Source organism: Dipteris shenzhenensis, chromosome 6 (assembly GCF_047967505.1).
Source record: "Dipteris shenzhenensis isolate YYH24624 ecotype China chromosome 6, Dip_SZ_1.0, whole genome shotgun sequence".
Taxonomy (NCBI): Eukaryota; Viridiplantae; Streptophyta; class Polypodiopsida; order Gleicheniales; family Dipteridaceae; genus Dipteris; species Dipteris shenzhenensis.
This window is the reverse complement of record NC_141601.1, coordinates 6,468,960-6,613,117: the sequence shown is the minus strand read 5'-3', so window position 1 is coordinate 6,613,117 and position 144,158 is coordinate 6,468,960. Positions and strand designations below refer to the sequence as shown.

At 44.2% G+C, this 144,158-nt stretch overlaps 1 protein-coding gene across 1 annotated transcript; it reads right to left on the bottom strand.

The window, feature by feature from the left end:
* Window positions 1–26,274: 26,274 nt before the first annotated feature.
* On the bottom strand, window positions 26,275–139,225 carry LOC147900701 (uncharacterized). The gene is made up of 15 exons (XM_087376335.1): window positions 139,137–139,225; window positions 138,804–138,933; window positions 138,632–138,675; window positions 129,615–129,693; window positions 129,392–129,496; window positions 88,121–88,183; window positions 87,531–87,610; window positions 81,035–81,083; window positions 59,994–60,104; window positions 49,507–49,562; window positions 45,926–46,042; window positions 45,702–45,782; window positions 41,779–41,850; window positions 26,714–26,937; window positions 26,275–26,408 (listed from the first exon to the last, which is right to left on the bottom strand). Exons 1-14 carry the CDS (start codon window positions 139,146–139,148, stop codon window positions 26,752–26,754), a joined length of 1,185 nt encoding a protein of 394 aa, XP_087232461.1. The 5' UTR covers window positions 139,149–139,225; the 3' UTR covers window positions 26,275–26,408; window positions 26,714–26,751.
* Between the last annotated feature and the right edge of the window lie 4,933 nt (window positions 139,226–144,158).

The window sequence follows — 144,158 nt, the reverse complement described above, 5'->3', positions numbered from 1 at the left end:
GGTTCCAGCAACAATGGCTACTTTGAAGCATGAAGCATAATACCATACCACCATGAATTCAAGCTTATATAATACATAAAGTAAATATTTTTCCTTATTATCTCACTTTTCAATATCTCCAAAATTTTATTTCTTTGTATCTAACCATCAATAAGTTATTTATAACAATGTGATATCAGCTTTTATTAACTTACAACTAAATAATTTTTCCAGGATGGCAATTGATCAAATTTATAACAGCATGCTCAAAGTAGTTAAAGTTGCAAACCTTGCAGAATGAATGTAAGGAGTTGCTTTTGAAGGATTGGTGCTAAATTGCTATGGCACATTTGACTTCAACAAAAATAGTTCGTACTTGAATGTTCCACAGATTTGGTAGATGAAGAGAGACTCATACAGTTACCCTACAACTCGACAAAGAGCTAATTGAAAAATTTGAACAATATATACAAAAGATTCACTACATAAGAACCAAAAATTTTATCATCTCGAATAAGAAAACAACATATGACAAAGGGGATGCAGAGGTAACCCTCTGAATTACATACCATACAAAAATATACAACATACAGCCTAAAGAAGTTGAGATCAACTTCTTTCCAAACAACACTATAAAAGAATTAACAGGAATATTCAATAAAGAAACTGAAGGCACCATTGTTGCGGTGATCTTGGAAGATGCTGGCAAGCTTGATACTGAAAAAACCACCATGTACTATTTACAAGTTGCAGATGGCATGGACAATGAGTTGGTAACTAAGCTTTCTCATTGCAAATATTCATAAATTAGCTCTACAACTAGTACCCACTATATACTAACTCTTTTTTTATTTTATTTATTGAAATACCAGATTACCTTCTTCTCTGAGACAGAAGTAGAAAAAAAATGGATGGTTGATGAGTTCATTCAAAAGAGTTCCCTATGTGCATTCTTAAAAATGTGTATGTAAGTACATATAGTACCAAAAGAACCATCCAGTTTTGAACATCTAGTATTCTCACTCCATTGAGTAAAGCTGCACTGTGAGAAGAACTGATAGAAGTAGCAAGATATTGAAAAAAACAAAAGTCTTCTTATAACAAATTACGTTCTTCTCCCAGTTACATACACAGTTGTATTAAAATATAAAAGACAAATTTTATTGAGATCCTTCTTGTTTTTATGTAGGTTGAAGATGAATTCAAGTTTAATCCTACGAGTAAGCCTTTTTACATATTTGCTTAGAATGTGGCTCGAAAGTACAAATGAGCTAGAGCTTGGAGAATGATGCTTTATACTACCCAAAATGCCAAAAGGATGTTGAAGCAAAAGTAATACTATTGATGACAAGCACTATTACTACAAGTACAAACAAAATCAATGTTTCCATTGGAAATAAATGGCTCCCATCATTTTTAAAGATAGAAGAGGAAATTGAATCCTACTACAATGAGAACTGAGCAAGGTTTTATAAACAGGTTAACACAAAGAGGATACATGGGCAATTCAAATTGACTAGCTCAAACTTAGTTGTTGGCTACAACAACATGCAAAATAAGAAACAAAAGATAGTGTCGAGAGATGATGTAGGAAGCAAAGAATCAAAAGCAAAGAGTCATTAAAGCTAACTTTAAGAAAAACAATCAGTTTACAAATTTCCTGTAACTCTTTTATTTAAACTATATATGAGAAACTTTTATTCCTTTAGGGCACTTAATGCCTTTCAAAGTTAACTAGAAATGAGCTTGTAAGAGCATCCCATAGTTAGTCTCTGATCGAATTAGCAACAAATGTTTTTTCTCATTTGAATAGATTACTTAATTACTTTTAATGTAGCATCTAATGTTTATGATAATGGCACCTTGGTTCTAAGTACTCTTTGATTACCATCCATGGCCATGTAATTTTTACAAAATTGGATACATTTACTTGTTACTTTATATTATCATGCAAAAAAGAGATTTTAATTGCCTTGTGCTTTTCGTTGCTTTTACATTGTTTATAGATTCCAAGTGAAGGTACACATACAAGCCATAGATATCATAGACAAAACCTTAAATGTGCATGGTTTTCAAGATCAAATATCTTCCTGGTGATTGTTGGTTTGACATTTTAAGCTTCCTCGTGGAGTTTAAGTACTCTTCCATAAATATACGTGAGATCATAATTGATAGTTTTTTGATTGCCCTTAAAAACAAAAACCATGATGCAAAAACTTACAACTGCATTTTTTAAGCACCAGAGATACTCCCAACTTTACATGAAATGTATACAAGAGAATAATACTTCCCTCATATGCGATTATCAACTTCAACAAATGGGCTATGGGGTGATCATTTTTGCATTTATTGGTCGGCAAGATGCTTTAATTGTTCAATTACACTTTGGTCTTCAACTAGTATAATACCATACATCACACATGTTGATAAATCCTATAAACCTTCTTTCCATATTTTATATGATGACCAACTAGGACATGTAGGGCATTTTGAACCATTATTAACAAGCCCGAGACATCCTATACAAGCAAAAATTGAACATTAAAGCACGACACAACTAGACATAGAATTAACCAAACATAATCTACAAAGAATGTAAGGCCATGATTACACACATGGAGATTCTCTTTTTGATAGTATTTCCTATTTGCTTTGGGAACACATTACTTCCCAAGAAGTACTTGTCAAAGCCATTGAAAAGATAGAACATGCAAACCAATCTACACATGTAACCATGTTACAAATCACACAATCCTAAAGCTACATAACATCAACACCATAGAAGAATACTATATTAATATGCGTAGAAGCATCATAGATGGTGGTCTGAAAGGTGATTTTCTTATATTACATTGGATAGCTATATGGGTTAGAAAAAACATAATACTTTGGTCACATAAAACAGGCCAACCATTTCTTGAAACCAATATAGGAAATGACCTGGACGAAATGCATTTGGCTTACTATGACAGAAAATATAATAACAGATACTATGGACCAGTAATTGCAAAAAAAAAGAGAGCAACAAATAGTACGAACCCTGGAAAGAGTAAAAAAGCACAATCTAAAAACCAAGCTCCACAAAACTATAACAATATAACATCATTCCAGAATATAGATACAAAATTAGATAGCATATAATATGAAAGAAAATCAATTAGAGTACCAAATTACAAGTACAACATAGGAGATTGCCTTTTTGATAGCATCTCTTACATGTTAAAATTCCAATACACAAGCCAACAAATATGAAACAAAGCTACTTCAAGATTAAAAAAATAACTCATTCAAAACACACCACTTGCATTACAAACTGTGCAAGTACACTTGACACATTATTACTTGAGAATAGTACACAACATTGATACTATTGACCAATATTTATTCGGCATGGCTACAAATGTTGTTGAAGGAGGTCTATGGGGTGACTCTATAATATTATGTTGGATTGCACAAGCACTTGATATAAACATTATCATTTGGTCAAACTCAACAGCCCGGTCATTTTTGGAGTACAAATCCTCTGAAAACAACTACACATGCAATCTTGTTTCGAGGCCATCCAAAATAACGGTCACTATGAACCTATCATCCAAATAGACACCATACAAGAATACCATGCTCTTACAATTCCATGGGAAAAAAACAAGCCATCTACTGCTTCAAAGAATATAAGAAAAGAAACAGAACATAAATAGACACGTGTACCATGGACCAATGAACTTGACAATGAATTAATTTCTTTAATGCAACAAAATCAACAATTATCTAAGTCGCAGGTATGCTCATTGTTTTTTAATAAACACCCACACTTAAATACATCACCCTGTAGTTCAACACTTACACTACATACTTAGAAAAGCAAAAACCCGAACTCTGGAACAAAACAACATGCCCCAAAAGTGTCCTTAGCAGATTGAGCTAGATGCTTGTTATGATGTTGATGAACATGCCATTGTAATCTACCTAAAGAAGATTTTAGACGCTCCTATACATGCTTGCTTTTGTTGTAAATGATTGTTCTTCTCATTCCAATTAAAAGTGTGTTGTTCAAAAGAAATAAGCTTCCTTGAGTAGGAAGGAATTAGAAATGGAATTAACATGTAGTGAAAAACAAAATGAAAGAGTTTGCAATGAATGCTACAAGCATATAAAAAATAAACATATACCAAAATTCACATCACCACATTTTATTCAAATGCAAATAAAAGTGCCAAAAATTTCAATGTTGACTGAGCTAGAAGAACGACTAGTTGCTCCTAGAAATATATTTGCTCAAAGACATCAATTTTTAAACTATGGACAATACTTATTTAAAAGGAAGTATTATCAATGTACCCATAAATACCAATTCCATTCAAATTGTACTTCCACTGACACTAGATGATAAGATGACAATAGAGCAATAAAGTGTAAACTAGAGTGAAATATTCAACCATATAATGTAATAAAGGCTTTACATATACTTGCACAAACCCCACTATATGAAAAATACAAAGTCAAAGTATTTAGTATATGGATTTCACAATTTTGCCTCCACTATGAGATGGACCAAACAACTCAATCATGTGACCCAAGCAAGACAATGATACTATTAAAAGCTTTTTTGAAGAAGCCATTGATACTTATACAGATACACTTGTACATAGTTTCATAGACTCGAGTGAAATTTTTTATGCTGCAACCAAAGTTATAATAATAGCACCTTCACAAGGACGCTATCCACTTGGATTTTTTAAACATAAAGACTGTAAAGAATTGAAATTTCCTAAATTATTCTTTGTCAATGAGAAAGAGAGACTATAACAAAAGAAAAACTTAGCTACCAAAAAATAGGACAGTGGGAAATAACAAACCAAGACCGATGATTCGCTTCACACATTACCAACATATTCTTCAAAGTAGTCAAAGTCATGATCCAGCAAATTGCATCATCATGTTGGGTATGGCTTCGAAAAGGAAAACTCAAAAATAGAATCCTTCGTGCATGAGACATTAAAACCAAAACAAACCTTGATCAAATATTACATTCATACATAGGCTACTGTGACTTGCAAAGGCTACATACATCACCAAATTACCTTGAACAACTTCGGAAAAATTTGTTCACTCTATGATATGCCAACTTGGACCACTTACCTTTTGTAACATACACTAGTGGGGACTGTTGAAATAAATTTTATAGATACTAGCAAAAGACAACGGCACTCGATCAGAGAAGATCTTGTCACATGTGCACCTTATTACTCGCATAGAACTACTACACTTAGAGACCTCTTGAAACACTCAGTACACATATATGGTGAATTTGAATATTTCTTCTTCATGACAGAGTTCCAATCATGCAGGAGTGAGCATAAACACAGTTTACTATGGATAAACAATGCACCTACATACAACCAAATAAACAACGATGAAATCAACAAGTTTGTAGATAAGTACATTTCATGTGACAAAGAACTTATTGATGAGGAAATAAGAAACATACAAACCCATTTTTACACACATACATGTAGGAAGAAGTTTTAAAAAATGTAGATTTGGTTTTCCTCAACCACTAATGAAAGAAACTATAATTCTAGTACCCAATGACAATATAGATCCAAAACATATCGAGAAAGCAAAAGAAATATATCAATTCCTTGAAGTATACACTACAGAGAGTAAAATCAAGACCTTCATAGTAAAATCAACACTTGGATGAAGATACATATAAGCACTCAATTTCCACAACATTAAAACATCCAAAAGTGTTTTTAAAATGTAGTTTGGCAAATATATGCACTAATCCTTTTGCACCGCAACTTATAAACCTGTGGAGATCAAACATGGACACTCAATATATTTTAGAGCCATATGTAGCTGCATCATATTATACATCATACCTTACAAAATGTGATAATACATGATAACAAAAACATTCAAAAATATTATAGAAAAATGTAAGCGCAAGCAAAAAGACATGGTACATGTATTAAGCAACTTGGGTTAGCATTGCTAAACATGTAACAAATGTCTGCACAAAAAATAGTTTTATTGATATTGTCATTACCGCATCATGCTTCTAGAGCATTCTAGTTTATCAATGTTGAGAGATATGGTGCCATGAGCACATAGATTAAAGGGCAAAGGTATGTGATAAGGAATGTATTAAAGTAGCCACCCTAGGATGTGGACTACATGATGTGGAGATGTGGATTGAGGATATCCACAAGGAGAGATGTGGATGAGAGGATCCCACATGGTTGACTATTCAAAGGGCATTCTCTATATAAGAGGCCTATCATGTATTGTTGATATAACACATTGGAATAGATTGAGTGTTTCATGCTTCCTATCTCTCTCCCCATGGCTTTCTGTATTTGGTTTGATCATGATCTTTATGCTCATTAAGTGATAGATTAGGCTAGTATGATCCGCACTTTGACATGGTATCAGAGCTTAGGTCTAGTCTCCTAGATTAGTTGTAGGCTTGCCTTAGGAACACATGTTTCCTCCTAGGTTAGTTTTTAGGATTTTAGATTGAGAGAATTCCATCCATGAGAGTTGAAGATTTTCGTTCATTGAGTGATAGCAACTTCCATTCATTCTATCTCTTCCGGTGAGAGAATTCTTCGTCGTTTGAGTGAGAGAAAAGTGTGCTTGCATGTTTTGCAAATTGACCTTAGTTCGATGGACTTAGTGCACAAATTTGCTCGAAATTTCAAGGCGATGAAACAATCTCTGAACATTTTGATGTAAGCAAACTACAGCCTCCCATGGAAACAAAGGTCTGATCACATAGACATGTTGAGTGGGCAACCATAGCCAGAGTCACGATGCTCCTACAAGCCTTCAACTCACCTTTCGGCAGCTCTTGGATCAGCAACAGCCATTGCCAGCCCACGTCACGGCACCGGCTACTCTAGCAAAGCCTCTCCTAGCTCCATTGAACTCTGCTCACGTAACTTCAGTGCGCATCAACCATCTCCTTTAACAGAGCTCTTATGTGCCTTTTTATTCAAGTGCCTCTCTGCAAGCTTAGCAACTACAGCATCTAGATAGCGTCTTCCAAGCAGACTCTATAGCAAAAACCATAGCAGTGCCTCTCTGTCTACAGCCTAGCCACTTCCTCAGCTTGAGCGCCCATTGCATCAGAGCAACCGCTCCAAAAGACAAAAGGAACCTACGTGAGCAACGGCCCTCACTCTGACTTGACGCTTCAAGCCCATAGTAAGCGACTGCTCCTCTAGCCTCCACGCCTTGCCACTTCTGCCCATGCCTGCTATCTCTAACCTGATGGGACCACTGTTCTCCCCCATCGTCGCCCCGTCCTGTGACCAACAACGATTACACAATGGCTTTAGCCAACAAGTAAGCTCAAAGACCAGAGCCATGGGCTATGCACATAGCTCTTGGGCTGCGACAACAAAGCCTTGGCAAGCTGAGGGGAGGCATAAAAGGAGTGCTAAAGATAGTCAAACGAAAGGCAGCTCCCAACGGCTTCATTGTAAGGGGAATCCTCACTACATTCGCCGTGCTGCTGCTTGCCAAATGATCTGCTACATGCTACGACCTTCCAGTACACCTTTGAGCTCCTTGTGACCTTTCGAAACTGCAATGTTGTCTCTACTTAGGATTCCTTCCACAAGCCTAAGGTCCTCCCAAAGAATTGACATGTGGTGTTTTTGAAACCACATCTAGTTAGATACGTTGGTTAAGTTATTTGGCTAGTTAGGTTAAAATAACCTTGGTTAACAAGTGGATAAGATTGGTTAACCTTAACTATGGTTAGGTTCATTTGCCTAGGTTAGTAAGACCACGATAAAGTTTGTGTAACCTTGGGTTAAAAGTTCACCATAGTGCACAGAGGTCCTTACTGTGTGTCTGCAGCATTTGAACAGCCTGTGCCACATCATCAAGACCCCCTCTTCTTCACAAAAACTTCGACAAGCCGTAACTTGCAATCCAGGAAGAATTTGCACATGCTTCAAAAAAAAAAGTGATTGTCTTTTCGAGCTCTACGCACTTGTCAAGTCAAAATCATTGTATGCAATTAGACACTGCCAATATTGAAAGAAATCAATAACAAAAGCCAATTCAACCTTGCATCAAAATGTACTACAGCTACTCCATCACTTCAAGGGTAGCATGCCAAAAGCTTCTTGTTAAGCTAGTCAACTTTATGTTCATTGGAATCAAGCACAAAGTATTTTATAAGAAACCTTATAGATAAAAGCATCAATGTCAATGTTTGATCGATAGCATTTATTTAAGACAATTTGAAAAAAGTACTTCTTCAAATGCACAATTTCTTTGATAACATACAATTTAACTCAATGGATTTATTAAGCTTAGACCTCCTTTGTCGGACAAATTCTAATAGATTTCCTCCCAAACTTCCACAACACATTAATAGAACATAGTCAATGGGGCAGCACTTTTGGGCACCCAAATTGTGCCCCCTTGTTACTTTTCCTAGCTTCTTTTGAGGTGATAATGGAACTGCTTTGCTTCTTTTGAATGCGGGCGAGGAATTTTTATTGTGTATTTATTGTAGTTCTCTTGTGTTGTCTATAGAGTTCAACCATTATAATTTTTGTGGGTTGAGAGAAAGCATGGAAGGCAAGTAGGTTGAGAGGATATTTTCACGTGTCTCATGATCCTAAGAGATTTTCTCATGCTACTTTCCTACTCGATGCTTTAGTTGGCTTATTTTGAATTTTGATAATGACTTTTAAACTTGATGCTTGTCTCATGATTGTTTGTTACTTTCCCTGGCTTTTTTAAACCTGATAATTGAACTCTTTTGAATGTGGGTGAGGAATTTTCAATGTGTGTTTATTTTAGTTCTCTTGTGTTGTCATATAGAGTTCAACCATTATTATTTTATGGGTTGAGAGGAAGCATGGAAGGCGAGCGTGCACACCCACACACACACACACACACACACCTCAAATATTTCAAGGTATTTGTTGACACTGTTATCAAATATTTGGGAGAGAAGAACTTGTGGAGCCCCACATGTATTGAAGACCAAGAAAATCCAAATGTTAAAAGGTTTTGCTGATCCTTTCAATTTTTGAAAGAGGACTCTCACCATTGGGAGAGAAATTTGTTGAATGTTTAAGAAAATTTAGTAAGTCCCCTCATGGAAATTTAATGTGCTCGCTATGTTATGAAGTCCTCGCGCAAGTCCACATGTATGTGCTGTAAAAGCTCAATGTAATTACATGCATCGGTTAAAGAGATGAAAGATAATTTCAATGTCCTTTTTTTTTAGGGTTCATGGCCAAAAATTATGGTTAATTTTATTTTTTAAATTATCTTATTTGATTTTGGGAAGCTTACCAATCCAAAATTTATGAAGTATGTGTTAGGTGATACCATTTTATCAGTGGAACAAAGGTCTATGTTAAAGGCAGCCATCTCTCAATTTGGATAGTATGCCAATCCAAATTTAATGATAACATAAAATACTGTGACAAAGGTTTATGGTTAAGTTGGCACTCATTTGTGCCAACCATCCTACTATAGGGTTCGATCTAAAGTGCATCAAATAGCTTTGCACTATTGTGGAGACCAACCACCTATACACTAGGAATATAATAATGTGGGTGAGATAGCAAGAGATTATTGTACCAAACCTCCAAATGGGGGAAATAGATTCAAAAGAAAAAAGTCTCTCATCCAAATTAGAATAGGTAGCTTAAATGGTAAGATTATGTGTTCCACTCCAATTGTACTTGTGTTTCAAAAGACTCACAACATGAACAATTAAAGAGAACGTTTAAGGTCTATAAAATGCATGCAAGAGAGTGTGATGGGTATTCCCACGCCTCTCTAGCTTCTCTTTTGCATATTCCATTACTTGCAATGTATGTCTTTGTACCTCTTCTACCCAATTTTCCAATCTCTTATCTCGCCTTTGCTCATCCCTCTTTCGTTAAACCCTCAACCCATCCCTCTCCAACAATTTTTGAAATTTGTGTGCATGTATGTGTGTATGCATCTGTCCGTGCATGCGTGCGTGCGTGCGTGCGTGTGTGTGTGTGTGTGTGTGTGTGTGTGCATGTGTGTGTGTGTGTGTTTTGATGTTTCTAGTCCATGCGAGTCTTCTTTGATTGAGTAGTCTCATTTAGCGTCTCCAACTAGTGAGTCACAATCATTTGAGCTACAAGTGGATATATCTCCTTTGGATACAGTTACTATTGGTGATGAGGCTACAAATGTGGATTTTTGAGAGCTAGATATATAGGTGTTGCCTTCTCATGAACCTAACGGCAATTGTTCTCTTGAAAATATGCATCCTATGTTACGACAAGTTTTTACCCTATGATTTAAAGGTTTTGTCTTCACCCATAACCTTCTAGACTTATGAAGTCCAATACATACATACAAGCTGAAAATACCAAATGGACAAAATGTACTGTAAAATCCTAGGCATCTTCTCTTCTTCTCCTTTCCTCCTATTCTCCCACTCCTAGTTGGGTTGAGCTCCATGGCCTAGCCTTGAGGGTTATATATCACTATGGAGTCTCCAAAAAGTTGGTATAATGTATAACAAGCCATAGGAGGTCCATTTTTGAGTGTTGTTCACGTTCAACCAAAGTTTTACTAGGCCACAGGCAAATAAACAATCAAAACTTTTTGAGCTTTGCCCTGATTACTTCAAAGTAAAAAGAAGTTTTATTTGCTACAAATAAATCTACAATTTTTTCTTTTGATTGCAAGTTAGATTCTTCATTGTTTGGGCACCATTAGCTAAGAAGTGGGGGGGGGGGCTCTAGACTGTCAATTTAATGAGTGTCAAAAATTTAGAAAAGCAACCTTCCTATGCTATAATAGTAGCATCACTTCTACCTAACACTAGGAAGAATGAAGTATTATCCAACAATAGATCCTCCTTCTTAAAAAGAAGAACATTGAGCTAAAGAATAGAGTTCAAAAGATAGAAGAAAGAGTGAAAACCATTGTGCTCATATTGAACAATCTAACTCCCCAAGAAGTTTTAGATGAGGAGCTAGTCTCTACTCACATGAAAAAGTTGCATAAGGAAGAGATTAAAGAGAAGTTTAAAGCATTGAAGATCTCTCTAAACGTACATGCTCAAAAGAAAGTAAAGGAGCAACCTGAAAGGCATCTCAAGTCAAAGAAAATCAAGATTGGAGGATTACCAGACAATTGGAATCTTTCAAAAGATACTAGGCCCTGTGGCCTTTAAAAAATGTAGTAAATCTCTACCAAGAAGTGATTACGGAGATGTAAATTTTGACATTGGTCATGAAAGAGCTCACAAAATTCTCACTCAAGTCCTTATCCCTATCATCAATTGTCTTGAGACTGCTTAGTTTGTCCATCTACAATAATGAATTTCCAATTTTCATTTTGGTATTTAAAAGTGAAGAGAAAACTTGCCCCTTGTTTTTCTTAATTTCCCTCACTTCTGTTAGGAAGTATTCTTTTCTTAATCTACCTGTATTACTGGGTCTCTGATTTACTTCATTCTATTACTATCACAAATTCTGGAGGAGAAGGAATTGGAGCTCAAGGAGTAAGTGCAATCTTTTATCTTAGCTATTATGCTATACTATTTGGTGGCTCTTTCTTGCTCTGCTTAAATATAAGTACTTTGACATGTTCAATATACTATAAGCCTTATTGTGGGAAATGGAAATGCACCTTAGCAAAAGCCATGCTATCTAATGACAAGAGAGGAAAGATTGTCGATAGTTCATGAAGGTGAAAGGGATTCTAGTGTGGATTGCAGAGGAACTCACAAAAACTTAGCTAAGAGCAAAGCTTTTGGTAAGGCCATCTAATGACAAGAGAGGAAAGAATGTTGATTCCTAAATAATCCATGAAATTGAAAGGGCTTCCAATGTGGATTGCAGAGGAACTCACAAAAATTCAGCTTAAGAGCAAAGCCTTAGAGCTTTAAAAGTGAATGCGGCTAGAAAAGAAGGAAAACAAGATGTCTACATTGGTCAAGGACTTAAGATAAATCAATGAAACCTTAGTCTATAATTGATGTATGACCTCCCATTTCTTTCTCTTTTCTCTTTTTGGTTTTTCAGTTTTACAGTTGAACCAATTGTAGTAAAAAATGCAGGTATCTTATGTACTGGTTGTTGAACCAAGTGTAATTGAAACTTCAAGTGTTTACTCATGTCTTTTAAGACATAAGACAAATTTTCTTTTTTTTTAAAACAAATACCAAATGGATACTACCTTCGAGTTGATATCGAGTGTGGTGCTCTCACCCAAGCACCAAGGAGGGAAGCCAACCAAGCACCAAGTTGATATCGAGTGTGGTGCTCTCACCCAAGCACCAAGGAGGGAAGCCAACCATCACCCATCAAAATGAAAGAACAAGATGGAAGGGATATGAAAATGGAAGAGGAGGCTTCAAGAAAGAGGTGGAGCTCAATGGTGGTGATGGATGGGAGAGAGGAGGAGGAAGGGAGGGAAAGAGGAGTGGTGATTGTGGAGGAAAGAGGGAGAACGGCATAGGAATGGGAGTACATGCTTGATTAAAAATGCATGAGGGACCTCCTTTTTGTAAGATTTAGAGGTCCATCTAATGTCCATTGTCCAATCAAGTCCTATCATTTCATATGGTGACAAGACTGACAAGTTCATTTTTCCTTTGTCTTGGATGATGCATACTCATTTCTCTTACTTTTTAAGAATTGTTGTTGACTTTGAATCGCAAGGAATAACTCATCTTGTGCATTCCATTCTCTTGTGCCACCTTTCCAAAAATCCTTCAATTATCTTTGTGTTTGAAACTTAAGAAGGCACATATAGACCCAATTGTACAAGCAAATTTGTCATCGATTGAATGTTGACTCTTGGATGCAACACCAACAACCCCTTCTACCATGGATCCTTCTAGCTTTGCCTTGTCATACAAACGACTTAAGCATGTTCATGAAATGTTCTAAGAGCAACATCCATCAACTAAACCCCTAGTAGTTGTACTTCATTCACTCCATGGATAACAAGAGGTCCAGAATACTTGTCAAAAGTACTTGTTGAATATTAGGTCCTCAATGGCATTCTCATTGTTGAAACCATCGATTCTAATAGGCTGAGTCGTACCTTACAAATAAGTAAATCTTGTTTGGACCTCTTTTTTCAAGCATCTCAACAATGCTATTAAAAGCATGTGATATAGCATATACAACATACAAGTATACAAAATTGCTTGCACAAGAAGATCCTTTCAATATTAAGAGAATGGAATTCATAAGAATGTTTCTAAAGCATATTCTGCCAAGGGATTTTCATGCTTGTAATCATGCTTTTGGCATGTCTTTTCCCTACCTATGTAAATGACCATGGTGCCTTTGGTTACTTTACTTTGCCTACCTCCATCCTCAGTCAAATGTTTTGCTTTATGCCCTATTCCCCACATTCTTTATTATGTCCATTGCATCCAATAGATGCACAATATTAAGTTGATTTCAATAATATGGTGAAACTTTTCATTGCAACTAGGACCTTGTGTTTGTAGGGTTAATCCAAGCCTTCAGCCACCACCAATCAATAGGCCTCACCATTACAAGTACTTCTCTTGCATTTTGCATGGCAAAATTAGTAGCATGGCACTTTAATAGGAGTGACCCATATGAAATAAATTTTGATGTAATTTATAAAGAGTTTTCTTAAGGTCCTTTGAGCCGTAAAACTTGAGGTGTGTGCCACAAGTTGATCAAGCAGCATCATATCCAAAATCCATGAAAGAAAAACACGTAGATTTCCCATGAATTCTTAGAAAACATTGTTGAGGTTTATTATACTTAAATACTCATGCCAATTGGGATAATCATGCATGGTCCACAATTAAAGTGTTATCTTAAATTGCCACTCTAATAGGTCAAGAAACATCATAAACTTACTTGTGAGTTGATGATAGTTCCAATTCACCAACAACCCAACAAGATACATATCCATGTTCTTGAGCTTGGTCTCGTTAATATTATAGTGCCAAGGGGAGCCATATCATTTATCACAACAAGTAGTCAAGACAACTAAGACATGGATTATAGACCAAATGGATTTATTCCATCTGTTTTCAACCTAAGCACAAATGGTGTGCATTGTCTATAAACTTTAGCCACCTGCTCTCTACGTATCTCTAAGACCTGCATTATGTCATCAAATGGACCAATAAGACATAACAAAACTTGTGGTTTTCCTATTAATGTGTCAGTACAATATTTGGTATCTTTTCCTTTGCATGTCTTTTCTATATCGCAACGCCTAGCACCTACAACATTTTGTTACATGCTCTTACTCTTTTCTATGGAGGATGTAAATAATTGGGCAATAACAAATTAATTTATGGTTCTTACCCAACAAAGATAAGTCTTCTTTGTTTTGGCTCTTGATCTTGGCATTGTTTTAACCTTGTCCAAAAAACAAATTAATATTAAAAAAAATCATAATTGAATAATGCTATGTATTGAGTATTTGTAAAAGGGACAACTCACTAAAAGAGGGATGTGACACTTGTGTCTGACCATCCATAATTTGCTTGCAAGTTAAGGATCAAGGAGATAGATGTGGTGTGCATGCGCACGTGCACACACACATGCATGCACACGAACACGCGTGCACTCACGCATGCACGCAATGTATACGTACATTTCTTACTTATGAGCACCATCTGGAGCATAATGCAACCCATAAGAGAGTGTACCATGTACATATATGAGAACCCTTTTTACTACATTCCAAATGCGTGATTGTGGGACAATGCATGAACTGACTGAGAAACCCTGGGCATAGGCAATGTCTGGTCTAGTGGAACTTAAGTGGAGAAGGCTACCCACTAGTTGCTTGCAGAGTGTGCCATCAAACTTTTCAGCCTCATCATGCCTACTCATCTTGATTCCCTTTTCCGATGGAGTGGCCATAGGTTTATAATTCTCCATGTTAAATTTCTGCAAGAGGCCCTTGAGATACTTTGTTTGTGACATGTTGATCCCCCCTTGGGTCTACCAAAACTCAATGCCAAGACAATCGTGAAGCAATCCCAAATCTATCATATCAAATGCCCGACATAAGATGGACTTCACTGCTGCAATTTTCTGCAAATTATTGCTAGTGAGTATAATGTCATCCACATATAGCACAAGAATGACCAAATTTACATTTTCTTGTAGAACATAGAGATTGGGCTAAGTATGTGTATTCACAAAGCCCTGGGACAGCCAAAACTGATGTATCTTGTAACACCATGCACGAGGTGCTTGCTTGGGCCAATATAATGCCTTGTTCACGTTGCATACCTTGTGCTCTTGTCCCTCCACCACAAAACCTTGGGATTGCTGCACATAGACCTCGTTGAGATCCCCATTTAGAAAGGCAGTCTTGACATCCATCTGAAAGATTGACCAACCATAATTTGCAGCTAAAGAAATGACACAACGAATGATAGTCATTTTGGCTACCAGAGCAAAAGTCTCCTTATAGTCAATTCCCTCTTCCCAAGCATACCCCTTGGCAACGATACGAGCCTTGTGTATCTCAACTGTACCATATACCATCTGCATGATACTTGGTTGTAGATCCATTTGGTGCCAACCACATTCTTGCCTATGGGAGGATCAACCAAATCCCATGTACCATTCTTCTCAATGGATCTAATTTTTGATTCCATGGTTTTTTGCCATGCAGGATGTCCCTGTGCATCCTCAAAAGCTGAGGTTCATTTTCAGCTTCCATCACTGTAGTCATCAAGGCAAAATTGACTTGATTCTGAGCACTTTTGGTGTTGGCCTTGGTTCTCCCTAAAGTGAACTGATCTCTGGCATCTACAAGAGTCAACCTAGCCCATCTTGGAACTGATTTTTCACCTGTAACACTAGGAATAACAACTGGAAGTGTACCCAGAGTTGCAACCTTTGCACGGCAGTGATAGTGCTTCCAAATATTGGGCTGTCCCTTTCCATGAGCTGGCTGCAAATCTGAAACATCGAGGGAGAAGCACCCTCAACATGTGGCAGCTTAGCTGGACTCTGACAACAAGTAGAGGGAATATCAACTGGAGAACCCAAATCAATTGAAGAAACAAAATCGGCATCATCCTCAAACTGAACAATATCCAGAGGTGTATCATCATATGGAGGCAAATCCTCATTGATGGGCTGCATGCTATCATGCTCAGCAAATAAAGCATCCGTGCTTATGATTACTTTCCTTGTGGCTGGATCATAAAGCTGGCAGCCTCTACTTTCAGTGCTATACCCCACAAAGAGCATTTAGTGCTCCTATCATCAAGCTTGGATCAATTTTGAGCTAGTACTAAAGCATATGCAGCTGACCTAAATACCCTGAAATGATTCACCTTGGGCTTGTAGCCATAAAATACCGCAAAAGGCGTCTTGTTAACCAATGCTTGTGTAGGGCATCGATTCTGAATATATGTGGCTGTAACTATTGCTTCACCCCAAAATGCTTTTGACATTTTCTTAAATTTCAGCATACACTGTGTCATCTCCATGAGAGTTTTGTTCTTCCTCTCTTGCAATTGGATTGTGTTGAGGCGTTTATGGCACTGTTTTGTGATGCCTTATCCCATTCTCTTTCAAGTACCCTTCGAAGGCATTTGAAGTGTACTCTCCCCCATTGTCAGAATTGAGTGTTCTAATTCTCTTAGCCTCCTTGAACCAATTGAACACTTTAGATTTGCATTTCATGAGAAAGAGCTACGTGAACCTGGAATAGTCATCAATGAATGTAACAAAGTACCGATACCCTCTATGGGTAGTTACATTTAGTGGTTCACAAACATCACTATGCACAGTTTGCAAAACCGTATGTGCTCTTACTAAACCTGGGCCATCCTTTTGGAAAGGTAGGCGATGTAACTTTCCAAGTGCACACGCTTCACATACCTCTTGAGTGGGCTGCTGTAATTTTGGCAAACCTTCAACCATTTTATGATTGTGCAAATATGCCAAAACTCTGTGATGCACATGACCAAACTTGGAATGCCATAAATCACCAAGAGTAGCATACGAGACAGCCAAAGCATGCTAATTATAGGGTTGAGCATCAAGCTTGTAAAGACCTATGCTGGCCTCATAAGAGCCTGTAGCCACAATCTTATACCCTTTCTTTGGATCCTTGATCCTGCAATGATCATCCTGAAATTCCACAAGCATGTGCTGATCATGGGTCATAGATGGAACTGAAACAAGATTTTTCCTCAAGTCAGGAACATACCAAACATCAAGGATATACTTTTCTTTCCTGACTCCAGAAGGATGGGAACATCTCCCACTCATGTGACGTCCTGAGATGCATCATTAGCACAAGTAACATGCCTACTTTGATGTGAGTCATGTGCTTTGATGTACCACTATCTAGATACCACGTATCTATGGCATCAAATGAAGAATCACCAGATGAAGCATATGAAGCATCAGATGCAACTGAATCTCCCCTGGCACCAAATCTGTCCTGAAATGCAGTAAATACAAAATCCTTTTTCTCTTGTGCAAAATTTGCATGAGATGGTTAAGAATTTGCATTCTCAGCTGGTGCAACATAATTACTACTTCTGCATTTCCTCTTTTTCTCATTGGCAATCCATTTCTGGCACCGTGCAATGTAATGACCGGACTTCTTGCAATAATTGCATCTGCCTTTCTTCAACTTTATCTGCATTCCCTGCATTTGTGTTTGCATTTCCCTCCTTTCTGGGCTGGTGGGCATGGCTGGTCTTTTTCTGAAAATGACCTCCTGTAGGCTGAAATCTACCCTTTCCATGAGTGGCAAGTGCTTGCTTACCCTGACTAGAGGAACGGGCAGTATGTAAGAGCAAGCCAACTAACTCATCAAACGAGAGAGAAGAAGCCATGAGCATAATGGTCAAGGAGGTAACAAATGTGCCATATGAGGGAGCCAAGCTGTTGAGGGTAATAGAGACCAATTTCTTGTCTTCTATGTCCTCATCATGGCTGCGAGCTCATCTCGAATATTAGCAATCTTAGCAATGTACTCTGAAATAGTTTGACCTTCCAACATGGACAGGTCAATGAGCTTATTGTTCAAAGAAAATGCTTCTTGCTTCATTATTGACATTCCACATACTTTTCAGCTTGTCCCAAGCATTCTTTGCATGCTTGCACAACTTAATGGTAGACTTGATGTGCGTCTTCAGACAAAGCTTGGCATCCCTGCGATCAAACCTCTTCTGATCCTCCGTGGGAGCCACCTGGGTAGTGGTAGAAGAAGCCTGAGTAGTAGTGGAAGATTCACTGGTGCTAGATCCAGTCTCATCACCATTCACGATGTCCCATAAGCCTTTGCCAACCAAAATATTCTTGAGTGTAAATGACCACAAAGCATAGTTGGGTCCATCCAACCTATCTGCCTCAGTCATGGTACCAAAATCCTCATTGAGAGACATGATTGCAAGCTCAAGAATAAAGGCAAATGTACCTGCAAATAAAATGCAACTGACAGGCAAAAACTGCTATGCAATCACTGCAATGGCATACACTGAGAGTGGCTGCTTTGAAATAGCAGAGAATCTGTCCCAAAAATCTCTGCCCAAAACAAAATCCCTTCCGGGATACAAAATGCAATCAAGCAATATATTTCTGCCCCAAAAATAGTCCTCAATCACAGCCAAGCATTGGCTCACAATGCAATGACCTGCCGCCCCAAAATAGACCTGAATCTCAGCCAAACACTGGCTCACAATGCAACAACACTTTCTTGCTCAACTGGCATCCAAAATGTGTATAACCTTCAACCAAAAATGGGCCTCAAAATGCATACCACCTGAGCAATAGATTGAGCTGAATATGCAGCCCAGCCCCAAAACTGTCCCAAATGCACACACTCAAACACTCCAAATGCACCTGTACTCCAAGTACTCTGAAGAGTTCTGTGCAAGGTAACTGAACGCACGAGCTGCAAGTACGAACTGGAGATGCAAGTACCAAGAGGAAGATGCCGGAAATGAGCTGATGCAAGGACCAAGAGCTGGAGCTGGAGTAAGAGCTGAAGCAGAGGTTGAAGGCGCCTTTCTTGATGGCGGAATGTATGGACAGCAGGTCTGTACAGTGCAAAACTGTATGGTGAGGCTAGGAGGCGGGCAACAGTCTGTACAAACAGTACAAACAGTATGGCTCAAATGGTGAGGCTAGGAGCGAGCTGGCTGGCTGTTTGTGGACGGGATGTATGGACAACAAGTCCATACAAAACAGTACGGATTGTAAGGCCTGCTTGAAGTGGGCTGTATGGCCTGAGTGGAGGCTAATGAGCAGCAAATGGCAAGGCCAATAGTCCGAGCTGATGGCGATACTGATAGGGAGCCGGCCACCAATGTGCACGAAGCTGAGCTCTCAAGCTCTCTCAAGATGTGGGTGAGCTGAAATGAAGTCACCCAGCAATGGAACCTTCTTCTCCGCGACAGAAGTGCAACGGGAGCACGCGAGAGAGCGGGAAGCAGGTGGGCTGGATCAACTAGCTGTGATACCACATGTAGGAACAAGAATGGAGATGGATTGTGAACACGAGAACAAGAAGCAAACACAAGTAAACTCCAACTGAAATGTTCAACCAAATGAAGTTCAAGTACTTGGCATATATAGTCCAAGTACTAACACAACAAATAGACTAATCCTACACCACCATATCATTGTCTATCTATACACTCAGTGCTTGCTTTGGCAAACAATTCTGGTTGTTTGGCTTTCATTCAGTGAGGCAAGGATATGATCTTCTCTTTTATTGGGTCCGTTATTGGGCACTATGGACTTTATGGAAGGAACGCAACCATCGGGTCTTTGGTGATCCCTCCTTGGCTAAGAACCATTTGTTCCAGGCATCTCTACGGCAACCATTCTATCATAATCCACATGCGAAGGATCGAGATTATCCTACCTAGTTGTCATATAATGGTATCTTTTGATGTTTGTAGCTGGCTGTCCCTTCTTTTGGGACTGTTTTTTGTAATATAATGACAAATGGATTTCACTTAAACAAGGCCTCAATTGGCTTTAATTTTCTCTTATTAATTATTATTATAGGCTTAGGAAATGATGTGTCCAAGGTATGACCAGAGCCAAGATTAATTCGTGTCTAGAACTATATGATAGTAGAAAAAGGACATTTAGATTAGGGTTGGATACGATCTCTAAAATCCTGCATCTACAATTTGATTTTGTAATGGAGACACTCTGTTTGGATCCATTTAGAAAGCATCCTTCAGCCTCCATCTCCACCTCCCTCCTCAATTCATTATGTTTTCTCGTTTGAGAAGCTGGCCTGGAAATTGCTTGCATAATTGTGCTGCCCTCATCCTTCTCTTTCATTGCTAGTGTAAGTGGGAATCACTGCCTGTAAACTTGTGAGTTGTGGCTTCCCTTCATGTCTTCCGGCTCCTTAGATGTGTGGACTGTGAGTGTGGGTGGAGATGAGAGCTCCAGACATTTCCATGGCAGTCCCCAGAGGGGTTGATCTGTGAGGCTAAAGAGGAGCAGAGCCTAATCAGCATCTAGGATGAAAAACTGTGGATACCTTGACTCAGCTTTGCTGATGAGGGTGGAAGGTGAGAAATTGGGTAGCAGTACCCAGAAAAGGGATGGGCAATGTGTAGAGGCTATTGATACATTAAATACTTTATGCACTATGAATTCTACTTCAAGGGACTTTTGAGATTTCCTCAATAGAACCAGGAGCTCTTCATTGACAGTAGTTAGAAACCTAGTGACTGTCGGTGGTCTTGAGCCCACTTGATCTGCTTACCTCAACTGTATCACATACTCTATCTCTAGTTTACGAAGCTCTATTCCAACTGGATACAAATCACGGGCGATGGCATTCGATGTTTCCACCCAGCCTAACTCTCGCAGATAGCAGATCGTCAAATCCATTCGTTATTTCTTTTCATGCTTATCCATGAGACCCTCATTTCCCTAGATAGTTCTCCTTGCCAAATGTCATCATTTTAGCCTCTCCACTTGGTGCACCTTTTTACCCCTCTCTTGGGGCACATTAAAACCCACTTGCCCCTTGGCATTATTACACATTTAGGTGCACCTAGGCCTTAGCACTCAGAACTACCTAGTCAATGCCATTCCACCCTCACCTAGGACCTTCGCAGTTACTTCTCTTGACCATTTCAATTACGCACATTAACATTACAAAAGTTGGTCATCTAAGAGAAAATGCCCACCGATCTATCCGAGGTCATGCTATCTCGGCTAGAGCATAACATTCCTTCCCTCTTCAAGCATCAGCGTCCTCGATGATGAAATCTGGGAACACTCTTCGTAACTGGTATACGGATTCCCAGGTAGCTTCCGATAGAGGCTGACCATGCCATGCAACCAACACCGTGGGTATCTTCCAATTTTGTATCTGCATTGTTCCTCGGTCCAGGATTCTTGTTGGTTTGCACCTTGCAATATCCTCTATCTCCTGAAACAAAACCACACCTTCGATTAGTGAGTCACCTGTATGCAAAAATTTCTTTAAGCGCGAAACATGAAAAACCGGATGCACCTTACACCCCTGTGGCAATTCTAATTTATAGGCTACACTGCCTATTCTTTTTAGAATTAACCACGGCCCTCAGTATCGAGGTGATAACTTAGCACACTCTCCTGAAGTCAACGACTTCAAGTGCGAAGGAACTCTGAGAAAAACTTTTTCTCCTTCTTTAAATACTCTTATAGACCGATTTTCATCCGCATATACCTTGGCTCGATCCATAGCCTGGCGGATATTAGCTCTCGCAAGTGCGCATCTCCCGCATCTGAACTACAAAGTTCGCGGCACTAGGCACTTTCTGAGGTACTCCAACTATAGTTGGATTGGCTGGTCTATAACCATAGTTCAGCTCAAACGGACTGAACCCGGTAGAGGAATGTTTCCTATCATTGTAGGCAAACTCCAACAATGGCAACCACTTGTCCCACGTATGTTGCCTCAATGACACATATGCTCTCAGCATATCCTCTAAAGTCTGGTTGACTCTCTCCGTCTGACCATCCGTCTCAGGATGATCCCCACTACTCATTCCCAACTCAGTCCTTAGTGTTTCAAATACCGCTGTCTAAAAATGACCGGTAAATCTGACATCTCTGTCTGACACTATGGATCTAGGCAATCCATGCAGACGAAATATATGCCTAATGAACAAATCTGCCACTTGCGGGGCACTAACAGACTCTCTAGTCGGAACGAAGTGAGTCATCTTGGTTAGACGATCAACCACCACAAGGATAGAATTATACCCTCCTTGTGTTGCAGGTAGTCCTACAATAAAGTCCATGGAAATGCTCTCCCACTTACTTAGTGGTATTTCCAAGGGCTGTAAAAGTCCGGGTGGCTTCACCCGTTCGGCCTTACTTACCTGACACGAGAAACACCGTGTCACATATTCATGAATATGCTTTTTCATCTTTGACCAAAAGAAATCTCGCTTCACGAGATCATATGTCTTCTCGACTCCTGGATGTCCTGCACATGGGCTATCATGGCACTGTCGAATGACTCTCTGCCTGAGATCATTCTGACTAGGTACTACAACCTTGCCATTTCTTTCTAGCATACCATCCCTTATGGTATATCTTGCATAAGTTTGGCCTTTTCTGGATGCCAGGTCATCCTTTTCACTTTCCCCGGGTTTTAACACATGAGCTTTAGGCCACAAGCTCTAGACAAACTCGTCCACTCTTTGAGTTTCTCTTATCTCGGTCATTAGAGCACTCTCTAATACCGTGAAACTCAGGTTATGCATAATGCGAGACAACGCATCAGCAACCTTATTGTCTTTTCCTCTTCGGTACCGAATCGTCAAATTAAACTCCTGCATGAGCTCTGCCCACCTAGCTTGGCGGCCCCTCAAGTCAGGCTATTTACAAAATAGTTTCAGAGTATCATGATCTACATCCACATAAAACTCTGAACCATATAGATAATGTCTCCATGTTTTCAAAGCATGGATAACAGCATACAACTCCAATTCATGAGTTGGCCAATTCCTTTGAGAGGGAGAAAGCTTCTTGCTTTCAAAGGCTACTGGCCTTCCCTCTTGAAGGAGAACTGCTCCTACCGCAATGCCACTTGCATCGGTTCCTAGGAACAACGGTTTCTGAGGATCAACTATTTTTAACACCGGTCCGGTGACCACAGCTTGTTTTATGGTGTTAAAACTTTCTTGTTGATTCTGTCCCCAAATAAAAGGTGCTTTATCTGAGGTCAGATCAGTCAATGGCGATACTATTCCGGAATATCCTTTGATATGCCTTCTATAAAACTGGACAAATCCCAAGAATGATCGCAACAACAACGCGGTCAGACTCTGAGGGATTGGCCAAGTTAGTATCGCAGCCACTTTCTTCGGATCCATTTCTACCCCTGTGGAGTAATTATGAACCCTAAATATTCAAGCCTAACCATACACAGTATAGTTTTCTTTTTATTCACATAAAGACTGGCTTTCCTCAAAGTACTGAACACTATTCTTAAGTGTTCATGATGCTCAGTAACACTTTTACTGAATATCAAGATATCGTCAATAAAATGTACTACGAACTTTCCGATATACGGACGTAGTAAATCGTTCATAAGCATGACGAAGGTCGCTGGAGCATTGGTAAGTCCAAAGGGCATTACCAAAAACTCATAATGACCAAACCTGCTTCTGAAAGCAGTTTTATGCACATCCTCGGCTCTATGATGGTAGCCACACTTAAGATCTATTCATGCTGAAAATCATGGCTCCATGTAATGCATTTAGCAAATCATCAATCCGAGCCATCGGATACCTGTGCTTAACAGTGATATTATTCAATGCTTTGTAATCTATACAGAGGCGAAACGTATCATCCTTTTTCTTCTTTAATATCACTGGCGAAGCAAAAGGTGAGAAACTTGGTTGAATCTGCCCCAACTTGAGGTATTCTTCCAGTTGTCTACGCACCTCCGCCTCCTCAGCAAAACTCATTCTATAGGGAGGTCTATTTACAGGTTCTGCCCCCAGGATCAGTTCAATCTTATGTTGAACTTTCCGCTCTGGAGGTAACCCATAAGGTAGTTCATCCCTAAAACATTCAGAGAACTCCTCTGTTATAAGATTAGCCAGCTTGGCCATCTCACCACTTTTCGTAACATCAGTGCTAGCCGAAGAATCACCAACCGGCTCTACCGATGCTGTGCAAAGGAATAAAAACTCTACTTGAGCCTTTCTGATTTCCATCACGGAAACCAACGGTCCCTGAGGTATATCTTTTTCACCTCGCAAGACATAAAGCACATCATTCATCTTGAACTGATATACGTGCTTTTTCCAATCAATGGCTGGATTCTTCCGAGAATGCCACGCCATACCCAGGGCTATATCTGCATGAGCAAGCTTGGTCATTTCTCGGGCAGACCCCCGACAGCCTCCGAGGTCAGTTCGCAGACCCCTAGACCCAGCCCTCAGAGCCAATCCTTTTCCCGAAGTTACGGATCCGTTTTGCCGACTTCCCTTACCTACATTGTTCTATCGACCAGAGGCTGTTCACCTTGGAGACCTGATGCGGTTATGAGTACGACCGGGCGTGATCGGCAATCGCTCCTCCAGATTTTCACGGGCCGCCGGGGGCGCACCGAACACCGCGAGACGTGCGGTGCTTTACCAGCCGCTGGACCCTATCTCCGGGTGATCCGATTTCAGGGTGGGCGGGCTGTTAAAAAGAAAAGAGAACTCTTCCCGGGGCCCCCGCCGGCGTCTCCGGATTCGGTCACGTTACCGTCCACCGCCACGTCTCGGTTCGGGAATATTGACCCGATTCCCTTTCGATGCGCGGCGCGCAGTGCGCCCTTGACACAGGACTGCCCCATCTCTTAGGATCGACTAACCCATGTCCAATTGCTGTTCACATGGAACCTTTCTCCTGCTTGAATTCGACGGGGTCGTTGGAGCAGGTTCGACAACCTCGTTTACCCGTCACCTGCGACTGTTTTTTTCACGCTAACAGCCCGTCGCATGTTAGTCACGTCACCTCCTTGGACTGCTTATCCCCCTCGACCAGTCGCGATTTCTTCGCCGCCTGCTGTCCGTCCACCTAGCCCCTTCACGCACGCCTTCGTAGGCCACGGTGGCCATTTTCCCATTCAGCACGTCAGCTTTCCGTCGATCTCTTCGTAGCCTCACCTAGCTCGTCGCTCTTCCCATCATCTCTTCCTTGCCTTCAGCTCTGATACCAACTATCACATACTCTATCTCTAGTTTACGAAGCTCTATTCCAACTGGATACAAATCACGGGCGATGGCATTCGATGTTTCCACCCAGCCTAACTCTCGCAGATAGCAGATCGTCAAATCCATTCGTTATTTCTTTTCATGCTTGTCCATGAGACCCTCATTTCCCTAGATAGTTCTCCTTGCCAAATGTCATCATTTTAGCCTCTCCACTTGGTGCACCTTTTTACCCCTCTCTTGGGGCACATTAAAACCCACTTGCCCCTTGGCATTATTACACATTTAGGTGCACCTAGGCCTTAGCACTCAGAACTACCTAGTCAATGCCATTCCACCCTCACCTAGGACCTTGGCAGTTACTTCTCTTGACCATTTCAATTACGCACATTAACATTACAAAAGTTGGTCATCTAAGAGAAAATGCCCACCGATCTATCCGAGGTCATGCTATCTCGGCTAGAGCATAACAAACTGAGTGTTACATGTTGGCCTGTTTATCTCACCCACACAAAATATAATGACAAGGGAACTTGGAAAGCGTCAAAACATGCCATGTATACAGTGTATGTGCCAAATGTTTATAAAAGAAACAGGATGCTCAAACATCATACAAGAGATGTCATATTCATATAGGCATCCACACAGACTTTGAATATCAGGAGCTAAACAATGGAACCACCATGTCCAAATCAAACTATCCCATGACTACCACCTTTCAATTGCTACTCCTAAGCAGTAAAATAACTGCTTAGGAGTGATTCTTAAAAATAGTTGATAAGTATTATAGCAAAGTAATGATCATAAGAAACTTCTAAGATAAAATTTGGAGTGTAAATGAATTGCCAACAAGGAAAAATGGTGAATTGACTGTAAAATGGACCGGTCATGAAAAATCCATAAATGATCTGAAAATCCATGGCATCATAGATATGAGCTAAATTGTGAATATCACATGGGTAAGGAAAACTAGAATGAGGAACTTTGAGACTTGGCCCAAATATACAGGATATCTGCTGCAAGAAAACCATATAGCAATAGCTGATAAAAAAGAGGTAGTTATATAGAGAGTATAAGAGAGAGACAAGACACATGAAAAGGGTGGGCTAGTGTCAACACGTTTTGAATGGTTATCACTTGCTCCATGTTGATCATGGTCTGTGTACAAATCGAAAATTAGCTGTCGATTCGCAAAACTGGTTATCACTTGCTCCATGTTGATCATGGTCTGTGCACAAATCGAAAATTAGCTGTCAATTCACAAAACTGGCTGCCTACATTAGCTCACTGAAGGGCAAGATCACAGGTTTAGAATGATGGCACATACATGAACTGAATCTTTCATGCTAACTTTACAAAGTGGAAACCTCAGTGATCACATGTAAAGTGTCTTGTATCCAAAAGAAGAGATTAGGTCTGCTAAAACAGTACCTTCATGATAGGAGTGTTTACATCTCTACAAGATGTAAACACTCCTATCAAGAAGGTACTGTATTAGCAGACCTTTTGTAAACATGAAAAGAGCATACTGACCTTCATTGCAATTGCATATTGATCAATGTGAACACTCGTTAGCTTTTATTTATTAGTATTGATCGAAGGTAATCTTTCTTCTCCTCATACGTAGTGTACAAAGGCTTGGTCACACAAGCCTTTGCAAAAACTGATTTCAGGTATTCTAGTAAATAGGCCTTATCAGACACTTTGATGGGTGACGTGGATTCTTTATGACAAAAATACGATGACCCTAAGAGAAACTGCAAAAAAATAAGAAATCAGCATAATCCAACAAGACATTGCCTCTAAGTAGTATTTTACATCATTTCCACATTTTCATTCAATTTTAAGTGCCAAAAATCAAAGAATGATGCACTTTTCCTACTATCATTCATTTTGTTTAAAAATGCACTGGTTGAAAGAGTCAAATGGAAGAGACAATTGACAGAGAATTTTTGCTCCATAGCCAAAATGATTACCATTCATTGTGTTAATTTCTTTAGCTGCATGCTATGGGTGGGTGGTTCACTAGATGGATGTTAAGACTGCCTTTTTTAATGGGAGCCTCAACAAGGTGGTCTATGTGCAGCAAGCCAAGAATTTGAGACCAATGGACAACAGAACAAGGTGTGCAGGCTTAAGAAAGCACTTTATGGGCTCAAACTGTTTCTCATTGGGTTCAGCTTGCATTTCATGGTTTAGTACAGGAAGCAAGCCAGAGTCTCTCTTTCATCTAGTGAAGCAGAATATTTAGCCACTATGGAATGAGTGTATTTAGGAGTTAATGCATGATCTACATCATCACACGAAGGTGCGGTGACTCTCACTTACTATGACAGCCATTGCAAACAATTTGTCTTCATGCTCGTATGAAGCACATTGAAAGTCATCACTAGATTCGGGGTTGTACTGAGGATTGCTTCATTGACCTAATCTACTGTCCATATGAGGACAATGTGGCGTACATATTCACCAAAGGCTTTTCCAACAATACATTATACACCTTCAAGAAGGCTTGGGAATGAGAGATCTACAAACAACGTCAAGGGGGGCTGCAAAATGACTTGTTTTATATTTGTGTTCATAGGTTGCGATATCTTATGGATGAATTTGTGCAACCATGGTACGTTAGGTACACTAGGTACTACTAAGATGTTTCTAGAGTACTCACCCATACTATTGAGGGGAGAATTATAGGAACATATGCAATGGTATGGTTACCTAGGCTAGTCCTAGTTTAATTAGTACTTTTAGTAGTGGTAGCTATTCAGTGGAGCTTTCCAATTGAGTCAAGCTAGCTTGTGAAATACAATCTCGTGTCTTGCTTTCCACTTTGTGACTCTTCAACAACACTTCCAAGGCTGAAGCCTCGATGTAAAGCCCATGGCTCTGAGTTTTAAAAGCTCGTTGGCCTTCATTTCCACTTCATTTCCACTACAGTGTCCAAAAAATGCAGGTTCGCCCTTAAGTCACAAGGGTTGACCCTAGTCTTGTGAGATCCATCTAAAGAAGAGGCTCTATTGACTTGCTTTATTTTTGTGGAACCAAAAATCTAAGAGGGATCCACATACAACATCATAATGGTTCCAATGCTTTAAAAAATAGCATCAAGATTGTTAGAAAGTGACTGAGACATTCTAACTGATCTCTCTCTCTCTCAAAATCAAGCTATGATCTGTAAGAAAACAAACTTCCAATGTAACACATGAAATATAGTGGAAATGAGGTGTAAACGACGCTTATGAAGACTGAAAGCTTGTATTATCGAAGACTTAAGGACCTAGAACGACTAAGGACTGTGACGCACCTCTATGGAGGATTTTTGTAACTTAGAACGATTGACTTCAATTGAGAACTAACTATAGACTCTACATCATGCTACCAGCCAGCCAAGGAAGTCTGGCATCCCTTGATTGACTCTCATGCGTGTTTGGACAAAGTCTAGAGAAAGAGTAAATGTACAGCCATGACTAGATATAGACAATTCTTCACTGCCACAAGCCCTAAAATCATGAAAACTTGAATCGTTCAATTGGCCATGCCCAATCCTCCAACGCATGCAAAGAACCCAGAAAACCACGTAGTCAGACAATTACTTCACGTGATCCATGCTACCTATGCAACGTCCACAAGCTTAGTGGAAAGATCCACCTCCCAAATGAGGATTTCTGAACATTCCCCCAAAGTCCAAGCGGGGGAATACAACAAATTTAAAAAACAGATCTGAACCAAAATCAAACTACCAACCATCGACAGGAAATTAAGCCAACCAAACATCTTGAATAGATCAAGGATCCCTGACAAGGAATATAAATTGCTCCCACATGCCCAACTCTAAGGAAGTCATGGCGACAAAGGAAGCCCCCCCGAGCTTATCCTCTACCAACTCAAGATTATTGTAGTTACCTTCAACAATCGTAAGAATCCATATCTAGTAGATTCTCTATAAACTTATTGGTGGCATGCAGGTACATATATATTGAGGATCCCTACTAAGGTATCCTCCATCCTTAGACCCATCCACATTGGTCGTCCTACCATAAGCTCACCCTAAGTTCTAACCACACACTTATAGCGCGAGGGATTACCCCATTGACCCACTCTGTCCCACTTCCAAGGACCAGATATTTGAGCGCGTTCCTGAAAGAAAGGCATCTTTGTTTGCAGATATCCAAGGCTGAAAACATGTGCTCTTGAAGCACATTGACAGCTAGACAAGCGCTTTTTGCGGCTCCTGTCGTAAATTCAGGTGTTGTGCTGCTCACATACCCGATCATGGAAACCATGCATGTTCCAACTCACTAGTGTCCCACTCATGGAGCAGATGTGAAACATCCAAGACTGATTTCTTCTAGCTTTACGTTGAATCACGGGCACAGGCACTTAGTTTATCCTCCCAGCCAACCTCGGTGGTAACAAGCTTCTCTGCTGAATCTGGAAGAATACATTTCGTGAAAGCTTTCTGCTTGCTTAATTCCAACGAGCCCCAAAACTCCCTAGATGGATCTAGTATGCCACATGTCATGAATTTAGGGTCCTTCCTTAATGCATTATTTACCCCTCTCTTGGGATATCTTTGAAACATTTGCCCCTAGGCACATTTCATGCATTTAGGTCCCTTAGCCTTAGATCCACCTAGTCTAGTGCCATGTCACCCACACCTAGGACCTTGACCTTTATTCCTTTTTGATCATTTACATGAAGTCCAAACAAATATAATACAAACATTGATCCTTTAAAGGAAAATGTCGACTAACCCTTCTGAGGTCATGTTACCTCGACTTGAGCGTAACATTCCTTCCCTCTTTAGACATCAGCGTCCTCGATGATAAAGTCTGGGAACACTCTCCGTAACTGGTATACGGATTCCCAGGTAGCTTCTGATAGAGGTAGACCATGCCATGCAACCAACACCGTGGGTATCTTCCGATTGCGCACTTGCATTGTTCCTCGGTCCAGGATTCCTGTTGGTTTGCGTCTTGCATTATCCTCTATCTCCTGAAACAAAACAACACCCTCGATTAGTAAGTCACCTGTATGCAAAAATTTCTTTAAACGAGAAACATGAAACACTGGGTGCACCTTATAACCCTGTGGCAATTCTAATTTATAGGCTACCTTGCCTATTCTTTTTAGAATTAACCATGGCCCACAATATCGAGGTGATAACTTAGCACACTCTCCTGCAGTCAAAGACTTAGAGTGCAAAGGAACTCTAAGAAAAACTTTTTCTCCTTCCTTAAATTCTCTAGCGGATCGGTTTTCATCCGCATACGCCTTAGCTCTATCCATAGCTTGGCGGATGTTAGCTCTTGCAAGTGCTAACATCTCTCGCATCTGAACCACAAAGTTCACGGCACTAGGCACTTAAGGTACTCCAACTATAGTTGGATTCGTTAGCCTATAACCATAGTTCAGCTCAAACGGACTGAACCCTGTAGAGAAATGTTTTCTATCATTGTAGGCAAACTCTAACAATGGCAACCACTTGTCCCATGTATGTTGCCTCAATGACACATATGCTCTAAGCATATCCTCTAAAATTTGGTTGATTCTTTCTGTCTAACCATCCGTTTCTGGATGATCCCCACTACTCATTCCCAACTCAGTCCTTAGTATCTCAAACATCGCAATCCAAAAATGACCGGTAAATTTGACATCTCTGTCTGACACTATGGATTTGGGTAATCCATGCAAACGAAATATATGTCTAATAAACAAATCCGCCACTTGCGGGGCACTAACAAACTCTCTAGTTGGAATGAAGTGAGCCATCTTGGTAAGACGATCAACCACCACAAGGATAGAATCATATCCACGTTGTGTCGTAGGCAGACCTACAATAAAGTCCATGGAAATGCTCTCCCACTTACCTAATGGTATCTCCAAGGGCTGTAAAAGTCCGGGTGGTTTCACCCGTTCTGCCTTACTTACTTGACATGAAAAACAGCGTGTCACATATTCATGAATATGCTTTTTCATCTTTGGCCAAAAGAAATCTCGCTTCACGAGATCATATGTCTTCTCGACTCCTGGATGTCCCGCACATGGGCTATCATGGCATTGTCGAATGACTCTCTGCCTGAGATCATTCTGATTAGGTACTACTACCTTGCCATTTCTTTTCAGCATACCATTCCTTATGGCATATCATGCATAAGTTTGGCCTTTTCTGGATACCAGGTCATCCTTTTCTCCAGGTTTTAATACATGAGCCTTAGGCCAAAGCCTCTGGACAAACTCGTCCATCTTTTGAGTTTCTTTAATCTCGGTCATTAGAGCACTCTCTAATACCGTGAAACTCATGTTATGCATAATGCGTGACAATGCATCAGCCACTTTATTATCCTTCCCTCTTCGGTACCGAATCGTCAAATTAAACTCCTGCATGAGTTTTGCCCACCTAGCTTGGCGGCCTCTCAAGTCAGGTTGTTTAAAAAAATGTTTCAGAGTATCATGATCAACATCCACATAAAACTCTGATCCATACAAATAATGTCTCCATGTTTTCAGAGCATGGACAACAGGCTACTGGCCTTCCCTCTTGGAGGAGAACTGCTCCTACCACAAAGCCACTTGCATCGGTTTCAAGAAAAAATGGTTTCTGGGGATCAACTATTTTTAACACCGGTCTTGTGACCACAGCTTGTTTTATGGTTTTAAAACTTTCGTGTTGATTCTGTCTCCATATAAAAGGTACTTTATCTGAGGTCAGATCAGTCAATGGCGATACTATTTCGGAATATCCTTTGATATGCCTTTGATAAAATTGGACAAATCCCAAGAATGATCGCAAAAAGCGGTCAGACTCTGAGGGATTGGCCAAGTCAGTATCGCAGCCACTTTCTTTGGATCCATTTCTACCCCCTCAGGAGTAATTACGAATCCTAAATATTCAAGTCTTACCATACACAGTATAGTTTTCTTTTTATTTACATAAAGACTGGCTTTCCTCAAAGTACTGAATACTATTCTTAAGTGTTCGTGATGCTCAGTAATACTTTTACTGAATACCAGAATATCGTCAATAAAGTGTACTACAAACTTTCCGATATACGGACGTAGTGAATCGTTCATAAGCATGACAAATGTAGCTGGAGCATTGGTAAGTCCAAAGGGCATTAACCAAAACTCATAATGTCCAAACCTGCTTCTAAAAGCGGTTTTATGCACATCCTCGGCTCTAATACGAATTTGATGGTAGCCACACTTAAGATCTATCTTACTGAAAATTACGGTCCCATGTAATGCATCTAGCAAATCATCAATCCGACCCATCGGATACCTGTGCTTAATAGTGATATTATTCAATGCTCTGTAATCTATACAGAGGCGAAAAGTATCATCTTTCTTCTTCTTTAATATCACTGGCGAAGCAAAAGGTGAGAAACTTGGTTGAATCTGCCCCAACTTGAGGTATTCTTCCAGTTGTCTTCGTACCTCTGCCTCTTCAGTAAAATTTAACCTATACGGAGGTCTATTTACAGGTTCTGCCCCCGGGATTAGTTCAATCTTATGCTGAACATTCCGCTCTGGAGGTAACCCATAAGGTAGCTCATCCCTAAAACAATCAGAGAACTCCTCTGCTATTTGATCAGCCAGCTTGGCCATCTCTCCATTTTGAGCAACATCAGTGCTAGCCGAAGAATCATCAATTGACTCTACCGATGCTGTACAAAGAAACAAAAACTCTTCTTGAGCTTTTCGAATTTCCATCACGGAAACCAACGGTCCTTGAGGTATATCCTTTTCACCTCGTAAGACATACAGCACATCATTCATCTTGAATTGATAAATGTGCTTTTTCCAATCTATGGCTGGATTCTTCCTAGAATGCCAAGCCTTACCCAGGGCTATGTCTGCATGAGCAAGCTTAGTCATTTCAAAATCAAGCTTCTCAGCATAGTCCTGAATTCGAAGCTCCAATTGGGTAACCCTTTGGTCCCATACTTCAGTTGAACTTCCGTTTGCCATTCTGACTGTATATGCATAGTCAGATGGACTAGTCTTTAGTTTCAGCCTCTTTATGAGCTTGGAGTTAATTACATTGTGCGTTGACGCTGAGTCAAACAACACAATGACATCATGATTAGCTACTTGCCCTTTCATCTTAATTAACTCCGTATCATTAAAGGCTGTATGTCCCGTTGCTGCGGGCTTTGACAGGATATTATCAAGTGCACCAGTTACTAACTTAGCAACAGACACACATAACAAAAAAGGTACTGACCTTTGAGAAGATCCCGCTAGCTGAATCTGCATCTGTTCTGCTCTGGGACTTCCCTCTATTTCCACGTCGCATTTTGAGACCATCATCTCAGCCATCCGACGATCTTTGTTTTGTGGATAATCTTTCCACTGATGAGGCTGAAGGCAACCAAAACACAAGCCTTCTCTCCTCGCTTTTTCCCTTTGCTCTGGGTTCAAAGAGGACTTCGACCAAGCCCGGGCTGCCATTGGTGTTACTTTTCTTTTCATTCCAATGGTGGTACTTGATTTAGGAGTCTCAACTGGTTTCGCCTGCTTGGCTGTGAGGCACTCCCTTTGCTAATCCACTTCTTCTTAAACCCAGTTTTCTTCGGATACCCATACTGAGTCCCACAAACCCACTTGATCTGTTCCCTTTTGCATCCTCATAGTTCAGGGCTATGGCAATTGCTTCATCTAGCGTGTTCGCATACTTAGCTCGAACTTTCATCTTTATCCGATCATTCAATCCAAAGATAAAATCTTTTACTTGGATTGACTGAGGTAGGGGTTCATCAACCTTCTCGATAACGTTGAAGGACCTCCATGTAACGCAAATATCAGGAGCCAAAGTTCGCGGCCCTAAGCTAGCTGTAAACCAGCGTGTGTCCAGAAACCAGAAACTGCTTCGACAGAAGTCGCTTCACGTCTCCCTTCCAAGATACCAAGGAGCCCTGAAGGTACCATTATGATCTTGCGACGGATATCCTCCAATTTCGTTGACGTCGTGGACATATAATACCAAAATACCATCAGTGCGTCGTCAAATGTGGACACCACACAACCCTTTTATTAACAAATTGCCGCGATATTCTGCATACTCATAAATACTGTGGACAGTTGTGGTCTGAAGCTGTTCGTTAAGTTGACAGACCACAGCAATCACCAAACCTGCGACAACTAATTCCGTGACCACCCAGTAGCCTCGTCGTGCGCTATTCATCCACGCTACCCAGACTTACGAACCGCCAAATTACCATCTATGTAGAGTTTGGGCTCCGTACTGTCCGTCGTCAAATGCCCAGCCAGTCCCAGACCGCTCGCAATATATTCTGCGCTTTGATACTAAATGAAACATCCAAGACTGATTTCTTCTAGCTTTACGTTGAATCACGGGCACAGGCACATAGTTTATCCTCCCAGCCAACCTCGGTGGTAACAAGCTTCTCTGCTGAATCCGGAAGAATACATTTCGTGAAAGCTTTCTGCTTGCTTAATTCCAACGAGCCCCAAAACTCCCTAGATGGATCTAGTATGCCACATGTCATGAATTTAGGGTCCTTTCTTAATGCATTATTTACCCCTGTCTTGGGATATCTTTGAAACATTTGCCCCTAGGCACATTTCATGCATTTAGGTCCCTTGGCCTTAGATCCACCTAGTCTAGTGCCATGTCACCCACACCAAGGACCTTGACCTTTATTCCTTTTTGATCATTTACATGAAGTCCAAACAAATATAATACAAACATTGATCCTTTGAAGGAAAATGTCGACTGACCCTTCCGAGGTCATGTTACCTCAACTTGAGCATAACAAGATGGGTGATTGGAAACTTGCATGGCTACTTCTGAGCAAGTGGACATTGCTGGAGGCTTAGAGGGGAAGTAATCTAGATTTCTTCGATCTGGTGCAAGAGGTATCACTTGATGTACACCCACCTTGAGGGCCCAAGGCAGCAATAAAGAGGTCGAGACTCCTACCCTGACTGCACATTGGTTTAGAGGCCAATGTGTCACTGGCTGAGCTCTTCACTTCTCTCTAATTGAATCATTGCCCATTGCATACCCGCAAGAACGCCTATCTCAAACGAAAGAAACTTGAAACAGTGGCACTATGACCTTGTGGTAGCCGTAGTCCTGACCCGCGTCTAACCAAACCACTCCTCCAACATCTCCATCAACTAGAACTTCAACATAAGGTTGAAGAGAATTGGGGTCATTGCTCCTCTCCTATGGCCATGAAGTTGAAGCACCAAAATGGACTTGGTGGAGCTACCCATTGCTTCAATGGTGTCCCCGTTCAGAAGTAGAATCAAGATCTCTAGGGAGAATGGGTACTCCTCTAATACCTCTGTGTAGTTCTAGGGCCTTAGGCACCAGAATCCTTGTGGAAGTGGACGGCCTAGGCGATGTCCCCTCCGAGCCACGAGCTGAGCTACTGGCACGAACTCCCAATCAGATCCAAACCAGCCTGGTGTCCCATACCACCAGGTGGCGCCGTGAAGCCCTGGATCGGTCACTGGGCCTTGGGCTACGCTAAGATGCAAGCGCGCGTCTGCGACACAATCCAGGATCAGACCTAGCACCTGGGAACGAGACTTGCTCCCAACTGCACACTGAGAACTGAACCCCCTGGGCCTCTTTTATAGACTCGGGCCCCGGCGCCAAAAATAGCGAAGACCTATAAATAGTTCGTACCCTTGCCACTCAACACGAGAATCAAGCCTGCCTAGCTCTAAGCCTCCCCAGGCTAACCTAGTTCTGTGTACCTAGTACACGTCAGATACCAATCCGTGCACATGACATACTCCCCCTCCTCTAAGAACTCACTCCTGAGTTCGCTAAGAAATCTGGAAATGTTCTTTGGAGGTTTTGTAATGTCTCCCATGTTGCATCCTCCTCAACACGATCCTTCCACTTAATCTTGTATTCCGTGATAGTACGATTTCGAATCTGTCTTTCACGAAATTCAAGAATAGATTCAGGTTCGTGAGGAATAAAAGTCAAATCTGTAACTTCTATAATCTCATGAGGAGAAACAAGTTGATCATCTGCACCCAATACTTCTTTCAGTCTACTGACATGAAAGACTAGATGTACTTTAACATCAGGAGGCAATTCTAGTCGATATGCAACTGGTCCAATTCTTTTAATGACCTTGAATGGGCCACAGTATCTAGGGGATAATTTCGGAACCAAACCAGTACTTAGGCTCTTGGATTCCTTAGGAATTCTCAAATATACCATCGTTCCTTCAGAGAACTCTCTGGGTGAACGATGTCTATTAGCATAAAATCTGTCCCGATCTTGGGCACTTCTAATAGACTCCTTGGCAAACTGCAACATTTCCTGCATGTCTTGCAAGAAGTTCTTAGCAGCATCATTTTGAATCCCTTTTAATCCAACCATAACTGGTGACTTAGGTTGAAACCCGTACATAAGCATAAAAGGACTATAACCTGTACTAGAATGCTTTGCACTGTTGTAAGCAAATTCAATCATGGGTAGATAATCTTCCCATGAAGACTGTCTCTTAGATACATATGCGCGAAGCATGTCTTCAACCAACTGGTTGACCTTTTCTGTACTGCCATCAGATTGTGCATGATCCGAGGAACTCATACTTAGAGTAGTTTCTAACTTCTCAAATACAAGTGTCCAAAAGTTACTTGTAAACTTTGAGTCCCTGTCACTGACTATGTCAGATGGCAAACCATACAGCTTGAACAAGTGGTCCACAAACTCGTGAGCCAACTGAACAGCTGAAATAGTTGTTCTTGTAGGTAAGAATCTAGCCATTTTTGTCAAACGGTCGACTATGACCCAAATAGAGTCATGACCCTTGCGCGTTCGAGGTAAACCAGTAATAAAATCCATGGAAATACTTTCCCATTTATTACCTGGAATCTGTAATGGCTGTAATAAGCCCGCGCTTCTAAGGCGTTCAGCCTTAGTAACGTGACAAACCCGGCAACCTACTACATAGTTCTCTATAAATGCACGCATCTTCCAATAAAAGGTATGCTTCACAAGAGACAGAGTCCTATGTATACCCGGATGTCCAGCACTAGGGGCATCATGACACTCCCAGAGAATCTTGGATTTAAGGTCCAGAACATCAGGTACACAAATCTTTTCATTCCGGAACAGCAAGCCGTTCCTAATCATCCACTGACCTCCCGCCGCCTGTATCCTAGGTGGCACAATCCCTGAGTCCTGGTCAACCATGGAGCTCCCATCCTCCTGGACTCTCTGCCAATAAGAACTGAAATGACTATCAGTTGCGTATAGCCCTCTCAAGGATTGAAATAGGTCTGAGGATATTTTCGTAAATGACAAAGCATTTACAAACTTAACTCGACTTAAGGCATCCGCCACATTATTCAACGAACCCTTACGATAACGTATTTCAAAATCAAAATCCTGCATTAGCTCTGCCCATCTAGCTTTCCTTCCTCTCAATTCTGATCCATCACACACATACTTAATTGACTGGTGATCAGTCAATACAAGGAACTTTGAACCATACAAGTAGTGTCTCCAAACCTTGAGAGCATACACTACAGCATAAAGTTCCTTCTCAAGTGTGGGCCAACGATACTGGGTGTCGTCTAGCTTCTTACTCTCAAAAGCTACAAGTCTGCCCTCTTGGAATAGAGCTGCCCCAATCGCATAATCACTCGTATCGGCCTCTAAAACATAAGGCTGGGTAGGATCGGGTAATGCAAGAACGGGTGCTTCCTTGATAGAAAACTTCAAGGTTTCAAAAGCCTTGTTCATTGCATCATTCCAAAAGATCGGCTGGGTAGACCTGCGTCCACGACCTTTCAATATGTTGGTCAAGGGTGCCGTGAGATGTGAATAATCACGCACTGACTCCGAAGAAATATCGTAAATCCTAGGAAAGAACGAAGTTGTTTCACAGTTTGAGGGATAGGCCATTCTAAAACCTTTTGGATACGATCCAGATCAATGCTGATACCTTACGATCCAGATCAATGCTAATACCTTCAGAAGAAATCTTGTGTCCTAAGTAAATGATCTCCTTCATAAAGAAGTCACATTTACTCATCTTGGCATAAAGCTTATGCTGTCTTAGAACAACTAAGACAACCCGGAGGTGTCCTATATGATCCTCAAGCGTTTTACTATATAGCAAGATATCATCTAAGAACACTACAACAAATTTGCCCAGAAAATCCCTGAACAAATCGTTCATCATCTGCTGAAAAGTAGCAGGAGCATTGGTCAAACCAAAAGGTAATACGAGAAACTCGTAATGACCATACCTAGTCCGGAATGCGGTCCTATCTATGTGTTTAGCATAGATACGGATTTGATGATAACCCGTGCGCAAATCAATCTTAGTGAAATACTTCGCTCGGGCCAAACGGTCTATCAAATCATCAGAACGAGGTAAAGAATAGCGGTTCTTAATTGTAACTTTATTTAATCGTTTATAATCTATACACATTCTCCAGGAAGAATCTTTCTTCTTTCTTAAGAGGACACGTGCACCCCAAGGTGATTTACTTGGGCGGATATAGCCCATATTCAGGTAATCCTGAAGCTGGATAGCTAACTCATCCTCCTCTACCTGGCTCATCCTATAAGGTGGTACACTGATAGGTTGAGCCCCTGGGACTAAGTCTATGCGATGATCTACTACCCGTTCTGGAGGTAAACCTTCCGGCAGTTGAGCTGGGAATACGTCTTTAAAATTATCTAACAACATTCTCAATTCTCGGTGTTCAAACACACTTAATTCATTCTTGTTAATTACCGAAACAACAAATGAAGAAAGTGGAATCATAACACACTGATAGACATCATAATGAGAATTGTTTAATATATTCCGAAGCTGCATCGCAGATACAATAGGCCCCTGAGAAGGGGGAATTTGATCACACTGAATACAAAATTGGGTGTCCTTGTCTACAAAAGAAAGCGTATGCTCCGTCCATCCGAAGGCTGTACAAAGGCTGACGGAGGCCGTACAGTGCTGACGTAACTGTACGGCGTCCGTACAGTGCGTCAGGTACAAGGCGCAGTCGCGAATTGATGCAGCAGCAGGTACAGGGGCTGGCGAAAACAGTCCGTACAGGCTGTACGGCTGCTGCAGGGCCTTTGTAGGCTGCGCAGGCTGATGCAAGCAGGGATCGGATGCAGGGGTCTGCATGAAGCAGGGCGATGCTGTCGCAGGCAGTGTATGGACGAGGCTGGCTGGCTGGCACAGAATTCGAGGGAAAAACTCGAAGTTTGAGGCTGCTTGTGGGTAGGCTAGCACCCTGCCCCCACCTATATAGGGTGCAGGGCAGCCTTATTTGGAGGCTGGGCTTCCAAAAAAGGCCAAGCCCCTCCAGCTTTGGAGGGGTTCTTTTTCGAAAAAAGCACCCCCCTGCGCAGGCTGCACGCAGCCCTATGCGCAGGCTGTTCGCAGCCTGTTGCGCAGGCTGTTGACAGCTTGTTGCGCTGGCTGTCAAGCCTCTACCTGCCCCGCTTACTCCCGTACCTTCCAGAGCGCTGCATCCCTACCTCCCTTGCTGCCTTTTTCCTGCCATCTCTCCTACTTTTCTGCTCTATTTCTCCTCCCTCTAAACTTCTCTCAGAGGCCTTCAGAAATTTCGATTTTCTCTCTCTCCTATTCTTCTTTCTTTTCCAGATATCTCTTCACCCCTTCTATCCCAGGTAGCCAGCAAAAACGCAGCAAGGAATTTCGAAATTTAGGGCATACCTGGACGAGAAATCCGTCAAAATTCTCGCATCAGAAGTTCCTACCTCAGGAGTTGGCTCTGATACCAACTGACACGTCCCAGCACTCCTAAAACCCCTGATCTACAAAACAACCACACACAACATCAGAACTGAGCAGGCTGCTCACCACCCAACCGTGACATCTACGGGATGTGATCCCGAATCAGAAGATGTCCCCTCCGAGCCACGAGCTGATAAAACTGAAACAGGATTAAAACGGCTGAAAATAGGCTTGAAACAGCTGAAACAACTCAAAAACTGCACAAGAACAGCTGAAAGTGTTCAATACCTTTGGGAGAGTGAGGGGAGAGAGATGGAAGGTGGGGGAAGGGCATGCATACACATGCATGACAAATGGCACCTCCTTCTTGCCATTTGCCCCTTTATTAAAGTCCTAACCCCCATACCAAGGACAATGTTGGTTGTCCTTGGGTCCAACTTTTAGACCCCTCTTTTAGAGCCTTTGCCTTGTCCCTAGGAGCTAGTGGTGCGCCTAGACTTTGCCCCTAGGAACTTCTAGAAAGTGTGCACTTCCTCTAGCCAGTTCCTCACGGCCAAACCATTACAACACTTAACCATTTTTAACCCTAGGTTAAGCGTAGGTTGAGTTACGAAGATACTTTACATCACTTTTCATGTCCCCGTGACAATGTGGTTGCCTCTTGAATTAAATCCCCTTGGTAAAAACAAAACCGACAATTGCTAGCTTGAAGAGGAAGAAGGCGAACAGAAAGGGACGAATGGGGGATGGAAACGGGGAACAGGAGGGATGGATATGGGGGAAGCTAGGGAAACTATAGCCTTTAGGCAATACAAAAAAACTCCCTGACGGCCAAATGGAGGGCTCAAACAAGGAGGGGGGCAGGTTCGCCAGTGGTAAAAGGGCCAGAATGGCCCCTTGGAGGGGTTTAAACGGCCCATTCAGGCCCTGGCATGGCAAGCAAAGGCCTAGTCCTTGCTTGAGCCCAATATGAGATGAGGTTAGGTCATGGGATGGTGGGCAAGGCGGGGCTCTGAAGAGGAAAGACCTTGGTGTGTGTGAGTCGCATTTTCTTTCGCTTGTGGAGCATGCAATGCATGGCATTACATATAGCCTTATTATCCTTGGTGTATGATAGTGGCATTTTCTTGCACTTGTGGAGCATGCAATGCGTGGCATTACATAGAGCCTTATTATCCTTTCCTAAATGATAGGCGTATTTCCCTTTTTGAGATCCCCACATGATGTGTGCATGTGGGAGTCAGAGTTGAGACTTAGTTCCTTTCCCACTCTTGCACCTTATTGTTGTTTCCAATGCAATTATTTCACACTTTTGGAGATTCTCCTTGCATTATACACCTATATCCATTGTCCTTAATATTGTAGATTTTTCCAGGATGCAGCTTTTACTGCAGCCAAGACGGGCAGCAGGTTCGTGTTAGTCAAAATGCTTTCAATAATCTATCTAAGCTCCCAAGGTTTCTCCTTGTCTAGATGCAGGAATGTAACCGATCAAGGGAATGGATCTCAGACTTATTCTTTTGGACTACTGAAAAAACTCGGAAAGATGTAATAGTCAGCAATGGTCAGCATGATAATAAAGAAAATAACATTCTGAATATCAAAATTCTTGGAACATACAATGTTCGAAGAGGTGTAATCTTCAACCCCCAAAGATGAATCATAAATTTATCAGCTCAAGAACAGGGTCATATCTTGAAGGATTTATGACAGGAATAGATCATTTTCCGACAAAGTGGAAAGACATGCACACATTATTTTCAAGCTTCTAGCAACAAGAACGTTAATTACAATTTACCAATCATGGAGAGTTTTCTTGCACTTGTTAGAGATATTCTTGTGACCTTGTATTACTATCAAACGTACAGATTTTACTACCTTCTGTAGCTCTTGAACACCAAATTCCAAATTGAGAGGGACCTCCATCAACTCACGTACACTTTGTGAATTCTGATCACAATATATATTAGGATTTGGACCAAAGAGAATGATACACTTCCCAAAAAGGTAGAGCAAAACTTCAGATGAAGATTCATAAAATTAAATTTCAGATGTTCATCAAGGACAAAGGTGTTCACTGTTGATACTTCCATACAGTGCAAGGCATGAGGGATAGATAAGTACGCAAATTTGTATCTGTGCTTGCATTGAATTACAGTCACAACAAAGTTCAGACATGACAACCTTTACAACAGGGTTTTAAAAAATGATGTCAATGACAACATCAAAACCTCACATTAAGCTAACTACATAAATGTAAACAAGAGAAGCCATACATCCCTGATTGTCATACCTCCCTGATTGTCATACCTCATCCCATGTTTGACAGCTCCTGAGGAAGAATGTACTACGTTTAACAACTATAAAATACATCAGGAGGGGAGTTCCAAAGTATGCACTGCCCCATCCTTAGAGCATTCAAATACAACCAGCAAGGTGGCCTCTAAGGCTCCTTTCTACAAAACTCATGGACAAGAAATTAAAAAAACAGAGTGCTCAAAGCTTTGATGTCTCGACCTCGCAGTGGCAACCAAGCTGGCTGTGTTTTCTTCCTTCAGCAGGAATCTTCATGCTTACCTGCACCTATGTTGGATATATTGGAGAATACAATTCATGCTGAGAATCAATTTAAAATTTAAACTGAAATGATTGCAAGAGATGATCACGGTGAAGTATCAACAACAGAGTCCAAGATTTATGCAGCAGGCTCCTACTTTTGAGCTGCACCCTTGCCTCCCCCCCCCCCCCCCCCTCCCGCTCCTCTCTCCCTCCTCTGATCTTCTCCTCTGCACCTAACACTCCAGCTCACCGCGTGAGTGTGGCACAGTCCACGCGACAGCAAGGTGGGGGTGCCCTGTTTCTCACCCCCCCCCCCTTTCGTTTCGCGCCTCGTCTGAGCTGTGCGGCAGCTCCTAGCCCCTCGCGGGTTCTCCAGCAAGGCATAGCTGTTGCGAGCTCTTGGTGACTCCTTTGGTAATCCTGCGTAGGGCCAACAGCCAGCCATTGGCAGTTTTTGCCTGGCCTAGTGTGTTTGCCCAGCCACCATTGCCGCCAGCTGTGCTTAAGCCCAACGCTCACAACCACCCCTGATCCAAGTGCATCTCTTCAGTGCCCAGTACACCATACGGGCAGGGTTTTCTCAGCCGCAGCAAGGTGAGGGGGTGCTGTTAGGCGACCCCTTTTCTTCTCTTTTTGGTGCTCCAAGGTGGATTGGCAGCCTTATCTCGATATCCTGCCTCGACTAAAAGTGTATAGGCGGCTCATTGGGCGTCAAATCATCTTCACTCAATCAGCCCTTGGTCCTTGAGCTGACAGCAAGAGACCAGCCAGCCTAGACACCTCCCTTGGTGTTCTTACAAGCTCTCCTCAAGGGCGGGCAAGCTTTGGAAGTACTTTGGGGCTGTGCCTTCATTTTGACATATTCCTTCCCTCTAAATCACGGATATTACATCTTCCTTTGACGATTCAATAGACACTTCTTTTCCATTGTTGGCGGACGGGCGCATGGTGGTCCTCTCTCTTGTGGAGTTTCTCTCGCTCTTACTAGGAATGTGCGTCAGCGGTCCTATCCAGAGCTTTCTTTCCTTCTACCTCTCCTATTCCCCCACTTCTTTTCTCAGCAGATGGTGCAGCTTTCTTGTTTTCTCTGGTGATTGGACTTTTGGTGGTGACCTTCGGTCTAGCCAGAGGGACTCTATGGCAGCACCCTTGACTCCCCCAGCTGTCAAAGTTCTCCTATCACCGGCTGATAAGCAACAGGTACAACAAACAATGAACCTTCTTAAGGACAGGGCAGTAGATCATAGGATAGTCGGCCTTACTCCCTTGAGGAGAAAGATCAAGGACTTGTTGATCCAGGCCAGCTTGGCATAAGATGGCGACCACAACTAGGAGGTCACCATCTTATGGATGAGGTGTGTTTCTCCTCTAGCTCAGCTCCCCAGATACTGCTTTGGCTCTCCTGGAGAGGAGCCCTATTCTCCTAGGCCCACATTTGGTGTATCTCATCACTTGGTAGCACAGATTTATAGTGGACATGGACTCGACTCAACATGTTCCCCGCTTTCTAGTGATGCTCCGCTTCCCGGGGCTTCCGAGGGAGTATAGGGCTGACCTCCCTTCTATCGGGCAAGCATTCAACATAGTTCTAGAGTACCCTTCGGAGTCGGAGGCGTCTGTTGTGACAGATGACGGGGTTCCTCATCTCCTGTTGTGGTTGTAGAAAGCCCGAATGGCCCTCCCAGAGGTGAATCTCCTGGACACTCTTGAGGGAAGCGCTCTTCGGCAAAGACTAGAGGTCCTCGGATTACTAGGCTAGTGTCTGAGGTGCAGACAGAAGGGGCACCTAGGTAGGGATTGTACAAGAGGCTTGAGTAGGGCCCATCCCTCCCCGCAAGAGACACATGGATAGCATAGTGACACTTGAGAGGCTGGGACCCGACGGCAACCCTGGCAGACACAGCAACAACCTCAACGACAGCAGTCAAAGTCCCAAATCCCCTGGGTTGAGCTTCTGAGGGAACGTGGACCAAGGTGGGGAAGAAGTGGAGTAAGTAGGTCAGAAAGAATCAACGATAGCGTGCCACCGTAAGAGGCGAGCGCCGGCCTGGGACAACGCTTCATCCTGGGGCCACCGGGCTACCTTACCACAGGCAGCTGTACAGTCACAGGGAGACTAGGTTGGAGGCCTCCAAGCAAGCGTATCACGAGATCCGGAGAGAGGGACCTTGATCTTGAGACATTCTCCAAGTCCCTCCGGAGGCAAGACTTCAAGCCCGCAGGATCCTCCGTAGGCAGCAGAAGCAGGCATCAAAGGCTTCTAGAGAATCAGTGCCCACAGCCCCTCTGACTCACCCTTTACTGAGTTCGGAGGAGGAGCCCCAAAGGCCTCAGGTGCCATTGCCACAATGACACCTTCGATTTTGGCAGTGACAGATACCGCACAACCTCCCCCCCCCCCCGACCCCATCGGACCCCTCACCCTTGTCTCCCCCGGAACCGCTTGCCCCCTCTCCACAGTCCCCCTCCGCGCCGCCTCCACCTACTCCTACTGTGATTACCTGCACCATCTGCCCCCCCTTGCACCACCGGCTCCATCTTCTCAGACAACACAGCAACCTCGCCTGGGGCCTCTTCCTCGCGCATTCCTCCCAGATTAGCAATGGACCCCTCGTCTGTGAGCAAGGACAAGGCATAGGACACCTCGCCGACCTCTCCTCAGCAACAGGTCAGTTCTTCGGGCATTCAAGATTTCGTTTCTTCTCATACCTCCGGGGAGGGGGTGCATATGCTCAGTCCTCAGGCCTCCGCATGCGTGCTGGACAGCCTCTGTCTCGCAATCGTATGACTGCATCACAAGTATAGATGAGCACCAAAATCCAAGAACTCAACTTGCTCCATGCAATGAAACATGTGATTTGTCCTATTAGCAAGTGTATCTTGTCAACCATGTGTGCTGTTCAGTTGGCTAAACTCTCCTTGAGATGCAGATACATTGCTCTACTTTACAATTGCTAGTGCAAAACACCCCTTGTATGAAATTAAGCAATTAACCTTTTAGTGTTGCTAGGAATGCTGTTTCAGTTGCCCTGAAACGATTTCAATTTCAAACATTCGTTTCAGGCCCTTAAAGTTGACCTTGGGGAGGCCCATTATAGATAATTATGGCCTATAAAACCCTTCTTTCTTGGTCACTTTCTACAGATCTAATATTCAATGTTTAAATAAAATCTGTATACGTTGTTGCATGATCTATAGCAGCATTCTTAGAAGGGCTTAGCAAGGGAATGAAATGAACACACCTTGTTTCCTTTTTGAAATGCATTAACCACCAAAGCTGCTACCAGTTGTGGATTCCAGTTCTTCCCAAGAACAAGCCATTTCTAAAAGACTCGAGGTAAAAAAATGATAAGGAAATTAATATATGATTCATAGCTATTAAAGACAATGAGTTACCAACAATTTTCCAGTTTCAACATAACTCTACAGAATTTGACTGTGAACCGTTAGAAAAGCTCTTTATTACCCTCAAGAATGGTAGCAGCATTCTGAGGGGAAGTTTTGAAGGGCAATCAAATGTACTTTTTCGTTTACAAGACTCGAGGCACAGCTCAAAGGTATCCTTGAAAGCATTTAGCACTTCCTGAAAGATATGGTAAGTTAAAATCCCTGCAACCTCCTAGACTTTAGTTCTGACTTGAGGGCTCCTTTCATCTTTTTCTATAAGCGCTGATCATTCAAAAAGGCAAGCATACTTTCCTCTTGTCAACTACTGCCCAAAATTTTGAATCTGAAGTGCATTTTGGTATTTAACTAAAGCACAATACTTTTTTGGCAATGCATCACTCATATTGGTCTTTAGTTATGACACATTTGAAGCACAAAATTCCCTTTTGCAATGCTGCACTAGAGAGAGCCAATGATTTGGTACTGAAAATTATTAGACTGTCCTGCTATTGCCCTAAATTTGAAACCTAAAATATGCATGGATGTAAAATATCTTTTTGTCTTTAAGCAGTTTGCGGAAACACAAGGTTCCCTTCTGCTATGTGTCACTACTCAAAAGACCAATTATCGCTACTGATACATTACTTTACTGTTCTTTTATCGCCCTAGACTTGAGGCTAAAATGCACTTCATTCTATCAATATTACATTTCTAAAGCATAAGCCTCCTTGTTTAATACAAGAAGGCTGTATAGCAATTTGCAGTATTACCAAACAATCTTTTCCTGAAGCCACTTGAAGTTCTTGCAAAAAAGGTAGAAGCTGACGGCTCAAAGTTGGAATTAGATAATCGTCGATCAGTTTCACAACCTTCAATAAAGTTTTATCATAAATTAGAAAATCACAGCTCCATAAATTAAAAATCACACATCATGTATGCCTTGTCAGCCAATACAAAAAGCACTAGTCCTACAAACATATTGAGCTCAGTCATTCATCCAACAAAACAGCTTTTGAGTGCTCGAGTTAATAGAAGGTTCTGATTTAAAGAAGTCCGAAATTCCTAAGCTAATTGTTTCTCCTGTGTATGTTGCCCCTTGCCTCCTTCAGCCTTACAGAAATAATACAGGTTAAAGAACTTTTGTGTTTTTGAGGAGATATTATGGACCGCTCTCCCACAAAGAGAGGAGATGGTGAACAGCTGGTTTGGAAGGAGATAGGTGAGGAAGAGAAAGGAATCAAAAACGGGGACATAGAGGGATACATGTATATAGAGACACAGGACAATGGTCACTTACAAGAGAGAGAAGGCATGTAGAATTAGAGGGAAGTTACAAACAGGGTTGGGCAGGGCATAGATAAACACACATACACATAGACAAAGCAAATTGATCACTTACAAGAGAGGGAAGACGTGGAATGAGAGGGGACATATGAACAAACTTGGGCAGTTGTAAACTTGCCATGGGTATAGCATAGAACACACAAGATATCTGACATAGCCTAGGGCCTAGGCTTTTCGGGTTTTGTACTTTTGACATTTGTAGCTTGCTTCTTGTTTGGAAGCTTGAAATTTATGATTGGAATTTGGCATCTATGATAAAAACTATATTGCCATTTTGCTACTTGTTTCAGCTTTTTTCATTGATTTAGTGAATCTTCAATCATTTCAAATTCATGCTATGTACTATGTTACAGGTAGCCTGTAGGTTGTAGCATGCTGTATAATGCATTAATCATATGATAACGTTAAATGATGACAATTTGAAATTTGCATTGTGAATCTTCAGACAATGGCAAATGCTGAATGTGTGATCTCAAATGTGAGTACCATTTCTGAATTCTGAATCGTCATTGGTGCCTCCCTTTCTAAACCCTAAAAAACTGTTGCTGACATGGTGTTTCCCCATTTCAGCCCTCCCAAAAAATCCCAAAACGTTTCCATTTCCCGGTCCCAGTTTTCCATTTCCATTTCTAACTATGCAATGTGAAGATGGACTACATGTCCAAAGATAATTATGCACTAGAATGAATAGATATGCGGAGATATGCATTACATGCAGCAAAGAATGGTCACAAATTAATTGGGTGAGTTATGTTCATTCAAAGATCATGGGTGAAATTCTAAGGAAAGACAGAAGAAAGTCTCCCTAAAACTGTCAACTGTCACTTTTTCTGCAAGCCTTATTTGAATATAATGTACAGGAACATCAGTCCTGACCATTTCATTGAAAGCATCACTAGTGGTGCATAGTTGGAAGCACAAAAGTAGCTGGCTAAAAATTCACCTATAACAACAATGTGGTCGACACCAATTTCTTGTTCAGCACCACCTTCTCCAGTCACATCTCCATTAGCAGGTAGAAAAGTGACAAAATTAAATATGCAAGACAGATAGGTACTCTACACTCTTCTATCTTCATTTAAGTCGGAAAGCACCTATCGCTTTTAACAAAAAGATCAAGTTCAACTATAGAGGAGGTTAGTACAGGGCAGGCACAAGATGCCATGTCTCTGTTAAATACTTATGTGTAGGAACAGCTTAACAAAAATGCAGCGAGACAGAAGTTACTAAGTAGGGATACAGAGCAACACGTTAAACAGCAGCTGGAATTAGACAGCCTAAGGCAATGGGGAAGCAACTTGAGGACACCCTTGTCAAGCAAACAGAGCAGCATCAAAGGCAAACAACAAAGATGTGTCACAAATTGACCACTAAATCTAAGGCTTTTACTTTGATCAAGTCGTGGTTAGAAGAGATGCAAACAGATTTTTTTGGTCAATTGGATGTACTGACAAAAATAAATAGTTCTCTGCAAACTGAAAACACAATTTTAACTCAACAACTTTCAGCCTTGAGTGATGTTCATTTCAACTACGTGAGTTGGTAGATGCCCAAGAGATTGATGTCAATAATGTGTTTGTAACAAATGTTGAGCTACAAGATTGAAAAATGCCTTGATTCAGACAGCAACAAGCATGGGATGACATCAAGTTTCAGGTTGCCAGTAGACCGTATGACAATTATGCACAACATGACATAGAAGCCAAGAAGTGTGGATTAAATGCTAAGGTGGATCAACTTCAATCTGAGGTGCTCAAACTTCAGCAAACATTGACGAATTTTAATGAGAAAACAGCAGCCGCAGCAGCAGAAAAACACAGAGATCATAGCAGACACCTTACAAGAACTTAATGACGACAGATGATGCAGTCAAATTGGAAGTAGCAGACAGTACTAAGGCTGAGAAGAATGTTCAGCCTCTTCAGCATTCAGATAAACCTGAGTACCAGGTTACAGAAATATCCAAATCAATGTTTCTTCAGACACTGTGTAACACAATTTGATGGTCGTTTGGTTAAATATGCAGGGGTATTTCAGGACAAGGACTATCTTACTTAAGGAGTGGAGAGGCTATCCCTTCTTCTCTGAGGTCACTACAGGTTTGAGGTGGCAGTTTCAGCTTCATCCCTCGAGCTTTACCGGGCTATTTTGTTGAGTAGGGCTTAACCCTCTTAGGTTTTTCCTCATGCTACACATGTGTTTCCTTGAGCACTTTTCTCTTGGGGCTTTTTTCATACTTAATAGAACACATCTTCATGATTTCTTTTTTATAAAAGAGGTGGACATTGGTCTTGTTATAATGCATGCAGAATATACCTGACATAAAAGACTATTGCTCTCTTCCACTTGATCTGGCCTCCCTTTAAGCATTTCTGTTTAGAAAAGAGGCCTGAATCAAAAATATCCTAAGAAATCACGTCATTACATGTAGATTACACAATCATCTTGTAATTTCAAAAAAAAAAGGATCTGTTTCCAGGAAAAATGAGGATAAAAGAAAGTCGTACCTTAAATAATCTCCCTTGTTTCCCATGTCATGTGTAATCCAATAACAGAACAAAATACTTAAAATTTTCCCAGGCTTGCTGTGTGAGGCACTTACACCCACTAGACATCTCATGGAGAACTCTTTCTCCCCACCTTATGTATTCAGTGCCACCTCAAGTGTCGACTCCCTATATCAGACTTAACTCAGAGAGCGGAGAAGATACCAGGACCCTCGCGTACCCATCACATCTAACAATGATTTGCTGTAGTTACATATGTTTTCAATAGAACTATCCGTAGGAAATTTTATGTCACTGGTATGGACATGTAGGCTAGTCTAGACTTATTCTTGTTATGTGACACTGTGGGTCATATATATACCCAGTGGTCACTAGATGTAGTGTGACTCGTTCGTGTTGATTCCTTATCCAGAGTTCACATTGGTTCTCTGTCTCATGTTTGCTGTGTATGCTAATGCTAATGTCCAGCTCTCTCCCTGACTTTGTGTTCCTACATCAAAGCGAGGTTGCTGAGGGTAGAGTGCTGAGACTTGCTGAGCTTGCGAATGTGGACGTGAGTTCTTCTGTTTGGTGCGAGGACCAATTTCTATAGCACCTGATTCATGTGGAGGAGTTCAGCGTGTGTTCCATTGCTTGGTGCCAGGCTCAGCTTCCGTAGCACCTGGCTGAGTTAAGCGTGGCGAGAAAGAGTCTCCTTGAGGCGCTGGAAACCAGGTTAAGTCGCCAAACTCGTGAGCCTCGCCAAATGCAACATTTTGATTCTCAAGATCATCATCTGGCTTGAAGCCGTTTGTCATCGCACCGTCCATGGGAAATACGTGGGGATCTTGCTCCATATGTGGCATAGTTGAGGGTTGCAAGAGAAGTCTCGACAAAGTGGAATCTGTACAAAAAGGCCGGTAGAGGCGTGGCTGTTTTGCTACTTTCACCATACATTACTTTGTCTCAAATTTTTTACGCAAAAAGTAGTGCTAGTTATATTGCTTGAAAATGAGAGTACAAGAGGGCCTAAAGGCCAGCGGGCTGCAATCGCAACACGGATACAGCCCGAGGTAACAAAATACTAATTACAAGCTTCTCAGGGCATAATCATCGGAGTGTGGACAAACAGCCATGGTGGGGGGGAGTAATGCCACTGAAGACTCTGAGCAGAGTGCTGGAAGAACAGCTCTTGATGGTCCCAGTCGCGAAGGAAGCGCCGTCTCTTCTCCTTCCCTGACCGGGACTCCCCCTAAATCTGATCCCACTGACCCTTGAGCGTGTGAATGATCGTGCTCCAAATGTCCGCTAGGGTCTAAATCAGGCCAGATTGTTGTCCTTGGAAACTCAACTCAAGCTATTAACAATGCAGGACAATCAGACCATTCTTGAGCATATCACCAAATTGACAAATCTGCGTGATCAATTTGCAGCTATTGATGAGAGCATTGGAGATAAGAAAATGATTTCAATCACACTGAATAGTCTTGCCCCTTGCTATCACACATTTGTTACCTCGTTGAATATTACACTGCATGTTGCACCTGTATCTTTTGATGATGTGGTAGGGCTATTATTGCAACAAGAAGAGCAGCGAATGCACGACTTTTGCGAGAGGGTCAGATACTTCTAAACAAGCTTATGCTGTCCAAGACAAAGGAAAGGGGAAGAAAATGCATCACAAGTCAGCCAAGGCTTCACAACAACAGCCACAAAAGGTTCTTGGTAAATGGCAGCCAAAGGGGAAAATGCCTCAAAGCCAGCCAATTCTTCTTCTGATACATAACCATTTAAAGCTAATTGTCATTATTGTGGGCTGCCCGGTCATATTTCTTCTCAATGTCAAGCACATACTGTCAAGGATGACAAGGATTATGTGTTTTTGGTTGAGGAAGAAATGCTATGCAGGGGGGAATGCCTCTAACAGAAAAACAGACACCTGAGATGCCAAAGGATCCTCATGATGCACATGAAACAAGTGGTCAAGTCATGGTTGCAGTGCGGCATGCTGATGTCACAAATGCAACTAGTGGCCAAGCCATGGTTGCAATAGAGGATGCTTGGTGTATTGACAATGGAGCTACCAAACACATGACTTTCCGCAAGGAGTGGTTTGAAGAATTTCCTCCATCCGTGGGCAGATTTGTGACATGTGCCAATGATACAAGGCAAGAGGTATCTGTGGCACTAGTGATATTCCCATGCGGTTGCCCAATGGCAAAGCACAGTTCATTTGCAATGTGTGGCTTGTGCCAATATTGAAGAGGAATCTTATTTCCATGCCTACACTTGCTGTCCAACAACACATGCTAGTTGAGTTTCAGGATTTGCAATGCAGGATCAAGGATCCCACCAAAGATATGGCAGTGGTTGCCACAAGTACATATAATGTCGGTGTGTATACACTTGATGCTGAACCCATTTCAGCTTAACCTATGGTAGCTAGTGTTACAGATCTGACATCTCTTGCGCATGCACGATTTGATACATAAACAATCGCAGATTGCAGTACTTACAGAAGCACTACATGGTGCAAGGTCCAGGCCCCAAGCGCAATAGCACGAACTTTGGATGGAGCAGTATGGGCTACAAAGAAACTTGCAGACCATTCAATGTGGCCACACATGCAGGCAAGAGATATTTTTTGACATTCATTGATGACTTCTTGATGCAAAGGGACTCTGAAGTGTTCTATTTCTTTCAAGAATATAAGCAGTTGATGGAAAATAAATTCGATGCCAAGATCAAAACATTGGTTTCAAATAATGGAGGTGGGTACGTGTCGGATCCCTGCAATGACTGTTTGAGACAGCATGTCATCAAGCATCAATTTACACTCCATACACTCCTCAACAAAATCCGTTGCATAGGTCTCTCTTGGAGATGACCTGTTGCATGCTTTCTTAGAGGAATTTGTCCAAATCTTTTTGGGGAGAAGCTGTGATTACAGCTGCATACATTCTGAATAGATGTCCCACCAAGGCTTTGGTAGACATCACACCCTTTAAGGCACTGTATGGCAAACCTCCCAAGGTTGGACACTTCTGTGTCTTTGGTTAAGTGGCATATGCTTTGGTTCTAGACAAAAACAGGTCTAGTTGGATAAGAAAGGGACTAAATTCATCTTTGTTGGATACAGCCATGCAAGCAAAGGCTACAGGTTGTGGAATCTAGTCACATGAAAGCTTCCACGAAAGCTCATTGTTAGTAGAGATGTTGTCTTCAATGAAGACGAGGGCTACGCTGACATGAAAGATATTTCAGATTTGGATCCAACTCCTTTAACTATCATTGACTTGAGTGAGGCTACAGATGATGTGTTGCAGCCCAAACAGAAAATTCAAAATAGCAAGAAATGCCCATGCAGCGGGAGGAAAATGTTGTTGAACAACAAATTATCATTTATGAAAGAAGACCAAAGTCTCAGCCTGCTCCAATAGCTTAAAGACCAGAAATTTCAGTTCCCAGATGGGCAAAACCCACTCTCCAGGATGTTGGCGATCAGCCCACTCTTGGTAGGACAAGGGGTGCCACAAAGAGACTTCATGAAATCAACTATGCATTGATGACCACAGCCATGGAAATCCAAGCAGACTTGGGGACCATTTATGCACAAAGGCTGACACTCTCGCTTCCATTTGGGCAGAGATTATCTTCACTCTTAGGAGTCAGTGGGAGCGGTGTACGGGCACCTCTTTGGCAGCTCGTGGGAGACTTATATCCTTCATGAGGACATGGGACTGCTCTTTATTTTTTCACTTGACCCCTTTTGGGATGTTGTGGCATTTTAGACCACCTCCATGGCTTTTTTGCCACATTGTTGAGGCTAGGGATAGAGTACTTTCTCTCCCACCTGTTGTATGATTTGTTTTGGATGGAATATATCACTTTTTTATTTTAAACCCAAGCAGAGCCTGCTAATTTTCAAGAAGCACAAACTAATCCTCTACGGTTGGATGCAACGAAATCAGAAATGTCTTCTATCCAAAATAATGCAACATGGGAGTTAGTAGATCTACCAGTGGGCAGATCTGTCATTGGCACAAAGTGGGTATACCCGGTGAAATATCATGCCAATGGTGAATTGGAAAGATATAAGGCACGCTTGGTTGCCCAGGGATATTCATAGGCAGAAGGCATTGACTACGAGGAGACATTTGCTCTTGTGGCCAAGATGACTACTATCAGGTGTGTTGTGGCCTGCCGCATATGGTTAGCCAATATATCAACTTGATGTTCAAGACAGCCTTCTTGAATGGAGACTGGACATGAACACAAAGTGTGCAAGTTGTGGAAAGCATTATATGGTTTAAAACAAGCACCGCGTGCTTGGTATCATCGCATACATGCCTGTCTACTGTCACATCAGTTTTACAATACTCCAAGGGAACTAACTTGTATGTTCTGCAGGAAGATGACTACATAGTCATCCTCATTTTATATGTGGATGATATTATACTCATAGGCAATGATGCAGAGAAGATTGCAGCCATCAAGACCATGCTATTCTCAGAGTTTGAGATGACTGATTTGGGGCAGTTACATTATTGTTTGGGACTTGAGTTTTGGCAAACGGCACATGGCATTTCAGTTACTCAGCCCGAGTATACCTTCAGTATAATTCAGCAATTTAATATGCAGGACAGCGAACCCGTGTCTACTCCTATGGAGAAGGAACTCAAACTTAGCAAGTATGATACTGCTTAGAAGTTTGATGGCACATTATACAGGCAGCTAGTTGGGAAGCTCATCTATTTGTGCTCTACCAGGCTAGATCTTTCTTATGCCACGGGCTTGCTATCCCAGTTCAGCAATCTCCTCCTGTCACACATTGGAATGCAGCCAAGAGGATCATTCGATACATATGTGGGACTGTTTAATTTGGTTTGCATTATGCTACAGGTGATGATGTACATCTCCATGGTTTTACTGATTCAGATTGGACAAGAGATTGTGATGACATAAGATCTACATCTAGGTATAGTTTCCTTATGGGCAGCACTTCTATTTCATGGCAAAGTAAGAAACAACCCAGAAACTCAATCTCATCCAGTGAAGCGGTGGGCAAGGCAGCAGTTGTAGCCACTACAGAATGCATTTGGTTGAGGAAACTCATATATGACCATCATTCATAGGAGGCTGTTCCCACATCTATATGTTGTGATAGTTAGTCATGCATCGCCATTGCTCACAACCCAGTGTTACATGCTCGCATGAAGCATATTGAAAACCACTATCATTTATTTGGAGTTGTATTGATGACAGCTACATCACTCTTCAATATTGTCCCACTGAGGAAAATGTGGCGGATCTCTTCACCAAATCTCTCGCAGTAGATCCTTTCATGCGCTTTCAAGAGAAGCTGGGGTAGTCAAATGACATCGTGACCATGTGTACACTATCCATAGGTTGCTATATCCTTTCATGGATGAATTTGTGCAACCATGGTACTTTAGTTACCCTAGTAACTTCTGAGACATTTCCAGAGTATCAATCCATACCATTGAGGGGGGCTATATAGGACATTTTATGTCACTGGTATGGACATGTAGGCTAGTCTTGTTATGTGACACTGTGGGTCATATACATAACCAGTGGTCACTAGATGTAGCGTGACTGATTTGTGTTGATTCCTTATCCAAAGTTCATGTTGGTTCTCTCACGTTTGCTGTGTATGCTTATGCTACTGTCCAGCTCTCTCCCTCACTTCATGTCCCTACGCTATCAACAACCTATCCAGTCACACGATTATGTTGGCACCCACATGATCTTTTTGGGGATCGTGATATATTTGGATCTTGAATCACATTGATTCAGGTGCATCTGAGCAGAGACTTATCAACAAATTCCTTTCCAGCGTTTTCTCATTATCTTCATGGTTTGCTCTGTGATTTTCCTCCTTATTCATGAGGACAATTCAAAGGTAGGAAGGATGCAATTGAGAACATGCAAGACAAGTGACACAACTCCGAAAGATCTAACCCTATCACTGACCTGGTATCTCATCCTCAATCCAACCAGAATCATTGTGTTAAGTGCCTCGATCCTCTTGAGCACCTTGAGCACGTGGGCTACAAGTCGACTCATTCATAGGACCGTATCTAACCCAAGCGTCCCATACCACTTGAGCGTGTTCAGAGGACCTTCGATACACCACCTATGATCCGCCATGTAGATGGCCAGAGTTTCGGCCTAGGTCCAAGCCCCATCCGTTAGTTGAGGAGCGCTTAACTGACCTACACAATAACACTGGTCCTCCCCCTATATAGAAGGAACCCCGCTATAGATAGCATGACGCTATGAATAGCTCCCTCCATATAAAGTGAGCACTATAATATAGGAAACAATCTCTATACATAGCAATCTCGACTAAAAGTAGCCATCCACCCTTATGCTATCCCGCAACCCACGTTCACCTGCTATTCAACCCTAGGTACACCATGCACATGATATACTCCCCTTCCTCTAAGAACTCACTCTTGAGTTCACCATAAATCCCGAAAACTCTCTGTGAAGGTTAGTCAATGCTAATAACTATACTCTGACTATCAGTTTGAGTATGGTATACTTTCTATGAGATTTAAATCCAAGAGAATCTAAGGCCGAGCCACGATCTTTGATAACCAACCCAAGGAAAGTAAATCTCTCAATCTGAACAAGGTTATATATCGTCAAGTATTCTTCTTGAGAAATCAAGTAACTCTTGAATCCACAGAGTTAGTTCCGTTGACAAATCCGTACACAAGCATGGTAAAATCCGTACTTGAAGGTAAATGATTCTATCAACCTTTTCTATGGAGTTCTGACTTGGTATTTGTGGAAAAATATTCATCATGCTGAATACCCTCGAACTCAAAATCTTAGGTTGATATCAAGGAATCATTCGTCGACCAACCCCATCAATTAAACCCCTCGAGGTCAATATTTGGGTTGCAATTTCTATCAACCCTAATTCCTGAATTACTTGGTGTTCATAAAGAAAATCCATCAACTGAATACCCTTGTAATTCGGTTGACACACGATAGACGTTCCATCGCACAACAATTAGGTAGTCATCTTTCCAAGTATCTTGCTTCAAAAGAAGCACTCTCTCAATGTATAATTCATGTCCAAACTCGAACACCGAGAGAGAATAATCAGGAAAAACTAGTAGACCATAAGTTCTTTACTCATGATGGAAGAATCTTCATGGAAGTATCAACAATGGGCGAAATACTAACCAAAGAGAAAGAGTGAGAATCGAAATGATCTTCCCGTTCGACATGACTCAAGAAGGTATCCAAGCAAGACTCATACTATTCTAATCAAAGAAAAGATTCATATGTCCAAAAATCTCACAACTCACAATCATAATTCATAAAAAATTGGGGAACTCCTTGAACCAAAAGTGGTTCGAAGATCCAGTCGAAAAATAAGTGGGTGTCGGTCAAAATTAGGGATCTCAAACTCTTCATTGCTTCTCAATAACTCGGAAGCGGTACAAAGACTGTAAACAAGCTGTGTACATTTAGAACAGCACGAGCCTTCTTCGATATATTTCTGGTACTAAGGGGTTTTGTAGTAGTGAAGAGCTACCGAGAGTTCATCCATCTCTCGTAGTAGGTCATGAGGCCTACAAGGAATAATCTTCGAGGTAGCCTCGTCCTCTATCTCAATAAATCAATAGTCCAGGGATGGAGTTTGATTGCTTTGATGGCCTTCCATAGGAACAACAAGGTATGAACAACAAACAATTGAGCAAGGATGACGGAGAGGGTGAAGGGGAAATTGGGGTAAATAGAGGTGGGGATCCCAAAAGCCTAATGCTTTGAATTAAAAAACACAAGGGCTTTTAGGAAAATCTCATCCACGCTTTTCCAAAAGCATGCTACCAAAAACAGCGATGCTTTTCTATTCTTGACCAAATTAAAAAAACTGAAGTGCTTCGCAATCATCTAAAAGGCAATATCACCCTAGACGCCAGGCTCCCATCACCCATGTTCAACGCAATCACACGCAAACCTATGCATGATCAGTAGCCCACGTAAACCCCACAGATGATCATGTTGCTGCGCTAATGCATCGGAGAGGAAAGGCGCTCCATAGTGCATCAAATAGAGGCGATTAAAAAAAAAGGTCGTTTGGACGAGATTTGCATCGTGCAATTATTATGGAAGGCGTTGCCTTTCATACCCAATCCTTGCGTTTGGCCAGAACAAGGAAACCAAACCCTGCTTTAGGTATATCATCAAAAAAGCATCTCAAAGCCTTCCAGCCCGCAATAACCAGCAGCGAATTACTCCTTTGTCCCGATTCGTCAGCCCAATCCAGCCCTAGATAATTTCACCCGCTTCTCTAGTCCTATACGTCCCAATCCTCCCCCTTTATCATCCCCATCGCAAGAGCTTACCAATCGTTCATGCAATCGCATCATCCATTACGCTAGGTACCTTCCTCAACAACAAGCTGATCATCGATTTCCACATTCTCATACAATAATCTAGCGTAAAATTCCTTCTCCTAAAGGCGAGCCCCATGCAAATCTTAACTAGCTAAAGAAATCCGGCGATTTCACTAGTTATCAGCACATAACAGCCAACCCCATAGATTCGTCTTGAACACAAAAGAGAATTTGAAAATCCTACACAAATATGAGAATCGTACCTGGAAATCTCTTGTGCTACTTCACCTCTCTACCTATCGTGAAAGGGCGGATCTGATACCAAAATGACATGACCCCGCAAGATCACTAACTTGGAATCTCGTCCTCAATCCAACCAAAATCGTTGCGCCGACCACCCCAAGCACGTGGGCTACAGCTCGACTCATCCATAGGCCCGTATCTAACACAAGTATCCCATACCACCTGAGCTCGTCCAGAGGACCTTTGATGCACCACCTATGATCTTCCATGTAGATGGCCAGAGTCCTGCCAGCCTAGGTCCAAGCCCCATCCGTCAATTGAGGAGCGCTCAACTGACCTACACAATAGAACTGGGTCCCCCCCCCTATATAGAAGGAAACCCGCTATAGATAGCATGACACTATGAATAGCTCCTCCATATAAAGCGAGCACTATATATGAAATAATCTCTATATATAGCAATCTCAGCTAAAAATAGCCATCTAGCCGTATGCTATCCCATAACCCACGTTCACCTGCTATCCAACCCTAGGTATCCCATGCACATGACAACAAGCCAGTTGGTATCCAGAGAATAACAAGAGATGGAGTAATTATACTTAGCGAAGCATTTTGCCATTATCCGACTCCTATGGCACACCCTGGATATTTCTTTCCTTTATTCCCTGACCTCGAAAGTCAGCATTCACATCTTGGACTTAATTGCCCAAGGATTCCACAACTGCAAACTCTTTGATTGTAGAAACAAATTTCATTAGGGTGGCATTCCTTGAAGACAAGTATGGAGGTTCATGTCATGGATCCGATAGCTCTCAGTCTGACAATTTTTTTCTTGATGCTTTTGGGTCAAATAGAGTTTTCTTATATTTTCTAGGCTCTTGGGAAACCTTTGATGCAGTTGGTCAGAGCACCAAACATGGTTTTGTGATGAAGTGACTCAAGAGATCGTACGCAAGACCTAATTAGCATTTTGAAAGGTTGTTGAGATCTTATATTGGGTAACAAGCATGGAACATACTTCAAGATATCATTTCAGTCAAACAAGGAGACAAGAACAAGGAATTTCCTCATTTTTCTCAATACAAAAGGAAAGCCGTAATGAGGTTAAGAGAGTATTGTGATGTGCTAGACAATAGAAATTTCTAATTGATCTTGGACAACCCTACACTTTTAATGGATTGACAAACTTGCTACAAAAAGCATCACTTTATTCAGCGCTTGGTTCACATTTTTCCTAATTTATAAATTGGTTTCTCAAAAAATTCATATGAAATCCATCCACAAGGCTTGGGTGACAAATGATGTGAAGGCACACACATGCTAGGTTGTTTGGGCTTGTTCATTGCACAATCCTTATGACTATTGTATCATACACCCTCTCCTATAAATGCCGATGGAAGGGAGGGAAAGACTTAAAATATACATAAAGAATGCCACAGGCACTCGGCTTGTTTTGTGTTGTCCCAAAACAAAAAAGAATTAACAGAAATCGATCAGGGTAAATAACCATTTCTCAAAACAAGAGGGAGTATTTTAGGAGCACCAGAACCAACTGTGTCGCCTGATTTGACTGTGCCATTAAAACATGGATGAATTTGCAGACTCACATTACTTAGTCATGTGTGACTGGACATCATAAGAAGCTCACAATGGTACCATGTGACATCAGAAATCATGTTTGGGTTCACTATACCTGATGCTACAAGCATGAGAGCTGGGAGAAACTCTATTACTGACAACTGATATTTTCCATGCTTCCCTTCGACCCTGATCAGGTCTTCAAATATCTTCTCCAAAGTATCAACTAACATAGAACATAAAAAATACATTAGCCATATTAGACATCTAAATTACATATCAAGATTCAAACATTGACAAATTTCCCTCGTATGTCTTCAAGGTATTCAAAACCACAAGAATATCAGATAAATTTGCTCTGTAAAAGAAAGCAAATTGATGTTGATAGAACTTGCAAAATATTTTCTTGTTTTAATGAAATGTTGACTGTAAATAAATCAGCAATAAATTGCAAAAAAAAAGTGAACCTGTGGAGATCACGATTTGGGGCTAATCCCACTTGCCCTTGTTGTCATTCTGCAGAGGAGTCAGTGCGACATTGCCTTGGGACTACAATCAAGTGAGAATTGTTTGGAAAGGAGTTGCTCGGATACTCAGCATTTTTCATACTTCCCCTTTCTTCATGACTTGGGGCTCGGTCGCATGGTTATCCCTTACTGGGCCCAAGGTGTTTTATGAGGGTGAGCCTTCTTCTTGGGGCACTCCCGATCCGCCGACAAGAGATAGAGCCCTGCTCTCTTCAGGATGTACCACATATTCCTTTTAGAGCTTCACATGTTTCAGTGAACACCTCTTGGGAGATTTTGGCTAGCATTTCCTCTTGGCACATTTGGAGAGCCAGATGCACAGAGGCCTTAAATGACACCCAGATACACCCATCACAGGTGTTCACGGGTATTTGGAGTGACACGGTTCACACTTTGATAGCCATATGGGCTAGCATGCAGGGCCCTTCACGGGCAGCCTCTTCTAGGAGGACTGTATTTCTTCGAGTTTGGAGGGGCTCTCCCTTTTTCTCGGAGGTTGCTACCAGATTGAGATGGCACTATCAGCCCCAATCCTTTCTTTTTGGCTCTTGAGCTTTTCATGCATTGCATGGTGTATCCCGTATTCCCGTATGGAGCTTGCTCTAACGGTTTTCTTTAATACTTAATAGAAGTCTCTTTTTTGCCCAAAAAAAAAAAAGATCTCTAACAAAAGAGACATCCATGAGCAAGCAACACGTGGCTCGCATTGCCCTTTCAAAATTTGAAAATATGTAACAAATTTGTAGCATTTAGGATGTCATGAAGCTTGACACAACATAAGCTATCAGTTTTTTAATGCAAGGAACATTAAACAATGGAGATAGAGAGTTATCGGGGATTTAGAGAAGAGTCTGAGAGTGGATAGGGGACTCTCTCAACACTTTGCTTTAACTTGTCTCTGTTTTAGATCGAGATTGAATTCCTATTTCTCAAAGACATATTGGTATCATGGTCAAGGCGAGCACTACAGTCTAAGAGATGAGCACCATCTTGCGGCTATGGCAATTAATAATAGACCAAGGTCCCTTGTTTGATGTAATACAACATGGTGTTTTAATTTATGTATAGATAGTGTTTCTTGCTCATAATTTGAGTTCTGCTCTTCCACCCGTCTCCATATAGCTTCACCCATGTAGCACAACCCCCACCCCCGTTTAGTTCATTGATGACTTCACCCTTTGCACCAAGTAGGTGCATGCATCAAGCATTCTAGGAAGTGCAAGAGAGGGAATCTTCACCAAGCACAAAGTTCCAAATGCTTATAATCATACAAGTGATTTTCTAATGCACCCCATATCATCATCAGTAGAATAGGAGGAAAACGTCAGGTTCGATGTCGTACTTTTTAGATTGTTTATGACTTCATCTTTTGGATGCATTGCCACTTACCAAACATAAAAGCATGTGTTTTTGAAACATGTTACATGTATTCTCCACTCGTATCTACAGATGGTGCTCATAGTGATAAGAGGGAAACAAACGATTGTAAGCACACGAATGTCAATATTTCCTGTGCCTTTGTTTCAACATATATCAAATGTTACAATACATATCTCAATATCTATGTTTCCTTGACTTATTGAATAGCATTCACATGGATCATCTCTATAACAAATCATTAGCTTTCCACCTCCACCATAGGGTTATTGAGTGTTTTGGCTCTCATGTCCAATTGAGAGCAATTGATTTTCGGTGATAAAGGGAATCTATTGTTTAATTACATCACAATATTACATTTTGGACAATTTTATTACAACCTTATTCAAATGCTACATATTTTGTGCACATTTGCTGTCAAAGTTTCCCTGCTAAGCAGGAGGCCTATTTTTATAAGGGAGTTGAGTGGTTCCCCTTTCTCAGAGTCCACTGGAGGGTTGAGATCTTAGTAGGCCTATTTTATAAGGGAGTCGAGTGGTTTCCCTTTTGTCTCGGAGTCCACTGCAGGGTTGAGATGGCACTTTTCGCCTCAACCTTGGTGCTTTTCTAGCTCTTTCTTATGAGTAGATTGTTTGCCCACATAGGGTATTTTTTTTCTCATGCTAGCATGATGTATTCTTGTATCCAAGAGCTCATCCTCCTATCTCAATGACGCCTCAGCCCTACAATACCAGCTTGAGCTCTAATGTAGTAGCTCATAGCTTCAGCCACAAATCAAAAGAGAAAGGGGGCTAAAGGGCATCCTTGACGGACTGATCTAGTAATCTGAAACCTATCTCCCGTGACTCCACCAATAAGCACTTGGCTATGGGCTGCTCTGTAAAGAGCTGACACCCCTCTGATCCATGCATCCGAAAATCCAAAACGACAAGGGTACCCTCTAAGAAGCCCCAGTCTACCCTGTCATAAGTTCTCAAAGTCCAGGAGTAGAATGGTAAGCCTATGGCCATTATGCATGGCCTACTCAAAAGCCTCCCAAAATGAGAAGATGTTATCGAAAATGCTCCTACCATGCATAAAGCCCGTTTGTGTATCATGTATAAGATTTGGAAGAAAAGGCTGCAAACGAAGGCTGATTGCTTTTGCTAAGATTTTGTACAAGGTGCCCAAAAGAGTGATCGGTCTCCACTGAGACACTAAATTCCTACAACCCCCTTTTGGAATAAGATGAATGGGAGCTTAGAGCTGCTCCTCTCCCCGTGAGCTGCTGCCCCCCCCCTTCTCCCTCTCTCAACCAGCCCCCTCTCCCTCTCTCTCCCTCCCCCTCACCCTCGCTGCACGCCCTCTCCCTCCCCTTGCTTCTCCTTCTCTCCCTCCCCTTCGCCAACACCCTCTCCCACGCAGCTTCCGACGAAGATGGCCACATATCGTGACCACTTCTTCGGATCTCAGAGGATGGATTTATCATTCCACCAGGCTATACAGGTATCCACATGTCCCACTCACTGATGATTGCCCTTGGCCAGCTTAGAGTCTCTTCGCATCAGCTCGAGATAGAGACTGGTAGGATGCGACGCATGGAGGATGGACGGCGACCAGGCCGAGAGACCGGGATCTGCCCTTGTTGCACCATGGGAGAGGTGGAGTCAGAGGAGCACTTCATTTGTAGATGCCCGCTATATTATGAGCTCAGAGGTAGATTCCACTGTCTCTTCACGGATGGCTTTGGACCTCTCTCACGAGTGATGGACTACGAGGATCAGCATTGCCTAGCTCTTTATGTCAGGGAGGCCACTATGCTTCGATGAGACTACCTCAGAGACCATAAGCACAGAGCGGAGCGTGATAGAGCCCAGCTTGATAGAGCTCAGGCACATGCTATACCAGAGGACAGAGACCAGGAGGAGCACGAGGAGGTTAGAGCTCACACAGGACACATGCCTCCACCCTGTGGATGTACATATGAGATGGTTTGTAGACGCCGCAGGATCTTGTTACATAGGGGACGTACTCGCCGCTTCATCTCCAGACGATCCAGGATGATGGCAGCTTTTCGGAGGAGACTTACTCATGGAGATCTCGCCCCACCAGCCGCTCACCTCACCTTTGCTCAGATTTGTACTCTCATAGCAGGAGGCAGAGTCGATGGACAGGATTTCCAGTATTATTTTGGTTCTCAGACTCCGTGACACCTGGACTTGTATCTTTGCATTGGCATATTGTACTCATCCCCCCATTTTGCACCCAGGGGCGGTTTCCTTGCATCTAGTTTACTTTGTATTTAGGCTCAGATTTGACATTATGTACTTTCACTTGCATTGTATTGCGTAGCACTTAGATGATATTCGACGATGCCTCTTCTTTGTGGCACGTTGATTTTGTGCTATCTTGTATGCAGAGTTCTTGATGTCCCATGGGCCCATTTTGGTCTTTAGTGGACAATAATACACTTTCTTTCTTTCTTTCTTTCCTCCCTCCCTTCCTCCTCCCCACTCTCCCTCTCCCCCCCTGCCAGCCCTCCCGTCCCCTCCCTCTCCCTCCTCGCCCTCCCTCTCCCCACCCGCTGCCCTCCCTCCCCCGCCCCCGCCCCTTCTCCCCCACCCGCTGCCCCCCCGCCCCCTCCCTCCCCCACCCTCCCTCTCCTGCTGCCCCCCCGCCCCCTCCGCCCGTTTCAAGGCATCCTGGGCAGTAGTTTCATGGACGGAGCTTTAATAGTGTTGGAATCGGCCTTTTCACTTCGATTGGCGAATGGATCCCCATTCAGCCAATCTCCGTCCACTTCCACCGGCCGCAAGAACCGTCATTTTTTCAGAAGACGAGTTGCAGTAGCTCAAGAAGAGGGCTCCACATCACTTTTCACCCGCATCTTTGGGTCACATCCTTCCAGATCACAGGCTAGAGATTCGATGCTGGCGGCATTACCAGAAGATCTCGCCCCACACCTCAAGGATATTCGACTTCTGGGACGTGGATTCTTCCAAGTGATTTTCGACTCCCATGAGTCCACAACCCTTGTTCTCAAAGCTAATCCCTTGGCTTTGGGTTCGAGGAGGATTTTTCTTTTGCCCTACACCTTGGGCTTCGATCCGGTCGAGGAGGACAATCAGGTCACATCACTGTTCATTAGGTTTCCTGGTCTTCCTCAGGTTTACCATCGACTTCTTGCTACTATCGGAGCCACTTTCGGAGTGGTCACTGAGATTCCCCCCCTTTCTGGCATGCCTTCTTCCTCGGCAGAGGCAGTCAGAGCGGACAGGGTGCCTCGAGTTTCCGTCTGCACCTCCCCTGCGGCTTGTACCACACACTCCAGGACTACCAGGAGGAGCAAGGCGCTCTGCTTCGCGCACCACAGGACCACTAAGGGCAGCAAGGCGCCCAAAGCCTGCAGCACTCCCAGTACCATGTTGGAGAGCGGTCAGAGTGGCTCCTTTACCTCAGGAGGAGACCCTTGATCCGGTTCAGAGAGATGCCATCCAAACTCCAGAGGTGGATACTATTGTAGCCCCAGATACTACAGTTTCACATCAGGATGGGACTTCATATGCACCAGCCCCAGTCATTTTCATTTCTGATCACGAGGGGGCTACCGATACTTCTCCCTCTCAGATTGTTCATGCCACAGCTGAGGGAGTGTTTGCATGAGGACTAGACATCCTTCTTCAGCCCAGTCACAAGCCTCCTCAACTCCCAGCTCCAGATCTGCTGATAGAGGCTTGGCAGGTCCTTCTCCTCCTTCCTCCATGAGTGCAGGTCTTCTTCGCACTCCTCGGCCAAACTTGCTTCTCAGGAACTCTTTTTTGACACTGGCTGATTTGGCGACTTTCATGGATGATGATGAGTTTGTGCCCTCCACCTTAGGGGTCCCAGTCATTGGGATTCCTTTTGACAGGGCCTCCCCCTCAGCAGGTGTAGGGATCCTTTCACCTGTTAGTTTCCTACCCTCAGCAAGAGTGATTCGGCCCAAGGGAAGCTGGTCTCCTCTACTAGGTCGGGTAAGCCTTTCCATCCAGCATCCTCCTATCGATGAGGATAGTCAGCTGGAACATACAGGGCCTAGGCGGAGTTCCACACCGTCGCCGTAGGCAGCTGATCCGAAATCAGCTTCATCCAAGTGTCACTGGAGGTGCTATTGATATCCTTTTTATCCAGGAACACAAGTTGGATGCCAGTGATTGCTCTAAGTCTGGCGAACTGCTTTCTAGTCATACTTATTGATCGCCTGCCTTGGGCACCAGGGGGGGCACTTCTATTTCAGTTTCGCAGTCGGTTCTCCCCTTGGTTGTTGGGCATGGAGTCATTATTCCCTCTAGAGCTCAGTGGATTATTCTCTTGATTGGAGGGCGTAAGGTTGGTTTCCTTAACCTGTATGCCTCCAACATTAGAGGGGAACGTGTCTTTATGTGGAAGAATCTGCTCTCCTGGGCCCCCATTGCGGATTCATGGGTGATTGGAGGTGACTTTAACATGGTTGAGTTACCGTCTGACAAAAAAGAAGGTAGAGAAGGAGGACTTCACTCTTTGGAGAGAGCAGCTTAGGATGCCTTTCTTTTTCACTACTGTGGCAGAGATACTTGGTTGGACGATGCCTTTCTTATTCAGCCACAGTCCCTCCTGTTCTCTTGGTCGAACAGGAGGCAGCAGATGCCTATTCATGCACGCATTGATAAATTCTATGTAGATGATTGGGCACTTGACAAAGGTGGATCGGTATGCATTGCTACTGGGATTTTCACTTCATACCACTTTCCTGTTGTGCTGGCTATCTCAGAGCCTCACTTGAGAGGCCGATCTGCCAGCATCAGGATTCCAGATGCCTTGTACACAGAGGAGGACCTTACAGAGGCAGCCCTGTAGATATGGGTTTCTCATGTCCAGGGTAGGCAGCCATTGCCATCACAGGTAGTTGCTGCCCTTTTTGGTATTAGTGACTTCTACCTCTCAGTTGCTCGTACCAGAAGACGAGATATTCTCAGACGTGAGATTGGTGTTCGCCAACAATTGGCAGCTTTGCAGAGGGAAGAGTAGAAACGGCCTTCGGATGCTTGGATTCAGGAGCGCCTTGCTGCAGCAAGGGCTCATCAGCAGGTTTTGCTTGATCAGAGAGCAGAGTATGCCTTTCATGCACGGGAGTCCTTCTGGATTCAGATGGGTGGCAGAGTTAATAAACACTTTTTCTCTACTCTTGGCCCTAGACATAGTAGAGAGAGTGTATCCCAACTTATTGACTCACATGGGATTTTACGAACAGATCCTGATGATTTCTTGCGCATAGCTTCAGATTTTTATGCCACCCTTCTTACTGCTGCTCCTGAGACACGGGGTAGAGAGGATGCTAGACAGGTTATTTGGCAGAGCATCCCTTTGTTGGTGAAACCGGATATGCATGTTTTGCTTGATGCACCTTTCACCAACACACAGTTCAGGACTGCACTTTCAGCCCTTCACAAGGGCAAGTGCCCAGGTTCGGATGGCCTTACCCCCTCTTTTTTCATTGCATTCTGGGATATGATTGGAGACTACATTACTTCAGCCCTGCAGGCTATTTGGTGTGGGGGTTAAAGGTCACTGTGCCTTAACCCCGGTTATGTACAATATTCAAACACACATATAAATGAATGAAAAAGAAGATTAGGGTGGTTCTGCACCCACCAAAACTTGTGTGGCTCTCTGTCTCTCTCTCTCCTTCTTCCATTCTTGCTTCCGTTGAGAGCACTCTCAACTGGTATCAGAGCCCGGGTGATCTAGCTGAGCGTGCGTGAATGCTTGAAGCTCAGCAGCTCTGTGAGAGGAAGGAGAAGCTCTGTGGGAAGCTTTGTGGGCGACTTTACTTGCATCCGAGTGTGCAGAGACCTTGGAGGAACATTTGGAAAAGTCACTTGAAGCTTGTACTAACAATTTCAAAACAATCAAGTTCAGACTTGCAGATACCATTCGACTATAGGTATGCGCCCCCATGTGCCACCCTTCCACGTAAGAGGACCCATAAGGTGTGTTGTACATAATCCATGGTGACAGAGACTCCATATTGACTTGTAGAGGCAACTATTGCTTGCTTTTGGTGTCCACATTACTTCAGGAGCTTGGAAACACCTTCACTCTTGAATCTGGGATCATTTCATTGGATTTCTGACTCACTGTGTCAGTTCTTGCGTTTTTTGCCCGGGCGTTGGAACTCAAGTTTGGAGCAACCATCTGCAGATCTGTCAGTTCCGGTGGACTCAGGAGGTCCTAAAACTTCTATGTTGCTCATCATTCTCACTCCGGTGGAGTTTACAAACAGCTCTGTTTCCAAAAACGTTTTTCAGTCCGTGTGTTGGACCCAGTGATTGAGACCACGGTTTCCAAAACCGTCTGTCCCATTGCGTTCCGGACGCCCAAAAACCCCTACCTATCAGTTCTTGCACGATTCGGTGGAGGATTTTCAGAGTTATAGATCTCTGTGTATTCGATTTCGTCTCTCTGTTATGCATTTTTCATTCTAAGGTTTTGAAACCTTAGATTTATGCCACATGGCAGTGGATAAGTGTTGACTCCCATTTCTCACTCATCGGTTGGGATTTTGGAGTTCTGGCAGAAGAGAGATATTTGCAGATTTTCTTACTGAGTCCGATTATGCAATGGCGCCCATGTTTTGAGGCATCTCAGGTTCTATTTTCAGTAGCGCTCATTACCGTGGGACTATGATTTCTTGAGCATACCTTATGCAGATCACTCTGGTTGCAGTGTGCGCTCATTCGTGGTATGCATTGGGTTGCAGTGGATGATTTATAGGCCATTTGGATGCATTGCGGTCCTTGTTGGATGCGCTGATAGGCCCAAATTGCCTTGTGGGATGCTATTTTTTATGGACGCTTTGCACATGGATGCTATTTTATGCTGAGGGACAGCTTTGACACATTGCTGGTGATGCACTGATAGTGCTATGCTCTCTTGGATGAGATATTATTGATGCATATGCCAGTGGACGGTGTTTATGCTTGAGTCATTTGGCACTTATTGGCATTTTCTTTTGGGTCAGATTTGCTCATATGGATGCATAGTATATGCACAAAAGTCAGATGCATCTTTTGATGCTTTGAGCTTTGAGTTTTGGTGATATTTCACTCTATTGTGGCATACACATTTGGGTGCACCTGGTATTTGGTGTGATTCTCTCTTGCAGGGACTAGCATTTGGGATTTTGCTTTATTTGCATCATGGCATCCTCTTCCATGCCTGAAAAGGAGTTTTTCAGCATTAAAAAGTTTGATGGGGACAAACTTTTCTTTGTGGAAAGAACAAATAAGGGATGTGCTTATTCAAAAGAAGCAGATTAAACCCTTGGCAGGGATTGAAGCTAAGCCTGCAAATATGTCTGAGGATGATTGGAATGAGTTGGATGCATTAGCAAAGTCTACTATTAGACTTCATCTTGCAGAATCAGTTTATTTCACAGTAGTAAATGAGCAGACTACGGAAGATTTGTGGAAGAAACTGTGTGCCACTTGTGAAAAGGAAACTGCCTCTAATAAAGTTTACCTCATGAAGAGGTTGTTTGAGCTGCAGATGAAGGAAGGGGTCTCCCTTGCTTCTCACTTGAATGAATTCAATATTATTTTCAGCCAGCTTCAGGCTCAGAAAATGAATTTTGATGCGGAGACTAAGGCAATATTTCTCTTATGTTCATTGCCATCCTCATGGGATACCTTCCGTACAGCTGTCAGTAACTCTGCACCTGGTGGAGTGCTGAAATTTGATGATGTTGTGGGTAGCTTGTTGGCCGAGGAGATTAGACGGAAGTCTATGGATGGCAACAAGCAAGATGCAGCCTTAAATGTGCAAAGGGGTAGATCACAGTTCAGGGGGAAGTCCCAAGAAAGAGGGAAGTCTCGTAGCAAATCCAGGGCACGGAACATTGAGTGTTACCACTGTGGCAAGAAGGGCCATATGAAAAAGGATTGCTACAAGCTGAAAAGAGAGCAAAAGGATAAGAAAAAGAATGCAAATTGGGGTGCAAATCAAAAGGAAGAGAGTCCAAGGGAGAACAAAGGAAAAGTGAAGATCGAGGAGATCAATGCAGTCACACACGATAGTGACAATGACGTTCTCTTCATGTCTACTTTATCTGCAGAGTTGCTTACCACTTCAGATGATGCATATTCCCAGGATTGGATTTTGGATTCTGGTGCTTCATTCCATGTTACTTCCCATAGGGAATGGTTCTCCACTTATGATAGTGGAAAGACAGGTTGTGTGCATCTTGGAAATGACTATGTATGTGACATAGTGGGAGCAGGTGAGTGGGAGCAGGTGACATAAAGTTTTCTTTTGCAAATGGGTCTGCATTTGTTTTGAAACATGTGAGACATGTGCCTAAGCTGACCAAGAGTCTTATTTCAGTGGGTCAGCTAGATGATGCTGGTTTTCACACCACTTTTGGCTTTCAAAGTTGAAAAATTCAAAAGGGCTCTATGCTTTTGGCCAGGGGTGCCAAGTGTGGGACTTTGTATCCCTTACATGTATCAAGGGTATTTGATCATGTTGTTGCAATAACCGAGCAGCCAAGCACTTCTTTGTGGCATTGCAGGTTGGGGCACATGAGCCAGAATGGAATGAAACTCTTATGCCGTTTGGGTTATGTACCGCATTTGAGTTTCTCTGATTTTGAATTTTGTGAGCATTGTCTCTATGGGAAGCAGACTAAATCAGCCCATAAAAGAAGGGGAAAGAAAGAGTTTCAAATGCTTGATTTGGTGCATTCAGACGTATGTGGTCCCATGCCTACACGGTCATTAGGTGGGGCTGATTACTATGTGACATTCATTGATGATGCAACTAGGAAAGTGTGGGCTTATGCTATAGCTCGAAAGAGTGATGTGTTCCAGGTATTTCAGAAATGGCTGGCCTTGGTTGAGAATTAGTCAGGTAGAACGCTTAAATGCCTACGGACTGACAATGGTGGAGAGTATCTCTCTCATGACTTTCAGCATTTCTGTGATACTCGTGGGATTAAGAGGGAGCTTACATCCCCTCGTACTCCAGAGCAAAATCCAGTTGCAGAAAAGATGAACCGTACCATTCAAGAAAGGTTGCAATGCATGCTTTCCAATGCAAGTCTTTCTGGTGGTTTTTGGGCTGAGGCAATGAAGACTGCAGTGCATGTGATCAATAGATCACCTAGTAAGAGTTTGGATGGTGGTATTCCTGAAGAGGCATGGAGTGGCAAGAAGCCCTCTTACTCTCATTTGCGTATATTTGGGTGTGAGGCATATGCACATGTGCCAAAAGAGCTTCGAAAGAAGCTAGATCCTAAGTCTAGGAAATGCATCTTTCTGGGTTATGGTGAAAGTGGAGAGATGGGCTATCGTCTCTGGGATCCAGAAGCAAAGAAGATCATACGCAGCCATGATGTGGTCTTCAATGAAAAGAAGATGCATAAGGCACCCATGAGGGATGTGGAAATGAGGAGAATCACTTTCCCGGATGTGAATCCACCTGCATATGTTGATAGACAGTAAGCTGTCCATGCACCAAATGTGCAAGAAATGGTACAACCAAGTACTCCCACAGGTATACAATCAAGGGTAGATGATGGATCATCTATTGGTGGAAATGATGAGCCAAATGTGGCTGATATGCAAGTGGGACAGCAAGCTGAAATGCCCTTGAGAAGATCATCTAGAGTGTCTAGACCGCCTGATAGGTTTGTTCCAGGGGTAGACTATGTGATGCTTACTGATTGCGGGGAGCCTTCTTGCTATAGAGAGGCTATGATGCGTGAGGATCAACGCAAGTGGGAGTATGCTATGCAATCAGAGATGAGTTCACTTATGAAGAATAAGACTTGGGACTTGGTTTCTTTGCCACATGGAAAGAAAGCATTGCCATGTAAATGGGTCTACAAGATGAAGGTCACAGGTGACGATGTGCCTAGGTACAAGGCCCGTTTGGTTGCTAAAGGGTTCAAGCAAGAGAAGGGTGTGGACTTTGATGAGATATTCTCTCCGGTTGTGAAGATGACCACACTTAGATGCATGCTTGGACTAGTGGTAGTAGAGGATATGGAGCTTATGCAAATGGATGTCAAGATAGCTTTCTTGCATGGGGATTTGCATGAGGAAATTTACATGGTGCAGCCAGAAGGCTTTGAAGAAAAGGGCAAAGAGCATTTAGTTTGCAAGCTGAAGAAGAGTCTCTATGGTCTTAAGCAAGTGCCTAGAGAATGGTATCAGAAGTTTGATGCTTTCATTCGGTCCCAGGGTTTTAGAAGGAGTGAAATTGATCACTGCCTCTACACTGCCTCTACACTAAAAGGGCTAAGGATAATAGCCTGATAATCTTGGCACTATATGTGGATGATATGCTATTGGCTAGCAAGAATACTTATGAGCTAGATGCATTAAAGGCCAAGTTGCATGAGGCCTTTGATATGAAGGATTTGGGACTTGCAGGTCATATTCTTGGTATGCGCATCACGCGTGATCGGAGTAGGAAACTCCTTTGGCTTTCACAAAAAGAGTATGTTACAAAAGTATTGCAGCGTTTCAATATGGAGGGGGGGAAGGCAGTGAGTACTCCATTGCCTCCATATGTGAAACTGAGTCATACAGATAGTCCCAAATCAGATGAGGAGAGGGCCATGATGGCCAAGGTTCCTTATGCATCAGCGGTTGGGAGTCTTATGTATGCTATGATAGCTACTAGACCAGACATTGCATTTGCAGTGGGCGTTGTTAGCCGGTATATGGCTAATCCAGGAAAGAGGCACTGGGAGGCAGTTAAGTGCATCATGAGGTACATGAAGGGTACCAAGGAGATGTGCATCTGCTTTGGTAAAGGAGATATGCGTGTACTTGGGTACACAGATTCAGACTATGCAGGGCATGTGGATAGTAGGAGATCCACTTCTGGTTATGTGTTCACCTTTGCAGGTGGTGCAGTGTCGTGGATGTCTCGCGCACAGAAATGCGTTGCTTTGTCTACCACAGAGGCTGAGTATGTTGCAGCCACAGAGGGTTGCAAGGAGGCTATATGGCTTGATCGGCTAGTGGGAGATTTGGGGATTCATACAGGTGTACCGACATTGCATAGTGATTCCATGAGTGCTATTCAGCTAGCACGGAATCCGGTCTTTCATGCAAAGACCAAACACATTGAGGTCAGGTACCATTTCATCAGGGAGGTACTTGAGGACAAGCGCATAGAGCTTGTCAAGGTTCATACAGATGATAACCCTACAGATATGCTGACGAAGAGTCTACCTAGTCAGCGGTTTGAGTATTGTCGTGTATTGATGGGCATTGGATAGTATGCTCACTGGTTGTTCTCCCTTAAAGGCACATTGTCCTTTAAGTGGGAGGTTGTGGGGGTTAAAGGTCACTGTGCCTTAACCCCGGTTATGTACAATACTCAAACACACATATAAATGAATGAAAAAGAAGATTAGGGTGGTTCTGCACGCATCAAAACTTGTGTAGCTCTCTGTCTCTCTCTCTCCTTCTTCCATTCTTGCTTCCGTTGAGAGCACTCTCATTTGGGACTCTGGTGAGATGCCCGGGTCGCTTATAGAAGGTCTCATCCACCTTATCCCGAAAGGAGGTTGCAGAAATCTAGTGTCCCAATGGAGGCCTATCACACTTCTAGGGACTTGTTACAAAATTCTGGCCAAGGCAATCAGCCTCCGATTGCAGCCCCTTCTCTCAGATCTTATTCATGACACTCAGACGGGATTTGTGCATGGAAGAAGCATTTTTTATAACATTTTCTCTTTCTGGGAAGCCTCAGAGTGGGCCATGCAGAGCGGCCAGAATCTAGCCATTCTACTTTTGGATTTTGGGAAAGCTTATGATAGAGTAGATTGGGGTTTTTTGGAGGGCACCCTTCTACGTTTTGGCTTTACTGATGCTTGGATCAGAGGTGTTTCCTCCTTGTACAGATCAGCCCACAGCCAGGTACTTATTGATGGGGTAAGGGGTGAGAGATTTCAGATTTCCAGATCAGTCTGTCAGGGATGCCCCCTTGCTCCTTTCCTTTTTTTGTTTGTGGCCGAAGCTATGAGTATCTATGTTAGATCTCAAACTAACATCTTTGGGCTGAAACTTCCCATTAGAAGGGAAGAGGAGTTACTTGACAGTGAGTTGGAAGATGACACAGCAGTTTACTTGGATGCCACTCCACAAACACTCACTTCTTTCAGGACAGCATTGGATTTATTTTGCTTGGCGACGGGGGTGCAGATAAATTGGCATAAATCCAATGGCTTTTGGATCAGTGATGAGGTCACTCCAGTTTGGGGGCTTGACATAGGATTCCCTTGGGTTCAGAGGGGTGTGCCTGTCAGGTATTTGGGCTGCCAGGTCGGCTTGGATATTTCTTCCACGCACCAGTTTACTCCCATGTTGGAGAGCATCAGGAGGAAGCTCCTTTTTTGGAGCTTAGCCAAGCTGGATCTTGCCTCTAGAGTTGTGGTGGTCAACTAGGTCCTCTTGGCCACGGCCTGGTTTGTTTGTTCTTGCTGGTGCTATTCTAGGGACTGCATCACTTAGCTCAGGAGACCGATCAGAAATTTTCTTTGGAGTGGGCTTGATGGCACAGCAGATACCTTAGCCAAGGTGGCTTGGGAGACCCTCATCCTCCCTACACAGGAAGGGGGTCTCAATATTATTGATCCAGATTTACAGTGCAGAGCTTTACTTTGCAAGATGGTGGTGCGGGGACTTATGCCAGGGCAGGAACCGTGGAAGGCCTTTCTTATTAGCAACATACAGAGGTGCACACTTTCTTCAGGAGGAGACTAGATGAGCAGTATTAGGTGGATCTTCACCACTGCACACCTCAGATCACCTTCGTCCCCTCTCATGGTTGCCATTCTGAAAGCATGGGCCAGTTTCAGGAGCACTCTTCGGAGGATTCCTCCTTCCTCTCGTGAAGAGATTGATAGGCAACCCATCATGTGGAATGACAGTACATTAGATGATCATGGCAGACCACTTGGTGCCTCACTCTACATGCAGTGGTCTAGGTGGGAGAGGGGACCTGCATCATCTTTGGGGTCTTAGAAGGCTTTCCGCAGGCTTCCAAAGGAGACCAAGTCTCAGTTGACAGGACATCTCAAAGGGAGTGCAGGGAGGATCTTGCAGATTGAGGCTGCCCTTCCAGAGGAGTGGGTAGACACAGATGATATGCCACTCACTTGCTCCATTTGGGCAAGTACTTTTACGAGAGGCGGTGTTCCGCTTCAGGTTTTGGCCTTTCAAGATGCACAGGAGGATGCTTTAGTTTTTACTGTGCCAGATGGTGGCAGATTGCTCAGATTCACAGAGGACATCTTGCTTGAGTCTACTTTTCAGCCTATCAAGGTTGTAGGTCTTTTGGTGCAGGGATCAGATTCAGAGTGGTTCCTCGACCCAGACCCCCGGCTACTCTCCACCGGGTCTTGGAGGCTTTGGCTCTACGGGGGATTTTCCATTAGGTATTTGCAGTGGGACCCTGGAGAGTGGGAGTGGATTGACGCAGGGCATCGAGAGAAGAGCATCTCCTTCTTTCATTACACGGTCAGTAATGCCAGGAGATTTCAGCTCAGTTGTAGAGGTTGGAGACCTTCCAGAGTTCCTCATTGGGAGACATTTGATATCACTGCGGATCTGCAGAGGTGCTTCTGGAGGAGACTCTGGGAATCCCACAGGAATAGAAAGATCACTCTCTTCTTTTGGCTTTCTATCCATGGTGGGATTGCAGTGAACCTTTGGAGATCCAAGTTCGGAGCCGACCCTACTTGCCCTCGTTGCCTCTCTGCTTCGGAGACTATTCAGCATTGTTTATGGGATTGCAGACAAGCGAGGATGATTTGGATGGGGGTAGCCAGGAGTTTCAGTCACTTTGCCCACTCCCCATTCTTTATGACATGGGGCTTAGTGGCTTGGCTTTCTCTTACAGGGCCTCAAGTATTCTATGAGAGACTTGACTCCTCTCGGGCCATTTTGGTTCGACATCATCAGATTGAGTCCTGTTCGTTGGATGTGGTACTACATCTTTCTTTTACACATGTACATGCCTCTATGGATACTTCTTGGGAGATTTTAGCGAGCATAGCATCCTGGCATATCTGGAGAGCCAGATGCACAGAGGCTATGGAGGGTACTCAGGTTCATCCCTCGCACACTTTGGCTAGTATCTAGACAGACACCGTACATACTTTGATGGCCGTATGATGAGTATACAGGGAGGCTCCCGTGCAGCCTCAGCTAGGAGGGCTTCTTTCTTCAGGAAATGGAAGGATTCTCCTTTCTTCTCTGAGACTCCTACAGGGTTGAGGTGGCACTTTCAGCCTCAGCCTTGGTTGTTTTCCACCTCACTTTGAGGGGGTTTTATTTATCCTCATGATTTCATGATGTTGTATTTCCGCTCAGAGCTTGCTCTAGCAAGTTTCTTTCTTACTTAATATAAGTCTCTTTTTTGCCCAAAAAAAAAAGAATAAGATGAATGAGACCCTCCGTAAGAGAGTCTGGCATCTCACCCGAGTCCCAAACGCCCCGCAGGGCTGAGGTAATGTGATCCCCAATCTGATTCCAAAAAGTAATATAAAGAAAGAGGGGGAAAGTCCATCTGATCCAGGACACTTGCCCTTATGAAGAGGGGATAAAGCAGTCCTGAACTCTATGTTGGTGAAGGGTGCATCCAGTGAGACTATCATATCCCCTATCACCAACATAGGTAAGTGCTGCCAAATAACAACTCTAGCATCATCTGTGGCCTGACTGTCAGGATCTGCTGTAAGAAGGGAGGCATAGAACTCTATAACTACTTGCAAGACAGCATCTAGATGTGTCTGTAAAATTCCGTCTGAGTCAACAAGCTATGATATGCTCTACTTGATATGCTTAGGGCCAAGAGTAGAGAAGAATTGCTTGTTGACCCTACCTCCTTGTGAGTCTAAAATGACTCTCTAGCGTGAAAGGCATACTCTGCTCTGTGATCTAGCAATGATTGCTGCTGAGCCCTTGCTGCAGCAAGGCACTCCTGAATCCAAGCATCTGTAGGCCACTGCTCCTCCCTTTGAAGAGTAGACAACTGCTGACGGATACCTATCTCTCGCCTGAGGATCTCACCTCTCCTGGTACGAGCAACTAAATGATAAAAGTCGCTCTGAGAGTATTGCAGCTACATCGGACAGTGAAAGCTGCCCATCATGCATGTGACATACCCAAGTCTACAACACTGCCTCTGTAAGGCCCTCCTCTGCATAAAAGGCATCTAGAATCCTGATAGTGGTAGAATGGGTCCTCACATGAGGGTCTAAAACAAACAAAACCACAGGAAAATGATCTGAAGTGGACACCCTAGGTGTAATGCATACAATACCACCTCTATCAAGGGCCCAATCATCCACATAAAATCTATCAATCCGTGCATGGATAGGCATTTGCAACCTCCTGTTCGACCAAGAAAACAAGAGTGACTGTGGTTGAGTGTGGAAAGCATCATCATGCCAGGCATCTCTGCCACTAAACTGATAGAGGAAGGCATCCCAAGCTGCTCTCTCTAGGGAATGAATACCGCCTTCCCTACCTCCTTTTTTTTCCAAGGGCATTTCAACCATGTTGAAATCACCCCCAATGATCCAAGACTGTGCAATGCAAGATCAAGAAAGCAGCTCCTTCCAAAGAAGGACACGGTGCCCTCTAGAATTGGGGGCGTAGAGGTTCAAGAGGCCGACCTTACACCCACCAATCAAAAGGATGATCCATTGAGCTCTAGAGGGGACTATGATCCCGTGTCCAATCACCAAGGGAAGCATCGAAGAAGAGACAGAAATGCAAGTGCCCTCCCTTGTGCCCAAGGCGAGTGACCAAAAAGTATGTCCTAAAAGAAGCTTACCCGACTTGGCACAATCCCTAGCATCCAATTTGTGTTCTTGGATCACAAGAATATCAGTGGGTCCCCCAGTAACACCTCGATGAAACTGGTCACGAATCAGTTGCCTTCAGCGACGGTGAGATACACCTCTGAGGCCCTGAACGTTCCAACTCATCGGCTAGAGAAGACAACCGGATGAAAAACCCTACCCGACCTAGTAGTGGAGACAACCCTCTCCTGGGAAAAAATCCTCCTCTCAAGTGGAGGAACATCAAATGGAGAAAGCACTCCCACACTTGCAGCACGGGAAGCTCTGTCCACAGTAATCTCAACGACCTGATCCCCAAAAGTAGAGTACAAATTCCTCCTCTATCTCAAACTCTGCCATGTCAGCCAAAACTGCAAAGGAATTCTTGTGTGATGCATCTGGCGCAAGAGTACGTAAGACCTCTGCAGATGGCGAAGTGGGAGCGATAACCCCCTTGCCTCTGTCAATAGATGTGGAACGGAAAGCCGAGGAGGAAGAGGGCTACTAGCGAAACCAAGCACAAACTCTAGCATTTTCAGCAAGTATGGCACATGATTCGACAATGATCTAATCAATCTCATCCATCTCCTTCCCGCTAACAACTTGGGGGATAGGAGCAACCTCATCAATCTCCTTCCCACTAACAACTGGGGGGATAGGAGCAACCTCATCAGCATAAGAAACAAGGACAAGAATATCTCCTGCCTGTAGCTGGGTGTCCGTGGCGCCAACAGCAGTCTCATGAAGGGTAACTGGCTCACCAACTCTGATTGGCACCCAGCAAGGGACGACTGGAGCAAGACGTGTTGAAGGTCCTGGACGCACTGAAGAAGGACCAAGACGAGAGGCCGAAGGTCCTAGGCGTGAAGTGGAAGGTCTAGCAGTGCGAAAAGTAGGATGTGCTGCGGGTTGTGAGGTAGGTATATGGGGCGCTGCACCCATGGACCCTTTAGGCCTTTTCTTCTTCCTTGGGCAATCTCTAGCGAAGTGCCCAAGGGTCCTGCAAATGCTGCACTGATCCTGTCTCCCTGCAATCTCGACTCTCTGTCTGAAGAAAGAGCCATCCGGACGCTGAAGCATTAGGGTCGGAGACAATGACTCTAACCCATGGTACCCCATCCGACCTAACTGCCTCTGCTGTCGAAGAAGGCATCCCAGAGAGAGGGGAAATCTCAATGACCAACCCGAAAGCGGCTCCAATGGAGTGTAGGAGTCAATGGTATACCTGAGGAAGGCCGGGGAGTCTGATGAAAAGTGAAGTCATCCGACTGTCCTCCTCCACAGGGTCAAACTCCAATGAGAAAGGTGTCAAAAAGATCCTCCTGGAGCTCAATGCTAAAGGACTAGCCTGAAGCACTGTACCTATTGCATCTGGGGAGTCAAAAACAACCTGGAAAAAGCCTCAACCAAGCAAACGAACATCCGTGAGGTGCTTTGCGAGGTTTCCAGGTAATGCAGCGAGCATCCAGTCCCTGGCCTGTAACCTGGAGGGGTGGGACCCGTGGATGCGAGCAAAGAGTGAAGTGGAACTATCCTGCTCGGTGTCTTTCTTGAGCTGCTGCAACTCTTCTTTCGAAAACGTGACAGTTTTCGTGGCCGATGGAAGTAGGCGAGGATTGACTGAGGGTTGAGCCATCGTCAATCTAAATGCGAAGGCCGACTCGAACACGATGAAACTCCGTTCGCTCTACTTGTGCACGAGGAAGGTGGGCGACAGCGAATACGGGGCAAGAGGAGGCGGGAGGAGGACAGGGAAGGGAAGGGGGGGGGGGAGAGGCAGGAAGGGGTGCGGGAAGGAGGTTGGGTGGGGGCGGGTAAGAGGCAGGATGGGGGGCGGGGGTAGGGTACGGGAGGGGGAGGCAGGGAAGGGGAGAGATGGGGGTGGGTAGGGGGGGTAGGGGCGAGGGTAGAGGCCCGGGTAGGGGGCAGGATGGGGGGTGGGAGGAAGGCGGGTGGGGGGGTGGGGAAGAGGGTGAGTAGGGGCAAGGAAGGGCGGGGGAGGGGGCAGTGGGGAAGGGCGGGGGAGGGCAGCTAGGGAGGGAGGGAGAAGGGAGCGGGGAGGGAGGGGATGGAGGGAGCTACGAGGAGGAGAGAGGGAGGGGAGGAGGAGGGAGGGCCGCGAGCGAGGGAGGAGCAGTAGCTCCACAGGAAGTCGACTTGCTCTTACACATGGATTTCAACTTTCCTTGCCGAGTCTTTAGATCGTTGCCACCAAGGAAAGTAGCAAAACTACGCTCTGATACCACTACAACCCAAACGAGATAAAATCGCAATTCACTTTGGCACTATGGAACAGCTCGTAATCAACGCGGGACTCCTCTAGAGCAAATCGCGGTACCCAAGGCAAGATGCCTGGCGCTGGAAATTCCGTACACTCCTCGAGAAACGTGCTGAAGCCGTGGAAAATCGAATCGCCAACAATATAGAGTGCTGAGAGAGAAGGGTAAGGAGCAAAACACAGCACTAGGACCCAAAAATAAGGGTTGGACCCCCCCAAAGATCTTTATTGAAATAGAATAAGGCTTTGTACAATTGGCTCTCACAACAGCATAGACTGAGCACAATCTATGTGTTCTAGAGCTCTGAGGCTCTTCTTTTATAGACTTAGCCTCCAACCCGAAAGCAAGAGCTTTCTAATAAGCTAGGGCTAGCTTTTAGCTTTTTCCTAAACCTAAATTAGGCATACTTTTCTTAGAAAGCTGAGCTTTCCCTAAAATCAGCTTTAGGGGGCATCGCGCTGGAATTCTTGCTGATTTGGCCCCGTGGGGTTCTCGATAAAGTAGGCGCCCACATCTTGGTACTTTTTGCCTTGTAGGAGCTGGTTTTGCACTTTTCCCTTAATTCTAGGGCCTTTTTGCACTCCTCTTGGTCCTACACATTGCCACAAACAAAAACCAACACTTTAACCCGTTAAAGGTTAGACTCATGCATGCATTGTAGTTCCTGGACTATTTCTAGTCCCTTGTGGGCATCCCCACAATTCTCTTTTTACCAATGCAAAGCAAAAGTAAAAACAATAAAACTTATTCTTGGTTAACCAACTTCACCATTCTTTGACCGAAGTCAATTCTAATAAAGATTACTCTTTATTTTCTTAGGAGAAGTCCCAAATGGTGACGCTGCACCTTTGAGGAGGAGGGTTTCTTTGATGTCTTCTTCATATATGTTATTCGTAATCTTGTTTCTTTTCATGTATCGCTTCAAAGTAGTCAAAGAAATGAAGGCTGAAATTTTAGAAAGCCTTGGTGATTGCAAGTCTATGTATCCCACTTCTTTCATTTACATCCAATAAGGTGCATCTTCACATTTTTAAATGTGAGTGGAAACTCAATTTCTCGAATGTACCAAATATCATCTAACAACTCTGAGATTCCTCGCATATAAACTCACCATTACATGCTTTTCCCATTGCATCCTCAAATATTTGAAGAAATTGAGCCTGAAATTTCAATGCATGAGTGTGATTATTGATCAAATGTCCCCTCAATGAAAACTTCTAACCCAAAATACCATTCTCATTCTTCCCCCCAAATAAAGTAATATATTTTGAACATTACAAGATTTAACTATGCAATAGGATGGGGGGGGGGGGGTTCATGTAAGAAATTACATTGTGTCCTAATTTGAATGTTTATTTAATTAAATACTATTGAAATAAGACCAATATATGCACTAAGCCATCTCAAGCTGCATTGTAATCTTTCTTTTGGTGAGGACAAGCCTAGGCCTTGCATGCCAATCTTCTTTCGATATTATGATTGCTCACTATGTCTTTTGACATTTGCTGAGCTATTAGTAAGCTTGTGGAGATTCTAAAGACATAGTTAAGGGAGCAAGAGAGGGGTGGTGCTTGGCTGGTCTTCTTAGACCTTGCTTTCGTCCAAAAATCAATCTAGTATTACTTGGTATCTTGAATTTGGTCTGACCAACTAGCTTGAGAGACACAAATCTTGTGCCCATTTAAGCTCCTTGATGATTTTGTTCGATTGTCTTAGCAATGATTGAACATTTCATGTATTAGAACTCTTTATACTTAGGCCACAAGCCCTAGTTCCAAGCATGAGCAAAAAAATGTAGGGATGAGTCCTTGGACCGACTATATTGAAAACCTTGATGGTTTTGGTTTATTTTAACAATGATTGAACATTATTTTATAAACGGTTGTATCATGGCATTTAAAAACATCAAAAGATGATAGGCACACATTGCGACTATGCAACTTCTTAGTTCTTTTCACAAATTCAAAAAAGTTAAAGAAGTTGTATGTTGAGAAAGTACATTGGTGCCTCCTCTTGGAGGTATATGGGCTTCCAATATGTCTGCTTTGGATGGTACAGATCTTTCTTGCTATATTTTCTCTCTTAGTTTTAGAGGAGTTGATAACTTATTCAAAATTCTTTGTTCATGCCCTTTGAAAAAGGGGTTGCTTCAACCTCCTCTACTAGCAAAAGCGTTGAAGAGGCCGCACAATTGATGCAATAAGTAATATATCTGCAACAGCATTATCCATTGTTACCTCAATGCAGGCACAAAGGTTTGCTAGCAATGGTTATACAATGCTTTGAACCTTAGATCAGACAACTATAACAAGGAAATGAGAGGCCATTTTGAGCTCGTATTAGATCATTTCTTCTTAGAGAAGAATTTGCAACAGGGCCCTTTTTTTTTTAAATCGAATAGGATGAAATGCTGATTAAAATTTCAAAAGGAATTTCTCAATTTTTTGGAGTCTGGACCATCCCCACGCTTCTGCTTGAGTGTCATGATTTGAAGGTCAACTTGGGTAAAACCAAGGTTATGATCTTCAATACATCTCGAGTCGCGCGATGAGCATTTTACATTTGATGGGGTTCCTTGTTGAGGTAGTTTCATCATACACCTATCTTGGGGTCGTCTTTTCTAGACCCATCTTCACTATGAGACCCGCGATGCATGCACGCTTGAGCAGAGGATATGCTTCATTGGCTAGACTAGAGAGGCAGTGCTTCCGCTCTCACTTTCAGGATCCACGGACCAAAGGGTTGCCTTTTGACTCTTGGTCCGCCCAGCAGGGATGTATGCCACTCCATGCTGGGGGCCAGACTTGTCGGATACAGAGTGGGCCAGGGTGGAGTGGCTACAGGTTCTCATGTTATCATGGATGATCTGTGGTAAGCCATCCGTCCCTCACCAAATCATCCGGGCGGAGTTTGGGTCACCCCCATTATAGCTAGATGCTACATTTCAAGTCATTACGTATCTGTACCGAGTCAGGGAGTATGGGGATTACACATCCGGGCGTAGCAAGATACCATGGCTAGCACTGTCCTCTTCTATGGCACTTGCAGCAGGGGGAGACCAGAGGTGTTGATATGCACGCACAGAGAGATGGTTTGCAGGACTAGGGCTTGGACAGACTACCTCCTTTCCAGTACAGTATGGATGCTCCTTTCTCTCCCCGCCTATCACACGAGGTCATCTAGGTTATCCGTGAGGATCTACTACAGCTACACACATTCCGGACTTGGTTGGGCCCGAGTGATCTTCTAGTAAAGCTGGGCTTCTACAGAGAACACTTCTTACATATCACAGCGGAGGGTTTCATTGATCCACCAAGATACACGCAAATCCACCTACCCCACTCGCTTAGGATCTCCCTTAGGCAAGAGAATCTCTTCTCACAGACTTCGTATCGAGAGCGGCAGAGCAAAGCGGTTACCCAAGGAGAGGCGCATATGCACACTGTGTGACATGTAGGAGGTTGAGACAGAGGAGCATTTCATATTCAGATGCCCTATTTACTATGAGATCCGTGGGCGTTTCTACTACCTCTTCAAAGATAGTTATGGGATTTGGCCCGTTTCCTCTCCTACCCAGACCAATGATGCTTGGCCGGTTTCATTCATGAGGTGCTCAAACACCGAGATAGGATACTCCGAGCACGGAGACAGCCACAAAGCATCCAACTTGCTCAAAAGGTCTGACAAACCCACAACCCACTGACCAGCCTCTCAAGGTGACCAAGCATCAGCACAGATCTCAAACTCAAGAAGTAACCACAATACAGGAAGAAAATCCACACATTGCCCTTTGATTCCAATCTGGTTACACCCTCTGTGACTGGGTACCTATTCACTGCTGAATGGCCAAGAGGGGCTTCCAACAACAAATGGGGCAACAACAAGCTTCCAAAATGACCAAATGCAATCGACATGAAAGGGATAGTTGACAAGAGAACTCAAACCAGCTTCAAACAACGTTCTATCCCATCTCCAGATCAGCTCCAAGGAACTCCAAACCAGTCCAGAACAACTTCACGGGCAGTAGACCCAGCAAGCAAGAGGTAGCAAGAGGAAATGGCAGCTTGGAGAGGGGAAGGAAGAAAGAAAACAGGCTGGAATCAGAGAGAGAAAGAGAGCAGGAGGAGCATGGGCAGGAGGAGGAGGAAGAGATCAATGCAGCCTGCAAGTTCCGCCTAGGGAAGCGTGCCCCTCGAACAATGTGCAAAAAGTAGCTGTACATCAGTCTCAAAATCGATGCCAATCTACCTCGGGAGGTGTGCAATCGTCCGTACAAGTACCCTAGGGATGCGTGCCTCTTTTGTACAGCCAGCAAAAAGGATTCCGTACAATCCGCCTTGGGTTCTATGCAACAGCCCGTACAATAGTAATTAATGCTTCCTTACAACTATACGGAAGCCTTGGAGAATGAGCCTTAGAGAGAGAGAGAGAGGACCTCGGGATAAGTGAGTAATGCAAGCAAGAAGAAGCGTCAAAGAATCCCGTACCTTCCTCAAAAACCAAGCGTGGGAGGAGAGGAAAGGGGGTAGTACATGAGGGACTGCCATGTGGCCCCCTCATTAATGCTCTAACCCCACAAAACCAATGGAACATTGGTTTGCCCCCACAATAAAGTTATAACCCTTCTAATCAATGAAACATTGGTTTCCTTGGGCCTAACTTTATGACCCCTCTAAACCTTGCCTTACCCCTAGCATGTAGGCCTAGTGTGTGCACCTAGGGACTTCTGGGAATTGTTGCTTCCACTGGGCTAGTCCCCTACGCCAAAGTTAGTCACGGTTCATAAATTCACGTCCCCGTGACAGCGCCTTTAGTGTGTATCTAGATATATTGATCATCAAGGTCCAATACAGCGACTTGTAACTCCTGATCTTGGCGTTGAGCCTCTGAGAAGGAGATATTCTCCCTGGTTTAGAAACAACCTCCAACTATAGAATTCCTCGCCATTTGAGTTGTATATCTCCTTCAATCGTAGCGACCTTGATGTCAATGTAAAGTGGCAAGTGGGGTGACTAACCATGTGATTTGGCTATACTGTGAAGAAACCCAGAGCAGCTCCCTAGTCCAAGATTTCTTGAATCTCCTTAATTACTATAAGTAACCGACAGATTTGGTCCAATTGTCAAATGCCAAACAGTATATCTCAAGGGCTCCATGGACTCCCTCTAGACACACTACCTTGCCCTCCACAAAAAGGGCTGTCAAAGTCTCTAAGAGACCACAAAAATAGCCCAGAGCCGCTACTTGAGAGTGTACTAAATAGCCCAAATCTTCTACCATGAAAAGGAATGGGAATGGACCAACAGGGCAGCCATAACACACAAAGCGGGAAAAAGAAAAAGCCTCCCCAGAATGATACCTAATAAGCATATGGCTGGCAGTCCCCGTATAAAGGGCACAAACTTCTAAATTCATCTATCCGAGAGCCCATCCTCCACATGGTGCCCTCCAGAAAAGGCCACGCCACCCTTGAGCCTTCTCAAAATCCAAGAGAAGGACTGCAATAAATCATCCCGTTGGGCCCAATCCAATGCCTGCCAAAGAGTGAAGATGTTCTCCATAATATTGTATTCTTGAAAGGCGGAAGGCACCACTACGGCCAATGTATGATCGGTCTCTCCCCTGTGGGATTAAAAATGAGTGAATGAGGAAGCGAACCGGAGTAGAAGACCTCCTAGAAGGCCAAATGCAAGAGAGTATGAATGCACTGAAGGACGGTGTTAGTCCCATCTTCGCTTGGGCACTTTTATGCTAGAAGGGCCTTGAGGACCTCCAAAAGCTCCTCATTTGTGAACGGGGCATCCACCTACCTACTCATGCACGAGGAGGTCACTGAAGAAGTGTGTGTCAAGGCTGACTCCCGAGCTGCAAGAACTTGTGGGAATGACTCCTCAGACTCGAACAACTGTCAATAGAAGGTAATGGTCATCTCAAGAATCTCCTAAGGATCCGAGCGGATCTAGCCTCTCTCACCACACAACCGTTGTGATTGGGTCCCTACTGAACGTGGGCAAGTGGTTTGTTCAAACTACCTAGTCATCATGTTCCCCTATTGGACCCACGGTGCCTTGGAGTAGATAAGAGAATTTTGGATCTCAGTGGCCTAGAGGTCAAGCCATGCACTCTCGTGCATGTCTGCAAGCCACTAAGGGGCCAGTCCCAGCTCCTTGAGTCTCTCTACAGAAGCCAAGTCCCATCTTAATGCTCTCTCCTGCTCTTGAAGAGAATGTTGTCTTTAAAGTACCTGTGATTGAAGCTCTGCACAACTCCCCGCCGGGATGGCATCTGCTGCTACCCAAATCACACAACCATCTTGAGAGGGCATATCGGGCTGCTATGGCCTGCTGCACCTCCTCCTCTTTTAACAATGCATCAGCAGGGATCTACACCCTCTTCTGAGGAAGTCCACGATGGTGCAGCACGTTGAGGGGAATGATCTAACATCATCATACCTTTATAATGCCCATGGCTCCACCTTTGTGCATCGCCCAATCCCCCACATAAACATAAAATCTAATAAGTCTCTTGAGCAGTCCATCATGCGGCCTGGCCGAAGAAGTAGCAGAGGCTACCCGGGAGTTTGGAAAACTTTGTCTCTCACCAGAAATTGCAGAGGCCACTGGCCATGAAGATGAATTGCTCCTGATTGCTGCACTCAGAAGAATGCATCACCAAGAAGGAGGCCCTGCTTGCACTCCTCAAACTCTAGAGTGTTGAAGTATCCTCCAATAATCCACAAGAGAACATCTGGGAGACTCTGTAAGCCGTCTCCAGAAAGGTCGTTGCTACCAGCAAGCAGAGGCATACACATTCAAGATCCGAATCTTGTAGTTTCCCATCCTCAAGCCAATTTATACTACCCATCCTCCAATGAGCTCTCGTTTAGCAAACACATCTGGGGGCAAGGATTGGGCTACTAAAATACAAACACTCCCGCTACTACCAAACACATGCATACGTTCCATCACTCTAATGATTTACTGTATCTAGCTTTTCTTCATTCTTTCGAGAATGTTCATAAACTCTCTCTCTCTCTCTCTCTCTCTCTCTTATACACACACACACACACACACACACACACACACATCACAAAACCCATATATGAGTGGGCAGAAGGAAGGACTGATTGCAAAGTGAGGGGAAGGGATTGAGTCATGCAGAAGGGGCAAGCAAAGGCAATTGATCAAGAGGAGAACAGGCTTGAGTCAGGCTTGGGGGACGGGGACAGGAGGGCGGCCACAGGGGAAGGGAAGCTGCAGGAAACTGAGAGGCTACGAAGCGGTGGGCTAGAAAAGCAAGCAGAAAGCAGGCTTTCTGTAAGGTTAGAGGCGTAAAGACAGGAAGGGGGGGGGGGGGGGGGGGGGCTCAAAATGTGAAGAAGGGAGCAAGCTGAGTAGAAGGGCAGTCACATCTATCCAAGTCTTCTTGTTCAGGAGTTGGCTAATTTAATTCTCTCCAAGTGAGGATTGATTTTGTAAAATTTTCCAACAAAGCGTTTGTTGTCCGCATCTGCACTCAATCAACCTATAGCGATCAAATGAAAATTTTTGGTGCAGGTCCTCTGTTCATGGCATAGATGGTAATGAAAAAAGTGTCCATATACTTACAAGATTAAGGAAACCAAAGTCTTTGTCTTCCAACTCTTTTCCTTTACAGCTGTACCAGATAACTAATGCTTGTAAAAATCCTGTTGTCAAATAAATAAAACCCTTTTCCATAAGCAGCACAGGAAAGATTTGTCACAGTGATGATCCGAATAATGTTGGAGCATTCAAATTTAGCAGAAAGTGATGACCATGTCCTGTTTTCTGTTTTCTTGACAATAGACTGATCGCATGGTTTCAAATTGTAAACTAAAGACCACGTGTGAAAAACTTCTTTGAAATAACACAAATCTCATTTTTTCTTCTTTCTAATTCATAGGGATAAGATTTTTTATAGAATGTGGAAGTTTTTTGTAAGTATTTTCCAAAGCTTAGACCCAATCTGACCATGAAAAATGGATGAAAATTCATCCATCCAAAGTGGAATTTTGACAGGTAGGATATAAAATCAAAATCAAAATCAGGATTATCCAAAATTCTCTGTATGCAACACCAATCTGTTTTCTGCCATTAACAGTCTTGAAACATGTGGCCATAGTACAACATCAACAGCATAATTGTATGGAATTAACCTTCAAAAGCACATGCCTTACCAACATAGGGAGTTAAGGCTTCTTGTGTGCATGTTATATCCTCCACCCCATATTGCAACCAATCTAATTGTCATCAAGTTGCCAAGTTAAGTATCAGACTTTAAATATAATTGAGCTTTCCAGACTTTACATATAAGATTGATTTACTTAAAATGTGCTTAAATTAAATATAGATAGTGCCAATAGCATAGTCAAGGTCACCATGCATAGGCTGCCCCTTTAGAATAAATGTTGCAAAAAACAGCTCAGTCAAGGGTAAGGATTCGTCAAAGGGCTTGAACTGAATATTGCAATGACCAGAAAAAGATAACAGCAAGGTCAATAATCATTAATCGGTTTCTAAGCAAGTGGATCAGCGCTGGTTACAGTAGACTTGTTCCTCTGGCTCACCAAGCATAGATGCTTTTTCCTGATAATACGGTTAGACTGGCTCAATAAGCTCCTTGGAAAAGGGTGTAATAAGCATCCAGTGAGGTCTTGTAACCACTCAAGAAGCCTCTACCATTGGTCATTCCTTGTATATAAGGCTGAACAATAGACCAAACCTTCAATTCAATGGGATCATGAGTAATTTTAAGACACATATCTAAATACCTCAGTAATATTCATCACATCCCTATCCCTATTCAGACAATCACCATTTCCATCTTGCAACGACTCTTGGATTTTCATACACAGTGTAGCCCTTTGAAGGACTTGATCCACACTGTTAGAACATGAAGTCAAGTTGAGTGTGTTTTAGTGTGTTCTACTAGGAGTTCTAGTAGAGTCTTATGTGTGAGTGCCACTTGTCATATTGGGAAATATCCCATATACACTTTGGTATTCTAGTGTGTGTCTATCCTATATATCGAGTCGAGAAACTGGAGCAAGAGGATGTGCGCCTATGGGAGGCGGTCGAAGAAGGGCAGGATTTAAGGGAGGAGAACACGCAATTACAACCCAAGCTGGATGGGTTTCAGTAGCTCCAGCAGCTCATTCGTCTCCTCCGGGTGCCCAATGAACATCCTAGCAACCTGCCTCGCAGATAGCCACCGGACAATGATCGAGCTGATGGACAAATTGGTGGGCTCAAGCAGTCTATTCCAAGTGAGCAGGCAGGTACCTCAGCCAAACATTCTTCAACCGGGGGAGGTACCTCACAGACAAAGGGACCAGAAGGGGTCATGGCCCAAACTTATCGATGTTGCACTCGTGTAAGGTAGCACGTACTGAGCAGGCGATACAAACGCAGCGAGCAGGCAGGTACCTCAGCCCAATATTCTTCAGCCAGGAGAGGTACCTCACAGACAAAGGGGCCAAAAGGAGTCACGGCCCAAACTTTACTGATGTTGCACTCGAGTCAGGTAACATGTACCGAGTAGCCAATACAAATGAACTGCAATTTTGATGCGTCATTGTAGATCCGAGTTTTGGCAGAGGTGTCGGATAAGGAGGTGCAAACGGAGCAAATCACAGATGCCGAGCCGATTTTGCCAGTTGAGGGTCCCCCAGTTGCTGTAGCTACCACGGAAGTTTTGAGGTGTGTTCCAAGTAGGGAGGAGATGCCCATCTATTACAAGGATTATAGGCAAGTAGAAGCATATAAGTGTTTATTGCACCCTCCATACATCAAGAAATTTTGGAGCCTGTACAGCCTATTGTCTCAGTTTACGACAAGGCAATTCGAGATTTCAACCATTTTATGGAGAAGCGTGCTCAAAGGCAACACAACATATTCAAGACCGAGCGCAAGCTGATTCTCGCACGAGTATGGCAACAAGCATTCTTAAGGACTTGAAACCACTAATTTTCAACTTGGAAGAGAAAGAACACAACAAGGACGCGATAAATATATTCTTGCAAAAATGGCAAGACTTCCATTGACTTAGGAGTACCCCTCTTGAAAAACAAGTCGTGGAAGCGAGTCTTTCCCTTGGAAATAAGGCTTATAAATGGTGGATGAGCCTCAAGGAAAATGATAGGATCCCTAGGTATTGGACTGAATTCAAATAAGCTTTCTTAAAAGAGTTTTTGCCTAAAAATAAGCTAGATAGAGCTTGGGAAGCTTAAGATAATTGTACCATGGGTAAGAACACTTTAGTTAAATATATAGTGAACTATAGGAGGCAGTCCTTAAGTTGAAAGGAATCAACAAGTTCCAAAACATAAGGGGTTTCATGAGAGGTCTAAAAGACACCTACAAGGTTGAGGTGAGAAGAAATTCTCCCAAGACCTTTGAAGAAGCAATTAAATATGCCCAAACATACGATAATACGACGAGGAAATCCAAAGCTGAAACTTCATAACAAACTTAGTTTGTTTCTAAGTTCAAAAAATTTCCCAATCTAAAAAGGAAGGGGCAATTCAAGAAGGAGGCTTCTCAGGCACGACCTAAGAAACCTCAAACACAATAATATAATCTCATAAAGAAAGAGGATTATGAAAGGGCCAAGCAGAAAAATCTTTGCTTCAAATATTAGGCAAAGATCATGTTGCTTGAAATTGCCCTAGAAACAAACAGGCGGGAGTTAAGCCCCCAAATAAACCTCCAGAAAAACAAGTATACACAATGCAGGGATTGCCGCCTACTGGTGCTGAAAAGCACACTCAGGTAGAGGATTATCATGAGGACAGCACCTACATGTGATGTCTATCATCGGCAATGTGGTAGCCCACTTTTGGTCCTCATGATTTAATGAGGATGCATGGAAAAGTAAGGGACAAAGAGTAAGAGTAATGGTCGATGATAGTGCCAGGCACAATTTCTTAAAGTATTCATTAGTTAAGAAATTAAAGTTGCCAGAGAGTCCAAGTGCCCGTAAATATGTGGTCTCTCTAGCAAAGGGTAGTGATAAAAAGGTTTGGGACACCATGATTCATGGTGTAGACGTGGATATTCAAGGTTATCATGATGCCTTAGATTTTCAAATTATACATATCGATTGAATAGATGTTCTTGGTCGAGAATGGTTGTATAGTCTTGGGCATAGCTTATAGTGGAGTTATTTAAATAACTCCATTATGTCTGAAAAATATGGTAGAGTCTTCTAGATTCAAGGAGAACATGATGTAACCAACTCTCCCCTTATTTTATTTGATGGAATCGGAACGACTTCTATAGCAACAACAATGGGAGGTGTACCTCTGTGAACTTACTTTTATTGGTGATTTTATTTCTGCTACGTCTAAAAAGAATAAATTTTCTCTTGATGTGATTAAAATTATGAATCTTTGTTTAACGATTTAATGGTTGCATTTAAAGATGTTTTTCCGAGTGATTTGCTTGATGGTTCACCTCTCGAGTAAGATGTACATCATAAAATAGACACAATTCCTAGATCTATAAACCACCGTATAGACTTAGTCAAACAAAAGAACGTGAGGTCGAAAGACAACCGTAGGAAGTGCCAAATTCAATCTAATAACTCACCATGGTCATCATCAATTTTACTGTAAAGAAAAAAGATGGCACTATGCCTTTATTGTTAGAACATGAAGTCAAGTTGAGTCAATTTAGTGTGTTCTAGTGAGTTCTAGTGTGATAGTGTGTCCTATGGATGCCACGTGTCATATTGGGAGTCATCCCATATGCATTGGTATTCATATGTGTGTGTGTGCTCTATATAAGAGATGTACTTATCACTTGTCACATCAATAAAGTATCAAGCCTACAAGCTCTTTGTTAGTCTACATGTGAGTACTTTCATTTTGATTCATTGCTCTTGTCATTTCATTTCCATTTCATTATGTCTCTCTTTGAAGTTTGAGTATCACTATCTCTCTCCCTAGCCTACCCTCTCTCTGTCTCCCTTTCCACCATGTGCCTTCATGTATAATCAGAGCCTCCCTTCCTACCTTCCCCTTGGATGAGAGAAGCTCGCAAATGGAAGCTACGCTCTCCTCCAAGGTAGAGCTCCCTTCCCTTAACCTCACCATCACCTTCGGGAGCTATTGGAGCTGAACTACATCGATTGCCACGCAATTTGTTGCTGCTTATTGCCTCTGAATGTCTTGCCATCAGCTACCCCTTCAGCCCCCGAACCTATGTCTCACTGTCAGCCGCCCCATTAGCCTCGCCATCAGCTACCCATTAGCCCGTATAGCCAGTCGTATAGTCCGTACAGGCTGTACGGATGGTTCCGTACTATACCCGTGCCGTACAACAAGCCGTACAAGCCCATACCAACACTCGAGATTGCTGATGCTCCTGCCATCGCGTACTGGACTGTACCTGCCTGTACTGACTGTCCAACTGCCCGCGTTATCTGCCCGTACAACCCGTTCATACCAGCCTATTTTTGCCCTCGGGATGCGCACCCAAACCTGCTGCTAATTCCACATCTTCTGCCTTCAGTTCCAGCCCTAAGTTCCATCCCTTCTTGCCACTCCAATCGTGCATGAGCTACGGAGCTGAGCTGCCCTCACTTTGGTCCCGATTCGCTGGTGCCCCTGATTCGTTGGTGCCCACGATTTTCAAAGCCTTAGACCAGCTCCTCCATTTGCTGGTTATTCTTTTCAGCCTGCTAGATTTGCTACCTTAGGTTGATACCATGGAGCCTCGTCCTCGTGGAGAAGTCACACCAGCACGAGAGAAAGCAATAATGTGAGGTTGGATAACAAATTGCTTCATCATCTTGACCTCAATGCTTCAGCCACGGGGATCAAAGCCAAGCTCAAGAATCTTTACGTCACTTCTACTGAACCCGACCAACGAGCTTTATCTGTTCTATTGCATGATCTATCACTCTCTGAAGTGATAGATAATGGTTAATATTTGCGTACTTTGCCCTGAGTTGTTTCTAAAAAATGAAAATGATGTGTGTTGGGTCAATAAAGGTTCTCTGCCTTGGATAGTCCTCCTAAAATGATGTATGGGTTTTCTATGGTGTGTGGCTCCATGTCCCTCATCCGTGGAGCAAGGGAGGGGATGTACTATGGGAGCCATGTATTGGCTTTCATAGGTCTGTTTATCACGCCTTGCATGTGAGTTCCAGGATGTTGGTGCATTGGTCTCCTAGACCTTTGAGTTGGTCATACATTCATGCATGATGGGCCTCTGAGCCATGCTCGTTGAGCCTCTGAATCTATACCATGCTCACTAGCCTCTTAGCCATGCTCACTAGCCTCTTAGCATGGGAGCCATGTCTAGTTCTAGACCGTCATTGCACAGTCCGATGACCGTCATTGTCATGTTCTGTTCTTGGTTCCATTCCAGTAGTCTCTCACCTTATCTTCATGGGAGGGTGTTAGAACATGAAGTCAAGTTGAGTCAATTTAGTGTGTTCTAGTGAGTTCTAGTGTGAGTTTTAGTCTAGTTTGTCCTATAGATGCCATGTGTCACATTGGGAGTTATCCCATATGCATTGGTATTCATATGTGTGTGTGTGCTCTAAATAAGAGCTGTACTTGTCACTTGTCACATCAATCAAGTATCAAGCCTACAAGCTCTTTGGTATACATGTGAGTACTTTCATTTTGGTTCATTGCTCTTGTCATTTCATTTCCATTTCATTATGTCTCTCTTTGAGTATCACTATCTCTCTCCCTAGCCTACCCTCTCTCTCTCTCTCTCTCTCTCTCCCTTTCCACCATGTGCCTTCATTTATGCATAGATTATAAAGCCTCAAATAAATTCACAATAAAAAATAAGTATCCTATGCCTCGCATTGATGAGCCCTTTGATCAATTGCAATGGGCAAAATACTTTACTAGAGAGGACGATGTCCCCTAGGCAATCCATGCAGACGAAATATATGCCTAATAAACAAATTCGCCACTTGCGGGGTACTAACAGACTCTCTAGTCGGAATGAAGTGAGCCATCTTGGTTAGACGATCAACCACTACAAGGATAGAATCATATCCACCTTGTGTCGTAGACAGCCCTATAATAAAGTCCATGGAAATGCTCTCCCACTTACTTAGTGGTATCTCCAAGGGCTGTAAAAGTCCGGGTGGCTTCACCCGCTCGGCCTTGCTTACCTGACACGAAAAACACCGTGTCACATATTCATGAATACGATTTTTCATCTTTGGCCAAAAGAAATCTCGCTTCATGAGATCATATGTCTTCTCGACTCCTGGGTGTCCCGCACATGGGCTATCATGGCACTGTTGAATGACTCTCTACCTGAGATCATTCTGATTAGGTACTACTACCTTGCCATTTCTTTTCAGCATACCATCCCTTATGGTATATCTTGCATAAGTTTGGCCTTTTCTGGATGCCAGGTCATCCTTTTCGTTTTTCCCGGGTTTTAACACATGAGCCTTAGGCCATAGACTCTGGACAAACTCGTCCACCTTTTGAGTTTCTCTAATCTCGGTCATTAGAGTACTCTCTAATACCGTGAAACTCATGTTATGCATAATGCATGACAACGATCAGCAACCTTATTATCTTTTCCTCTTCGGTACCGAATCATCAAATTAAACTCATGCATGAGTTCTGCCCACCTAGCTTGGCGGCCTCTCAAGACAGGTTGTTTACAAAAATGTTTCAGAGTATCATGATAAACATCCACATAAAACTCTGATCCATACAAATAATGTCGCCATGTTTTCAAAGCATGGACAACAGCATACAACTCTAATTCATGAGCTGGCCAATTCCTTTGAGAGGGAGAAAGCTTCTTGCTTTCAAAGGCTACTGGCCTTCCCTCTTGGAGGAGAACTGCTCCTACCGCAATGCCACTTGCATCGGTTTCCAGGAACAACGGTTTCTGGGGATCAACTATTTTTAACACCGGTCCTGTGACCACAGCTTGTTTTATGGTGTTAAAACTTTCTTGTTGATTCTGTCCCCATATAAAAGGTACTTTATCTGAGGTCAGATCAGTCAATGGCGATACAATTTCAGAATATCCTTTGATATGCCTTCGATAAAATTGGACAAATCCCAAGAATGATCGCAAAGCGGCTAAACTCTCAGGGATTGGCCAAGTCAGTATCGCAGCCACTTTCTTTGGATCCATTTCTACCCCCTCAGGAGTAATTACGAATCCTAAATATTCAAGTCTTACCATACACAGTATAGTTTTCTTTTTATTTACATAAAGACTGGCTTTCCTCAAAGTACTGAACACTGTTCTTAAGTGTTCACGATGCTCAGTAATACTTCAACTGAACACTAGAATATCGTCAATAAAATATACTACAAACTTTCCGATATACGGACGTAGTAAATCGTTCATAAGCATGACGAATGTAGCTAGAGCATTGGTAAGTCCAAAGGGCATTACCAAAAACTCATAATGATCAAACCTGCTTCTAAAAGCGGTTTCATGCACATCCTCATTCCTGAACCGGATCTGATGGTAGCCACACTTAAGATCTATTTTACTGAAAATCACGGCTCCATGTAATGCATCTAGCAAATCATCAATCCGAGCCATCGAATACCTGTACTTAACAATGATACTATTCAATGCTCTGTAATCTATACAGAGGCAAAACGTATCATCCTTTTTCTTCTTTAATATCACTGGCGAAGCAAAAGGTAAGAAACTTGGTTGAATCTCCCCCAACTTGAGGTATTCTTCCAGTTGTCTTCGTACCTCTGCCTCTTCAGTAAAACTCAACCTATACGGAGGTCTATTTACAGGTTCTGCCCCCGGGATTAGTTTAATCTTATGCTGAACATTCCGCTCTGGAGGTAACCCATAAGGTAGCTCATCCCTAAAATAATCAGAGAACTCCTCTGCTATTTGATCAGCCAGCTTGGCCATCTCTCCATTTTGAGGAACATCAGTGCTAGCCGAAGAATCATCAATTGGCTCTACCGATGCTGTACAAAGGAATAAAAACTCTTCTTGAGCTTTTTGGATTTCCATCATGGAAACCAACGGTCCTTGAGGTACATCTTTCTCACCTCGTAATACATAAAGCACATCATTCATCTTGAATTGATATACGTGCTTTTCCCAATCAATGGCTGGATTCTCCTAAAATGCCACGCCATACCCAGGGCTATATCTGCATGAGCAAGCTTAGTCATTTCAAAATCAAGCTTCTCAGCATAGTCCTGAATACGAAGCTCCAACTGGGTAACCCTTTGGTCCCATACTTCAGTTGAACTTCCATCTGCCATCCTGACTGTATACGCATAGTCAGATGGGCTAGTCTTTAACTTCAGCCTCTTCACGAGCTTGGAGTTAATCACATTGTGCGTTGACGCCAAGTCAAACAACACAATGACATCATGATTGGCCACTTGCCCTTTCATTTTAATTAACTCCGTATCATTAAAGGCTGTATACCCCGTTGCTGCGGGCGTAGATAGGATGTTATCAGGTGCACTCGTTACTAGCTTAGCAACAGACACACATAACAAACAAGGTACTGACCTCTGAGAAGATCCCGCTAGCTGAATCTGCATCTGTTCCGCTCTGGGACTTCCCTCCATTTCCACGTCGCATTCTGAGACTACCATCTTAGCCATCCGACGATCCTTATTTCGTGGATAATCCTTCCACCGATGAGGCTGAAGGCAACCAAAACACAAGCCTTCTCTCCTTGCTTTTTCTCTTTGCTCTGGGTTTAAGGGAGACTTTGACGGGCTGCCATTGGTGTTACTTTCCTCTTCACTCCAATGGTGGTACATGATTTAGGAGTTTCAGCTGGTTTCGCCTGCTTGGCTTGACCACTCGGCTGAGAACCACTCCCTTTACTAATCCACTTCTTCTTAAACCCATATTTCTTCTAGTACCCATACTGGGTTCCGACCTGCGCAAACCCACTTGGCCTGCTGCCCTTGGCATCTTCATAGTTCAGGGCTATGGCTATTGCATCATCCAACGTGTTTGCATACTTAGTCCGAACTTCCATTTTAATCCGATCATTCAATCCAAATATGAAATATTTCACTTGGATTGATTGAGGTAGGGGTTCATCAACCTTCATTACGCTCTTTCAAAACTTATCAGTGTATTCTGCCACTGACAAATTTCTCTGACGAAGGTTTCTATACTGATCCCAAGCTCGGGATGCTTCGTCAGGAGGTAAGAAGTGTTTCCTAAATTTCCTTTTAAACCCCTCCCAGGTAGTGGATGCAATACCATCTTTCTGTTGTTTAATCCACCATTGATCCGCTGCCTCACTAAACATGTGAGTGGCCTCGCGGATTTTCTTGATATCATTTCTGATTTCACAAATGGCGAACGCCTCGTCCCATTTGTGTAACCAGGTCTCAATGACATCAGAACTACGGTCATCAAGAATACTTTTCCGACCTATAATTGGCAATATTAGGTACTTTAGCCTTTCTAGGCTCGACCGTATGGACACTAGACTCCGGTTCCATTGGAGCCTTTTCTTTCTCATCTCAAGAAGGTCTGGCAGACATACTGTGTATCACTCTTCTAAGTTCAGACTGCCCTGCATTTGCCTGTAACTGTTGCGCTAATAACTGCTGCAAGGCATCCTCAAGTAATGCAATCCTGGCACTCTACGGGGTCCATCCTGGAAGCTCCTTCTTCTGCTTCCATTCAGGTTAATGGGTGTTTTGGGGTTTTTTTCTTTTAATAAAACACCGCTAGAACACTGTATCTACAAACTGACAAAATTCAGTGTACTGGCACTCTGACACAATTTCCTATTCTAGGGAATACCTGCAATCCCACATGAACATTGACTAGGCATTTTTTTTTTTTTTCCATGAAAAAGACTTCTATTAAGTAAGAACAAAAACCCGCGAGAGCAAGCTCAAAGCGGAATACATCATGAAATCATGAGGATAATAAAAAACCCCCTCAGAGTGAGGTGGAAAGAAACCAAGGCTGAGGCTGAAAGTGCCATCTCAACCCTGTAGTAGATTCAGAGAAGAAAGGAGAATCCTTCCATTCCCTGAAGAAAGAAGCCCTCCTAGCTGAGGCTGCACGGGAGTCCCCCTGCATACCCGTCCATACGGCCATCAGAGTGTGTACGATGTCTGTCCAGCCAATGTGTGCGAGGGATGAACCTGAGTACCCTCCATAGCCTCTGTGCATCTGGATCTCCAGATTGACTAGGCATTTGACACAGGCATAACCCAAATACCGCTTTTTCCTATACTAGGGAAATTCCTACAAATCAACTCTGACTTTATCACAAAGGCATATGCACAAGCATAATCTCCCAGATTGCCCACAGGAATTTGAAGAAGTCAAAAAAAATCCCAAGTCTGCTATGTACCCTGTTATGGCATCGAACTTTCATGCAGACTAAACATTCACGAGACCCTCTTCATGTAAGCGGAGCATCAACAAAGACTAAGGTCGGGGGAAAAAAAAAACATAGAATTGACGAATGTCAAAGAAAGCTCCCTGGTTGATCGCTCCTGCTACCCGATTTGATACCCCTGGAGACTTCACGTAGCGCAGATGTCCCGAAACCTGCAGCCTCCACGTAACTCCCTGGATACGAAGTGATACAATATTTTGCTTCTTCTGCCAAAGCGTTGCTCTCTATTCGGAATCTGTCTCAGCCTACAGGCTAGTTACGTGACCACTAACGATCTTTTTGCTTTTCTCGTCGACCGAACCAGAAAACGTGTGGCTTCTAATTGTCACACATGCAAGGACTAATTCGCTATCTGTTCCGTCAATCCACGGGCTAATTCGCTATCTGTTCCGCAGATCTTTCACCCAGCTCCACGTATCGCCTCTGGATTTTCGTTGATACGCTCCTCAACTAACTTTTCGTCAACCTGCCTTACGGGAACCAAATGATACATTCATAACTGATCTCACGTTCTTTCATCGACCGAACCAAAAAATGCGTGGTTTATCCATTTTCGCAGGAGCGTAAGGTTCCCTTTCTCTTTAGCGGCTTTACGCTGGTCGTAATTGAGCTGCGTCGATCAGACTGCTTCGTTAAGCCCACGAACAGTCACGCATCCCGTGCGCTCTGGTCTTTCGATGGCCGTCCGTGCCACCCTGCTTCCTTCATATGCTACTCCTCGTCCAGCCTGAAGCTCTGATACCAACTGTTACGTACATTTCCTACTTACTACAGCAGATGACAGGAGTAGCACCACAGAATATCCTCCCAGCCAATTCCTGTTGAAGCGTGAGAGCTCTGAGAGAAATCGAAATCAGCAAAATCAGTTAAGGTTCATTCTCCTTCTCTCACTAACTCCAACAAGCCCCATCTCCCTAGATGGATCTAGATGCCACATGTCATCATCATAGGGCCTTTCCTAATGCATCTTTTCACCCCTCTCTTGGGATACTTTAATTTCATTTGCCCCTAGGCACATTGCTCGCATTAGGCCCTTAGGCTTAGATCCACCTTGTCTGGTGCTATCAGCCCTCACCTAGGACCTTGACATTAATTCCCTCTCGATCATTTACATGAAGCGCAAACAGATATATTACAAACATAGATCCTTTAAGGGAAATGTCGACTGATTCTTCCGAGGTCATGCTACCTCGGCTAGAGCGTAACATATGCGTCCTGGATAACAATGACATTAGGTGCCAAATTCTCTTTGAGTGTCATGATTGTCCAAGTGCTGCATACCTAGGAATTCAGAAGACGTGTGCGCTTTTGAAAAGACAATTCTTTTTACCTAGAATAGATAAGGACGTCCAAGACTATGCATTGAAGTGTCAAAAATGCCAATTCAATAAGGTTGAACACCTTAAGGTAGGAGAACTCCTACAACCATTGGAGATTCTATCTGGAAAATGGAAAAGCATCTCCATGGATTTTATTGTTGGATTACCTAGGACACAGAGGGGGCACGACTCTATGTGGATAATTGTGGATCACTTGACCAAGATGGCGCTCTTTTTATTACAACCAATAAGGAGGTTAAAACTAGCTAGGCTATTGGCTACCAGCCAGTATTGTTAGTGACCGGTATAGCAAATTTAACAGCCATTTTTAGAGGGTTGTGTTTTTGAGGTTGGAAACTTCTTTGAATATGAGCACTGCGGATCATCCACAACGTGATGTCAAACTAAAAGGGTCAATCGGGTCATTGAGAATATGCTTCGAGCATATGTAAGTAAATGGCAAACTAATTGGGAATAGTATTCGCCCACATTAGAATTTGCATACAACAGTGTCAAACATTCAGCTACACGTTTTAGTCCATTCATGATGACGTATAAGTTTCAACCGAGAGTCCCACTTGCAGTGGGAGAAGGTTCAAGTGGCCAAAGACTTTCTTGAGAATATGAATCATATGCTTAAGCTAGCTAAAGATAGCATCAAAAGGGCTCAGGATAGAGCAAGAACTTATGCAAACCCCCACCGTAGAAGGTTGGAGTTTGAAGTAAATGAGAAAGTCTATCTCAGGGTACCTAAATATTTAGAATCCCTAAAGACAAGTACAAGTCCAAAGTTGTCTCCTAAGTATTGTGGACCATTCACAATACTTATTGGAGAACTTGCTTACAAATTAGCCTTACCAGAGGGATGTAGAATACATCCACTTTTTCATGTAAGTAGGCTGGATTTAAAAAAAGGAGATGATGATAATCTCATTGGAAATAGTTGAACTCACTGAACCTGCACTTTACCGTATGAACCAGTACATCGACAAGAAAAAAGAGCGCGACACACAATGTGGCAAAAATGTCTGGTTAAGTGGAAAGATAGATGTGAAGAGAGTTAAACATGGGAAAGAGTAAGCAATCTCCAGAGGAGAATTTTGTTTTCGAGGATGTAAATCATTCTTAAGGGAAAGGGCCCTAAAGGGCATGTTACGTCAGCCATAATTGCAGAAGCTCATGGCTTGGTTATGGCGCGGGAAACCAAGAGGACAGGACAATGTCTGCATAAGTGGGGCCTGAAGGGTTTGGGTCTAGGGTCATCCTTAGACTCAAACATTAATGAGAAGGTGCAAAGGGAAGTCTATGGGGAGGACTTTATTGGAAGGGTTCCTTGGGTGACACATTGCACCATAAGGCTAAGCCACTTGGCAGACATAGGGCACTGAGGAGGGTTCTGGAGAAAGCTCCAATTGAGTAGAACAAAAGGAGAACTCATAGAGAGTTCAAGGAAGAAGAACAGTGAGACAGGGAGCTTGGCTAGGTGGATTCAAAGCTGACATCCCTCTTTGCTAGGATGGTAGTACAACTCATGACCAAAAGATACACGCCGTTGCGTGAAAAAGCACCCATCCATCCAAAACATCGATGTTGTTCCCCATTTATGCACAAAGCTACTCTGTGTGTCATGTATCAAGTCATGAAGTAGAGGCTGTAAACGAAAGCCAATTGCCTTCCCTAGAATTTTATATGAAGTGCCCAAAAGTTTGATCGACCTCCACTTATTTATCAAGCTCCTACAGCCCCTTTAGGGACAAGATGAATGAGACCTTCGATAAGTGAAACAAGCATAACGCCAAGTCATAAATGCTTTACAGAATAGAAATGATATGATCACCAAAGTAATGAAAAAGAATGGGCCAAACCATCTGAACCTGGGCACTTACCTTGTGGAGAAAAGTAAAGTAGTCCTAAATTCCAAGTTGATGAAAGATGCATCAAGAGAGATCGTCATACGACCTTTAACCAACAATGCTAGACCCTCAAAAGGGCACTATATCAATCGTGTCCAAATTTGCCGTTAGGAAGGAGGCATAAAAATCTGAAGCAATTTGCATGACATTGTCAAGGTCTGTTTGGAAGATCTCATCTCAACTAAGAAACACTTTCTCTATCAAGCCTAGGATCCAAAGTAGAGAAAAAGTGTTTATTGACTTGTCAATCCATCTTAACCTAGAAAGACCTTTGTGCATGATATGAAAGCTCAGCTCTACTGCATGAGAATCTGTCAATGAGACCTTGCTGCAGCAAGGTGCTCGTGGATGCAAGCATCTAAATGTCTTTCCTACTCCTCCCTTTGTAGAGCTACCAATTGTTGACAAATGGCAATCTCTTGCCTAAGAATATAATGTCTCCTAGTCCTGGCAATGGATTGATAAAAACCACTAGTGCCAAATTAGGAGGAGAACACAAACCATCTACAAGTAGGAATCCCAAATCTACATAATTGCCACTAGCAAATCCTCATCTGCATATAAAACATATGAAATCCTTATACTGGTAGAGCAAGCAAACATGTGAGGCAGAACTAACATAGTACCAGATTGGGTTGAAGCTGGCCAGCTACCTCCTGCTCCTGCGAGCCCCCCTCCCTCCCTCCCACAGCCTCTACCTCCCTAGCCTCCTTCGCCTCTCTCCCTCGCCCTCGCCCCCCTCGCTCTCGCCTATCCCCCTCGCCCTCGCCGCACACTCCCGCCTCAGCCCGCCTCCACGCCCTCACCCCCTCGCCCCTCCGCCCCTCGACCCTCGCCTCTCCTCTCGCCCCGCCCCTCGCCTCACCCCCCGCCTCCCGTCTCGCTCCTCGCCGCGCCCTCCGCCTGCCCCTGCCTCGCCCCTCCGCCTCACCTCGCCCCTTGCTACGCCCCCCCGCCCCCTCGCCTCGCTCTCCGCCCGCCCGCCCCTCGCCCCTCCGCCCTTCCGCCCCGCCCCCTCGCTTTCCACCTCCCACCCGCCCCCCGCCCTCGCCCTTCACCCCCCCTCCGCCCTCCAACCTCCGCCCCCGCCCTCGCTCTCCCCCCCCTCCCCCTCCGCCTCTCGCCCTCGCTTCCACCGCCGTCCCTCCCCCTCGCCTTTGACCCCCGCCTCCGCCCTCCGTCCTCCACCCCTTTCCGCCTTCCGCCTCCGCCCTCGCCTTCGCCTCTGCTTCCCCCACCCGCCTCGTTTCGCTTCGTATCGCCTCACCCTTCTTCGTCACACCAGGCTCCACCCCCTCGTCTATCCCCCCCTTTTTTGGGTGGCAGCCTCTTCCTCATCGGAGGTCTCGCAGTTTGTCTTGGCGGTATGGCGGCTCCCTGCCCGGAACCGGAGGCCCAGTTGGACCCTCCCTCTCCAGATGCCTACCGCAATATCTTGACAGAGCAACAGTCGTCTCGGGTACAAGAGGTTGCCAATGACTTTGCCCTTACTTCCGTCTATGGCAGAGTCATTGGACACTCCCCCTCCAGATCAGCCATCAGGGACTGGCTCCAGTCCACTCTCATGCTAGAGGACAGCCACATTGAGGAGGTGGCCCTTATGGGAAGGGGCATCTTCTAGCTTAAACTCTCCACTGCGAAAGCTGCGAGCAACCTGATTGCTGGTTCCCCCATATCTGTGGATGGAAAGATCATTATGATAGTCCCTTGGTACCGTGGATTCAGCGCAGCGGATTTTGATGCTCGTTTCCGCATACCTCGCCACCCAGTGACGCTAGTTTTTCCAGGCCTTGCTGCTGAGCTGCGGCCGATAGTCAGGGACCTGGGCTCCCACTTTGGCTGGGTAATGCATGACACTTTCGCCGACGCGGTTACTGCGGCAGGAGCCCCCCGAGTCCGTGTGGCTGTGGCAGACCCTGCGACTCTCCCTGCAGTGATTGAGATCGTGACAGACGCTGGCAACATTACCCAGAGCATGGTAGTCACAGGATAGCCAGGCCAGTGCCTGAGGTGTCACGGCTTTGGGCACCTGGCTGCTATTTGCCCACGATTCTCTAGTTCCTCTCGGCCCCCCCCGCCCCCTCCCCCTCCGCCCCCCCCCTCCGGGCAGCCACGTCAGGAGGAGCAGAGGCAGCCGGAGTCCGGTCCAGAGATGGTTGGCGGCTGGACTGAGGTCAGAAGGAAAAGAGGAAAGAATAAGAAGATTTCTGAAAAAGACAAGGAGGCAGAGGTTACCCAACCTGCAGCAGCGCTTCAGAGACCTAACAGGCAGCCGCCCCAGGGTCCTGGGAGAGCTTCTTCTTCGACGGTAGCCCGCCCTCCGCAGCCTCAGGTCCCCCTCTCTTCCGCTCCCCAGCCCCCTTCCACTCAGTCCCAGCCCCTTCCCCAGTCGCACCCCCCTCTTCCCGACCCGCAGCTTCAGCCCCCGCCTCTTCCTCTTCAGCCCCCTCCTCTTCCTTCTCAGCCCCAGTCCCAGGTTCAGCCCCATCCCCCTCCCCCCGCCCCTCTCAGCTCTTTTGCAGTGTCAGCTGTACCGATGGTTCCTCAGCCGCGGGCAGCCCCCACTCCCCCTCCTCCACCCCCCCCGCTAGTCGCCTCCGTGGAGTCTGAGTTGCCTACCCCTCAGCCACCTCCCCCTTCCCCTCCCCAGGCAGGACACCCCGAGTCTACACCACCCCTGGAGCAGTCTTCCCTGTCTGCTAGCCCGACCCCCTCAGTTGCAGACTCTGGTGGGCCTCAGCTTCAGGAGAGAGAGCTTCCTCGCGACTTCTACAGATCTGGCCCCTGGGACTACTTGGATGTGGCCGACCTTGGGACCTTCCCTGCTTGTCTCAACATCAGTATCTTCATGCTCCGTAAAGGGGCGGATGGGAAGATCACAGCCTTGGCCCCGAGGGATGGCCCTAGCTTTGCTTTCACATTTCTCAGCGATGGCACCGAGACTTGGACAGACGACTCGGTCTGGGAGGCTCTCAGAGATCAGACGCACGCTCAGGTTTGCTCCTGGATAGGCCCGTCGGGAGGACAGCTTCTCGAGACTCAGTGGTCCAAGGGTGACGTGTGCCTGCGGTGGCGTTGCGCCGCCAAACGCTTCAGATTGATTGTGATCCTCAGGCCCCCTCTGTCGTGGCCCCTTCCCAAGGATGTCAGAGCCTGGACTCCTCAAAAACTCCGAGCCTTCTACGGGATGACTACCTCAGAGATCTCGAGTTGGCTCGAGAAAGCGTTTGTCCATGGCACTAAAGGCCTTACGCCTTTGCTAAAAGTTTTGAAGAACGGGCAGGACGACCCCGCCTCCCCCTCCAAACCCTCTCAAAAGCGTCAGCGCCTCCATTCTGAAATGTCAGCTTCTTCATCGACATCAGCCGCGAGCAGACAGTTGTTCGCAGCCTATCAGTCCTCACCATGAGCTTACACCTTGTCTCCTGGAACGTGAACGGGTTTCATTCTTCTGGCACCCGTGGTCCTAGGAAGCTCATCTTGAGACAGGAACTTCAGCCAGTAGTGATTGGTCGCTTGGATATACTTCTGCTCCAGGAGCATAAGCTTTCAGTGGCTCATTCCCGTAGCTGCGGGAAGATCCTACCAAGACGCTCTCACACTTATTGGGAGCCCTCGATTGGCGCACAGGGGAGGAGTGGCGGTGTCTGTACTTCCGTGTGCGAGTTGTTAGCCCAGGGAGTTTTTGGTCATGGTACGTTGATTCCAGGCCGTGCACTTTGGGTTGGCCTAGAGTTGGAGGGTTCCAAAATAGGAATCCTCAACATCTATGCTCCCACAGACCTCCAATGCAGAGCCACTTTCTGGAGGACACTCACAGGGATTCTCCCAGACATGGATTCCTGGATTATTGGAGGTGACTTCAACAATCTGGAGACCTTGGAGGACCAGCAGGGCAGAGGACCAGAGTTTACAGGTATGGCTCAGGCAGAGCAGTCCGCTTGGGACTCCTTTATCTTCGCGACAGGAGGTAGGGACAGCTGGAGAGACCCGTCCTTCCGCCGTTGGCACGGGATCTTGGACTTCTCGTGGGGCTTCCATAGGGAAGGAGGCAGACTCCAGGAGAGACTGGATAGATTTTATGTCAGTGATTGGGCCATCAGCAGAGGTGGTCAGGCGGGTATAGTGCCAGGGACGACACTCTCTGACCACGCGCCTGTGCTCTTATCATTAGACTCGGCAGCTCAGTCCCTTCCTCCGCGTTCGTGCCGGATTCCCGACTCCATCTTCTCGAAAGAGGAGGTGCGCAGTAGTATCGGTAGCCTTTGGGACAGAGATTGGGGCGAGTGCATGGATCTGGTTGATTCGGTGGCACAGGCTTTGCAGGAGTCCAGCCAGATTTGCCAGCTCGCAGCCCTTCAGGTTCGCCAGGAGTGGTGGGGCAGAGAGAGAGCTCTTCGTAGGGACCTCGCCTCCATTCAGCGACTCCAGCAGGCAGCCCCGGGCTCGGAGGAGCTTCGGATCCAGGCCCTTCGAGCCAGAGCCCTTCTTGAGGAGACTCTCCAGCGCCGCTCAGAGTTTTCCTATCACGCCTCCCTCTCATATTGGGCTCGGAAGGGCGACCGGATGAGCAGGGAGTTCTTCTGGACACATGGCCAGAGAGCAGCAGGTGTGATCAGCTACGGAGTCTTAGGACAGCGGAGGGGCACATCGTTACTGATCCGGGTGAGGTCTTGGGGTTGGCTACCGACTTCTACAGGACTCTTTTCCAGCAGGAGCAGCTTGCCCCTCGTACTCGACGTTCCCGCGAGGAGGTGTGGAGGCACATTCCAGCCCTGGTTCAGCCCAGCATGCAGGCGACGTCGATGGCACCGTTCACTACTGACGAGATGTTGGAGGCCTTGATGGCCATCGATGGGCAGAAATGCCCTGGCGAGGATGGGCTCTCTCGCGCTTTCTTCACCTCCTTCTGGGATCAGATCCATCAGCCCCTCCTAGCAGCCGTTCAGAGGATTTTCAGCAGCGGATATATGCCAGAGAGCCTCTCCTCGGGACTGATTTGCCTCATCCCGAAGGGAGGAGATCGACAGGAGATCCGTCAGTGACGCTCGATCACTCTCCTCACCACTGCCTACAAAATCCTTGCCAAGATGGTCAGTGCCAGAGTTCGGCCTCTACTTCCTGACCTCATTCATGACACTCAGACAGGCTTTGTCCAGGATCGCAGTATCCTGGATAATGTCTTCACCTTCTCAGAGGCGACGGAGTGGGCTCAGCACAGTGGGTCACATTTAGCCATCCTAGTTCTCGACTTTGAGAAGGCCTACGATCGAGTGGACTGGTCCTTCCTGGAGGGTACACTGGAGCGACTAGGGTTCCCAACAGGGTGGATTCAGGGTACTTCAGCGTTATACAGGACAGCTTCCAGCAGGGTCATCATCGGCGGCAGAATGGGAGAGTGATTTCGTTTGGAGAGATCACTGCGTCAGGGCTGCCCCCTTGCTCCTTACCTGTTTCTCTTCTTCGCCGAGGCCATGACATACTACCTTCGGGCGAGGTCGACCGGGATCCAAGGTGTTCGCCTTCCCATCAGGGAGGACACGGAGCTCTTGGATTCGGAGTATGCAGATGACACAGCACTATATGTTCAGGATGATGAGATGATGCTGGAGAGGGTGAGGCTGGCCCTAGAGGTCTTCTGTTCGGCAGCCGGTGCGAAAAAATCAACTGGAACAAATCAGTTGGTTTTCTCACAAACCCCGGGGCGTGCTCACAGTGGGGGAGGTTTTTGGGTTTCAAGTGGATCCCGCGGGGACAGACAACTAGATACCTCGGCTTTCAGGTCGGCCTGGATATCACGCCAGCTCAGCAGTTTCTCCCGGTGCTAGATTCCATCCGACGGAAGTTGGCTTTCTGGAGCACTGCTAAGCTCTCTCTTGCAGGTCGTGCTCTTGTAGTCACCAGGTTCTCTTAGCCACGGCATGGTATGTGGCCTCTTGTTGGTGTTTCTCGAGATCCAGCGTGGTACAGCTTAGGAGGTTGGTCCGGAATTTCCTGTGGTCTGGGGGGAACGGTCTCAGAGATACCAAAGCCAGGGTAGCTTGGCAGACAGTCATTCTTCCGCAGGCTGAGGGTGGCTTGGGGGTCATCGATCCTGAGCTTCAGAGTCAGGCCCTGCTAGGCAAGTTGGTTATCCGCGGTTTGACCCCGGGGGGGCAAACGTGGAAGATGTTACTTCAGCAGGGGATCGGTTCTTGCGTCCCGCGCCGAGGTGGAGAGTGGCTACCGTCCCTCAGGTGGATCTTCACTTCTGCACCGCTCACTCACCCCCGTTCCCCGCTCATTCGTAGCCTTCTCATGGTTTGGAGGCGGCTCCGCCTCAGTCTCATGCAGTCCCCTCCTAGCTGTCAGGAGGAGATCGACCGCTAGCCGCTTATCTAGAACGATCAGGTCAGAGATGCCGTGGGTCTTCAGCTGGGGGAGAGATCACACATCAGGTGGGACGGTTGGATGCGGGGGCCAGCCAAGTCCCTTCGAGTTTGGAGGGACACGTACAGACGCTTGGAGACAGTTAGCAGCCGCAGCTGGAGGTGCCCGTGGAGCTCAGGCGAGACGCACAGAGATAGACGGAGCGATTCCAGCCGGTTGGTTGGTTCCACCCGAGATTCAGATCCTCATGCCTGGTGATGACCGTTGGTTGGGACAGTTCACCCCCCGTGGCATCCCACTGGTGGTTGCAGGTCAGATGGACGATACCTCTGTTTCCTTCTTCGCGGTTTTGGGGGACGGCCGACTCAGGAGAGAGGATGTGCTCATCGACCCCCTCCTCCCATGGCAGAGGGTTCGGGTCGTAGGCCTCGTGGGGAAGGTTTGGCGGACCGATCCTAGTATAGAGCAGGATCAGCTGCAGTTATGGCGACTCTGGCTCTGGGAGGGGCGGGCCTTGTCAGAGCTCGATTGGGACCCAGGAGAGTGGAGATGGCCAGAGATTGTGACAGGTCAGGGGCCGACCTCTTTCTTTGCCTACAGCACGACTACAGCACGACACTGGACAGGAGAGTTCTCGGGAGGATGCAGAGCCGCCCGCCCACCCAGCGGCCCAGTTGGTATGCTCAGAGTATCTCCAGACTATTTTTGCAGGCCTTGTGGGAGAGCTGGCGGCCGCGGAAGATCTCCTACTTCCTTTGGCTACTCGCCCACAAGGGTCTTCCAGTGGGGAGCTGGTTGCGGCAGGTTGGTCAGGATGGACGTTGTCAGATCTGTCATGAGGATGAGGAGTCACCAAAACACTGCCTGTGGAGCTGCACTCGCACCCAGGAAGTGTGGAGGTGGACCTTCGGGATCCTTACTCGCGCAGCACCGGAGTTAGGTTTGATCACTTGGGCGCGTTCTGCTGGTGCAGCACCGCACCTGGCTTTCATCAGTTGTTCGAGGCAGGCCCGCAGGACCCCACGTTCCTTATCACACAGGGGACTTGGGGGCCGCTCGAGAGCATTCCGCCGCACCTGGCAGAGGCTGACACAGGATCTCAGGAGAGGCAGCCAGTCTGGGAGATTATTAGCAGCATCGCAGGATGGCACATTTGGACCTCGCGCTGCGCGCAGATCCTCGGTGGCACCTCTTTTTCGACTGCCCAGGTCATGACCGACATCTGGAGTGAGATTATACACACCCTCAGAGGCCAGTGGGACCAGATACAAGGAGACTCCCGGGTTGGCCGGGAGAAGCGGAGACGTTTCCTCCGTGATTGGGATACGCAGGGCCTCTTCTTCGAGCATACTTCGCAGGGCCTTCAGTGGCGCTATTCACCACCTCTCTGGCTGTTCATTCACACTCGCCTAATCCCTCCGTGAGAGAGAGCTTTACATTTTTGTTTCCTTTTAGGGCTGCGTCCGATTTGTGAACGCAGCCCCGTCAGTTGCAAAGCTGACCTCATGTATCTTGTTTTCGAAGTAATATAATCAGCACTGTTTTTTCGGCAAAAAAAAAGAACTAACATAGTACCAACTCTATCCAAACTCCAACCATCCACATAAAATCTGTCAATCCGTGTATGGATGAGACTGAAGCATCCAAGCAAATAAGAGGAATTGTGAAAAAGCATGAAATGCATCATCAACCCAACAATCTCTACCTCTAAACTGAAAAATGAATGCATCCCAAGAAGCTTTCTCAAGAGAGTGAATGCCACCTGTGCTTACCCTCTTTTGTCTGTAGGCAACTACTCCATGTTAAAGTCACCCTTCAATTACCAGGAGTCAACAATAGGGATCCAAGAGAGCATCTCCTTTCCAAAAAGAACTCTTTTGCCTCTATTATTAGGAGCATAGAGGTTGAGGAAGCCAATCTTACACCAACCTATCGACATAATAATCCACAACTGAAAGCAACTTACCTGACTTACTGCAACTTCTAAAGTCCAACTTGTGTTGAAGAAAAAGAATATGAATAGATCCACTTGAGTTTACAAATCAGCTGTCTTTCGCAACAATGAGAAACACTACCAAGACGATCAGCAGAAGGAAGAAGCTTGGAACTACTTCCCTAATCTAGTGAAGGAAGCATCTGTCTTCTTTAAACTTATCCTCACATAGTTAAGGGGCAATAAGTCCACTTTAGAAAGGATAATACCATGTTGTCTCTTGGCATGGGAGTCAATGCCCTCTCCAAATGAGCTGGAATATCGACAAGAGCTGATGGCACGAACTCTAAAAAACCTCCACAATCAACAAGAGGAGCTAAAGCATTGCTCTTCATGAGCTGAAGGGGAGTTGAAGTCCCCCTCGCAGGGAAGGGCTCCCCCATGATGAGGAGTCTCCACAGGGTTTGGTAGCGCTTGTCGAGGGGACTCATTCGGGCCAGTCCTACATGCCATAAGGAGTTTGAGCGGCAGCCACTCATTTGGCATCCGGAGATTCGGAGCCATGAGGGTCTCATGTTGGGGCAGCGAACCCACATCAGCTAGTCGCAATGTGGGACAGTAGTCGCGCCAAGTCTTTTGGGACTTGGAGACGTCTACACTTGGAGGCAGAGGCATGGGTGCAAGCACTTTTGCATTTGAGGAGGGCAGGCACACAGATAATAGAGATCGATGAGGCGATTCCCATTTCATGGTGGGAGGGGCTGCACAACTCCCCGGCTCCTCATCATTGTTATAGATGATTCTCGAGGTTAGGGGTGCCTCTCAGGATTTAGTTTCTATGGCAGCCACTTGGCTCCTACCACCGCAAATACTACAGAGTGGGATCGAGGGGCCTTCTCTAACTCGATATGGTGGGAGATGTAACTAGCCTTCCGGATCTCCAAAGGGCGGCGAACAATTATTAACCACCAAAAACCATGATTTCAGCTGCTTAGAGAATTATTGCAGCCAACCAGAAAATAATAACAGCCAACAAATAAATAGCATAAACCAAAATTAGGAGCTAGATTGCCCCTGTCTGCACTCGGCACCAAATTGGTGCTAAACTTAGCGCCCCTTTCGGTATTTCTTTATCTTCTATTCAAAATGCTTGCAAATACAAGAATAGCACCGCAGTGCATCAGCCAACTTAATAATCCGATCACAGGCACTTCCGTCCTGCTATGCAATCACAAAAAAAGGCATCCCAGTCTAGTGCAACATTCCATAGCAGCCCTTCTTCCAAATCTGACCGAGGGTTCTAATCTGGCAGCTCTGATAACCACTAGGGGAGTCTTGGCAGGAGAGAAATCAGCGCAATTTGACTTGGTAGCTCTGAATACCCGTCAGGGAGTCCTAGCAAGACAGAGGCCAGCAAAACAACCACACCTGGCTGCTCTTGGCAAACAGAAAGGCCAACTGCACAAAGCAAAAGGATTTGAAGGTTCTGAGGCGGTAGGAAAGTGTCCGGAAACAATCAACCGATAGGAAAGCTCCCGAAACCCTGGGAAAAACAGCCAGCAGGGAAAAACGAAATTCCCCTAGCAAAATCTATGGCACCTTGGCAGATGAAAATCAGCAAAAGCAACCCTGGCAGACCTGCTGGAAGAGAATCGCCAAGTCTAGAAGCAAATCGAGTTGCCTGGAAGCTCCAAACTGCCTGGCCAAGTGCGATTTTGATAGGCACTTGGCCTGGAAAGCTCCTGAAAGAAGTGCAAATCAGATTTTGGCCTCTGGGAAGGCATGAGCAGTAGGCATGCAGCAAAAACGAACTGATATAGAGGCTCCTGGCACAAAAACGAGTTTCGTTTTTGAGCTTCTGGCAGCCCTGGCAGCCCACCAACAACCCATAGACTGCCCTGGTACTCAAAAATCAGCAAACCGATGTGATAGAATAGACCTGGAGCTCTTTCCCACCCTGTGACTTTCCTCTCTCTGTTCTTCTATGGTCCCGAAAACAGCAATTGTTCGACTTTTCTGCTTGCTTTCCAAGACTTCTAGCCAAATGTGGCTCCTGGAGCTATTTTTAGTGAAAGGGATTTTTAACCCTCTCTAACCTTCAGTCCCTTGCCTTGGCCCATGGAATTAATTGCATTTAAGTGTCCTTTGAAATGTTTTAATCAATTGGAGGCTAGGGTAGTCACCGTAAATTCCTAAAGCTTAGAAATTCATGTTCCCATGATGACAGGAGACCTTCAGGACGACGAAGCTTTAGGCTTGCTAGAGTGTCATATGGTCAAGGTTGTGGGTTGTTTCGGTAGTGTGGACTATAGACCCCGACACAGTCTTGACACGATAGGAGGGTGCATGGTGGCGGCTTTGGTTATGGGAGGGCGAGTCCCTTCAACAGATTTAGTGGGACCGAGGGAGTAGTTCTAGCCCTTGCAGTTAGGGGGCACTCAGACAAGGTTGAGGAGGTGCCATTACTTTCATACACGCATTGGCCGGAGGGAGTAGCATGAACCCCATTGAGGGAGAGGCATTGGGTAGAGCAAGAGATCCTTAAAGGGGTTTGCTTCTGTCACATCTCTGGACCAACCGTAGACCACGGAAGATTTCTTGCTTCTACTAGATAGTCGCACATGGATGCTTGCCCATTGGTCCCTGGCTAGAGCAGATGCAGGTGATGATAGCTGCCACTGCTATGTTGGAGACGATCCCCCATTGTCTATGGTGGTGCCGATAGCCTAAAGGATCCGCTTAGCTGCCCTCAGGATTATGGCTAGCATACAACGGATGCAGCGGGGCTTTACTTGGGGGACGGCTGTGTAGCTTACAAAGGGGAGCCATGCTTTCTTGACTGATCCGACCTCTCTAGCCTACCGGCCAGCATGTGATTAGGATTGACGCATATGATGCGACACCTCCATCCCCCGTGCACTCTGTGCCTTCGCCAAAGGATAGTGTATAGGAGACGGTGTCCAGCATCACTGCTTGGAACATCTAGGTTGTTTGCTAGCCGTTTGGTGATGGGAGGCCACTAGGTCTCCCTGGAAGCCACTCTTATCGCCATTTGGAAGGACATTATTTACACCCTATGCACCATTTGGGAGCGTGGGACACCAGAATGCATAGTCCACCACCTTGGTTGTTAGCCCATGTTCCCAAAGAGTGAGCTGGGTTCTCCGGAAACAAGATGGTTTTCTTTCTAACAACCAAGTTTGTTTTTATTTATTTTCCCATGATCAGCACCTTTCGGATTGCTGATTTGTATTAAAAGAATTAATAGAAGCTCCTTTCTTGAAAACAAAAAGGGGAGATAGAGTCCTCAAAATCCCAACCTATACTGGGGCAGCCAAACACTCTGGTAGCACTGTCTGGGGATCTCACTGTTTGAATGCCGGCCAAACCATGTCCTCCATCAAGCAAAAGAGCTTGCCAAGCTAAAGAATAGAGAGGCTGATCAAGACTTTGAGAAGGCACAAGAGGGACAAGAGAAGGAGACTTATTATCCGAGATGAAGGAGACTAATGATCCGAGATGAAGGAAACAAGATCTTGAGGCAGAGAGACAAGAGAAGGAGACTAATGATCCAAGATGAAGGAAACAAGGTCTTGAGGCAAAGAGAGAGAGAGTAGGCTAGGGTGAGAGGAAATGATTCTCAAATGAAGACATAATGAAAAGGCTTTTATTCATTCATCCAATCCAATGATGTGACAAGTGAAGTACAAGCCTTCAGAGAATAGGTTTAGTAATATCCAGTGCTTTATTTATATGCTCATAAATTTACAAGATGGGAAGTCTCCAAAATGGAGAGTATCCCGAAGATCAGAAACATAAAAAGAAAAGCTCTATGCAAGAAGCATCTATATCACCCTCATGGCAGGCATCATATAAGGATTGCCGCAATGAGGCTCGGAAAGATTCATATGACTTGTGAATCTGCCGACCCAAGTATGCCAAATTATGCTCACTCCAGATTGTCCAAAGAGCCCAATATCTCACCCAAGAGAGAAATAGTGAGTATTGAGACAAAGACCTCATAAATCTACCAAAAATGTTTCCCAAATCTGTGACTCGGGAAACAGAGCCAAAGATGATCTGAAATTCTCCCGAGGAGGTTCCTAGAACACTTGCAGTGCCAAAGCAAATGAGGGACACTCTCTGAAGGAGCCTGACATAGTAAACATGTGGATGGGGCAATGCGGCGTTTGGCAAGTATGACTCCCACTGACAATGTGCCTGTCATGCATCTCCAAAGAAAAAGTCTTTGGAGAGAATAGGCACACACACTCTACTACCAAGTGCATATGTAATAACTCCCAAGGTGACACGTGCACTCACTTTTTTTTTTTTGGTGAAACCAAGATACTTATATTATAAAACATTCATTTACATCTGGGCAGTGCTCAAAAGAGAGCCAAAGCCCTATCCATCAGAAGCAGTAAAAGAAAAGTTGAATACAAGAAACGTCCAAATCTTCCTCATGTAAGGCATCATATAAAGACTGCCGCAATGAGGCTCGGAAGAACTCATATGGTTGGTGAAGGGGAGAATTCAGATATGCTTGATTGCGCTGCAACCAGAGGGTCCATAAGGCCCAGTATCTGATCCAGTGGAAGAAAAGAGAATACTGTGACAAAGATGCTGATAGTTTGCCATACATCCAGAAAAACCTGTAGAACCTGTGTGCTGGAAATCTGAGAGATAAGAAATAGGAGATTCTGTCTAGAAGGTTTCTGGAATATGAACAAAACCACAGTAGATGCGGAATACTCTCAGATGTAAGGTGACATCTTGGACAAAGAGGTGAAGCTATCCGTCTTTGAGCCAATTTCACCCCTACTGGAAGAATACCAACAATACATCTCCATAAAAATAGTCGTTGCTTCAATGGCATTTTCAACTTCCATATCAATTGCAATTTTCCTTTCCACCAGGCTAATGACTTGTTCAAATGCCATAGAGAATTAGCATGATGGGCAATCCAAGGAGGAGGTGATATCAATCGATAAGCCTGTATAGAAGTCAATAAATGCAAAGGCCTAGAGGAGATGCTTGTATTTGAAGACTGTAGGTGCCAATCTTGAAGCCTGTCTCTGACATTCAATGTCGGAATCAGAACCAGAGGGAGTAAGAGATCAGCAATAGCTTTCCAAATAGGTCTATGATGCATCCCCAGATTGTATTGTCGACATGCTACTGGAAAAGTGAGAATATTTCCTTGCATATCTACCACGTCATCAATGAACCGGATACCCATTTTCATAAGATTGTAAGCTCTGATGGGTTGTTGAACAGCAAGGGGAGAGGAGAACACAGCACTCCAATGAATACTTTCCATTCTGAGTGAGGAAGCTATAGAAGCAGGATGGGGAGACCATTTGATGTGCGAGAGTACTTGCTTCCAGTCCTGAATCAAGGAATTAGAAAATGGACAGCCAGGTATTTTACCTTGAAATTTGCCCAGTACTACTTCCGATGGATCAACTAGCCAATGTCCATAAGCATTTGTGGTCATCTGTCCACACAAAATTGCCAACATAATAGACCAAGGCTGCTCTTGTTGAAAAAATGTCTTGAACATAGTGATCTTTCTTGCCAACACATGAAATTGGATGTTTATTATATTCAAACCACCATGCATTCTTGGTGAGCAAAGCAAGTCCATTTTGAGCAGCCGTAAAGCTTTTTTATGAAGCTTAGTTTTCCAAAAAATCTCTACGGCTTGAGACATAAAGGAAGTGAGATCTCGAGACGACCAATGTAATAGAGGAAGGTAGAACTGGACATAAGCTAGAACAATAGATTGGACAATTCGAAGCCGTACATGCAGAGGCCAAGTGGAGATCTTCCAATATTCTAATTTGTCCTGAATTTTGTTTGACACCCATGACATTTGTTGCTTATTGCTGATTTTCCAGCCAATGGGATAGCCCAAATGTCTTACTATGTTTTCCGGATAAATAATCTAGCCTGGCCACAGGATAGCATGACAGTCACAATGCTTGAGAGGCAATAGTTTTGATTTCTGAAAATTGATTTTAAGACCTGCCAACCCAAAATCTGAAAGGGTATCCATCAACAGGCGAATCTCCAAAGGACTATTCTTTGGCATGAAGAATGAATCATCTGCATAGGCCTGTGCAATGAAGGGTCGTGAACCAAAAATCTGAAGCCCCTCTAGCTGACCAGTATCAACCATGTGATCCATATAAAGAAGCAAAGGATGTGAAGCAATGGCATATAGCAAAGCACTAAGCGGGCATCCCTGTCGAACTGAACGTTCGAGAGTCCAAGACTCAGACAAATGATTCCCTATAAAGCATTGTGCAGTGGAATTTGAGTAAAGCCAATATATGACATTAACTAGCTTTGGCCCAAAACCAAGTTTTAACATGATTTGAGATTGGTGTGTGTGTGTATGTGTGGTGTGTAGTAAGTGTGTAGGTGCGAGAGAGAGAGAGAGTGTGTACGTCCGTACAGTGCCTCAGTCCAGCGTCCCTTCCGTACGTCCGTACGTCCCTGGCTCTTCCGTACAGCTTAGCCCCTTCGTGTCCCGTCAGCATCTCTGTTCCGTACATTTCAGTCAGATTCTCCGTGTGAAAGTTCTGTACAGTTCTGTCAGCTTCTCCATACGTCCGTACAGTGCCTCAGTCCAGCGTCCCTTCTGTACAGTTCTGTCAGCTTCTCCTTTCTTTCGTACAGTGCTTCAGCCCTATCTCATTCTCTTCGCTTGTTATCTGTTTGAATCCCTTAGCCTCCATGGCAGAAGCAAACAAGTACTATGTCAAGAGAGCACTCTCTCCTGAACCCAAAAGACAATCAAGGGAAATCTCTCCCCCCATAGCTCCTTCATTTGAAGATGCTTCCTATGTATTTGATATGTTGAATGATGATTTCAACAAAGTAGAAGGGAATGGACTCAACCTGCTCCGGAACTCACTTACAAAATGAAGTTGCCTTCTCTTGTACATCCTTTGAAGAAGCTTTCTCCAACAGCAGTTATCATCTTTTTTCCAGGCAAAATTCCCTCTGCTAATGATGTGGGACAATGGGTGAATTCTCTCCTAGGTGGATGCTATGTAGAAGGAGTCTACTTTGCCTCCCGAGGATTTTATGAAGTTCATCTTTTGGATGCCTTGACAAAACAAAAGATGTTGGAAATGTCCCCTTTATTTTTTGGTCGACAAATGGTGCATATCATGCCCTGGTTCCCTAATAAGGACTATCAGAACCTCATCAAGCATCATTGCCCTGTATGGGTTGAAGTGGCTGATTTTCCAGATTACATGAGAACAGAGCTTCCAGGTTTAGCTATGACATTAGGACAAGTGATCTGTCCCCCTCATCCCACAGGTAATAAAAATCGTTTTTGCATCTTATGGGATACTAATAGACCAACCCCCTCCTCTATTGCAGTTGAGATTGAGGGTGTTAATTTGGGAAGGAAATATTTCACTTTAAAATGGGGCATTTTTTATGGAGCTTGTTTTTCTTGTCACAAGTTTGGGCATCTTGCTTCAGAGTGTCCCTCTATCCTTCATCCACCTCCTCCAGCAGCTATTCCTCTGCCTTGTAATAAAGGAGGTCAGAAGACATATGTGGAAAAGATTGAGGCTAAAGGAGCAAAGCCTTCACTTTATACAGGGAGCCAGGCCAATTCAGCTCAAAATAAGGATAAAGGAAAAAGCAAGTTAGGGGAAAATAACTCATCTTCTCATGAGGGATGGCAGACTGCAAAGAAGACGGTGCCTCTCAAACAAAGACCTCTCCAATCTCGTAATTGGGATGCGTCTACTCCTTCTCCAGGACAATCTTCTACCTCTCCAAGCAACCCCATCTCAAAGGCATGGGTTAATGCAGTCAAGAAAGGTCTTCCCCTTTGTGAAGAAGATGATATTATCAGGGAATTGGATGCTGAGGGTCAGCAAGACCGTGTGGCAATGGCAGAGGCTTGAGGCCTCCCGTTCTTTTGGAGGACTGATCATCTCTTGTATATATTTTCATGCGTGCTTCTCTTAAATGTTTTTCCTATAATATACAGGGCCTCTGCAACCAGAATAAATGGAGGCTTCTATGGCATTATATAAATACAACTCATCCGGATGTTGTGTGTCTGCAAGAGCATAATCAGCATTTTTTTGCTGGCCAGCATGGGTTTTTTTCTGGATATGATATATTTTATTCAGGATCTGAACAATTTTCTGGGCTGTGCATTTTAGCCAGACACGATCTGCAACCCTGGATAGCATATAATGATCTTGGTGGACGATGGATGATCATCCAATGTATGATTAATGGAGAGATTTTTGAAATAGGATCTTTGTATGCCTCTCAAAATTCAGCTTCCAGAGCTCAAATGTGGAACTCCATCAAGCAATATCCTTGGTCTTCAAATGCTCTACTTTGTGGTGATTTCAACAATTCTCCTCACTGGAAGGACAATACCACACATAAATCCCATATGCTGCCCTCTGAAATCCAGCAATGGGAACATATGACATCATCTCTTCAATTTGCAGATTTATGGAAAGCAACTCACCCGTCAGTTATGGGATTCACATATCATCATAATGCTTTTACAGAAAATTGGGCCAAGCTTGATAGATATTATCTCATTCATGCTCAGCAATATGATGAATATACATGTCAAATGTGGACTGATTATTCTCAACAATTATCTGATCATACTCCACTTTGGCTCACCCTTTCTTTTGGTATGCCTCTGGATGACTTGCAGCTCTCTTCAGTCAGGTATTTACAGGTCAATCAATTCCAGCATATGATCAGACTAGCTTGCAGGCCATTGCTATCTCATGCTCAGGAGGATCTGACTTTGCTTGGACCTCTTTCATACATCGTATTCAAAATGTCATAAAGGAATATGGAAGATGGTACATGGCAGAAACCAGACAGCATATCCAGTGGGCAAAATCATACAAGCAGTATTTGGTACAGATTAGTCATCAAAGATCTCTATCTGCTTCTGAGCAGCATTTATTGTCCTGTGCTTCCTCCATAATTGATGCCAATGATAAACGCAAGCTGTCCAAATGGCAGATCAGGGCCAGAGCTAAACCTATGCTAGATAAGGGCTGTTCCTCGAAATCTTTTTTTCGGAACTTACATGCAAATAGACAAAGCCAATCTATCATAAGGGTCAGGAAACCAGATGGCCTTTGGACCCATACTCTATCTCAGCTGGAAAAACAATGTTTGGATCATCTTCAGCTTCTTTTTTCTCAGCCACATTCTTCTACACCTCAGGTTGTTTCAGCTCGTAACAGATTTACTGCGCTTGTTTCTCCTATTGTCTCCTTGCAAAAAGCCTCAATGCTGGAAATGTCTTTTACAGATGTTGAATTGGATGAAGCTCTTGGGCATTTGGGTAAACATAAATCCCCTGGCTGGGATGGTCTGACGGTTGAATTTTTTGAAGCCTTTTGGCCTGAATTGAAGGGTCCAATTCTGCAGTTTATAAATGTAGCCTGGCAGCATCAACATCTTCCCTCAGCTTGGAAGCATGGTCTGGTTAAGCTTATGCCCAAAAAACCTCTATGTGAGACTATGGATGACTGGAGGCCCATCACTTTGATGCCGGTTATATACAAACTGATTGCCAAAATGTTGGTACATCGGATAAAGGATATCCTTCATGATGGACTTCATCCCAGGCAATATGGTTTTGTTCCAAGACGGCACATACATGATAATATCTCTAACACTCTCATCGCAATGGAATATGCAAAATATTCAGATCAAGATGTGTTGGTCATACAGGTGGACGTGGCGAAGGCATTTGATACAGTACAGTGGGATTATGTCTCTCACACATAGAACCACTACTCGAACTCCTAGTACAACACACACTCTTTGGCTATGATTTCTCCAACACCCCCCTTTAGAGCAAAGAGTGTGAGACCCAACACGTAAAGAGTAGACCGATCCCCACTCCACTGCAATACTGCAAAGAGCAAGTCCAACTATCCAACACCTCCCGTGTGATAGTGACTTCTCAGTCAGCGCGATCGGCAAGGGTAGATCTTCATTCATCGCCCCCCCTTACTCTAAACTAGATGCCAATACAATCATACCAAAGTAAAAGACAATACAATCATTTTTGGGGGACAACCCAGGGCAGAGTACCCTTATTGACTCCAAATACATTCACTTTAGAGAAACTACTCAAGGCTGAGAACCTTTATTGACTCAACACAAAAACACACATCTATAGGGCCTAGAAAGCCCAAGAGTCCCAGTCATAATGTTCCTCAAGAGAGAGGCCATAAACCTCAGCAGTGGCTGCATGTATCTCCTCGGGGAGGGCTCTTCAGGTTCAGCCTAGTCTTCAGCAATATAATTGACATGGTGCTTCTCTTGTTCCTATTCCTTCTTCTTGAAGCAATTAGCCTCAACGTGTCCTTTTCTTTTACAAAATCTGCAAATAATATTATTGTTGGTCTTCCATTTGCTTGTGGAAGCAAATGCATAATCACCAGCAAAGGCAAGAATGGCATCTTTATTATGGCGGTCCTTTTCAATAAGTAGAGCAACCATATCATCAAACGTGGTAGTGGCAAGGCGTAGAAGTTTAAGGGTATGCTCAAAATGAGGTATCCCTTGCAATCTTGACGACCAGAAATCTCAACCCTCTATCGAAAGAGGGAGCCATTGGGTCTTTGAAGCATGATGTGATCATCAAAGATGTTAGGCCAAAAACAATGAACCTAACATGTGAGACTCCATCTAATCTGACTACCTCTACTACTGAAGAAGGCAAACCAAGGAGAGGGAGAACCTTTGTGACCACTCCAAAAGAATCTCTAATTGTGGAGAGGAGCTAGTTATAAACATGTGGAAGGTCCAAAAACCTGATAAGAGGTGATCCGCTTGTCCTTCTCTAAGGAGAAAGAAACACTTTCTTTAAGGAAAGAGCTAGACGACTACCCTGAAGCACACCTATGCTGTGACATTTGCAGAATCAAACCCACTTGAAAGAAGCCTGTACCCAAGAGTTGAACATCTAATAAATGCCTAGAGAGGTCAAGAAGTAAGGCAAAAAGCATTCAATCCCAAGTCTGACTTCTTGAGGGATGGCTCCATGAATGCATGTAGTGGAACTTTCCTATCTTTCTGTAACTGCTGCAATTACCTTTTGAAAACAAGGTGAATGATATTCATATGGTCTACCAAAGGGCTTTGGGGGAGTCTGACTCCATGCATTGTAGAAGTTAGTAGACCTCCTACGCAGCATCATGGCAACACTAGTTGACAACAAAGAACAAAAAAGAATCGAGCAATGACAGGAATGGGTGAGTGAATGACTGATCATGAGGGATAACAATATGTGGTTTCTTTATGTTATCAAGTGAGCTCAAGGACTACTCATAATATCATGTAATCTATGAAGCAGCAATGATCATCGCGGCACAACTGTTATGCACATATCCTCCACGGCCCCACCCCTCTATGGTTTAAAGAATCCCTCTTGAGCAAGAATCCCTCTCTCAACTTGCTCAAGAGGGATTCTTTAAAGACATATATCTCAGAGGAAGCAGCAGCAGCAGGCACTTAGAGCAGTATGACAAAGCCATAGAGGGGTGGGGCCGTGGAGGATATGTGCATAACAGTTGTGCCGCGATGATCATTGCTGCTTCATAGATTACATGATATTATGAGTAGTCCTTGAGCTCACTTGATAACATAAAGCACTCAGTGGGTCACATAATTATTCTTCCCCAACAGCACTGCTTTGTCCTGGTTCTGCAAATGGAAATGTACTCACTTGGATGTAAAATTCATATCAACACAAGCGCCTGAGCTGCTGCTCCTCCCTGTGAGCTACTGCGCTCCCCTCTCCCTCTCTCAGCCAGCCCCCTCTCCCTCTCCCTCTCCCTCGCTGCCCCCCCCTCTCCCCCCCTCGCTGCTCCTCCTCTCCCTCCCCTCTCGCCAGCCCCCTCTCCCTCCTCCCTCACCCTCCCTCTCCCCTTCCTCCTCTCCGCCCTCCCATAGGCCATGTATGGCCTTCCGTGGACCTTTAATAAAATTTCTTTCTTTCTTTCTCCCCCCCCCGCTACCCCCTACCTCTCCCTCCCCGCCCAACCTCTCCCCCACCCATCAGCCCCTCCGCCCCCCTTCTCCTCCCCCGTCCCCTCCCCCGTCATCCCTCTCCCTCGCCATCCCCCCCCCTGCTGCCCCCCTCCCCGCTGCCCCTTTCTCCTCTCCCCTCCCCCGCTGCCCCCCTCCCCGCTGCCCCCTTCTTCTCCGCTCTCCCTCTCCCCCGCCAGCCCCCCCGCCCCCCCCCCTCACCCTCCCTCTCCCCCCCCGCTGCTCTCCCCCTCCCCGCTGCCCCCTTCTCCTCCGCCCTCCCTCTCCCCCGCCAGCCCCCCCGCCCCCTTCTCCTCCACCGCCTCCCTCCCTCCCCCACGCTCTCCCCCCCCTCCCCCCCCCCCCCCCCGCGCTGCTCTCCCCCCCAAGGTGAACCCCCACCCCACCCCCCCCCCCCCCGGGGAAAAAAAAAAAAAGAGTTATTTATTTAAAAAAAAAAAAAACCTCCTCCCTCTCCTTCCCCGCCCCCTTCCTCCCCGCCTCCCCCTCAGCCTACCTCCGTCTCCCCTCTCTTTCTCCTTCTTCCTGCCCCTCTCTTTCCCTTCCCTTCCCCTCTCTCCTACCCTCTCTTTCTCCTTCTTCCTGCGCCCACGTTCAAGGCGTCCTGGGCAGTAGTTTCACGGACGGAGCTTTTTCAGTGTTGGAATCAGCCTTTTCACATCAATTGGCGAATGGATCCCCATTCAGCCAATCTCCGTCCACCTCCACCGGCCGCGGGAACCGTCATTTTTTCAGAAGACGAGCTGCAGCAGCTCAAGAAAGATGTGGAATTAGAGGGCTCCACATCACTTTTCGCCCGCATCTTTGGGTCACACCCTTCCAGATCACAGGCTAGAGACTCGATGCTGGCGGCGTTACCAGGAGACCTCGCCCCTCACCCCAGGGATATTCGACTTTTGGGATGTGGATTCTTCCAAGTGGTTTTCGACTCCCACGAGTCCACAGCCCTTGTTCTCAAAGCTAATCCCCTGGCTTTGGGTTCGAGGAGGATCTTTCTTTTGCCCTACACCTTGGGCTTCGATCCGGTCGAGGAGGACATGGAGGTCACATCACTGTTCATTAGGTTTCCTGGTCTTCCTCAGGTCTACCATAGACTGCTTGCCACTATCGGAGCCACATTCGGAGTGGTCACGGAGATCCCTCCCTTCCTGGAATGCCTTCTTCCTTGGCAGAGGCAGTCAGTGCAGACCGGGTGCCTCGTGTTAGGGTCATTGTCTCTAACCCTAACATCTCAGATGACCACATTATGCTTCAGCGTCCTGACGGCTCTCTCTTTCGACAGAGAGTCGAGATTTCGAGTAGACAGGACCAGTGCAGGATTTGCAGGACCCTTGGGCACTTTGCTAGAGACTGCCCAAGGAAGAGAAAAAGACCCAAGAGGTCTTCTGGTGCGGCTCTTTCACGTACTACCACGACTACACCTCCCCAACACCCTGTACCACGCACTCCAGGACCACCAAGAGCAACAGGGCGCCCTACTTCGCGCACCCCAGGACCACCAGGGGCAGCAAGGCGCCCAATGCCCGCAGCACACCCAGTACCACGATGGAGAGCTATCAGAGCGGCTCCCTTACCTCAGGAGGAGACTTTTGATCCTGTTCAGACAGACGCCTTCCAGACTCCAGAGGTGGATGTTGCTGCAGCCCTAGACACTACAGCTCCACATCAGGAGGGGCCTTTAGATCCACCAGCCCCAGTCACTTTGGTCTCTAACCCCTTGGTTTCTGACCACGAGGGGACTACAGGTACTTCTTCCCGCAGACTGTTCCTGCCACAGTCAGGACAACCGAGAAAGTGCAGGCGCAGATGAGGGCTCCTGATTCCTCTTCACCCCAGCCACAGGCCTCCTCAACCCCCAGCTCCAGTTCTGCTGATAGAGGCCTGGCAGGTCCTTCTCCTCCATCTTCCACGAGTGCAGGTCTTCTTCGCACTCCTCGGCCAGACTTGCTTATCAGGAATTCTTTTTCGGCACTGGCAGATTCGGCGACTTTCATGGATGATGAGGAGTTTGTGCCCTCCACCTTAGGGGTCCCGGTCATTGGGATTCCTTCTGACAGGGCCTCCCTTTCAGCAGGTGTGGGGATCCTTTCACATGTTGAGTTTCCTGCCCTCAGCACGAGTGTGTCGGCCCAGGGGAAGCTAGTCTTCTCTACTAGGTCGGGTAAGTCTTTCCATCCAGCATCCTCCTGTCGATGAGGATAGTCAGCTGGAACATACAGGGCCTAGGCGGAGTTCCACACTGTCGCCGTAGGTAGCTGATCCAGAACCAGCTTCATCTAGGCATCACTGGAGGTGCTATTGATATCCTTTTTATCCAAGAACACAAGCTGGATGCCAGTGATTGCTCTAAGTCTGGCAAACTGCTTTCAGGACATACCTTCTGGTCGCCTTCTATGGGCACAAGGGGAGGTACTTGCATTTCGGTCTCTCTTTCTATTCTCCCCTTGGTTGCTGATCATGGTATTATCTCCCCTTCTAGAGCTCAATGGATCATTATTTTGATTGGAGGGCGTAAGATTGGTCTTCTCAATCTTTATGCTCCCAACAACAGAGGGGAGCGGATCTCCTTTTGGAAGGAGTTACTCTCTTGGGCCCCCACTGCAGATTCTTGGATCATTGGTGGCGACTTCAACATGGTTGAGTTGCCTTCAGACAAAAAGGGAGGCAGACAGGGTGGAATTCATTCTTTGGAGAGGGCAGCCTGGGATGCCTTTCTCTTTCAGTTCAGTGGTAGAGACACTTGGTTGGATGATGCCTTTCATATTATGCCACAGTCACTCCTGTACTCTTGGTCGAACAGGAGAATACACATGCCCATTCATGCACGGATTGATAGATTTTATGTAGACGATTGGGCACTTGACAGAGGAGGATCTGTATGCATTTCTACTGGGGTTTCCACCTCAGATCAATTTCCAGCGGTGTTGCAGATTCTTGAGCCTCATCGGAGAGGACGCTCTGCCAATGTTAGAATTCCATATGCTTTTTATGCAGAGGAGAGCCTCACGGAGGATATTTTACAGATTTGGGTTTCTCACATACACGGTGGAGCTGTCCATCCATCTCAGGTAGCTGCAGCCTTATCCAGAATTAGTGACTATTATCATTCAGTCGCTGATTCGAGGAGACATGATATTCTCATATGTGAGATTGGTATACACCAGCAGTTAGCGTCCCTTCAGAGGGAAGAGCAGAAGAGGCCCACAGATGCTTGGATTCAGGAGCGCCTTGCTGCAGCAAGGGCTCATTTGCAGACATTGTTGGATCAGAGAGCAGAGTATGCCTTTCATGCACGGGAATCCTTTTGGATTCAAATGGGTGGCAGGGTCAACAAACACTTTTTCTCTACTCATGGGCCCAGACATAGTAGAGGTAGTGTTTCGCAGCTTATTGACTCAGACGGGGTGTTACAGTCAGATCCTGATGCTGTCATGCGTGTAGCTTCAGATTTTTTTGCATCCCTTCTTACTGCAGATCCAGGCACACAGGCCATTGATGATGCCAGAGAGGTTATTTGGCAGTGTATCCCTGTATTGGTGAAGGATGAGATGTTTGTTTCTCTGGATGCACCTTTCACCAATGTAGAATTCAAGACTGCATTACTTGCCCTTCACAAGGGCAAGTGTCCAGGTTCAGATGGACTTACCCCCTCCTTTTTTATTACTTTTTGGGAGCAGATTGGTGATCACATTACATCAGCCCTGTAGGGCGTGTGGGACTCTGGTGAGATGCCGGACTCACTCACAGATGGTCTCATTCATCTCATCCCAAAGGGGGGTAATAGGAATCTTGTGTCTCAATGGAGACCCATCACTCTTTTGAGCACTTTTTACAAGATTCTGGCGAAAGCCATCAGTCTGCGGCTACAGGTTTTTCTTCCAGATTTGATTCATGATACGCAGACAGGGTTTGTGCATGGCAGAAGTATTTTTGATAATATTTTCTCATTTTGGGAGGCCTCAGAATGGGCCATGCAGAGCCGCCAGAGATTGGCCATTCTACTCTTGGACTTTGAGAAAGCTTACGACAGAGTAGACTGGGATTTCTTAGAGGGTACTCTATCTCGCTTTGGTTTTTCAGATGCATGGATTAGAGGAGTATCCTCTCTCTACAGATCAGCCTATAGCCAATTGCTCATTGGGGGGGTAAGAGGGGACAGGTTTCAGATTTCCAGATCCGTCCGCCAGGGATGTCCTCTTGCCCCGTTTTCTTTTTCTGTTTGTGGCGGAAGCTATAAGTATCTACATTAGATCTCAAGCTGATATTTATGGGCTGAGGCTTCCTATCCGCCGAGAAGAAGAGCTTCTGGATAGTGAGTTGGCAGATGACACGGCTGTTTTTTTGGATGCCTCCCCCAGGACACTCACTTCCTTCCGGACAGCCTTGGATTTGTTTTGCACGGCTGCAAGTGCACACATTAATTGGCATAAATCCAATGGTTTTTGGATTTGCGAGGATGACACCCCGGATTGGGGTAATGATATTGGCTTCACTTGGGTACAGAGGTGCTTCTCCGTCAGATATTTGGGCTGCCAGGTTGGGGTGGGCATCTCTCCCTCACAACAGTTTGCTCCGGTGTTGGAAAGCATCAGAAGAAAGCTCCTTTTCTGGAGCTCAGCCAAACTTGACTTGGCCTCCAGGGTGGTGGTGGTTAACCAGGTTCTTCTAGCCACAGCATGGTTTGTATGCTCTTGTTGGTGCCACTCTAGGGATTGTATCACTCAGCTTAAGAGGCCTGTACGAAACTTTTTATGGAGTGGTCTAGATGGCACAACTGATGTTACAGCCAGGGTGGCTTGGGAGACCTTGATTCTTCCTACAAGAGAAGGGGGTTTGAATATCATCGACCCAGATCTACAGTGCAGAGCTTTACTCTTGCAAGTTCGTTGTGAGAGGGCTTATGCCAGGACAAGAGCCTTGGAAGGATTTTTTTATCAGATGCATACAGTCTCGCACGCCCACTTCAGGAGAGGATTGGACACACAGTACTAGATGGGTTTTCACCATAGCCCACCTCAGGTCTCCCTCTTCACCTCTTATGGTTGCTATCCTGAAAGCATGGGCCAGCTTCAGGAGTACTCTTCGCAGGATTCCCCCATCCACCCGTGAAGAGATTGAAAGGCAGCCTATCATGTGGAATGATAGGATTTTGGATGAAATTGGCAGACCACTTGAGGCTTCTCCTTACATGCAGTGGCCAAGATGGGAGAGGGGCCCTGCATCTACAGTGGGAGCATGGAAAGCCTTCAGGAAGCTTCCTGCAGACCAACAGGCCCAGATGGTTCTTAATCTCAGAGGGAGTGCACGGAGAGTCCAGTAGATTGATGCACCCTTGCCCTTGGATTGGGTGGACACACATGACATGCCTATTACTTGCTCCACCATTGGAGGTCCAAGTTCGGAGCTGACCCTTCTTTTGGCTTTTTATTCATGGTGGGATAGCAGTGAACCATTGGAGGTCCAAGTTCGGAGCTGACCCTTCTTGCCCTCGCTGCCTTTCTGCTTTGGAGACAATACAGCACTGCCTATGGGATTGCAGACAGGTGAGAATCATATGGAAGGGGATTGCAAGACTTTTCAGCACTTTTGTTCGCCTACCTTTCTATATGACCTGGGGATCAGTGGCTTGGCTTACTCTTTCAAGGCCCCATGTATTTTTTGAGAGACTTTACTCCTCTTGGGCTCCCTTCTCAGTACTTGGACGGATACAATACACACTCTGATGGCCATTTGGGCGACCATGCAAGGATCATCTCGAGCAGCCTCCTCCAGGAGAGTTACTTTTCTCAGAGATTGGAGAGACTCTCCCTTCTTTGCTGAGACTTCTACAGGGTTGAGATGGCATTTTCAGCCTCAGCCTTGGTTTCTTTCTACCTCATTCCTCTGAGGTGTTTTTATTACATGCTTAGCATGGTGTATTTCTGCACAGAGGTTGCTCTAGCGGGTTTCTTTCTTACTTAATAGAAGTCTCTTTTATGAAAAAAAAGAAAACAATTGCAAGCACATCAGAAATTTAAGGCACAGGGAAGTGAAGAATGCATAGATAGGCAACCCATGGCAACTAAATTGACAAGAGATTGAGAGGGCAATGGGTTCTCTTTTGGCAAATGGAATTGCACACCTCAAAAATATCAGTTGGCTAGGTAGAGAATCGGTCCAGCTTGAATAGTTTAGAGGGCTTTCTCAGTGGATACATAAGAGGTGGGTGGCCTGCAAGGCAGAGAAGGAGGCAAAGACAAGGAGATTGATGGAGGGGAGAGGACAACTGTCTAGCTTCGAGCATGAGAGCTCGAGCGCACAGAAGGGAGGGACAGGAAGAGGGTATGGGGGAGCAAACCTTAGCTCTTCGAGGGGGAAGGGAAGGGGAAAGAGATGTAGTCAGATCCTGTTGTGAGACTCAGAAGCAACGCCAAGAATGGATAATCTTCTGGACCGAGATATAAATGCGAGCAAGATCGTAGAACGGAGGTGCATAGTACAACAAATCCTGCAACAGCTGCAAAGAAGCCTAAGCCATGCGAGTGGTTCCTCTATGGGGCTAGTGTCCCAACCAACACGGATTTTCATTCATAAAGCTTAGAACAGGGATTTTGCGTCCATACGTCTAATGATTATCCATGTGTATAGTCAGATCTCTTGATCTGCAATCACATCTATTCCTAAATATTCCCTGATTATTCCATCATCTGCAAGCAAATTCTACCCCTCAATAGCTGCAATCTCTCTCGTGTACCCCCTGCTGCTTAATTTCATTAGACACAGCATGCAATTACCCATGCTATCCCACACCAGAACTCAGCGCCACTCCACAAACAGGAACTTATGAGCAGGCATGTCAACTAATTCATGAAGTTAAAGGCAGAATATTCATTAACCTGCAAACAAAAGGAGGAGAGGGTGACATTAATGTGCAAACTGGAAAAGTAGGCTGGTGAAAACATGTATGCATATAGGATTCATATTTGATAGCGCAAGAAGCTGGGATCATTAAAGGGACTCCTCTGGACAATAAACATTTGACTGCGCACATGCATGAGCCACCCTAAATTTGTAAACTCATATAATTGGAAAACATTTTTAAAAAAAATTCCCATCTAAAGATGAATCATTACTAAGACCTACCCCAAAATTCCCATCTAAAGATGAATCATTACTAAGACCTACCCCAGCGTAGGCCAAAAAGCAAGGGGATTGCTGTAATTTGATATATCTTCTGTTATGGATGTTGATTTGCCAGCCATATTTCATGTTGTCTCTACCTTGAGAAAAGTATGCCTTTCTCTTACTACAAGACCTCAATGGTTGTATTTAAATATTGCTTGGTGCAGACATTCAGGAAATTCCTCTACACACACAATGCCATTCAAAGTGGTTTGTAAACTATATCTTTCACATTGAAAATATATCTTGAAATTCAAGCAATAAAACTTGGAGCATAGTGTAGCTACCAATGGAGATAAATGGATCAGCGATGGAAATCGCAGATTCAAATCTAGAGATGACAGATTCGTCTTCTCTTCCCTCCCACCCAACGGTGAAAGCTTTGGGGCCACCTGTTAACAGGCAAATGTGCTCAATATTTTTCAAATGTAATAGATGGGGATCTATTTCTAACAAATCATTTACTTGAATATGCCAGAAGTCAAAAGTGCCGAATGAATGTTGGCATACTTGAGCATTCTATGACAACCTCGGAACCATCTTGAAGACAATCCTTGATCATCTTGTTAACATCCAATATTCTTCCTTCCTAATGTCAAGGTTTTAATGCCAAAAGCTCAAGAATAAGTTGTTTGCAAAGTACATAAATGACTGGAAATTCGAGACAATACAGTGTGAACTTTGTTGAAAAGAATTTATAATTTAAAACATTCTAGGTATATGGTTGAGAAGAGATTATTTCATTATATACCACGTTCTCCCCTAAACCTTAAATGATGCGATTGGGAACAGAGATGAAAGATGCTGAAAAGGGGCTTTCAAAAGGATAATCATTATACTAATGAATTGTATAAATTTACAATTCAAAGTTCTGAAATCAACAGGTAAAAGGGATGCCAATTTAATAGTTGCAATAAAAATCATCTGTGCATCCAAACAGCAATTGAAGGGGAAACACTGGCTGCTCCAGCACATCGGTGGATGCAGTTTTTTAAAATGTTTTTTTCATGGGAAGAAAGGCTGGCTGACTAAGAGAGAGTACAAGACGAAAATCCTCAGGAGAACAATAGAGTATAACAAGGGTGTCAGTTCCATCTGAAGAAGCACACTTGAAGAAGGTAACAATGATGGCATAGCTGTGGTCCATCACTTAGCCAATCACATAGGGCTTTCAGCAATCCTTTTGATACTTTCCCTGTCTCGAAGGTCTTGCTTGTGACTGCACTACCATATAGACTTCATATGAATGACTCTAATAATCCCTATACCCTGACAATTGACTTGCCTTCACACATCTTTGTTTGCTGTCAGCTATTCCTTGCAATCTTTTGGCCCCTCTCTTTCCAAAATGCCTCTGATAGGATCATTCACACACCCACACTGTCAAATCACATAATAAACAGGTTATTCTCTCTGTGTTTACATAATGGTAAAGTACCAAAAATGTGATCAACATGGCCTGCTCTACAGGAGAAAAATTCAAGCATCTTTGTTTTGCAGGGTCAAATGACAATTTTGGTCATTCTTAATCCTAATTTGCAGAAAACGCTTCGAGCCTAGAAATGGACATTTTTGAAAACAACAATAGAAACACTAGGAAGCAATAGAAGTAGGCTAAGTAGACTTGAATTGTGGAGGTACATGTATAGTTAAGGGGGGTAGACACTGGAGCCAATACACATATATATTGATGCTGCATCTCTTACATACATGAATGTCTACTGATAGACCTGATATGGCCATGGAAAATTTTGGAAGCATTGGATCTGAACCCTGTTTGTGAGTTTTCAAATTTTCTGAAGGAAAGTTCCAACTGGTTATGTCCTGTGAGGAAGCATTGGTGAACAGCACAAAGAGCTGCAGGTGAAGATGAAAATACGGGAAGGATTACTTGACTTTAGAATTCTGAACTCTCAAAGAACAGACAACTTCTAGAAGGTCAAAATACTTTGTCTCTACAATAGGCCCCATACTCACTTTACTAAATCTGTAATGAGCGCATTAACCTCAGGCAATAGAAGTTTGCATGTGTGTGTCCACTAGCTCTGTCATTAACTACTAATTCAAAAGCATCTTCTTTTGCATGAGGCAAAGGCTTAAGGTTGCATTTTGTACTGGCAAGTCAATGAACACTACAAAAGACACGTCCAAGGCCTTAGGCACTACTTTGAATACTCCTATTCTTGCTAAGGAATGTATTCCTTCCCTTCCCCCACCACAAAGGAATTGTGTCCAACATCAATCTTCAGAGGATATCATCTATGTCTTTATAGGTACGACACTGTTGGGGATTGGAGTCTAATAGATCATGCAACATTATATACCTTTCTAGCAAGTGGGACACAAGCACCACTCACATTTCCAGAGCCTCCTCCAAAAAACAAATTGCACCTCTGCAGCAGAAATCTGAAAACTATCCCAATGAGGAGCTCTGGAGGGCCTCCAACCTCTACTGCTAAGCTGAAATCTCCTGGCATTTTTGACTGTGTAACGAAAGAAGGGGATGCTCTTCTCTCGGTGCCCCTTCATCAATCCATTCCCACTCCCCTGGGTCCCACTGCAAGAACATAATGGGGGAACCACCATATAACAGGAGTCTCCAAGACCCAAGTGCCAGAAGAACAGGGTCAGGATCAACATACAACTGAGAGTCCGTGCCCCACTCCATGTAACTTGCAATCCCAATAGGCTGAAAGGCAACCTCCAAAAGAATATCATCTGAAGATCTGAGAAGTCTGCCTCCCAACTGAACATCAAAGATAAGGGTCTCCTCATATGTATTTTGCAAGTCAATAACCTGTCACCTCTGCCCTACCATTCCCCCGACTCATTTCCGCCTTCTCCCCGCCTTCTCCCTCCTTCCTTCAGCCCGCCTTCCCCCACGCCTCATCTCTACCTCCTCCACCGCCATCTCTCCGCCTCACCTCGCCCCCTCTTCGCCTTCTTCCCTGCCAGCTTTTTCCTTTTATTTCTTTGCAGCAGCACGAGCTTTTGTGCTTGTTCGAAAAAAGAAAATATTGGGGGTAACCCTTGGTCTGGCCAGAGGAGCTCTATGGCAGCACCCTCGAATCCCACAGCCGTTAAGGTCCTTCTTTCTCCAGTCGACAAGCAACAGGTACAGCAAGCAGTTCAATCCCTCCAGGACAAGGCGATCGTGGGCAGAATTGTGGGCCTCACACCCACAAGGAGACAAGTGCAAGAGTGGATCCAAGCAAGCTTGGCATTAGAGGGCGACCACATTCAGGAGGTCATCATCGGAAGAGGCATCTTCCTCATCCAGTTGAGCTCCCCTGCTGCTGCCTTGACAATTGTGGAGCAGAGCCCCATCCTCCTTGGCCCACATTTGGTGTAACTCTTCCCTTGGTACCACGGCTTTACAGTGGAGGACATGGACACGACACACCATGTTCCTTGATTCCCGATTACACTCTGCTTCTCGGGGCTCCCAAAAAAATACAGAGCCATCCTCCCCTCCATTGGTTGAGCGTTTGGCACTGTGCTAGATCCCTACCAAATTTAGCAGCATCAGTGGTAGCATACGACGGGATCCCCAGGATCAAACTAGTGATTGAGAGCCCAGAATCCCTCCCAGAGTTGATCCTCCTCGAGACCCTCAAGGGGGGTACACTTCGCCAGCAAGTGGAGATTTCTAGGTTACCAAGCCAATGTCTTCGTTGCAGGCAGATGGGTCATTTAGCCAGAGACTACCCTAGCAGCCAAGGCCGGGCTCCTCCCCCCCCACTCCCGCAAGGCAAGCAGAGTCAGCAGGCCAGATCCCAGCACCCCGCGGACAAGAGCAGCAGGAGTCTCAAACCCCTTGGGTGACACCTTCAGAAGGGGACTGGACCCAGGTGGACCCAGGTTAAAAAGAGAAAGAAACCAAGCAAACTAGCTCGAAAATGCCGCAGAAAACGGGCTAGACGTGGGGGGGGGGGGGGGAGAGAGAGAGAGAGAAAGAGAGAGAGAGAGAGAGAGAGAGAGAGAGAGAGAGAGAAAGTAGTTCGAGAGGCACCTACAGAGGAGCAGCTGCAGGAGCCCATAATTGGAGACCCCCCCCCCGCGACAGGGGCCACTGTTCAGCCAATTGATCCTCCGTGATGGAGGTCTAGCGTCTGCAATCACCCTTGTATCAGCAGCAAGCCCCAGGAGCTCCTGAGTTGCGATGGTGGAAGCTGCAGAGGTTAGCGCGGCAGCGGTTGAGGAGAAACGGATCCAAAGCCCCGACGAGCTTGATCATCAAGGTGGGCCTCTGGTCACCCCTACTTCCCCATGTCCCCTCTCCCTCTCCACTCCCTCGCCTTCCTCCCGAGCTCACCCCGCCCCCTCCTCCCCCCCTCGTACCTCATGCTATGGTCATCCTCACCACTCGTCCCCCTCCCTCCGCCCCCCCCTCCCCCTCTGTAGCAAGTTCTTCAACCCCCCCCCCCTCCCTCCCTTGGAGCTACCTCGACTCCCCTGCCATCAGGCAAGGGTAAGACAGTGCCCCCTTCCACTTCTTCCTCGTCGCAGTATCCTGTCCCCTCCCTCCATTCACGGGGGAAGCCAGAGGGAAGGGGCTCATCCCGGCCAACAGCTCCCAAACTTCAACTTGGGCGTCCCCTACCACGAGACTTTTGGAGATTGGGGCCCTAGAAGTAACTAGAGATTCTAGACTCTTACCCTCTACCCCTGGAGGTAGCACTTGTGATCTTGCAGCCCCGGAAAGGGGGTTCGATTAGCGTAGTGGGCTCCTAGACGCAGCCAGTTTGGAGATTCCGCTTCGCCTCCACAGGTTTGGAGAAGTGGTCCCCAATGGTATTTTATGCTATGTTGGGGGATCAAATTTCACGCATGATGGACAAGTGGATGGGGCCACACGGACTCTGGACCTTTGGCATGCCTGTGGTGCTGAAGTCAATTTTCAGTTGAGCTTCACACGGGAGAAGCCAATGTGTGGTTTGGCACTAGGGGTTATCCGATTGACGCCTGAGGCAAGATTGATTAGGCATACTACTGGCCACTCCAGAAGTGTGTTGATTTGTACGGGATGGAAGTTTCCTTCATGATTAAGTGGGCACGGAAGATTGGCATTGAGCCAGTGTCCACCCTAGTATGCCGTCGTACGGACAGGGTACGGACAGGCTACTCGCCCTCCAAACCCCCCGCAAAGTCACAAAAGGCAATCTTTTTGGAACAGACACCCACTCACAGGAGAGCCTTGTTTTCTGCTTCCCCGTCCGCATGAGCTGGACCATAGTGAGTTGGAACGTGCACGGGCTCCACGACCGTGCTCATAGTCAACCACAGTACATGATCCTTAGGCAAGAGTTGCAGAGGGCAGTGGTAGGAGGGCAGTGGTAGGGCGGGCAATGGACATTTATGGTCTAGTTTGCCGCCGAGGAAGATCTCCTACTTCTTCTAGTTGGCCGCCCACGGAGGCTTGCCCATTGGCCCCATGGTTGGAGCAGATGCGGGTGGAGGGGCAGTGTCACTGTTGCTCAACTAGAGGCGATTTCTGCAAGGCTTGGCCTACAGGAGTTTTCTACATTTTTACTCCGCGAGGGATTCGTTGACTATATAGTCCCCCCACCTGGTTGTTAGCCCCTGTACCAGAGATTCCCTAGGCAATGAGCTGAATTTCTTTGGAACAGGCAGGATTTTCTTCTTTCAGCCTTGATCCAGTTTTTTTCCCATACTCAGCACCTTCGGGGCTGCTGTTTTGTATAAAGTTTTTCAAGCATTAATAGGAGGTTCCTTTCTTTGCCCTAAAAAATATATATTATTGGCTTAAAGCAGACAGATCAAGATCAATTACAGTCTATCCTAAGACAAATGCAAGCTTGAAAACCGGCAATCGCTGAGTGTGATGGTTAGCACCTTGATCAATTACATAAACATTTTGGGCATATTCAAAGTTGTCTAGGTCGAGATATGAGCTTAGCAACCTAGGATTACATTTATTCTAGGCCTACTAATTAATTAATATTGTTTTAGCTTATAATAATTAGCTAAATATTAAGGTTTTAGTTTATTAAATTTAAAAGCTTCTCTCAATTTGAATATTTAGCTAAATGTTAAAGTTGGAATTTATTAAATTTAACAGCTAACTTTTTACTTTTATATTTATTTTTTTCATCTTTCCAACTTTATCTTGCTTTCTACTCCTAGATTAGGGTCTTCTGTCTCAATTCACAGACTCGCCCTCTAAATGTGATTTAGCTTCTAGCCTCCCAGCTATCTCCAATCCTCTACTCTTGTTTCCTCACTCCTAGTGCTTGTACAACATCTAGAATCACCTCCATCATCTAAACTAATTAGAGAGATAGTATATTGGAATAGAATAATTAAGTAAATTTTAAAGCTAGCATTCATTAAATTAAAAAGCCAACTCTTCCTTTTACCTATTCTACTCTTTACAAGATTAGGGGGCTTTCTACCACTAGATTAGTACCTTTCTGGCTTTCTACTCCTATATTAAGTCTTGTCTCTCAGTTCACATGTTCAGTCTCTGAATTGTGATTTAGTTTCTAGCATGTTCCTGCTCCCTGCAATCTCCATCAGCCCTTAACCCTCTAGCTTCTTCACTCCTAGTGCTTGTACGACATCCAGAATCAACCTCCATCAATTGCGACTTGAGCAAGAGCAGCCTGGAGCTTTCTTGAACCTTGCACACGGTTTTCCAAAACGAGATAAGGGGCTGGACAGCAAAATTGTGGCAGCCATCCCCCTTCCTAGCCAATTGCCATTTACTTCGTGACCCTTGCTACTGAGCGCTGACCCTGTCTAACAGCCCTTGCCTACACATATCACAAAACAACAAGGGTAAGCCCAAGAAGAAGACCAAGCATGACTCTTCAGATGAGGCAAGGGACACTTTAGAGGGTAGAGACAAGAAGGAAAAAAAGAAATGCTTCTACTATTATAAGCCAAACACATAGCACACGATTGTTGATTGAGACTGCTGCACTACACTTTTCCACCACACAATTAAACAAGTGGACACAATAAAACAGCCCACTTTTAATGCCAAAGCTCCTCAAGGACTCCATTCAGATTGCTGCATAACATCCCTTTCCACCACACAATTAAACAAGTGGGAAAGCTAGACGAAAGATCGGTCCCCCAAAATTTAAAGCGCCTAGACACTGCAGGCATTCTAAGCCAAGCAATTGCACCCCGGTAAGGAACGGCAGGGAAGGAATACCAATGCCTGGTGCAATGCAAGAAATGCCAGTTTCTGAACGACATGAGCATTAACCCTAGTATCCTCAATCGTATAGTAACTCCAAGGAATTCCAGAGGAAACTACTGGAAAGGAAATCCCCTTGTCCACTCCAGCACCCCACCCTTTGGAAAGCTTACTCTTTATGATGTTACAACAGCCTATACCTGACATTAGTGACATTCCTCGCCTTGTTAGCTCCAAACTTTTACCACCCAACTCTAGTGACTCCAGATACAGAATGGTAAAGCTAAAAACCATAAAGCTTGCAAGCAGAGCTCCCAACAAAAGCTTGGGATATACATGTACCAATCTTATCTCACCACTTCGACAAACCATTCTATAATGACTTTCCCACAGCTGACTATCATTCCCTTTCACGGATGCGTCAATTTTACGAGCAAAAACCTATGAGCAAGTTTATCCGAGCGTGTTTTTCAAGAGATTTAGAAAATTGTATTTCTTTAGAAAACATGGTTTTTACACTTTTATTTTCACTAGAACTAGATCCCTTTATCATAAAACATAAAAATATACGGACTAGTCACTCATTCATTTTTACATAACATAAATTTTCTTATTCATAGACTTCCCTTTGTACCCCTAATATTACCTTTAAAAGTGTTAAAAAATAATTCCTTTAAGAAACATCCCTCATAATCACTCTCAATGTAATAATATAATACTACATATATAATTACTTATTAAATACATTTATATCATATGGCAATATCTTTCTAGTGTTTTTATAGCATGAATAACAAGATATTTATAGACATGTTTCTAAAGAAGTTTAAATTACTATAAATAAGTATTAACTTGGGCTTATATATCACTCTCATAAAATACCCGTAATATTTAATACTATATATGCAAGATTTTCAAAAATATAACTCCATATATGTGCTCAAATGGGGTTTTTCAATCAATTTGAGTAGTGGAATGACTATATTTGGACATTGGATGTGAAAGTTATGTCACCTTTAATAAAAGTGCTGTCCAAGGTAATTTCGCCAACGAAACTACCTTGGAAGACCTAAATCAAGGTCTACCTTGATGGCTTGCTTCAATGAGTTTTCTTTAGAGAAACCCTTTCAAGAAGATAGGTTGAGAGAGTTTTTCAATGTCACCCCCTATTAAGTAAAAGTTGTAAGAAGGATCATAAGGGAATTTTCATAGAGAAGTCTACTCTACATGTGGGTTTCTTCAAAAACCATCCCAGTATGTTCTCACCATTTCCAAAGATCCACGTGTATAAAATAGGCATTGCTATAATACTTTGCATATTTCTAAGTGAAACCATGTTTTCTTCCGATCCATTTTTGTCATATTTTTGCATAGTTGGAAGCTTTTTTTTCCCGTCTCTCGGACGCTCGGAAGATTTCACTCAGAAAGTACTCGTCCTCCCCTTTCACAAGGTAGGGAGCTATACTATCATGGTGTGACATTTAATGGCCAAGCTCTATGGCTTTTGGAAGACATTTGACTCAGTACCTGGGGCCCACCTGATCTCACACATAAGTGTACCTTAAACAAGGAACAAAGACCAAAGGAAAGAGACATTGTTATAAGAATTTTGCACTCTCAACTATAGTACTATGTTGCTCTCTGAGGTGAAAGAAATGACTCAACCCCACCACCTTAGGAGGAATGTCTCTGCTATATCTCTGGCTACTTTGGAATCCCTTGAACGTTCTCTATCCTATCTATGGCTGCCTTGGAATCTCTTGAACATTGACTTTAACGACTCCATGAAGTGCGCACGATCCTCAACCAAACCTACGGCATGGTCTCTGTGTTCCCATCCAATCTCTAATAAATTTTCTTACGAGAAGTAACATATAAGTAAAAGAAACAAGGTGATCATATCATAATGTGAAATTTTAGCAAGTGGCTTGGGAAAGCATACATTTGGATTAACCCAACATGGAAACAAGCATTGTTAGGAGAGAAAGGAAAATTAAATGAGGCATTGTATAAGGTATGGCAGTTAGTAAGAGGCGTGGTCATCAAACAGATTTGGAAAACTCGTAATAATTATGTGTTTAGGAATCAGTGTAGATGTGAGCATGCGCTCCAGGAAAGACGGTGACTTAAAGCTCTATCTGAGAGTTTTGGGTAAGTCAAACAGTTTCCTGTTTCAAGGTCAAGAAGTTCTTGAGAAGATGCCCTTTTGAGGATATACTTTGTAATTGCCTGCCTTAATAGGAGGCTGAATTTCTCTTAATGCAATTTTGATATTCCGCAAAAAAAACAAAAAAAGGTGTTATCTGTGTGCAGTGAAGGCGCTTTGGCAAAAATACTACGACTAAACCTTAGGCCTTACCGGTAATCTTACGACTTGAGGGACCAATTTCGAAGGGACTTCACCTGCCAGCCAATCAGTGCATTAGATTACACGTCCAAGAGGTGTATGTATAGGCTGATTTCAAATAGCAGTAATCTCATGAACCTTCCCAGAGGTTTTTCACTTTCACATAGTGTAGATAAAATCCTACCAGTAGTAAGGGCCATGCGGAGACATGCAGCGTAAGCCAGCCATCGTAGCTGTTGACAACCTTCTCCACAAGGAACAAGGACTTTCCGAGTGCGAAAATCAAAAGGATCGATCTTCTCTTTCAATTCGACCTGACACACGGAGGCCAAACAACATAAGAATTCAACATTCCCCCCACCCCCTGCGGTGCATTTGCTGAGAAAAACGGGAAGGTCTCTTCAAACAACGTTGTCATACTCCAGAGAGACCAAATAGTAGCCCGGCAGTAACTTGAAGAACCGATTGTGTGTAGATACCCATTCGAGAAGGATGGCCATCAGCCTCGGACGATTACCTGTACGATCATGGTGAACGTTTGGAATTTGGGAAGCCACTCCACCTTCAAATGTTAGTTGCACGTTCCCATCGTTGTGAAATTTGAAATCGTCCCTTTATTGAAGAAAATGTTTAATATGCTTGTATTGAAATACATCATGCTATCAATTGGAATCTATGCATTTCATAAATAAACTACTAGAATTCTATAATGTGCATTTCAATACTATGGAACTTGTAGAACCATGTGCATTTCAATACTAGGAGTAGCTTGACCCGTCTATGACAGGCTAGGGGCCTCCTTCCATCTCTCTCTCTCTCTCTCTCTCTCTCTCTCTCTCTCTCTCTACACATAGGTAGCCCATATCCTAATGTTTCATAAGCTTGCCTTTTTCTTTTTGCTGAGAACAGGACTCCCCTTTGAGCGGCACGTGGCGTAGCCTTTGAAGGGCACATGGATTCTTCAAAATAAGTAAGTATAGATGGGAGGGTCTCTATGAATAATAAACCCACCCAAACTAGATTTTTCCAATTTTTCCACATACCTTCCACCCATTAGTGGGCGGGCCTTATAGTAACTCTTGAAAACAATATTCACTCCTAAAGAGATTTATGCTGGCTTTGAAGGAAATATATTGCATTCATTACTTGAATAGACAAACCTTAAAGTTTTTGAGGCTCTGATTCGTGTCATTGGGTGTGTGCGCACAATCCTCTAATGAGTCAATCTAGCTCTATGTCTATGCCCTAAGATTAAACAACGCTCTGTCTCATCATATAAGACTTCTTTCCCCTGCATGGGTCTTAGTTGAGGCTTTGGTTCGTGTTATTGGGTGTGTTTTCTCAATCCCTTTGATGAGCCAATTTAGCTCCAAGTCTTTGCCTTGAAGTAGTTGAGGCTCTGGTTCGTGTCATTAGGGGCGGGTGTGTGTATGCTCGATCCCTCCCATGAGTCAATCTAGCTTTAGGCGTATGCCTTGAGGTTAAAAATCTCTCTCTCTCTCTCTCTCTCTCTCTCTCTCTCTCTCTCTCTCTCTCTCTCTCTCTCTCTCTCAATCTATCTATCTATCTCTAAATTGTTTGTTGTCCACTCCAAAAACAATATCCGTAGGTAGACTTCTCACATTAACAAATGTCCTCTACTTCAGATTTATTTCTTCGTCTTTAACAACAAATAGTTGGCGGCAAAAGGCTTTTTAGAATAAAATTTCTAACCATCGATAATATTTTATTACAGATGTTATATTTTGATACATGAATTAATATTATTTGTTAGATTAGTTGCAAGAACTTTTAATGAGGTTAGAGTGCACTAAATCCAATATTTATGATTCCTATCTCATTAATAATCCACCTATGAGATTAAAGTGTGTTGGATGCAACATATGTGAATTCTTGTATCATTAGTTATATGAATTCGAATGGACTAGAGTGCTCTATATGCACTATAAGTCATTCTCATGTCATTAAAAATGCACCCAAGAGGAAAATAAACTAAAGTGTCATCATCATGAGCCACTGCACAATGTCTTAAAAATGATTAAAACCATATTGCCCTTGCACATGTCAAAGACCTAGAATTTTCATTATAGGCTAAATAAAGGCCAAAATTTTAGCAATCGCTGATGCAATAATAATATATTTAAAAAATAGATTTTGAATTTTGAATTTTCTAACCATTGTAAATTAGAAGTTGGCATTGCTCTTTGAAGTCCATGTCTACCATGTTCATCAGTCTTAACCTTATATTACAAGTTGTAGGCAAATTGTGGTGAAATAAATGCATTTGATAGAAAACATGAATTTAAAATGCATGCATTTGATAGAAAACATGTCAATTATATAAAGAGGAGCATCCAATGATTGCTCAAAGTAAAACAATAATTTTGACTTCGGGCTTCAAACAATGCATAGGTCAAGATCATCCTTGCCTTTATGTCATTACATGGTCATTAATGAACCTTTTTCTTGAACTTAGACTTAAGTCCAGATCATATTTATGTTTAATTAGAGTTCTAGAAAGATGCATTCTCATGATTATTCTTTAAAAAGATGCATTCTCATGAATTAGTTTTGAATTAGTTTTTAGAAAATGTATGCCAATGGAGTTGGAGAGGTGGTGCACTACTCTCCAAAGATTTTAAAACCTCAAAATGGGCCCTCCCCTATTGTCTCATTTCTTGTCCTTAATATGTTCATGTCAAGTTTCACACTTATATCATAGCAAGACTTGTTGCTTCTTTTAATGCTTTCAAAATAAAACTCACGATGACTTATATCATAGCAAGACTTGTTGGTTCTTTTAATGCTTTCAAAATAAAACTCACGATGACTAGTTGCAGAGAAATAATTTGGACATCATTAGGACTTTTGAGGCTCTTGGGTATTCTGAAACATTAAAGGTTCTTGTAATTGTCAATTTTCCTAAGAGCCACATAATCAGTTTTACTACCACTTACTTCATTTCTCTCTGCTTTATGCTATGGACCTCTAGCTTTTGTTCTTCGATAGATTATAGTGAAGGCTTGTCCCAACTCCTCTCTCTTGTCTTTTAGCCTAGTCTAGATTGTCTTCTTTTTTTGAGCAACCCTTAAAAAATATTGGCTCCTTAGATTTTTCTTCAATTTCTTGGAGAAGTTCTTCAAGTTTTTATGATTTGATGATTTTGAGAGTAATACCTTATTCTACCAATTCCACATGATCCTTTAATGTTTTCCATGTGTCTATCTTTATTTGGATAACCTTCTTCTTCTTGATATTTTACACATTTTTCTTATAATTTGTCAGCCTATTATTATAACTTCCATTTTTTTCCTTCACCTCTTTCTCTACATTTTGTATCAGTTTCATCAATGTGCCATTTTGCATCTCAAACTGTTCACATTCACATTGCAGCATCATAGATATACAAAACTTTCTCCAATATGGGAACTGACATTTTGATCGCCTTTTTGAGTATCCGTGTGTGTGCATCCTAGCAAGCCAACTTCTTGATAAAGAATCTACATGCTCAAGCTAGAGTAGTCATGTTCTTCTTGACTGGAGCTTTCTCATTTTTTGATAGTTTTCCCTCTCTTGATTTTAGTATCCACTTCTTTGTTATCCATTATCTTTGATTCTACCTAGTTCATCACAGGCATGCATGAGCACATCCATGTCTATGTGCATGCATATGCACACACATGTGCATGCACGCACCCATACGTAAACACATACACACACACACATGCACTCTCTCTCTCTCTCTCTCTCTCTCTCTCTCTCTCTCTCTCTCTCTCTCTCTCTCTCTCTCTCTCTCTCTCTCTCTCTCTCTCTCTCTCTCTCTATATATATATATATATATGGTACTTATTTGCACACACTTTCACAATACATAGTTGATGATAAATGATTGATTAGCTTATGTGATGTATATCAGCTTACCTAATCATGAAAAATGTGGATGTGGAGCATAAGAGGATTTTCCATATGATGGCATGTCTATTGTAATGGAGTAAGAATAAGTTTTAGTCTATAAGACGATCATGCTCTTTTAATAAAACTTAGAATTGTTGATCTTGACATGGTTGGATTAGCTTACAAGGAATGCCTATTGTATAATGCTATAATGGGGCACTTAAGGATAATTTAATAATGTGGAATTTTAACTCCATTCTAATACCATCATGATCATTTAATAAATATTGATCTTGGCTTGTTTGGATTATCATATGAGCCTTGAGGACTGCACATTGATTAATGGTAACGGTGCTATAAGGAATGTATAGGCTAAGATGATATTTGTATGGGGGGGTTAGATGGGTATAGTGGAATTAGATGGCTATGGTCAAATTTGGGCCATGTGGCAATCTAACAAGCGATGTGGTCAATGCATTTGATGGTGGATGCCCTTTATTACTAGATTGACTATTGTTGTTGGACTCATTATTGTGCATTAGTCCTACTATCAAGCTTATCCTACCACATCAAAGGCTCAGTTAGAGCTTGTCGCTGGCATGATTGATTGTTTGGCTCATTTTGTCACTAGTTTCATTAGTTCTTGGCAAGTCTATCTTTGTTGGTATGATATCTTGAGTTGGTGTGGATGGTTGCAAGTATCTCTTTTCTCTGCCTATAATGATCATATAATTTCTCCTTTATGTGTGATATGATGGCATTGTATTAGTAAACTCTTCTTCGGTACACTTATTGGTTTTGTGATTGGAAATTAGCCTCTACACCTGGCACCCTCTATTATAGACACCATGAAAAGGCTTTCCGTTCCTTCTAAAATATATGGGATTGTAGAGGAGGTATGGGAAAATTAGTGTGCTTGTTGGTATGTGGGGTGGTTAAAAGGAGAGTGTAAAGGGGAGATTTCACGGGGGGTACATAAAAGAATAATTCATAGTTGGCTCCATATATACGCGCGCGCGTGTGTGTGTGTGTGTGTGTGTGTGTGTAAAGAAATAAGTGTTTGTGTGTGTGAGATACATTTACTAAAATCAAAATTTGTGTGTGTGTGTGCACGAACACGCACACGCACGTTCATTTACATATGCATGCGTACATGCATGTGTGTGTGCATATACATGCACATGGACATGGATGTGTTCATGTGTGCCTGTGATGAACTAGGTAGAATCAAATATAAAAAACCAAAGGTAATGGATAAGAAAGAAGTGGAGATTAAAAGGGCTCATACAAGAGGGAGAACTGTCAAAAATTGAGAAAGCCTCAGTCAAGAAGAACATCACTACTATAGCTTGAGCATGTAGATTCTATTTCAAGAAATTGGCTTGCCAAGATTTCCAATATTGAATTGGTGGAGGACAATGACAGATGATTTGATGAATGGATACTTATAAGGTGATCAAAATCTCATTTCCCATATTGGAGGAAGCTTTGTTCATCTAGGAAGCTAAAATGGGAATGTGAATAGTTTGAGATGCAAAATGGCATATTGGTGAAGCCGATACAAAATCCAAAGAAAGAGGTGAAGGAAGTAGAGGCAACAAAATGGAAGTTACAATAACAGGCTGACAAATTATAAGAAAAACAA

Excerpts from the sequence above, each read along its gene's own strand:
- LOC147900701 (XM_087376335.1), bottom strand. Across the intron at positions 60,105-81,034 it reads AATGGGAAAAGCATGTAATG|TTGATACTTTGGAGAAGATA; the intron begins GTGAGTTTATAT and ends GTTCTATGTTAG. Across the intron at positions 45,783-45,925 it reads TGCTGCTACCATTCTTGAGG|AAATGGCTTGTTCTTGGGAA; the intron begins GTAATAAAGAGC and ends CGAGTCTTTTAG.